We start from the raw sequence: 125,801 nt of genomic DNA, 5'->3' as shown, positions 1-125,801 counted from the left end.
TGACCCAGCAGTTCCACCTCTACTAATCCAGCCAAGAGAAATGAGTACTTACCTTGCACCAACACGGCAAAAGAATGTTCACAACTGCATTTGTGTTACTAGCCCCCAAATGGAAATAACCCCAAAGACCATAAACGATAGAATAAATTACCTAATTCACACAGTGTTCATGCAATGGAATACTGTGCAACAATGAGAAGAATAACCCACAACTACCGACACGAAATGGCTTAACGGCAGAAATGTAAATTTGAACAAAAAGTAAGGCACAAAAAGTACTTAATGGGTAAGACTTTTTCAGCACAAAAACAGGGAAAAAAAACCCTCTAAAATTTAGGATAATGGTTACTGTTGCAGGAAAGGGATAGTGACTGGGTGAGGGATTTCCAAGGTGTTAGTAAGGCTCTCTCTGTTGATCTTGGCACTAGTTACACATATGTGTTCATTTGTAAAAATTCACCAAACTGTACTCCTATGCACAGTTTTCTGTATGTGAATTATATTTCACAAGCAGTAGTTTTTAAAATTAAAAATTTTTAATTTCAAATGTTTTACCTATAATTGCAATATTGTTTTGTAAACATAGCGGTTATTTATAGGAAATTTAATGCCAAGTAGCCAATGGATTTATCTCTAGGATTTGGTTAGTAGTCCCTTAAACTTGAGTAATGTACTCACCCTCACCCCCTTTAAAAGAAAAGGAAAAGCTTCATTAAGAAATGGGCAAAGGACTTAAATAGACATGTCTTCAAAGAAGGTGTACAAATGACTAATAAGTATATGAAAAGAGACTCAATATCACTTATCATTAGTAAAATGCAAATCAAAACCGCAATGAGATACTACTTCACACCCATTAGAATGACTGTTATAGGGGCGCCCAGCTGGTTCAGTCCATTGAGGGTCTGACTCTTGATTTCAACTCAGGTCATGATCCCGGGGTCCTGGAATCAAGCCCAAAGTTGGGCTCTGTGCTGAGCACAGAGCCTGCTTAAGATTCTCTCCCTCTCTCCCTCTACCCCTCTCCCCCGCTCTCTCTTTAAAAAAAAAAATTAATTAAAAAAATTAAAGATAAATGGCTATTATAAAACAAAACAAAACAGAAAATAGCAAGTGTTGGCAAGGTTCGTGAGAAATTGCAACCTCTGTGCACTGCCAGCAGGAATGTAAAATGGTACAGCCATTATGGAAAACAATATGGCAGTCCCTCACAAAAATAAAAATAGAATTCCACTTCTGGGTATATACTCAAAAGAATTGAAAGCAAGGAATCAAACCAATATTTGTACAACCATGTCCATATCAACATTATTTACAGTAGCCAAAAAATGGTAGCAGCCCAAATGTGTATCAACAGATGAATTGATAAACAAAGTGTCATATAAATATGACAACTCAGCCTTAAAAAGGAAGGAAATTCTGATACATGGTATACCATGGATGAACCTTGAAGACATCGTGCTGAATAAAAGAAGCCAGTCACAACAGGACAAATACTGTATGATTCCACTTATAGAAGGTATCTAAAGTAGTCAAATTCATAGATACACAAAGTAGAATCATGGTTGACAGAGGGAGAGTGGAGGGGAGAATGGGGAGTTAGTATTTAATGGGTACAGTTTCCATTTTGCAAGGTGAAAAATGTTCTGGAGATGGATGGTGGTAATTAATGATTGGACAACATGAATGTGCTTAATGCCCCTGGACGCTACCCTTGAAAATGGTCAAAATGGTGGGGCACCTGCATGGCTCAGTCAGTCAAGCATCAGACTTTGACTCAGGTCATGATCTCATGGTTCGTGAGTTCAAGCTCTGCATCGGGTTCTGTGCTGACAGCTCAGAGCCTGGAGCCTGCTTCAGATTCTGTGTCTCCCCCTCTCTCTGCCCCTCCCCCACTCCCACTCTGTTTCTTTCTCTCAAAAATAAACATTAAAAAATTTTTTTAAATGGTCAAAATGGTAAATTTTGTGTTAAGTATATTTTACCACAATTTTTTAATTTTTTAAATGTTTATTTATTCTTGAGAGAGAGAGAGAGAGAGACAGGGAGGAGGGAGGGGCACAGAGAGGAGACACAAAATCCAAAGCAAGCTTCAGGCTCTGAGCTGTCAGCACAGAGCCTGATACAGGGCTCAAACTCACGAACTGTGAGATCATGACCTGAGCCGAAGTCAGATGCTTAACTGACTGAGCCACCCAGGCACCCCACCACAATTTTTTAAATGGGAAAAAAAAAAGAGAAAATTCTAGTGAGTATCAAAAAATAAATCTGAGGATTCAAATTTGAGAAAAACTTCTTGAAGGCCCTTTTCCATTTCCATGGGATTTTTGCACATTCTAATGCAATTATGTCTACCTTTTATTTGATTCAAGACTGTACCCAAGAAGTGGTAGCCTGGCCTTTTATTTATTTTTTAAAAATTTATTTATTTTTGAGAGAGAGAGAAAGAGTGTGCGCATGTGCATGCCAGTGGGGGAGGGGCAGAAAGAGGGAGACACAGAATCCAAAGCAGGCTCTAGGCCCTGAGCTGTCAGCACAGAGCTTGTTGCAGGTCTTGAACCCTAGACCTGCAAGATCATGACCCGAGCTGAAGTCTGACGCTTAACAGATTAAGCCACCCAGGCGCCCCAGATCTGGCCTTTTAAATCCTGCAGTTGTGCTGTAGCAAAAATGGCAATAGAATTAGTCTGAAGGCCTTTGAAAGAAATTTCACCTGCTGTATCTAGAAATGAGTTGTGCAAAATTATTTAGGGAAAATATTCTTTTTTTGAGAGAGACAGCACTCAAGAGGGGAATGGGGCAAAGGGGGAGAGAGAGAGAGAGAGAGAGAGAGAGAGAGAGAGAGAGAGAATCCCAAGCAGGCTCCAAACTCAGTGGAGAGTCTATCTCAGGGCTGGATCCCATGCCCTTGGGATCATGACCTGAGCCAAAATCAAGAGTCTCAACCCAACTGAGCCACCCAGGTGCTCCTAGGGAAAACATTATGAAAAGTGTTTTTTGTTGTTGTTTTGTTTTGTTTTAATTTTTAAGTGATTGCCATGCCCAATGTGGGGTTTGAACTCACAATACCAAGGTCAAGAGCGGCATGTTCTACTAACTGAGCCATCCAGGTGCCTCTGAAAAGTTATATATATATTTTTTCAACGTTTATTTATTTTTGGGACAGAGAGAGACAAAGCATGAACAGGGGAGGAGCAGAGAGAGAGGGAGACACAGAATCGGAAACAGGCTCCAGGCTCTGAGCCATCAGCACAGAGCCCGACACGGGGCTCGAACTCACGGACCGCGAGATCGTGACCTGGCTGAAATCAGACGCTTAACCGACTGCGCCACCCAGGCGCCCCTGAAAAGTTATATTTTTAAGTAATTTAGTGATTCTTCAAATCTAGTACCTTCACTGACCCAGCACAAAGTCCTTTGCTAGTTGTTTCACCATGTCTGACACTAACGTGCCAAATAGTTTTCAGGGATCATGAATTGTATATGGGTGAAAAGAAACACATTAAAGAAAAATGACTTACTCTTTTTTTTTTTTTTAATTTACATCCAAATTAGTTAGCATATAGTGCAACAATGATTTCAGGAGTAGATTCCTTAGTGCCCCTTACCCCTTTAGCCCATTCCCCCTCCCATAACCCCTCCAGTAACCCTCAGTTTGTTCTCCATATTTATGAGTCTCTTCTGTTTTGTCCCCCTCCCGCCTATATTATTTTTGTTTCCCTTTCCTATGTTCATCTGTTTTGTCTCTTAAAGTCCTCATATGAGTGAAGTCATATGATTTTTGTCTTTCTCTGTCTTGGCTTAGGCCAAGCCTAGGACTTGGCTATGGAACAGGAAAGAGGTAACATCAGGAATGACTCACAGGTTTCTTGAATGACCATCTGAGATTCTGGCACCTAATTCCAATGTGTGGGAGCCACCCCACCCCCACTCCCCCAGGACACCCACCCCCCCAGGACACTAGCTGGGTGTCCTACAATTCAACTCAATTTTGACATTTTCCGTCTGGAGATAGCAACAGGTTCCCCAGGTTAAGGGTTCAGTCCTACAAGACTGTGTTCATTCTCCACCACCAACCCCCTCCCCCCCCCCACACACACTTCAGATACCAGTCACAAGCCCAGGTTATCACCTGTGTTTCTGACCAATTCATTATAGATGGGAGGTTCCAATGATCTCTTCCGTGGGTTTGATTAATTTGCTAAAGCAGCTCAGAGAACTCAAGAGAAACGTTTTACTTTCTAGATTACCAGTGTATTATAAAAGAATATAACTCAGCAATAGCCAGATGGTAGAGATGCATAGGGAGAAGAATGGGGAAAGAACATGCAGCTTCATGCCCTCTGCAGATGTCCAGTCTCCCCACATCTCCGCTGTTCATCTACCCAAAAGCTCTCTGGCCCAGCCCTCATGGGTTTTTATGGAGGCTTCATTACGTGAGCATGATTGATTAAACCATTAGCCATTGGCGATTGAGTCAACTCCAGGCCCCCTCCCCTTGCAGAGGTGATGGTGGGAGGCAACTCTCTAATCACAAGGTTAGTTCTCCTGGCAACCATCCCCCTATCCTTAGGTGGTGTGCGAAATTCACCTTATTAACATAACAAGAGGCCTCTGTTGCTCCCAACCCTAGGAAATTCCAAGGGCTTTAGGAGCCCTATGCCTGGAAGAGGGACAAAGACTAAGCATATACTTCTTATTATAAATCACATGAACTTGCTGATAGTGATCACTATGCTACTAATTATAATCCCTAGCCAGGGTGAGTCAGGGAATAGTCAGTTCTTTCTAGATTTCCTTTTTTGGTTTGTCATCTTTTGTTCTTGTCTCAATGGGCTAGCTAGTCTGTACCATCGCATACACTTCTGGATTTAGGGTGCTCATCAATTGTTAGAACATAAAAAATAATCTTTGTTGAAGTGCCTGGGTGACTCAGTTGGCTAAGCATCTCTTTTCTTTTCTCTCTCTCTTTTTCTTAATGTGTATTCATTTTTGAAAGAGAGAGCTTGAGTGGGGGAGGGACAGAGAGAGAGGGGGCAGAGGATCCAAGGCAGGCTCTGCACTGAGAGCAGCAAGCCCAATGTGGGGCTTGAACTCACAAACTGTGAGATTACGACCTGAGCCAAAGTCAGATGCTTAACCAACTGAGCCACACAGGCTCCCCTAAGACTCTTACTCTTGATTTCAGGTCATGATCTCACAGTTCATGCAATTGAGCCCCCTGTATCAGGCTCTGTGCTGACAGGATGGAGCCTTTTGGGATTCTCTCCCCTTTTCTCTGCCCCTCCCCTGCTCTCATGTGCTCTCTCTCTCTCTCTCTCTCTCTCAAAATAAATAAATAAACATTAAAAAAATATATATTTGTTCTCCTTCACTGCCCAGGCCTTTCTCTTACATAAATTTGATTTTGTTGAAATAGTGTGCTGAGAGATGTCCTCTCTGAAATACTCTTTATTTCTCAATTGGGAGGCTTGGGATTACCTTTTAGATCCTTTTTTTAAAGTTTTATTTTTATTTAAGTAATCTCCCTATACAACATGGGGCTCAAACTCACAACCCTGAGATCAACAGTTGCACGATCCTCCAACTGAGCCGGCCACATGCCCCTAGATCCTTTTATACTCTCTGCTCCTCTTCATTTCATTTCTTAAAATTTATTTGATTTAGGGGCACCTGGGTGGCTCAGTTGGTCAAGTGTCTGACTTCGTGGTCAGGATCTCTTGATTTCAACTCAGGTCAGGATCTCACAGTTCATGGTTTGAGCCTCGCTTCAGGTCAGGCTTTGTGTGTCAGCTAGGAGCCTGGAGCCTGATTCAGATTCTGTATCTCTCTCTCTCTCTCTGCTATTCCCCTGCTCATGCTCTGTCTCTCTCACTCTCAAAAATCAATAAACATTAAAAGATAATTTTTTAAAAAGAAACATTTAAGATTTATTTGGAAAAAACTTTTTAGCTTTACTGAGATATAATGAGCATATAAGATTGTGTAAATTTAGGTGTACAATGTGTTGATTTGATATACTAACATATTGAAGAATGATTGCCACCATAGAGTCAACTAACATTCTATCATGTCACATGATTATCATTTCATTTCTCTTTTGCAGTAAGTACATTTTTTTAATATAATTTCTTTTTTTTAAGTTCATTAATTTTGAGAGAGAGAGAGAGAGAGAGCAGAGAGCGGCATAGAGAGAAGGAGAGAGAAAATCTCAAGCAGGCTCTGCCCTATCAGCAAAGAGCCCGACTCAGGGTTCAAACTCACAAACCATGAGACCATAACCTGAGCTGAAATCAAGAGTCGGACACTTAACCGACTGAGCCACCCATGCACCCTGTGGTAAAAACATTTAAGATACACTCTCTTAACAACTTTCAAATAAGTAATACAATATTATTGACTATAATTACCATGCAACACATTAGAGCTCCAAAACTTATTCATTGATAACTGAAAGTTTGTACCCTTTACCAACATTTCTCATTTCCCTCACATGCCTGTCCCTGGTAACCGCCATTCTACTCTGTTTCTGTGTGTTAGGCTTTTTCAGATTCCGCCATTCTACTCTGTTTCTGTGTGTTAGGCTTTTTCAGATTCCATGTGTAACTGATATCTTAAAGTATTTGTCTTTCTCTAAATGACTTATTTTGCTTAGCATAATGCCCTCATGGTCCACCCCTGTTGTTGAAAATGGCAAAATTTCCTTCTTTCTCATGGCTGAATACTATTGCATTATATGTATGTTTATATTGTCTTTATCCATTCATCCACTGACAAACACCTAGGCTGTTTCAATGTCTTGGCTCTTGTGAATAATACTGCCATGAATATGAAAGTAAATACATCTCTTCAAGATACTGTTTTCATTTCCTTTGGATTTATACCCATAAGTGGGACTGTTAAATCATATGGGACTGTTTTGGGGGAAACCTCCCTATTGTTTTCCATAGTGATTGCACCAATTTATTTTCCCATCAATAGTGCACAAGTCCACATCCTTGCTAACACTCGTTATTTCTTGGTTGTTGTTGTTGTTATTATTGTTGTTGTTTTGATGACAGTCATTCTAACAGGTGTGAGTTTTATAGTTTTAATTTGCATTTTCCTGATGATTAGTGATATTAAACATCTTTTCATGTATCTGTTGGCCATTTTTATGTCTTCTTTGGAAAAATACCAATTTGGTTCCTCTACCTTTTTTTTTAATTGGATTTTTTTTTTTTAAGATATCTCTATACCCAACATAGGGCCTGAATTCACAACCTCAAGATCAAGAGTCACATGCTCTACCAACTGAGCCAGTCAGAAGTCCCTGGACTTTCTTTTTTCTGTTGAGTTGTATGAATTCTTTATATAGTTTATATAGATATTAACTCCACATCAGATATATGGCTTGCAAATATTTTCTCCCATTCTGTAGGTTGCCTTTTCATTTTGTTGATTGTCTCTTTTACTCTGCAGAAGCTTTTTATTTTTTTAATTTTTTAAAATGTTTTATTTATTTTTGAGAGAGAGAGAGACAGAGTACAAGCCAGGGAGGGGCAGAGAGAGAGGGAGACAGAATCTGTGAAACAGGCTCCAGGCTCTGAGCTGTCAGCATAGAGCCTGACGTGGGACTCGAACTTGTGAACCGCAAGATCAAGACCTGAGCCGAAGTCGGAAGCTTAACCGACTGAGCCACCCAGGCGCCCCTGCAGAAGCTTTTTAAACGTTTTTGTGAGTGTTTATTTATTTACTTTGAAAGAGAGAGAGAGAGCTTGGGGGGGGGGGGGCGCAGAGAAAGAGAGTCCTAAGCAGTATCTGCAGTGTTCCTGCAGTGCCTGACATAGGTCTCCATCTCACAACTGTGCGATCATAATCTGAGCTGAAATCAAGAGCCGGTTGCTTAACCTACTGAGCCACCCAGCACCCCAGAAGCTTTTTAGTTTGATGTAGTCAGAGATTACTTTATTGTTTCTTGGTAAATGCTTGTTGTCTCAAAAACTCACCTTGAATTACAAATAATAATACACAAAACCAATAACAAATTAAGAAAAAGTACTATCAACATTTGACAGATAAATGGCTAGTTTCTTTAATGTAGAAAGGACTCATACATCAATATGCAAAAGACCATCAGCTGAATAGAAACATAGGCAAAGACGACACGTCGAATATGAAAAGAAATACAGGAAAGTGCATTAATATCATGCACAATTAAGGAAATGAAATTAAACAATGAGGATATAATTTTTCTTGTATCTAATTGACAAGGATTAACAGCATAACACTATTTAATGTGAGTAAAGCTGTGGGGGAAGAGATATGTAGTTATCCCGTTTTTCACAAATTCTCATTATGACACCTCGCTTGTACAGAAGACCTACATTAGTACATGTTTTCACAACCAAAAGAAGTCCAAAGAGGATTTTGGCTTTTACAAAAAAACAAAAACAAAAACAAAAAACAGAAGATAAAAATCGAAAATAGCACTGAGTGTTTGTTTTGCAGCGGACTGTTATGGTACAAGCAGTGGGCACCTGAGCAGCGAGAGAGGCCCTGCCTAACTCCTTGAGATCCACACCCAGCATCTCAGCATGACTGGCCACAGCTCTGAACTGTGCCTGTGAGCACCTATGCTCTGTGCTCTGTCTCCGTTTATTTTGTGCATCTACTGGCAAGATGTGTTCTAAGATATTGGAAAAACCTAAGAGAAGTTATTGCGGGGGGGTCTGGGAATGATGAAAAGTTTTTCCATGTAAATTAATGGTAATTGCTTCTTTGCTTTACACCAATTTGACTTAGAGTTTATTTATTTATTTATTTATTTATTTATTTATCTATTTTTAAGTAATCTCTACACCCAATGTGGGGCTTGAACTCATGACCCAGAGATCAAGAGTACCATGCTCTTTTGAGTGAGCAAGCCAGGTGCCCCTGCTTTATGCCATTTTGGCTAAAGCTTTCATAGGACGGCTCTACTTTTAGGAGTGGGGGAAGCCTGGTATGTTGTTGGAAGAGAAATGAAATCAATCCTTTCAGAGAGCAATTTGGCAAAATATATCAAAAGGGTAAACTTGTATTTATTTCCCTTTTGAAAAATTTCATTTACACTATATTCCATAAGGGTCCTTAATAATACAAGTACAGTGAACTCAATTATCTCATACTTTAAGGTCAAATGGATATAGAGTTTATGAACTGAGCAAAGTATTAAATGCTTTTCTCTCTATCCCAAGTTATAGTTGGTTCCTTCTAAACATACAGGCTTTGGGTGCCTGGGTGGCTCAGTCAGGTTAGGTGTCTGACTCTTAGTTTTGGCTCAGGTCATGATCTTATGGTTTGATGAATTCGAGCTCCACATCAGGCTCTGTGCTATTGGCTTGAGATTCACCTTTTATCCTACCCCTCCTCTGCTCACACTCTCTCAGTCTCTCTCAAAAATACATAAAATTAAAAAAAATAAACAGGTTAATTTGGGCATTATCAAGCCTTCAGAGATTCAGAAATTCTGCTATAAAAAAAATGATTGTCTTGAATTTCCTCCTAAAATATTTTTCCCTCACGGGACATAATTTAAATGTAGACAGAAAAAAAAAAAAACCCCAGAAAGAATGCAGGACAAAACAAGTGTTGCATTGATGATGAATTGGTGATAATTACAAAGACACCTCTGGGTGCTTTTAGGTTGCTTCAGGGCCTCATGGCAGGTCCAGATTCTACTCCTCAGATTTATATGTTTAAGAATCGTATTCTACCAGTTCACTCAAGGGATGATTAGGGAACGGGAAACCAATCATCTTCCAAGAAGCTTATTATATACATAAAGCAGAATGTTAGTCTCATAAGTAGGATATATACCAAGGATGATAACCAGACCTGAAGGTTTCTTCACAAAACATGATCTCTTGCTTAAAAAAGCAGAAGCCTCCATTTCATGCTTCCGTCTTTCTCATTTTTCTTCTTTTCTGAATTTTTTCTTTCTTGTGGGTATGTACATTTAGGAGACCAATTTGCAAGTCAGAAGGCTGCTGAGTAAGCACAAAACTAAAGCAAATAGAATTGGATGCTTTCTGAAAGAATTTCTAGCAAACTGAAGAGAAACAATGAATTGTTCTTACACATGTTACAGGAATTTCTTTCTAAAAATTTGGGCCATGAGTCAAGAATCAGAACACCCTTTCTTTTTTTCAAGTGAAGGAAAAATACAGGCTCAGATACACAGTTGACTCTTGAACTGCACGGATCCACAGGTCTACTTATACACATTTTTTTATACACAACAGTACAGTACTGTAAATGTATTTTCTCTTCTTTATGATTTTTTTTTGGAAGTGTATTTGAGAGAGAGTGTGAGCATGCGTGCATGTGTGCACAAGTGGGGGGTGGGGCAGAGAGAGGGAGAGAGAGAATGCCAAGCAGGCTCTGTGCTGTCAGCTCAAAGCTTAACATGGGGCTCAATCTCACAAACCATGAGATCATGACATGAGCCAAAATCAAGTGCTAGATGCCTGACTGACTGAGCCACCCAGGGACCCCGAAGTATTTCAGCACTTTGAAGACAGCTTTTGGGACAGTAGTCTGCTGTCTTCCGTGTCGGCATCATTGAAATAAACTCTTTCTTGTTTCATTGCCTCTCATCCCTCTGCCTTTGGATTTTCAGCTGCGAGTGGCCGATCCTGGTCTGTTTGGAGCCCCTGGAGCCAGGTGCTCTTGCACCCCAGCACCCCAGTTACTCCATGTTGTACAAGGGTCGGCTGCAGTGAAACAAAAAACCGGGCCAAATGATTTCCTTTTATCTGCCCCCAAATGATAGCACACATGCTGCTTTTTAAAAATAAAGTAAAGCACTACCAAAAAGAGGGTGAATACATTTCTTCACTGTGGAAGGAAGTTATGTGGTTGTTTCAAAAGTTGGCAGTGTGTTCCATGATAGGGAGTTATATGCAAAACGACTCCAAAAGCAAAAGGAGCCACAAGACTGAAGAAAAAAGTGGACAAATCCAGCTTGAGAGAAATGGTCTGTTAAGGGGAAGTAGGGACAGAAGCTGTGTCTTTGGTGTCAGGAAGGCAGTAAGATGAGTAGATCGCTGCAACCTCAGCTCCCGTTAGACTTCTTTTTATAGACTAGAGGCTGGGGAGTATAAATCGGGGACTACCAGGATGACCAGCTCTGAGGAGAATGTTCCGGAATAGGTGTCTTATTTCTAGAGCAGATCAAGGACATTTTGCCCTGAGGGTGTACTTAAGGGCGTGGTTAACAAAAGGAAAGAAAGTGGTGGTGGTAGTGGGATTGCTGTACCCCAAAAGGCTTCTGGTCACAGAATGCAATGCTTAGAAAGAACTCTCAATGATGTATTTCACAGTGCCTGTGACTTTTAAGGACTGGGATATTTTCTGAAGACCTTAGAATGAGCAAATATCCTCAGCACCTAGTGTCTACCTTAAAGTGACTTTAACATAAAATGTTAATTGTTAGCATCCTTTTCCAAACCTTTTAAATAGTTGCTGAAGCACTCCCATTACTCTATCGTTAGGGCATCTGTTTCTCTGAAAACAAAATGACTGGTGAGGTGGAAATTTGTCCCACACTGCAGTCATTTAATTAAAAGGTAGATTTATTCAGTTTTAACTGTTACAAATATCATGTATGCCATTATAACTCTTTACGTTTTCACCCTAAAATACATAAGCCTACTATATAAGTGACTTTATTTGCTAGTAGAAAGTATTTAAAACCACAGTGGACTCTGAAATGTCCAGTCGCCTAACTCCTAGGTAACTATGCTATTTGGCTGTAATAGCTTTTATTACAGGGTGCTCATTTTCTTCTCTCTCTTGAAATATCTATGTTAGGATGTTGGTAAATGTCCCTTAAAAATAAAAACATTAGGGGTGCCTGGGCGGCTCAGGTGATTGAGTATCTGACTCATTTTGGCTCAGGACGTGAGACTGATCCCTGCCTCTGGTTCTGAGCTGGGTGTGGAGCCTGCTTAAGATTCTCTCTCTCCCTCTTCCTCTGCCCCTCTCCCCACTCATGTCCCCCTCCTCTAAACAAACAAACAACCCTTTGGATTAAAAGGAAAACTGAACCCCTTATGTACTTTTGTTACTATTAAATAATGCTTTTGTAAATTGGAATGGAAAACCACCTGTATGTATTGCTATTGGGTTGGAGTTAAAGTTAAGCCCTTGTTTAATTTAAAATATACTACTTAGGGGCGCCTGGGTGGCTCAGTCGGTTAAGCGGCCGGTTTCGGCTCAGGTCATGATCTCGTGGTCTGTGAGTTCGAGCCCCTCGTCAGGCTCTGTGCTGACAGCTCAGAGCCTGGAGCCTGTTTCAGATTCTGTGTCTCCCTCTCTCTGATCCTCCCCTGTTCATGCTCTGTCTCTCCCTGTCTCAAAAATAAATAAATGTTAAAAAAAAAATAAAAAAATAAAATATACTACTTAATAAAAATTTCATGAAAGATAAATCCAATAATCAAAAAATAAATGAATTTCAAAACTAAAATTTTGTGTAACGTGCATCAACAGTGTGGAACAAAGCAGTAAAAGATATAATGTAATTTTTTTATTAAAAATATTTTTAAATGTTTATTATTTTTGAGAGACAGAAAGAGACAGAGCACAAGCAGGGGAGCGGCAGAGAGAGAGGGAGACACAGAATCCGAAGCAGGCTCCAGGCTCTGAGCTGTCAGCACAGAGCGTGACATGGGGCTTGAACTCACGAGCCCTGAGATCATGACCTGAGCTGAAGTTGGACACTTAACTGACTGAGCCACCCAGGTGCTCCTATAATGTAACTTCTTTAAAATTTGGAACAACTTGGGGCACCTGGGTGGCTCAGGAGGTTAAACTTCTGACTTCACTCCAGATCATGATATTGAGGTCAGTGGGTTCGAGCCCTGTGTTGGGCTCTGTGCTGACAGCTCAGAGCCTGGAGGCTGCTTTGGATTCTGTGTCTCTCTCTTTCTCCCCACCCTCCACTCATGCTCTGTCTCTCTCTCTCTCTCTCTCTCTCTCAAAAATAAACATTAGAGGGGCGCCTGGGTGGCTCAGTTGGTTAAGCGGCCGACTTCGGCTCGGGTCATGATCTCACGGCCAGTGAGTTCGAGCTCCACGTCGGGCTCTGTGCTGAGAGCTCAAGCCTGGAGCCTGTTTCAGATTCTGTGTCTCCCTCTCTCTGACCCTCCCCCGTTCATGCTCTCTCTCTGTCTCAAAAATAAATAAACGTTAAAAAAATTAAAAAAAAATAAACATTTTAAAAAAAATAAAATTCTGAACTTAAAAATTTTCATATTTATCTAATTATTTATTTTAAAAATGTTTATTTATTTTTAGAGAGCGTGAGTGGGATGGGGGGGAGAGAGAAGGAGAGAGAGAATCCCAAGCAGGCTTATGCTCAGAGCACACACCAGCCCAGGGCTCATCTCATGACCATGAGATAATGACCTGAACCAAAATCAGGAGTCAGAAGCTTAACCAAATGAGCCATCCAGGCACCCCTATTTCATGTTTTAGATACTCTGCCAATATTTAGCATAGTGATTTTATTGATAGTGGGATATTTAATGCAATTTAGTAGCACTGTGGCTTAAATAATTTTGTCTTAGAAATGAAGTTTGTTTTAAAGAAATAAAATAAAGTCTATTTTAAAGAAATGTTGTTTTGAGGCTTTTGTGCTCCACCCTCAAGTAATAAATTTACTTTTCCCTGTGCAAAATAACTGTAGCATTAAAAAATATATAAATAATCTCTACGTCCAGCATGGGGCTTGAACTCACAATCCTGAGATCAAGATGCTCCACCGACTAAGCCAGTCAGGAGTCCCCTATTCAAATTTATTTAGCAAGTGCTTTCTATGTTAGCCACCATCCTAAGCACCTTGCATATGGCATCTCATTTAAAGTTCATAACTCACAGGAGCATTATCATCCTGACTTTACAGCTGGGGAGGTCAGGGATATTCTTGCGGCTCTCTGCTGATAAGAGCTGGGGTTAGGAACTCAAGTCTTCCTGCAGCAAAGCTTAAAGCCACTATGTGTGTTCTGTCCCAGGGCTGTATCATCTTCAGACCTGAGGGCTGATGATTCCACTTGAATATGTACTTATAATACTCTCTGGATCCAAATTCTAGGTCAGTTTTCCAATGCCAGGTTTTTCAATCTTTTCTGACAGCTTCTGTCAAATTCCTGCACAAATCGTGCCCAAATTAGTTGCATATTAAAGTTGGACGAGAGGGGTGCCTGGGTGGCTCAGCTGGTTGTGTCTGACTCTTGATTTTGGCTCAAGTCATGACCTCACGGTTCATGAGATCGAGCCCTACACTGGGTTCTGTGCTGGCAGTGCAGAGCCTACTTGCAATTCCCATTCTCTCTCTCTCTGCCCCTCCCTCACTTGTATTCTCTCTTTGAAAAATAAACTTAAAAAAAAAAAAAAGCTGGGCTAGATACTGAAATTGGCCCTCACCAAACAGCTGTGAGTGAATGCCAGTGATCTGAATGCCAACTATATGCAAGGGAAGCATGTTTGCCACAATGTTTTTTTTTTTTGTTTGTTTGTTTTATTGTTTTTACATAAGCTCTACACCCAGCGTGGGGCTTGAACTCAGAAACCCAAGATGAAGAGTTGCATGCTCTAAGGCCTGGTCAGCTGGGTACCCCCAATATTTCAGGTGGGTAATTAAAGATTAGTGTGACCCAGTTCAAGTTGTTTACTCTTTGATCATGATTGAAAGCTTAAGAATGTAGTCATGTCCCTAAACAGAGGTCCATTTCATTTTGCTTGCTTGTTGTGAGTAGACACACACAAGTTCAATTTCACTACTGTCCTTGCCTTTTCTAAAATTCTCAGCTTTTACTTTCATTTTTGTCATTGAGGAATTTCAAAATCCAGCCTTCAAAAATAGCATTATCACATATGTGTCCTCCACATGTATCAGCATTTCTCTCAGTCACTTGAAAGGGACACATGTATGGATATTTCCTACTTAAAAATCATTGGATGTAATTGTTTGCCAGATCCTTACTCTGTTCCTTTCAGGGGTTGTTAAATTCTTTCATGCTTTCCAATTGTAACATGTTTAAGCAGAGTTCTGTAATTAATTGGTCATCTCCTTAGAGTGAATTCCAAGCATTTTGAGTTGGAGTGCTAGAGTGACCTGCATCAATGCAGAGGACTATGTCTGTACTCACTATTGTGTCCCTCTGCATCATACCTCACTTGCTAATGTTCCAGTCACAGGATACCATTCCCATAGAATAGCGTGAATGGTGCCCCCTAGTGGATGCAGTACTGGTACTGGGAGGGCAGCACAGCTGGAAAACCCCATTCACATTCATTACTGTTAGCTCTCTCCTTCCTATCCCTCTGAAAGCTTTCAGGATTTTTATTATTATTTTTTAATGTCAATGATTCCTACATTTAAATACCAGGAGGGACAATTCTACATTTCTCAGACTTTTCACGGGGTGGCAATATCACTCTGTCCTCAGTTGATGCACATTGAAGGCTCTCCTGTCAACTCCTTGGCTGGTCCTGCAAGCTGCACTCTTAGAGCCAGTGTAGGAATAGGGACACTCTACTGGGAAGCAGTCTCATGAAGGATGGAAGCAGGGCTGTCCAAAAACTGTATGCTACATTCAGTAAATGGTAAGAAATGATCTTGCAGTTCATGAGTCTGAACGCCACTTCAGGGTCTGTGCCGACAGCTCAGAGCCTGGAGCCTACTTTGGATTCTGTGTCTCCCTCTCTCTCTGCCCCTCCCCCCTCAGGCTCTGTCTGTCTCTCTCTCAAAAAATGAATAAACATTAAAAAAAAAAAAGGAATGGGGCTTTAGGGAATGTATGAATAAAAGACAAATAATATACTCTGAATTCCATTGTAGTCCCAGACTATTATCTATATAAAAGATGACAGGGGCACCTGGGTGGCTCAGTTGGTTGAGCTCCCGACTCCAGCTCAGGTCATGATCTCGCAGCTTGTGAATTTGAGCCCGGTGTTGGGGTCTGTGCTGACAGCTTGGAGCCTGGAGGCTGCTTCGGATTCTGTGTCTCCCCCTCTCTCTGCCCCTCCCCTGCTCATACTCTCCCTTGTCTCTCTTTCTCAAAAGTAAATAAACATAAAAAATTAAAAAAAAAAAGATGACAGATGAAGGTTAATGTGACTCGTGGTAGTTTCATCATTTAAAAATGAATTGCACTTCTACTCATTCTTATAATAAATAAAAATGCTAAGAATCAACACACGGAGGTCCTTGCCCCTGGAATGTGGCTCAGGCTGGAGATACAGAGGGCTACAGGTGCTGCAGGCCAGGGACTGAGGCAGCCTGGAGATGGTAGACCACAGCTCTTCAAGTCCGTGATAAGGACTGGCCTCCAATGAATCTCCACTACAAAAAAATGGGGAAGAAACAACATGAAGAGCACAAAGGTTGAGGAGGCGGGGCCCAAACACGTGGTAGAAAATGTCCTAGGCTAACATGGAGTGAACGAGTGAACGGGAAGTGGGAGTATCTCCCAGGGTGGAAGGGATTCAAAGATGCTGACAGTCCTTGAGAACTGGAAGAAAACTTGATTCTTGTTTCTTAATTTTCAAAAAGCTGGTAAAGATGGCACAAAAAGAACATCTTTATCTGACAGTGAACCTGATGATAGCAAATGAGAGTCAACTGACAAAATCAAGCGGCTTTGACCACAGTTATCAATGAGAATTAATGTTCCCCATGAAATGGAAAGATTTAAATGAGGCCGACTTAGCAATGGCAATCAAAACCATAATGTTCTCAGATTGTAATTGCTTTTTATGAAGAGAGGCTAATTTGACATTTTTGCCCAGAAAATGAAGCTCAATATTGTTTGCATTGCAAGCTATAAATATATAAAGCTAATCTGGATCCTGACTCTCTTTCTCCCCCAGCGTGAAAGAATACCTACATTCTCATGAAAATTGAGTTTGATGTATTCATTTTGAAGTAGTATTTGAGGGGAAGTCGAGGTTTTTGTGTATCCACAGCACTAGTTACTTCTAACAAATGAAAGTGTTCTACGGTTGTTTCATTTATCACACATAAAAGAATCATCAATATACAGGTCAACCTTGTTAGTAAACAAAATGCAAACTAAATTCAGGTATTTAGTCTAATGTCTAATGTTAGAAAAAACAATGCTCGATTCTCGGAAGCTTTTAGTGAAATAGCCACATTTTAATTACTGAAGACAGTATAAATTGATGTAACTCTTATACCAAAAAAATTGGAAATATGTCAGGTCATGAAAATGTATATACCCTTTGACCTGGTAAATCCCACTGCTGGGAACTTATACAAAGAAAATCAAAAACAAAGAAAAAAGGAAAAAGCTCTCTGTATATAAATATGTTGCAGGAATAAGAAACAACCTGGAAACAACCTAAATGCCTAGTTAGGGGAATGGCTAAGTAAATTATACAACTATACGGAATAGAGGTTTTAAAGTTGACAATTAGCAGACTTTATAGCAGCATTTTTTTTAAAAAAAGGCAAGTTACAATACCACATTTCAATAATGAGTACAAATTGAGAGAAATGATGCATTTGGAAAAAGATGAAGTGGACATATAGTTGTTCACAGTGGTAAAATCAGGTGAATTCTCTCACACTTTATGCCATGTTTTCACACACAGGAAGAAATATATTCATATTATCAGATGCATAAATCTTAAGTCAAAATTGATTCAGATGTCCAAAAAAGGTGCTTTATGAAAAAGATGGAGGGAAAGCTTCTTATTTTGGGATCCCTTTTAAGCACACTTCTTAGTTAACAGTAGATGTGTAGTAAGTGTGTGTGCTGATTAAGTAAAGAATTTCTAGTCAACCAAATGCCCCATGTGCCCAAGTATCTCCACGCCAGATAAAGCCCAGGAAGGAAAATAATGCTTTTGCCCCAGGCTGAGCACTAACTCTCTCCTATATACTAAGTATTCAACCACAGAATAGTAAAAAAAATATATATTAGGTGCTAGATCCTAATACAAGACAAGAATTCAATCTAAAAATTTCTAGAAATATAATTAAAATACTTCTAGTTTAATTATGTTAATCACAAAACTGATGACACTGGGATATTTTCCTCATCTGAAATAATCAGTATCAAATGTTATGCCTAACATAAAGAACTAGTATTTAACCATTTTTACGTCATTATTTGTAAGTGCTCTTCTGTTTCAAAACTAATTAAATTTGCCTTCAGCATTTTGTTGCAGAGTTTTGGAACCAGCTCCTTTAGAATGCTCTAACAGCTTGATGGCCTTGTCAGAGTTTTCAATATTTCTAAGCAGAGTCTCTAATCTTCTCTTAATTTTCTTCTGATCTTCAAGAGCACAGCCAATCACTATGGACTGAAACTTCTGGTCAACAGGCCCAGATGGCACCTCAGATGAACAAGCACTGTACAGTGACATCAAGTGACTCTTGGCGTTTCCCAAATCATCCAGAAACTTACTGACCACCTCATCAATAATCCTGGTGGCATGCTTTAAGGATTCTTGCTGCTGGGGATTTCTAATAGTTTCTACTGAAACTTCAACGGTGAGCGTTCTTCCCATCAAACGGTTTGCCGTCAGATTTAATTCTTCTCTTTCTCCTGAACGTAGAAAGTTTAAAGTATCAATCAATATGAGATATAAATTTATTGATGTTGAGAACACAAAGGCATTCTTTTGTGGCTAAAACTATTTTCTGTAGTGCCTCTGCTATGAAATTTTTAGAGTAAAAGTTAAAACTATAGCACATAAGATTAACTATGTGTATTACAAAGAGAGGTTGCAGAATACCTTTCCCTGAAAGTCTTTATACATGGGATACCAGATGACTTCTCAAGTGGTCATGTTTGAAAAAGTTTGGGCGGGCATACATTTGTAACTGGGATGGAGATCAAGTCTTAACACAGAGTGAATAGTGAACATAACCAGGACTTTGTGCTGGGTAGACAAGAGATCAGATACGGTGGATCTCTCCATACGGATGTGCACGTAGGGGAAGAAAAAGAATTTTCCCTGTACCTTTCTGAGCTCTTGGCTGAGAAACGTTGTAATAAAAGCCAGATTCACAAGAAAAAAAACCCAGAAATTTATTAATATGTATACTTCAAATATACATAAGAGATTGCCAGGGAAACGGAGATGGTCTAACTCCCTGAGATGGTCTGAGCCACCACCTTAAAAACCATCTTCAGCTAAGGACTAAGATGTTGAGGGAGGTCTTTCCCTCCTTAGGGAGGTTACCAGGAAAAGCAGGATAAACCAGGCTAAGGCTGTTTTGCAGATGTAGTAGGTGCTTTCTGCATAGATAAGAGTGTCTTGTGACTTCTAGTCATCCTTCTTTCTGGTACACAGAGTTCCTTACAAATGGAACTTTCCTTTGTAAATTTAAACTTCCCTTACAAAAGAATGACTTCTACTCTGTTTTCAGAGCTTCTCCTGTGTCTGCAGTTTCTCAGAAATAATCAGCTTGAAAGAATTCTCATGCCAAGAGGTATACTTTTGGATGACATAGTCTGCACGTGTATCAGAATACAATGACCCAATTTTGGCTGACAAAAACTTAGCCACAGTAGTGGAGAAAAAGCTGGCCTCAGAATGAGACACTGGCTTCATCTTCTCCAGCCAAATTTAAGCAGGCTAGTAGTATAAGTCTTGGCCAGCACAGAGAGGCAATGGTGGGGAGAGGGGCGCTGGGTCAACATTTCATTATTTATATGAAAAACTCAGCAATCTTATGTGTGTTCTGTTCTGTGACTTACTTCCTAATTCATGGATCTTTGGCCAGGATGGGGAAAAGACTGGCTAGGTCTTAACCCCACTGTGCATGTCTAACATTTCAGGGCCTGGAGTTCGATGGCACATTCATAGTACCAGCTGCTGGCCTATTAGCTTGTCCTGGGAAGCACCAGGGCAACCAAATTAGGAAGACCCACTGCTAGTGAAAGGAAATTACAAGTACCCTGTTTCTCCATGGGCAGTCATGCTTTTCGTATGGAAACAATAGCACATTTTTACATTAATGGGGTTTTATCGGGTCCATAATTTATTTCCCCTGCATTTTCTCTCCTTCCTCTCTTTAAGTTATACCTCAACCCCTCCCTTTGTGTCTTCTCTGCTTTTATACTTCTATGGTCCAATAACTTCTGAGGAGCTGAAGTTAGAAGTGTGAGCCTGAGGTCAAAGCCACAGCCTTACTGCTCGGGGCTACCTCTTCTGCAGCTTAGAGGCCTTTTCTACCATTTCCAATCATGTCCCTGAGGTAGGGGGTGGGCCAGAAGGGTGACCTCTGGGTACGTGGCTCTTGTTGTAATAGACTGACAGCTGCAGCTGCTGTCTGCTGCTCACGGGAGATGCCAAAGCCAGGCGTGCTCATTCCTCAAGTCAAGCGAACATGGACCCATGTGTATCCCAAATCCCTTCACGGAGTGGAAAAGATGAGCTCCCTTCCATGGAAATGCTCTCACCATCGCTGATCTGCCTCATGTCCTGGCTATTCTGGATGCTGTGGATCATCTCCAGGAGGATTTCTTTCTCTTGCTCCACAGCAGTTGCCGCTTCTCTCAAAGCCTCCACCCTGTAGAAATTGGGAAAACAAAAGTTACCATATGGAAGTTTAGTTTTCCTCATCTCTATCATGTGCTCCAACTCAAGTTTCAAGATCACTAGGAGCACCTTTCAAAAATTCTTTATTCCTTTTTAAAAAGTTCTTTAACTTTTCTATTGTTTTAAATCCGCCTACCCCACTCCCATTTTCCTCCCTGCTTGTATGGCGACCATTCTGTTTAGTGTTTATCTATTTTGTACTTGTTCTTAACAAAACGTGTATTTGTGTTTTCACCTATTTTCAATTTATGTCTCACTCTGTTTCCCCTCAGCATTATTTTATTAAGAACCATCCAGCTTCCTATGTGAACATCTAGTCAGTAGCTTCTGATTGCTGCATATCATATACTTCATGCATATCCAGCTGGTTTTACATCCACTCTCCCAGTGGAGACACCCACCTTCCCCCTCACTTTCCATCACCACAAAAAATGCTTACACGAATACATGTTCCCTCATGGACTGAATGAGAATCTCCTTAGGATGTATCCTAGGGCAGGATTGCTGAGACAAGGGTACGATTGTTCTTCTGGAATGGCTATGCTAGACCACTGTTTGGAAGCAAGAATTCTTGTCCCCTCAAAGGTCCTTCTAGCTGGACCAAGAAATAAATTGACATGAGACAGATTAAGAGGAGAAAATCAAATATAACAGTGTACATTGGACGAAATTCCAAAGATGGTCAGGCAAAATGAGGTGTATACGTCATTCTGAATGAAGAAAGAGGGAGTAGGGGTCTGGGACTTCGGACAAAAGGAATATACTTCACAGGGTGAAAAGAAGATCAGATGCTTGGTAATTAGATGTTTGCCTTACCAAAAAGATGGGCCATTCAGATAAAATTTATCTCTGTTTATAACCCTTATTTTGGGAAAGACCCTTAATTTAGATTCTTCTGTGTGGTTAAGGAAGGGGTAAAAGTTTCTCTTGAGCCTGCAGGTTCTCAAGTGCCTTCAGCTCAAAATAACCCACATGCCAAAGTGGCACATTCTGGGGGGCCCTGTCCTGAACTCCTTGACAATATTCCCAGCAGCAAAGCAGAGGAATCCCTGTGTACCCAAAGCCCTACCAATACTCAGCATTTTCCAACTTTCTACTTGTTGCCAGTCTAGTAAGTGTGCAGTGATATGTTCGTACCTAACTTGCATGTCTGTCATTACTAATAATTTTGGACATCTCTTTGTATTCTTGTTAGCTTCTTCATAGCCTGTGCCTATTTTCACTTCATTTCATTTTCTTTTTCCCCCTCCCTCCCTCCCTTGTTTATCTTTTTTAAACAGGGGTTACTGTCCTCTTGTTGATTTGCATGTTCAAGCAATTAATCCCACGTTAGTTAAAGACATTATAATTATCTTCTCCCATTCTATCATACATGAATTTTGTCTGGGATATACTTCACCGAACAGACATTCTTACTTTGAAGTGATCAAATTGATCTTTTCTTGCTTTTCTTTTGCCTTATGGTTTATGCTTTTGAAGTTTTGCTTCAGGATCTTTCCATCCTAAGTCCTGAGATATTTTCCTATATTTTATTAACTTTATTGCTTTATCTTTCTCATATTTATGTTTTAGTCCATCTAGAATCCACCTTGTATGTGTTTAGGTAAGGATTTTGCTTTATTTTCTCCAAATAGTGAACCGGCTTCTCCAACATTCTATCCACCAAAAATCTACCTTTCCTCCAATGATTTATAGATTGTCTACTCTTAGAAATCTCTATTTCATTCACTAGTATATTTGTTCTTTTTTAATGTTTTTATTTATTTTTGAAGGAGAGAGACAGAGCATGAGCGGGGGAGGGGCAGAGAGAGAGGGAGACACAGAATCTGAAGCAGGCTCCAGGCTCTAAGCTGTCAGCACAGAGCCCGATGCAGGGCTCGAACTCACAAACTGTGAGATCATGACCTGAGCCGAAGTCGGATGCTTAACTGACTGAGCCACCCAGGTGCCCCTACTAGTATATTTGTTCTTACACCAACACCCATTTTTTAAAAAACAGCAACAGCCTGGTAATATGCCTTAATATTTGGCAGAACTAGTCCCCTAATCTTAAATATAACTTAGCTATTTAGACTTTTAATTCTCCATATTAACTCTAGAGTAAGTTTATCAGGTTTCTCAAAGAACTGAGATAAATTTGGCATCTTTAGCATACTGCCATTCTATCCAGAAGCATGATGTGTCTTTCCATCTATTCAGATCATCTTCTATCTTCTCTATTTTTATTTTTTTATTATATTTTTAAGATTTTATTTTTGGGGGGCATCTGGGTGGCTCAGTCAGTTAAGTGTCCTGTCTGACTCTTGATTTTTGGCTCAGGTTATGATCTCACAATTAGTGAGTCCGAGCCTGGCATCAGGTTCTGTGCTGCTGGTGCAGAGCTTGCTTGGGATTCTTGCTCTGCTCAACATGTTCTCTCTCTCTGTCTCTCAAAAAAATAAACTAAAAAAAAAAGGATTTTATTATTTTAAGTAATCCCCGCACCCAATGAGAGGCTTGAACTCACGACCCTGAGATCAAGAGTCACATACTCAATTGACTGAGCCAGCCAGGCACCCCTCTTTTATATTCTTAGAGTTTTGAAGTATTCTTTTAAAAATTTTTAAATATATTTTTAAAGCTTATTTATTTTGAGAGAGAGAGACAGAGAACATGAGCAGGGGAGGGTCAGAGAGACAGGGAGAGAGAGGATCCCAAGCAGGTTCCACACTGTCAGTGCAAATCCTGATTTGGGGCTTTAACTCACAAATCATGACACCATGACCCGAGCCGAAACCAAGAGTCGGACACTTAACCAACTGAGCCACCCAGGTACCCTGAGTTTTGAAGTATTCTTAATGGTAGTCTTTGTGGACTCTTCTGAGTGCTTTGATCCTTTGAGGATACTGTTGTTATTGTGAATATTTTAAATTATAATTTCTTGCTGGTTATTGCTGGTTGGAGAAATGCTGCTTTTAGAAGGTTCATCTTGTACTTGGTAACTGATTTATTTATTAATTTTAATAATTTATCGTTTGATTCAGTGATTCGTCTAGATTGGTGGGCATATCATCTGCACAAAATGACAGTTTTAATCTCTTCCTTTTCAATCCTATCAGCTCCTATTTTAATTTATTTTTAGTATTGACTAAAGTCCTCTGTTACTTTATTAAGCAGTGGTGATTAGACAGGGCACCTGTGTCTTTTCCTGAATTTAAAGGAAATGCCTGTTTAGGTTTTTGGTATAAAGACCAGATCGAGCTATAGAAGCACTACTTTTCCTAATTCCCTTGAGTATAAATAAATACACATGTGCTCTTATTACACATACACATGAACACACCCAGTCACCAAAGAACAAGACTGTGGAATTATGAGAACAGAAAAAAAGAAAATCTTGTATGTTTAGGGTGGTTTGTTTTCAGGGCAATTTCTTGCTATACGTTATCCTATAACTAAGTAAGTTGCCATTTCTGCAAAATGAACAGTGACAGACTTAGATCCTCGGTATTCAGATGGCCTGAGAATCATGAGATCATGAAGATCTAATCTTGATTGCTGCCTTAAGTGGGCACAGAAGGAACAACTTCACTAATGTTTGAACACATGTCCACTCCATATAAGGCTTCCCCTACTCACCCTAACCACACATTTGCCTTTTCCCCAACAGCCATCCACCTGTTAGACCCCAAAATAGCACTGATAGACTATAAAGTCACACGGTCTCTTCGTTCATCAAGATACTAAATATATATTGAACTTTGTGTTCATAAGAGCCAGAAAAACAAAGAGCTGGTAAGAATCTTATGTGACAAATGTGGCTGGAAAGCACAATAAAACCAATATTCTATAAAACAGCAATAATGCCAACAGCAGGCCCACTTCCAGCACCATTCATTGCGTACTTCAATATTTTACATTAGCAAACTCTCAGGCAGATAACCTAGGGCCCAGTACATAGAAGAGAGATTGAGTAGGCACTAATATGAAATATTTATGCGAAAAACACAAACCATGACTATACTGTTTAAATGACACAGATGAATCATGTGATTAGTAAATGAGAAGATGCTGAAAGAAGAGATTAATTTTTCAACACTCTTTGAGTTTGTACTCAAATGCACAATGATAGAGAATTAAATGTTACTCTAAAAAGGAAAGCTTCATTTACATCAAGTTATGACAGTAAGTTCATGGAATTGTTAACAAGAAATTGGTTTAAGAGGAGATGCTCTAGAAAAAAACCCCATAAATATAAGGAAGATATTTTGTCATTAAATGAGACCAAATGCAGAAGAAATTATTGTTAATGTTTATTTATTTTTGAAGACAGCGAGCGAGAGAGCGAGCGTGAGCTGGTGAGGGGCAGACAGAGAGGAAGACAGATAGGCTCCGTGCTGTTAGCATACAGCCTGACATGGGGCTCAAACCCATGGGCCATGAGATCATGACCTGACTCAAAGTCAGACCTTTAACTGACTGAGCCACTCAGACGCCCCAAATACAGAAGACACTAGATGGAACTTTTAAGGGTTGTGGGGTTTTTTGTTGTTGTTGTTGTTTTGTTTTTGTTTTTCTCCCCAAGGCTAGAAATTGCCAGGGCATTTTCCCTGTGATAAACAGACTTCACTTTTAATGGAACCTCTCATACACATTTTTATGTATACTTTTTTCATTTCATAGCAAAGGTAAAATGCATTCTTTAGAATGTAAACATTTCAAGGTTTTTTTGTTTGTTTGTTTGTTTGTTTTGGCACCATCGACCTTTCATGTGCAGTTCCCTATAGCTGAACCTAGACCTCTACTTAAATTTATGTAAGTAATATTTGCACTGTTTGTCAGCTGAGATCCTTAAATTCATCTCACATATAAATCTTTCTGTCTACAACCCTTCCATTTAGTTCTAGAAAATTGTTAGTCATAGTATCTTCGAATATTCCCTGTCCTCCATGCTATTATTTTCCTCCGGGACTCTGGTTAGACAAGTGTTGGACCACCTCACTTTACCCTTCAAGTTTTTAAACATCATTTGACAATACTTCTCTTGGCGGAGAAGGGTGGTTCTGTTTTTATTAACAGATCCTAGAAGAGCTACATGTCCAAAATTGGGAAAGAAATCCTCATACCATGGCTGGCCTGGGTTGTACTCCTGGAAAACTCTGCATAAAATCGCAACTAAGCAGGCTTAACACAAAGAAATTTTAGCCAGAAATTCTTAGGAGGGCGAAACTTGAAGTGCCCACATCCTCCACTAGTATTCGGGTCTCCTGAACCTCACACATCTCTGCAGCCTAGGTAGCACTTGTGAGGCCTGACAGCGACTTCACCAGACTGAGGCTACTGTGGGTATGTCCACTAACACAGCATTCAGTGAAGCCACAATGGCTTTTCAGTCACACTGTTCAAACCGGCACCGCCGATTACTGGCTGTGTAACCTAAGTTCTCTTTGCCTCAATTTCTTCATTTATGAAATAGGGATAATGAGATGGTGGTTGTGACTGAATGAAGTAAAGCAGGTAAAGAGTTTAACACAGTTGACTGACAGCACTGACTACAACAATTATGTTTATGAGTTACTACATGTCATGTGTCTAGAATTGGTGCTGGTAAACATTAGCTTCATGCTATTTATTACACACTTACCATTATGGACTCAGGCTTATAAATACCAAGAACTTGTGCTTTCATACAAAGGAAGAGAAATGGCAAATGCTCCTATCATGAATTTAGTTGAAATAAATAATTTCTAAAATAGGTTCTTAAAATCATAGTCCATCTCTTATTAAATACTCATATCCAAGAAACAAGTGTTGGTAAGGATGTGGAGAAAAAGGAACCCTTGTGCACCGTTGGCAGGAATGCAAACTGGTGCACACACTGGAAAACAGTATGGAGGTTCCTCAAAAAATCAAAAATGGAATTACCCTATGATCCAGTAATCACACTACTGGGTATTTACCAAAAGAGTACAAAAATGCTGACTTGAAAGGTCATATGCACTGTTACGTTCATTGCAGCATTATTTATAATAGCCTAATTGTGGAAGTAGCCCTAGTGTGCATCAATAGATAAATGAATAAAGCAGATGTGTATATACATACGCACACATATGCACATACATAATGGAATATTATTCAGCCATAAAAAAGAATGAAATCTTGCCATTTGCAACAACACGGGTGGAGCTAGAGTGTATAAGGCTAAGCGAAGTCAGTCAGAGGAAGACAAATAACATATGATTCTATTCATATGTGAAATTTAAGAAACAAAACAAATGAACAAAGGGAAAAAAAAAAAGAGAGACAAACAATAAAACAAGATCCTTAATTATAGAGAACAAATTGGCAGTTACCAGAGGGAGGGAGTGAGTGGGATGGGTAAAATAGGTGAAGGGGATTAAGAGAAAACTTATCTTTTTTTTTCTTTTTTTTTAATGTTCATTTTTGAGAGAGAGACAGAGCGTGAGTGGGGGAGGGGCAGAGAGAGAGGGAGACACAGAATCTGAAGCAGGCTCCAGGCTCTGAGCCTGACGTGGAGCTCGAAACCCACAAACCCTGAGTCAAAGTCAGATGCTTAACCAACTGAGCCACCCAGGTGCTGCTTAAAGATTTTATTTTTAAGTAATCTCTACACCCAATGTGGGGCTCAATCAAGAGTCACATGCTCTACTGAGCCAGCCAGGTGCCCCAAGAGTACACTTACCTTGATGAGCTCTGAGTAATGTATAGACTTGCTGAATCAGGGCACCTGGGTGGCTCAGTTGGTTAAGCGGCTGACTCTTCAGCTCAGGTCTTGATCTCACGGTTCGTGAGTTTGAGCCCCTCCTCGGACTCTGTGCTGACAGTGTGGGGCCTGCTTGGGATTCGGTCTCCCTCTCTCTTTGCCCCTCCCCCATTTGCTCTCTCTCTCAAATAAACTTAAAAAAATATATATACTTAAAAAAAAATAAGAATGGCTGCATCACTATATTGCACACCTAAAACTAATATAACACTGTATGTTAACTATATTGGAATTAAAATAAAAAATAAAAATTAAAAAAATACCCTTGTATATAAAGAATGCTACAAGGATTACTTATATTCTAGGCAGTGTAAGATTTTGAGTGAGTTTTCCTAATCATCACCAAAATATGAAAATACACTCACCACTGCAACCCTGCAGTGTGAAGACGGAACTGGTGCTTAGGAGCCTCTCATTAGTACTGCAGCCTTAGGCAAGCCACTCAATCCCTCTGGACTTGGGTTCCCTCATTTCTAAAAGAGATAACATTCTTGTGCCCTCCTCTGCCTCAAAGGGTTTTGTAAGGTTCAAATGACAATGTATATGAGAAGCACTCTTTTAAATTATAGGTTGTTGTTCAATATTAACTCTGAGGCCACTTGTTTTGTGACTCGTGGGACACTGGCACACCCTAAGAAACTTCAAGCAACAGGAAACTTTCAGCCAAATGATCCATATCACTCCCAGCCCCAACCCTTCATTCTCTGGCTGTCGGGTAAGTCACTGGGCAGGGGAAGGACCTACAACGTGACCAGTTTTGGGAAATTTGTGAACAATCTTGCAGTCCTATCATTTTCCCCTCTGCCACTCTCCACAACCCATATCTCAAACATCTTCATTACCATCGAGAGCCTTCTAGGAGCCACTCAATACTTGGCATCAGTAGGTGTTCAGTATTTACTGTATTCAACACCAATTTAAATGTAATTTTGGGGGCACCTGTCTGGCTCAATTGGTGGAGTGTGTGAATCCTGATCTTGGGGTTGTAAATTCAAGCCCCATGATGGGTGTAGAGATTACTTAAAAATAAAATCTTTAAAAAAAAAGGGATTTTTCACTTCTTTCAGTAAAGTCATATATTCATCCATATACTATTCCTCCATTTTGAAATACTGTAAGCAGCAAGAGTTAGGGGTCCCTGGGCAAAGAAAGACAGACATAGCTTTCTTGATGTAAGAGAAGTCATTTTAGGCCCCAAACCATCTTGTGAAAGAATGTGAGAACAGCCACCATCAGGCCAGGAGATAGTCTAATCAGAGTCAGAAAGCAAAGACTGACCTGATGCACACTCCTGAGTTATCTCTACAGGATTTAAACCCCTTTGAGTACTCAGATCCCAGACCAACTGATGCCAGGGAACAGATGCTGCTGACCCTTTGCAGCCCCTGTGACTTTGACTTGGAATCAGTCACCCCATTGCCATGCTGTATTCCCCACTGTGCAAGCCTCTTCCTGAATATGTATGCACCCTTAGCTTAAAACTCCCCCAAAAACTGTCCCAGTGTTGTTCTGGGACACACTGCTTGGGAAAGATCCCCCATGTTCTCCTTCACTTGCTGCAAGTAAAACCCTTCCTTTTCCTATTCTTTGGCTTGGTTGTATCTTTTGGCTTGACACCCACCAAGAGGCAAACCCAGCTTCAGGTAACAGTAAGACACATCTAACTTTAAGAGAATTCAGGCATGAATTATTAAGCTCTATTGCCAGTCTTCCTGGGTTCTGGCTGGGGGACCCTGGACAAGTCATGTATCTTCCTAAGCCTCAATTTCCCATGTGGAGAATGGAGGTAATAGTAACTTCCACAAATGAATGGGCCCTGGTATACAGAGTCAGTGCTCATTTAACGAATCATTGTTAGCATGTATTATTCATAAATTACAGTGACTTAAAAAAAAATAACAATAATAAGCAAGGTGTCTTGAGCCACTGATGAATGTAAAAGTCAGATGCCATTTAGAATTGGTCAAAAAACTGGGAGAGAAAGGAATCACCTTTTCAGGAGGAAGCAAAAAAGGAGATGAGATGGAGTCACGGAAGAAAGGCCAGTGTCATGGTAAAGTATTAGAAACAAATGGAATTCCTTTAATTTGTAGAATGCTGCCAAACATTTTAAAGCATTTAAAAACTCACATACGCCACCAGTTCATACTCTAGCTCATAAAGCATTCAGCAAATTGTTTTCAGTTTCATATGGAAGACATTTTACCACAAATGACACAATTAGTATGGCTGGGGAACAGTAAATGCAAGCTTCTAAGTACAAACTACAGTGATTTATTCTACCTAAAACACTGCCTTATGAGTCATCCTTAATATAAAATTAAACTATTAGAGCAAAATTACCTTGAATATGTTTTCTTTTACAAATAGATCTAGGCATGAGGCTAGTTTTTAATAGTGCGGTGCTCTGTGACACTGCTCATGTGGTTTCAAAGGAACTTTAAAGCATCAGCATTTGCATTTTTATTTTCACTACCTTCTAAAATACTTCCTTAGATCAGTATTACTTTTTATTTTAAGGAAGAACCAAAGCTTACAAAAGGCTAAAATTACTAGGTAAGACCTTAAAATGAGTAATTAGCACATTTTAATCAGTCTTTCTTCCTCAGCTCAAGGGTTAATTAAACAAGTTATAATGTAATCACTTGTATACAGTACTCAATTCACATTAATCAAACATTAAGAATGTACTAATACTCAGAACAGAGGCTTTCCTTTAAAGATAAGTACTTGCCTGCTTTTCCACCTACCACACACGAGGTGTTAAGTCAAGTTTGAGGAGAATGACTCAGCTTGAAGAAGGGAAGGGCAAAATCCTCCTCATTCCTTTCAGGAAAAATCGTTTCTGACCGGGAGGGAGAGAGCCCTGAAATAGTTAAGAACTTGCCCTCAAAGTTCTAAATACCTGGGGAGATGCGGGAGTTACTTGTTTTTTTGTTTTGTTTTGTTTTGTTTTGTTTTGTTTTCAGTGTCTTCATTTCCTCATCTTTTTTTCATTTATTTTTATGTTTACAATTTTATTTAAATCCAAGTTAGTTAACATACAGTGTAATAATGGTTTCAGGAGGATGTGGGGAGTTACTTGTAGCGCTGCCACATAAAAAGAAGTATTATTCTTCAGAGGGGCATTAAGTAGCTTGAAGCTACTGATCAGTCTTGTTCCACTTTCTCCGGGGGCTGAATGCGTCAAGCTCAACCATGGGGAAGCCTTAGTTTTCTTTTGTTCCATTTGTCTCATTCTGAGCCGAACTCTAGAATGTGGTTTTGGCTCTGATTTCCCTATGTGTTGCCATCCATGAAATCATCCTGGAAGGAGAATTTCTCATCTTTTGACTCTTTTCTCAGGATAATAATAATAATTGCCTCAACTGCTGAGATATACTGTGGTTATGAATGCACTTTGTTGGCAAATAGACACCCCTTCTTATTTTGGTATATAAATCCAGGGAGATAAAGACATACATGCACTGCTTCCTAAAATTTTTGGCTTACATACTTCTTTGCTCCTCCAGAACCTGGTGAGAACTATAGAAAAAAAATTCGGTGTAGTTTCAGGGGCTGCAGAGCCTTAATAAGATTTTCATTTAACTACATCTGCACACAATTGTCACAGTAACTTTGGTGACATAAACGTTTACAAGAAGTACATAAAAGTTTTAATACACTAAGGGAAACAAGTATTTCCAAAATTTATTATAAATTACTTAGAGATTGCACATAAGCGTAACTCTGTATTACTTAATAAAATCTTATTCAGTTGAGAAGGAAAAAAAACGGGTGACTATCTTATGCTTTTGGGCCAATGATTAGCACTTTCAAGAAGGGGTCAGTCAGTACAGTCAATGTCTTCTACGGAAGGAGGTACACAAATACTGTGAAACTAACGGAAAGGCTGCATGCAGGGTTAGGAGGAAAACGAAAGCTGCAGGGTCTTATTACACCAAGTACCCAGCCATTGTTCTCCCCGCAGCCCCTCATTTGTCCTACTCCTCCCTACTCCTTGCTATCAGACGGGTCCCTGGATTTTTAGGTTTTTTGCTCTGCTGGGTTTTGGAGCAAAGAAACTGATCACTCACCAGTAAACTGCTGCCGCTCTTAAAAATGAATAATAGGAAAAGAGCAAGTTAAAAAACACTTGGGAAGACCACACACTGGCACTCAGAAGGTTCTAGAAGTTCTGTAGACACGGGGTGTCACAGTCTGTAATCTCAAATAACGCCACTCTAACTTTTACCTTCTCTGGTTTTTCTCCGTTCCCAAACGCTCAGGTCTGTTAACGAGAACGTGGCCACCAATAATGCGCTCACAGGTTCTTAAATCGCATGCGTTCTCTCTCCGACGGAGAGGAAAATCCACCAAGGGCAAGAGAAAACTGCACCATCCCCATGAAGAACAAATCTCAAGCAAGCAACTTCTGTGGCCGCAGCCTGCCCCGGGACCGTGCCGGACCGGCCCGCAGCGCACGGCCTCCGCCCGCAGACCGCCCCGCCGCTCACCTGAGCTCCAGCTGGTCCAGGCTCTCCAGCAGGCGGCTGGAGCGGTCGGCCATGGAGGAGGAGCGGCAGAAGCGCCCCTCGTTGGCTTTCGCGTTGATCTTCGCCTGAGCCATCTGAACCTCCGAGGCGGGGCGGCCAAGAGGTCACCGGCCTCTCCGGCGGCGGCGAGTGGAGAGTCCCGCGGCCGCAGGCGTCGCCGTCACCGCGCGGGGCGCCCGCCTCCCTCTGACGCCCGCGGGGGGCGGCCCGGGAGGATGCGCCGACACCGCCGCCGCCGCGTGGCCAAACAAGGGCAGGCGCGCCGCCCGCCGGGCTCAGGGCTACGGTCCCCGGCGGGGAGCGACTGCGGCTGCGGGAGGGAGCTCGCTGGCCACGGGGCCTCGAGGGTGGGCAGCCAGGGCCCGGGGCCGGAGGAGCGGCCTCCGAGGCACCTGGAGGGGCTGACGAAGGAAGGGGAGGACCTAACTCGATCGCCCCTTCTTGCTCTCCAGACCTGGAAACAACCGAAACCCCAGAGGAGGCTCACAGAACAGCCCTCTACCCCTACCTCTGGGCGCCCCCGACTTTGTGCAGCCTGGATGTAGCCAATTCCCCACAAGCCAAGGTACCTAATGGTAGGCTGTGGATATTACCCAGTGATGGCTTCGCTTAGTTTCTCCCAGCTCTCCTAATTCACGCCCAAACCAAAACCATTAAAATCCTTTGATATGGGGAGAAAAGGTTCCTTTGTGGCACCGATGGCATCTAAGTTCGGCTCCTTGGCAGTCTGTACTTGCCCGACCCTGTCTCAACATTTCCTTTCCTGAGGTGGAATAAATGAAAGCCTGGATAAAACCACTGAAGCTTACAGAGGGGGGGAGAAAAAGGAAAGAAAGAAAAAGCTACCCCATCTTTCTTTGTCTTTCACATCCAATTGATTTAAATCTGTTAAAAAGATACGGCAAGTCACTAGGGCAGACACTATAAAGGTCAGTGAAAGAACAGGACAGGGAATACAAAGATTTATGTACTTAAAAACTTGTGCTTTGCTCCCATCTCATTATAGCTGTCCGCCTCATATTGCAAGGATGAGAATATATATACAGGGCACATTAAATGATAGATAATAACAGTTTAAAGCTGAATTACCACCTTTAATCTGAGATCAAAGACATTTAAATACCTGAACAGAGAGGAGTGCTGTAAGTCTGGATTCCAGTTCCCTCTGAACTCCATCTAAATACTAATAAACTATTGGTGTAGGGGATTATTTGACCTCATTAAATATATTTTGCCATTATCATGACACAAACTTGGAATCCAAAGAGATGTTGTGAATGGTTTCAAAGTATATCATGGAAGTTTAGAATCATCTTGGACTCTCTCTCTCTCTCCTATCCTGTAGATCCAATCCATCAGTAAATCCCCTCCCCTTTATTTTTAGAATGTACTGATTCTTCTCTCCAATTGCACTGCTACCACGGTGGTCCCAGCCACCATCAGTTCTCACCTGGATTACTCCCAACACCTGGTCTTACTTCTCCTCTTGCCTCTGGTGTATATTCTCAATACAGTAATTACAGTAACCCTTCTAAAGAAGGCAGATCACACCATTAATTCTCAGAAACAGGATCTTTCCCTTCTTTATTTTTCCTTCTTTAGTTACCACCATTGGATACACTTGTTTATGATAATGTATAACACTCTATCCAACCCTCTCTTCACCAGTTATGCAAATCATAAAGGAGTGTGGGCTTTGCTTTGCTCACTGGTATATCCCAGTGCTTAGAACAGTCAGTGGCACATGGTAAGTACTCAACAAATACTGTGTGAGGGAATGCATGAAATAAAAATAAATTAATGATGTAATGAAGATAAGCATCTTTGTCAATGTCAGAAACATATTTACTTTTGTTTTTTTAATCACTTTTGATAATAATACATATAATTTTCTGTAATACCATCTAATTACCTCTCCTCTTTGTGTCTAAATTAAGTTCAAATTATGAAGTAATTAAAAAATGATTTTTTAATTGCTTAACAAGTAGAAATATAATCAGTGACAATTATTAAATAAAATATTGAACGACCCAATTATCTTTTTTTAATGGTCATGATTAAATATCCCTTTACTGTCATATAAAAAATTTCATTTATTCTTTACCATACACACCACAAAAACTTCTTAACAGAACATCTGTGTGTGGCACCTCTGGCAGAGAGGTGTTGATTTCTCTTTCCCACATCTGCTTCAGCACTCTTCTTTCTGGATCATCCTTTGTGCTCCTCACTATTGAGCAAGCTCCTGGAAAGCTCTTTAAGGTCCAGCTCATGACTACCTCCTAAAGCCTTGCTTGATGACTTTAACATACAAATGAAAAGTACAATATGGTCATTTTGGAAAAATGGTAAATTCTCAACCTACATGTCTACTTAAAAAAAATAAAAGCAGGTAGGACAGAACTGACATCTTAAGAAATAAAAACACAAATTGTTTCCAATGTGGATTGGAAAGACTATAGTAAACAAAAACAAGCAGTAATTGTATTTTACACTAAAATATCTAGTTGCAAAGAAGAAAATTTTAGCGATGATTTTTTTTTGTCTTAAAGAAAAAATTTATATTTATAGAAAATGTTAAGTTTTGTATGGAATTACTACTCAAAATTTTTAGGAAAGACATTTCTGGTCATGAAGCATATACACAAAGATACTGTGATAAGCCCTTCTTAGTCTTCTAATTATGTTTTTTATTATTCACAATGGAGCCTGAACATTTAAAAATTAAATGGGTAATATGAAATGTTGGAGACTGACAATTTAATGATTAATTAAAATGAAGACACTTACAATGAAATAAAAATTTTAAAGGGTTAATTAAGGAAGATTACTCCTGAGTAGACCTTTAACATTATTTTTTGAAGATTATGTTTACACAAATATATATAGAAAAAGACTAATATTATTAAAAATACATTTAATTCTATGCAAACATTTTGACATCATTCCCTTTAAATAGTAGATAATACAAGTCACATGATAGTCTAAGCAGGTAAAAGGAATGGAAAGGTTTCTTTTTAATAATTTCAAAGAAATTAGGGTTTGTCTTTTTTTTTAAATTCTACAATGTGCTGCCCCAGTTAAAGTAGGAATATACATCTGAGTGAAACCCACAAAGAACACTGCTGGTAAAAATTTTAATCTGTTTCCATGATCAGTTTTCATTACTCTCTTCTAATAATCATAAACAAAGATCTCAATGGTATTCTATACTAGTGCCACATAAGAAATGGAATTTACAGGAAAACTGATCTATGACAGCTTTATTTATATTCATTTTCACTCTAAAAAAATAAACTAGAATCATTGTACAGTACAAATAAAATTGAAGCACTAATGCTATTTGGGAAACATATAAACAATAGTCGAGGGCTTCTCTATTTTTTAATTCTTTTAACCTAAATATATAAATTCAAAGTTGACTGGAAAACTGTGATAACTATATTAGAATACATGATTTATATTTGCATTAACATGTATTCTACTCCTCTGTACATTTTTGCAAAATAGCACAAAAATACAAAGCAAGTATCAGATGCAAAAGCAAAAAAAGCGTGTTTCCAAATACATTTGTACTAACAGATTTCTGGTCTCCTTTAGAAAACAAACTCAAGAATTCATTATTCTGAGTCTCTTCAAGGCCACTTGATGTTGTGTGGTAATATCTTTATAATTACATTTCCTCAAGACTTCTTCTAATAGCTTCTTCTAATTCCACATCTGCATTAAAAGACAGAATTTTAATATTTAGGGCAGAAAATAAATACATGCTTTATATAGATCTCATCAACAACACTTGGGATGATTTGACAGTTTCTTCATAAAATTTGAGTATTTCAAAACAATAAGAATCTGGATATAGTCTCAGGCTGAATTGTAATAAATATGAGCTTAATAAGGAACTTGCAAGTTATTTCCATTTAGGGACATGGAAAGTCAACAACCTTCTAGAATCACTTGAGGCAATGCATATAAAAGTTGATATAGGCAAAACCACGAAATGCCAAAATCTCAAAGAGATTAAATATTTAGTTTGCAGTGCCTGGGTGGCTCAGTAGGTTAAGTGTCCAACTTCGGCTCAGGTCATGATCTCACACTTTGTGGGTCCGAGCCTCACAATGGGCTCTGTGCTGACAGCTCGGAGCCTGGAGCCTGGAGCCTGCTTTTGGATTCTCTCTCTCTCTCTGCCTCTTGCCTGCTTGTGCTCTCTCTCTCTCAAACGTAAACAAACATTAAGGAAAAAAAAAAAAAAAAGCTACAGGCTAGTGTATAATGTGTGTTAAGTTAAAGCTAGATTCTAGGTCAGGGAGTTGCCCTAAGATGAATTCAAAGGGATGAGGAAATACAAAGAAAACCCAAGTTGTTTCCTAGCAAAGAAAAACAAGGTGACAACACTTATAAAAAATATGAAAACTTATTATAAAGTTATAGTAATTAAGAGTGTGGCCCAGTTTCTAGAAGATAATTCAAGGGGACAGCGTCAAGACCTTAGTGTAGGGAAATATTTATTAAACAGAATTTAAAAAAATATTATGGAAAACTACGGTAATTTGGAATGTATTAAAATTACTTTTATTCATTAAAAGACACCATTAAATGAGGAGCATGGGTGGCTAAATCAATTAAATGTCGACTCTTGATTTTGGCTCAGGTCATGATCTCATGGTTTGTGGGTTTGAGCCCCACGTCTGGCTCTGTGCTGACGGTATGGAGCCTGCTTGGGGTTCTCTCTCTCTCCCTCCCTCCCTCTCTCTCTCAAAATACATAAACATTAAAAAAAAAAGACACAATTAAATGAGTAAAAAGGCAAGACATACAGTGGGAGAAAATATTTACAATACATGGAACTTGTACCCAGAAAGTATTAAAAAATTTTCAACCCTGAACAATCAATAAAATCCACAAGAAAACTGTTAAGAAATTTGAAAAAGCACAAAAGATTATGTCAAAATGGTCAATAACCTTATTCATCAGAAAAATGTAAATTAAAACTACCAAGAAATAACAGTATATATTCATCACTAGCTAAAATTAAAGAGATCAAATAATTTAAATGATTAGTGAAAATGTACATCAATGGGAACTCACATATGCAACACAGGACAAAAGAAAGTGGCACAACCACTTTGGAAAAACAATTTGGCATTACCTTCTGAAGTTGAACACAAGCAATCCCACTCCTAGGTATATATTCCCAGAAATGCACACATATGTGTATTAAAAGACATGTATGGGGGCGCCTGGGTGGCTCAGTCGGTTAAGCGTCCGACTTTGGCTCAGGTCACGATCTTGCGGTCCATGAGTTCGAGCCCCCGCGTCGGGCTCTGTGCTGACTGCTCAGAGCCTGGAGCCTGTTTCAGATTCTGTGTCTCCCTCTCTCTCTGACCCTCCCCTGTTCATGCTCTGTGTCTCTCTGTCTCAAAAATAAATTAACGTTAAAAAAAAAATTAAAAAAAATAAAAGACATGTATGAGAACATTCACAGTAGTATTACTTGCAACAGACAAAAAGTACAAAGCAAATGTCTATAAATAGGTGAATTGAGATATATATGTAAAATAGAATATTATTCAGATATTAGGAATGTACAAACAAAAGCTACATGCTAACACCTGGATTAATCTATAAAACAACTCGACTAGAAGACACCCAGACAAAGGAACACCTGGGTGGCTCAGTCGGTTTAGCTTCCAACTTCAGCTCAGGTCATGATTTCATGGTTCATGAGTTTGAGCCCCACATTGTGCTTGTTGCTGTCAGCACAGAATGAGCTTTGGCTCCTCTGTCCCCCTCTCTCTCCCTCTTCCCCGCTTGTGCACTCTCTCAAAAATAAACATTAAAAAAAAAAAAAAAAAAGGCACCCAGACACAAAAGAATATATAGACTCTGCTTGTGCTGTCCAATATGATGGCCACTGACTCTATGTGGCTATTTATATTTAAATCAATTAAAATTAAATGAGATTTAAGATTCGGTTCCTCAGTTAAGCTACATTTCAAGTGCTTAATAGCCACACATGAATATTAGCAACCATATGGGTGCTGATATCAAGTATTTTCGTCACAGAAAATTATATTGGACAATGATGATCTGTATGATCCCCTTTAAATAAAGTTCAAAATCGAGCACTACTAAACTAGTATTTCAAGACATGATAGTGGCCACTAACCTTTTTTGGGAAGGAGTGCAGGAGAAGTAACTGGAAGAGAGAAATGAGGGGGACACTTCTAAGGTACTGGTTGTTGTTGAATTACGTTCCACCCAAACATGTGTCCAAATCCCTAGTACCCAGGAATGTGACCTAATTTGAAAATAGGGTCTTTGCAGATATAATCAACTTAAGATTAGGTCACTAGGGTGAGCCCTAATCCAACATGACTGGTGTCCTTATAAGAAAAAAATACCATGTGAAGACAGACACGCAGGTAGAAGATGGCCACATGATGACAGAGGCAGAGACTGGAGTGATGCATTCATAAACCAAGGAGTGCCTATGATTGCCTATAACAACTAAAAGCTAGGAGAGGGACAATGGCCCTACAGACAACTTGACTTTAGTTTTCTAACCCCTAAAGCTGTGAGACAATAAATCTGTTGTTTTAAGTCATCTAGTTTGTAGTATGTAGTTATGGCAGCCCCAGGAAATTAACATGCTGGTGCTATTCCATTTTTTTAACCTGAGGGATGTAAGATCTTTTGTACAATTTTTGTGTTCGTTATACTATACACATTTACACCCAGAGAACCAAACACTGGAGAATACCAGCATCTAAGTTGGGAGGAGAGGATCAGAATTGAAGGGTTTTAGAGTCCTTTTCTTATTGCAGAGGCAGACAGCATGTAGGTATACTTTAGTTTTTAAATTACACGTAAAAATGTGGCAAAATGCCAATATAAGCACAAAAAAATAGAAATAAGGTATATAACTTACAAACCAATTGAAAGAAAACAGAAAACTAAAAATATACAAAAACAATTAAATGGTTCCACTTCTAATAATAGTGGAGTAGCTTATTGTGGATTAGCCCTCTTGTAGATAACAATTATGAACTATTTTAAGGCACTGGAGAACAAAAAAATCAGGTAGAAACAGGACAGAAGCTGATCACTGAAAGAAGCAAACTGCACAGGGTTCAATTTTCAGCTTTATGGTTTTACTGCCTCACGGTATTCCTCAGTCCTTGTAGAACAAGAATAAAACTTAACCCAGGAAGTGAAACTGTGTGGCTTAAGGCATCATAGACAGAGTTTGAATCATAGAAGCTAGAAAGTGGAGCTGGGGAAAAGAAAGGAAGTTTTGAAAAAAGAAGGGTATTCCAGAAGAAACAAGAAACCAACAGAAGGAGGATCCTCGAAATCTACCAATTTTTAGTTGACTTCTAAACTTTGCATACAAAGGAGACGATCTAAGATTCTGAGTGAAAAACAACAGTTTGGAAGTAAAAGAAGTAAGCAACTTTAGCTACTGCCTGCTGTGGAAGAGGCAGAGGTTGGAGATTAGGTCTATCAGGTAACCGCCTTCAAAAGAAAAAAAAAAAAAAACAAAACCAAAATCCAAAGAATCGGCAATGTACATCCAGAATATCCATATATATCAAAAATCACTTGATTTGCAAGGGGAAAAAGAAATGTAACCCAACAGTCAAGAAAAATAGCCAATTGAAACTAATCCCCAAGATAACTGAGCTGTTGGAATTAGGAGAAAAGAATTTTAGAAAATTTGTATTTTCAAGGACTTAAGGATGAATGCATAGAAAATCTCAACAGAGAAATGAGATCTATGTAAAATCAAAACAACTAGGAACACCTGGGTGGCTCAGCTGGTTGAGCGTCTGACTCCTGATTTTGGTTCAGGTCATGATCCCAGGATCATAGGATGGAGCTCCACATCAGGCTCTGCGTTGAGCATGGAGCCTGCTTGGGTTTCTCTCTCCCAATCTCTCTCTCTCTCTCTGCCCTCCCGTCCCCACCTCTCAAAAAAAATTAACACTTAAAAAAAAAAGTTCATTCCTTGAAAAAGATTAAAAAAATCGATAAATTTCAAGTTAGACTGATCAGGAAAGACAGGAAACAAAAATTACCAATATCAGTAACAAATGAGGAAATATCACCACAGATCCTACAGAAATAAAAAGTACATTTGGTATATTTGACAATTTAGTTAGAATGGACAAATTTCTTGAAAAACACAATTCTCTAAAAACTGACACAAAATTAAACAAAATCTGAACACCTATATATATTAAAGAAAATAAATCTATTATCAAAAAACTTCCCAGGAAGAAAACTCCAGGCCTAGATAGTTTTACCAGTGAATTCTCTAAAACATTTAAAGAAGAAATAAAATCAGTCTTGGGGTGAATTCAACAAAATGGTGGAGTAAGCAGCTGCAAACACCCATCCTTCCACAGAAACACTGAAACACACACAGAAACCATCAGAAACAACTTTGTCCAAAGTCTGAAAAACATTCAAAGGTTCACAGCAACTAAGCAAACATTAAATCAAGAAAAAGACAACATAAAAACAGTAGGAAAGGGGCACCTGGCTGGCTCAGTTGGTTAAGTGACTCTTGATTTTGGCCCAGATCATGATCTCACGGCCCTGGGATCGAGCCCCAAGTCAGACTCTGAGTTGACAGCATGGAACCTGCTTGGGATTCTGTCTCCCCCACTTTCTCTCTGCCTCTCCTGCCCATGCACATATGCTCTCTCTCAAAATAAGTAATAAATAAACTTAAAAAAGAACCAGGAGGAAAGCCTAGTGGTATTTTTACTTGCCCTTTCTTCCCCACCTCCTTGACTTGGCAGCAGTCTTGAAAACAACAGAGAATGTTCCTGGTATGGGACTCTGGTCCCTAGTTCCAGATGGAGTACAGTAGAAATTACAAATTACTGTGTTTGTTTGTTTTAGTCTGTCTGGGGACTCTGGGGGCTACAAAAAGGATGGATACAAGGCATATGTCTCTGTTTTGCCTTGCTCAGAACCCATTTAGGAACAAAAAGCAGTGGGCATTGCTCAAAACATTTTAAGGTGAATAATAATTAAAAAAAAAAACACAACAAAACATAGCCTGGAGCAAAAGATTATAGTTGAGACATACAAAAGACTGCCTAATAAACACCTAGAAGGAAAACCCCCAGAAACTTTCTTCGGGAAATTAGGGCATTCAAAAGCACCTGCACATGCCCTAGGACAGGATGCACGCTAAGAAAATACCTGAAAAGACCCTAAGCTTTCACCACTGGCTGATTTGTAGGCCCAGTGCAAGCCTGGCTAAATGCTGAAGAGCTTCAGCACAGAGCCAAACTGCAAACACTAAGAAAGGTTGTTTTGTTTTGTTTTGAGCTTCTGGTAATCAAGGCAGTTTCTGGTAAAACACTAGCTGAACACAAGCTAAAAGAACAGAGATTCAGGAGTGCCTGGTTGGCTCAGTTGGAAGAGCATGTGAGTTCGAGCCCCATGTTGGGTGTGGATACTATTAAAAAAAAAAAAAATTAAAAAAATAGAGACTTAGATACTTTGAGGACCAGACATGTATTTTTTGCAAAAATACAGCTGATCTTGGAACAACACAAGTTTGAACTGTGTGGGTCCACTTTTATATGGATTTTGATAAATACAAATACAGTACAGTACTATAAATGTATTTTCTCTTCCTTATGGTTTTCTTCATTTTTTTCTGTAGATTATTTAAGAAAATAGTATATAACACATATAACATACAAAATATGTGTTAATCGACAGTTTATGTTATTGGTGAGGCTTCCAGTCAACAGCGGGCTATTAGCAGTTAAGTTTTTGGGAATATAAATTTCTGATTGTGTGTTGGGTGGTCTCAGTGCCCCAACCCATTGGGTTTAAGGGTCAACTGTAGTTTGGAAAAACAACCAACCAAACAGACAATTACAACCTTTAATAATAACAGCAAACTGTGGGGAAGAGATATAATCTGATTTCCAGAGGTACTGTAGTATTTGCATATCCAGTTTTCAACAACAACAAAAACAAAGAATACAAAGAAACAGAAATGTATGACCCATTTGAAGGGAAAAAAAAATGAATTAAACTGTCCCTGAGAAAGCCTAGATATTGGACTTCCTGGACAAGGACTTTATATCAATTGTCTTAAATAAGTTCTAAGAGCTAAAGTATATTGTGGACAAAGAACTAAAGGAAGCCAGGAAAGCAATGTATGAACAAAATGAAGTTATCAATGAAGAGATGGAAAGTATGAGAAGCCAGCAAATAGAACTTCTGGAGATGAAAAGTACAACTGAAATGAAAAATTCATTATAAAAGTTTAACAAATTTAAGCAAACAGAAAAAAAAGAATCAGCAAACTTGAGGATAGGGCAATTTATCCAGTTTGAAGATCAGAAAGAAAAATGGAGAAAAGCAAGCAGAGGCTAAGAGACCAGTGGAGTACCATCAAATGCAGGAAGGCAGGCATTATGGGAGCCCCAGAAGGAGAAGGGGGCAGAAAGAATATTTGAAGAAATAATGGCAAACAAATAGCCCAAATTTGATGAAAGATATGAACCTATGCATCCAAGAAGCTCAACAAACTCCAGGAAGAAACTGAAAGAGATCCACATTGAGACACATTATAATCAAACTGTCAAAAGCCAAAAACAACAAAAGCAGCAAGAGAGAAGCAATTCATCATGTATAAGAAATTCTCAATAATAAAATTAATAGCTTAATTTTCATCAAACCACGGAGGCCAGAAGGCAGTGAGATAACATATTTAAAGTGCTGGAGGGGCGCCTGGGTGGCGCAGTCGGTTAAGCGTCCGACTTCAGCCAGGTCACGATCTTGCGGTCCGTGAGTTTGAGCCCCGCGTCAGGCTCTGGGCTGATGGCTCAGAGCCTGGAGCCTGTTTCCGATTCTGTGTCTCCCTCTCTCTCTGCCCCTCCCCCGTTCATGCTCTGTCTCTCTCTGTCCCAAAAATAAATAAACGTTGAAAAAAAAATTAAAAAAAAAAAAAAAAGAAAAAAGAAAGTGCTGGAAAAAAGACCTATAAACCAAGAATTCTATATCCAGCAAAACTAGTCTTCAAGAATGGAGGAGAAATGAAGACTTTCCCATATAAACAGAAGGTAAGGGAGTTTGTTACTAGCAGACCTGCCTTACAAGAAATGCTAAAGGGAATCCATTTGGTTGAAATGAAAGAACATTAAACAATAACGGAAAGCTATATGAAGAAATAAAGACAATTTGTGGGAAGTAGGTCTTTGCCTTAATTTCATTCGTTTTGAAAAAGAGGTAATTATTGCAGAATAGGCAAGAACTCAGTAATAGGAGTTAGGATACTTATATATGAATCATGCCCCATCATTTTGAGACTGAGAATCTGGAGGCAAATTACTTAATGTTTAGAAGACTACATTTTTATGTAAAATGAAGAGAATATTCTGACTCTCACAGAGCTGTTGAGATTAGTGTTTTCTTAAACATTAGCTGAATTAAAAAATAAACATATTATTCTCTCTTATTCTGTATTTGTTCATTCAACTAGCCACAATGTTTTACTACTTATAATATTAATTATATGATGACTGCTATTAATTGAGAGCTGAGTTTTTAACCAAGGCAGTCTGAATCCAAAGTCTGCACTCTATACCACCATACTATGTGGTCCCTACTTCCCCTGTCTGGTATACAAAATAGATTACAGAAGATATTTATGATTGGCATGGGTAGTCAGAATCTGATACTGGTCTATAGAGAACAGCAGCAAAGAATGAGACAAATCATCATGGGGGTACATAGTGTGGGTAAGGAAACTACCATTCCTCAAGGCAAAAAGTCACAAGATTTATCCTGCCTTTTGCCACTATTTGTCAGGCAGTTACAATGTTGTGCCGGAAAGAAAAAGAATGAAAAGAGGCTTGAGAAGTTATTTAACCTTTTTTTTAAGTTTTGCTAATAAGTCTGCACTAAAATACCACTTTGCTGCCATGGTGCAGGGTCAATAAATCACCCACTCTTCTCTCACCCAAATGGCCTTTATCTTTTTTTTTTTAATTAAAAAAATTTTTTTGAGACATGGGGAGGGGAAGAGAGAGAGGGGGACAGAGGACCCAAAACGGGCTCTGTGCTGACAATAGCGAGCCCAATGAGGGGCTGGAACTCACGAACCTCGAGATCATGACCTGAGCCGAAGTCAGATGCTCAATCGAGTCACCCAGGCACCCCCAAATGGCCTTAATCTTAATTTCCCTTACTTAGCTTTAGAGAGATGGGTCCTGCTAGCTCTAACATATTCTGAGTTTGTTATAAGTATATTCTTCAACAGGCAATCATTTTAGTGCCAAACACCAGGAGCTAGGTGCTATTGAAAAAAAGACAAAACAACAAAACACATGATCCTACTTCTCAAGGGGATAATACACAAGCAGATAAATATGTTTGGTATGGTACAGAGGAAGGCTAGAGGAGGCAGCAGTTAGCTCTCTCTAAAAAGGGTAACTCTAAAAGTAATGACCAAACAACAATGCCTACAAAATGTCAAGTCTCTACGGTGCAACTTAAGAGATGATATTTGAGCTAGTTCTTGTTGGGTGAAAGGGGAAAAAGAAGAGTATCAGAGGAAACTGCAGAGGAGACCAAATTCCTTAACTTAACATGGAACACTGTGGGCTGTCAAACTTATTTATATAAAGCATCAGAAAAAAAAAAAAAACACGCACATAACACTTTGATTTTTCTTAGAATTAGAGCATTACATTCTTACCTCATATGACAAGTAGTTTAAAGTATCTTTTCCTGAATTCTTTAATAGCAATCTTTTTGCCAAACTGAAGAATCACAAAAATGTAAAAACTCTCCAAATCATAACAGAGATAACAAAATGTTAGAAACTCTGGTACACATTGCATTATACATATCTCAGATTTCCTGGGTCAGCTAGGAACCATAAAAACTGTGAAAGCTCCTCAAGGGTGGTTATTTAAAAGTTATAATTTTGTGTGGCATTTTCCATGGGATTAAGTCATGAGTGGAAAATAAAGGCTGCCAAGTCTGAACTACTTAGATGCTCAGTGGTGTTTATCTTTTAGTGGTCTTGATAAACAACTTAGGTGGCAGGTTTTTTGTTTTTGTTTTTAACTCACAAAAGTTCTTTCATTTGTTTAACTCATTATTATGTGGCTGCTAAGCAGTGAGCTAGACCTTGAAAAACCATGTTGGGAAAACAAGATGGTCAAAAAAACTTGCTTCCATTTAGGTTGCAGATTTACTGCCAACTTTATTTAACCACTGAATTTTGGTTATAAGACTAGAGTTTTGATGAATCAAGTCCACTGCCAGACTCAAATTCCTAAACTCCTAATAGCACAGAGTATGCTCTTTTAAAAAAAAAAAATTTGGGGGCGCCTGGGTGGCGCAGTCGGTTAAGCTCCGACTTCAGCCAGGTCACGATCTCGCGGTCCGTGAGTTTGAGCCCCGCGTCGGGCTCTGGGCTGATGGCTCGGAGCCTGGAGCCTGTTTCCGATTCTGTGTCTCCCTCTCTCTCTGCCCCTCCCCCGTTCATGCTCTGTCTCTCTCTGTCCCAAAAATAAATAAACGTTGAAAAAAAAAATTAAAAAAAAAATTTTTTAATGCTTATTTGAGAGAGAGAGAGAGCGCGAGCGAGCACATGAGTGGGGGAGGGGCAGAGAGAGAGGGAGACACAGAATCTGAAACAGGCTCCAGGCTCTGAGCTGTCAGCACAGAGCCCCACGTGGGGCTTGAACTCACAGACCGAGAGATCATGACCTGAACCAAAGTTGGAGGCTCAACCGACTGAGCCACCCAGGAGCCCCCAGGGTATGCTCTTAAACAATTGCATTATGTGAGAGATCAAGCAAATACACAGAAAATAAATCAGCTGGGCTATTCTATGCTTGTTTAGCCACATTTTCCTCCCTACATTCTAGTCTCCACATTCCCATTCTCAAATCTCCAACAACAAATACTTTATTGGAATATATTAAGACTTCTGTTATCCTTTAAGGTTAAAGATGTCATTGAAATAGTTAAACTTCTTCAGTGAAGCTTAAACCATTTTCTAAAATCACTGTTTTGTTTTTCCCTATGGTTATTAAAAAGCACAGTCTGTTATGGAAAAACCAAAATAAAAGCATATGACACAACTAAATAGTGGTACAGCCAGGAAACTATTCGATGTGAAAAAAAAGTTCTCTTTAACCTATGGAAGAAAACAGCTTTTCCTTTAAGAAGAGGGAAAGACTTAATTTATAGAAACAGCCCATTAATAATCAGATAGAAGTGCTTGTTTTCATAGTTCCACATTTAACTTGTAATATTCTTGTTTTTTGACAGAGAGAGAGAAGGAGAGAGAGAACATGTATGCACAAGGGGGAAAAGTGCAGAAAGAGAGGGAAAGAGAGAATTCCAAGCAGGCTCCGCACTAGTGGAGGATTTGTGGGGCTTGATCCCATGAATCGTGAGACCATGACCCTAGATGAAATCAAGAGTTGGATGCTTAACTGACTGAGCCACCCAGGTGCCCCTAACTTATAATATTCTTAATTCAATACTACTTGAAATAAAGAAAAATTAGGAAACCAAAATCTTCTCCTAGCCTAGGGTTAGAAAACTTTTTCTGCAAAGGGTCAGAAAATAATTATTTTAGGCTTTTGTCCTTGATTCAACTTCCATAAGAAAATGCAAACTCTCAAAAAAAAAATGCAAACTCTCCTTTAAACAAGGAAACAATATTTCTGAAACTCAGGGGTAGGAGGTTAATAGGAGGGAGTAGGAGTGGATGAAGTGGTAAGAAGGGGAGCAATTAAAAAATACAGATACAGTGAAGTAGGAAAAGGATTAACTCCATTAGGTTACCTTCTGTGGATGTGAATTCTTCTTCTATTGAAGTATTTTTTATACCCAGGTTATCATCACTATCACATTCTGTAAGGCAGAATAAATACAAATATATTTCTGAAACAGTTATTGTGCCATCATTTATGTAGTCTCAAACAATATTATTTTCAATCACTTCTACCATAGCAAAGCTTACTAATTACAATTCATTAGTATTATACCACTTTTCCTATAGGTTTCCTTTTAAAAAATGCTTACCAAATACTACTTAAATAAATCAAGGGGGAAAAAAGGCTAATGAAATTAATTCAATTTCAGCTCTATATTCAAATTATTTGAAAAATTTATTTTAGCACAACTGTTAATGAATATAAAATTCTATTATTAAAAAAACTTAGAAATTAAGAAAAGCTAGTATGTTTGTTTAAATCTAGCAAATAAACTCCCAAGTTACATGAAATCATCTTAAAATTTCTAAAATGATGAGATAAAGTTCTTCTATATTTTGACTATCATGCATCATTGCCATAGAGACCACAGGCTTAAATTAGCAATACTTCTTCATGGCACAAACTCACTTACCTGATGTCTTATATACTTTCATAATGAAAACCTAAGTCTATATAAAAATGATATGACTGATCAGGTATTGCAAAAGTCACTTAAAATTTGAACCAGTGAGCAAAGACTTGATTTATCACTTTACATTTAAATCAATATATACATCATAGTGACTGAATCAGAAATTAAATACCTGAATATAAGTCATATGGACATATTTGCTTTTGTGGAAAATAGGTAAAAACTTAAATATACATTTAAAAATTTAAGATTTTTAGTATTTATAAATAAAAATCACTATATTTCACTTATATTTCTTTGTTGCAGAAATTTGTTGTAAGCCATCTTTTGCCATTCCAGCAAAAATACTAATGCTGTTTTTATAATCTGTTATGTACACTTACAAACTCAAATATTTCAAGCTATGTTTTAGGGAAATAAAACTTTACATTTACTATCTGAAGAACAACAAATTAAGCCTAAAAACATTAGGAACAATGAGAAAGTACCCAAGGTTTCTGTTATTTCAATTCAAAAGCAATGCCAGTCAAAAGCAGAATGTTTTAACTGGACTAAACAATTCATCATTGCATACAAGGCTTAGGCAAAAGTGTAGGTTTGAATCACAAGGATTAGCATGACACTAGGTTGCAAAAATTAAAAAAGGTTTTCTTTGCCTCAGTCAGCCCCACCTGTAGAACAGAGAAAATCATGAATATTCTTTCCTGTTTTCATTGACTTACAAAGAATTAATTGTATCACATAGATTTTTAGGATGGTGTCCTAACCAACAACCTGTGGATAGTCTCAGTAACAGGCTGAAGAAACAACTGGCAGACTTTTAGAATTAAGTTCAACAATTATTTTATATAATGACTACTGGATACAGCATGATGCTACTTCTGTCAGCCACATTTTCATGACATGGGTGAACTTTTATGTTTCATACTTAAGATGGCTTTAAAAATTTGTGTAACTGGGGGGGCACCTGGGTGGCCCAATCAACCATCCAACTCTTGATTTCGCTCAGGTCACAATCTCATGGTTCCTGAGTTTGAGCCCTGCATCAGACTTTGTGCTGACAGTGTGGAGCCTGCTTGGGATTCTGTCTGCTTCTCTCCCTGTCCCTTCCCGACTTGGTCTCTGTATCTTTCTCAAAATAAATAAAAACTTAAAAATTTTTGTGTAATTGGTATGATTCCATAGATACCAATGATACTTAATGCTTCCTTCCATCCATTCATTCCAAAATGATGACATACACCAAACAGATATGACAAAGTCCTAGGCCCTATGGTACTCAGATTCAACAAAAATTATCTTGAAGCATAGTAAAATCTGCTTTCACACTGAATTAATTCATAATATCAAGTTCAACCTTGAAAAAATATTCTAGGGAAGTTAATACTTTACATAAAACTCAAAGATGTTTAATTACTAAAGAACTATAAACAACTGAACATACAAAACTATGTTTTTAAAAAGAAAATTTTACATAAATTAATATTCTTCAACTAAACTACAAGATACAGCTAAGTTCTGTTATATAATTAGATCTCTAAGAGCCCACAGAATTCTTTTTTTTTTTTTTAGATTATTTAAAGTTTAGTTATTTAGAGAGAGAAAGAGCAAGTGGCGGGGGGGGGGGGCAGAGAGAGAGGGAGAAAGAGAATCCCAAGTGGGGAGATCATGACCCAAGCCGAAATCGAGTTGGAGGCTTCACCCACTGAACCACCCAGGCACCTCCAGAACTTTTTATATAAGCAATTGCCATCAATGGAGAAAGAAAAAAGAAAGAAAGAAAAGAAGAAAGAAAGAAAGAAAGAAAAAGAAAGAAGGAAAGAAAGAAAAAGAGAGAGAGAGAGAGAGAGAAAGAAAGGAAGGAAGGAAGGAAGGAAGGAAGAAAAAGAAAAAGAAAGAAAGAAAGAAAAAGAAAGAAAAGGTAACGTAGAAATTCAGCCATTATAAAGTATGGCTAAGATAGGGGTTTGTTTGTTTTTATGAAAGATATTAGGGAACTCACAGTGCTGATCACTTTCCTTGGCTGTGTTTGATATATAATCAGCAATACCAAAACTCACAATCAAATCTTTTAATTTTCTGTCCACCCCCATACATCTTCCTAAATGTTATTTTTGTTAAACTCTCATATTTGGTATCTTTATATAAACTCTGCAATTGTGTTTTCAACACTACAGCAAAACGTCTTTATCTTTTTCAAGGAGATGGTTAGAGTCAATAATTCGCACTGGATTCTCTACATCATAAAATCAGATATTTGTATCAGTAAAAGGCTCAGCCTTTATCAGTATCAGGAGATACTGATAAAGAGAAAAATACTTGCTGTGTGGACACAGGTAGCTTATTTTAACCTTTCTGGACCTCCACGAAATGGGATGATCTTAACACATCCTACCTCACAGTGTTGAAAAGGTAATTAAATAACATGTGGAAGTTGTTCTTTAAACATGTTTAAACATATTCAACCACTACAAATATAAAAAGCAGCCAGGAGAGTGGCTGGCATATTGTAGGCCCTCAATAAAGATTAGTTCCTTTTCTCTCCTTAAAAACATTTAAGTGACAAGTTATATTTGCATCTTCGGAAAATGAGTCGAGTTAGAATGAACATATATTTGTGAATAAAATGTAAAAAAAAAAAAAAAAAAAAAAGGTCTAGAGGAAGAGAAAGTATACCTGGCTCCTCTGATTAGGATTACTAGAAAGGATCCATGTTTCTTGGCAAGTTTTTTTTTTTCATTTTATTTTTTAAGTATGCTTCACACCCAGCATGGAATCAATGCAGGGCTTGAGCTCACGACCCTGAGATCAAGACCTGAGTAGAGATCAAGAGTTGGACACTTAGGGGCACCTGGGGTGCTCACTCTTGATTTCAGTCAGTGGACTGACTCTTGATTTCAGCTCAGGTCATGATCTCATGGTTCCTGAGATTAAGCCCAGCATTGGGCTCTGTGCCAAGAGCATGGAGCCTGCTTGGGATTCTCTCTTCCCCTCTCTCTGCCTCTCCACTGATGATTTCTCTCTCAAAATAAATAAACATTAAAAACTAAAAGTGCCAGATGCTTAAATAATTGAGCCACCCAGGCATCCCCTGTAAAGTTTTAAATGAGTGAGAACAACTGGGGCGCCTGGGTGGCTCAGTTGGTTGAGTGTCCAACTTTGGCTCAGGTCATGATCTTGTGGTTGTGGGTTCAAGTCCCATGTCTGAGCTGTCAGCTCAGAGCCTGGAGCCTGCTTCAGATTCTGTGTCTCCCCCATCCTCTCTGCTCCTCCCTTGCTTGTGCTCTCTCAAAAATAAATAAACATTTTTAAAAAGTGAGTACAATATAAAATAGAACTAATGAAGGATAAGAGGGCCAAAGGTGTCAAATTATAGGTGTTCTAAAATAGCTCTACAGAGATTTATATATTTATCATAGCTGTAATCAAAATGTAGGTGATTGAATCCTGAGGCTTAGAAGGAGAGAGAATTTAATTTACAGGGCAAAAGCCATGCCACGTTCAAATCTCAAATTTAGTCTAAAGGGTTATGTTGCCAGAAAGAGTAAATGACTTACTCTAAGTGAGAGATTTTTTTAATATATGAAATTTATTGTCAAATTGGTTTCCATACAACACCCAGTGCTCATCCCAAAAGATGCCCTCTTCAATGCCCATCACCTACCCTTCCCTCCCTCCCACCCCCCCATCAACCCTCAGTTTGTTCTCAGTTTTTGAGAGTCTCTTATGCTTTGGCTCTGAGAGATTTTAAAAAGTACCAGTAGTAAAGCTACTTAGCTGTTCCCTCCCTACCAAGCAAAAAAAGTAATATCTTATGGTGAACTGACTTGACATTTATATAGGGAACCAGCCACTCAGACTGTATTTATTTCTACTGTGAAAAATACTTCCTGAAAAAAACCTTCCATTAACTGAAAAACTGGCAAAAACTAAAGATACAACATTGTCACAGATTCTCATGACACTATTCAATAGATTCTTCCTTGTTTATATAGGAAGCTCCAGTTCAGTAATACCACTTTCTGGTCCTAACAATAGAAAATTTCTGAAAAATTATAAAGAAATAACAGGTTCAAACTTCTATCATTTGTTTATGCTATGATGGAGATTTACAAAACCTGAAAAATCAGCAAACTGTCTATAAAATAATGACTAATATGAGAGAACTTCTCACTGTATGTTACTTGCAGTATGAATTTTTGTCATATTCCAAAGAGTTTTGTGGGTTAATCAGTAACTAGGAGCCTTGAGACCACAAAGCCCCTGAAATTGTATTTGATATTGCATATACAAGTTTTTTTGTTTTTAATTTTAGAGTGAAAGGGGTGGGGCATCTGGGTGGCTCAGTCAGTTAAGCATCCGACTTTGGCTTGGATCATGATCTCATGGTTTGTGAGTTCGAGCCCCACATCAGGCCTTCTGCTGACAGTGTGGAGCCTGCCTGGGATTCTCTCTCTCCCTCTTTCTCTGCCTCTCCCCAACTTGCATGTGTGTGTGCTCTCTCTCAAACAAACTTTAAAGAGAGAGAGAGAGAGAGAGAGAGAGAGAGAGAGAGAGAGAAAGAGAGAGAGCATACAAGCAGAGGAGGGACAGAGGGAGAGGGAGAGAGAATCTTAAGCAGCTTCCACTGTCAGTGACGAATCTCTTGTAGGGCTCAATCTCAGGACCCTGAGATCATGACCTGGGCCAAAATTAAGAGTCAGATGCTCAACGAACTGAGCTACCCAGGTGCTCCTATACCTGTTCATTTTTGAGGGAAGAAACATAGCTTTTTGTCAGATTTTCAGAAAGGTCCAATGATTTCCACCCCAAACGGTCTTATTTTCAAATCTAAAGATAGGAACACTGTGCTAATAAGCTAGGAGGGAGGAGTTACCCTGGCATTCTTGTGGTAACCAAAAGTACCTTAAAGACCTAAGAAGAATGACAGTATTTGAGGACACTGAGAAATTTTCTAAATCCCAATACATATCAAATATCATTTTTAAACAAACGCTATTATTCTACTATTTTTCAAAGCCATTTATTAGGAAAGGTGATGGAATAAAGTTACCCAAGGACTGTTCTTTTTCTTATTATAAAGTTCACTACTAGTCAATTTGATGTCTTTAAGCCTTCCCTAAAGAAAAAAATTTGTCTTCAACTGAATCTGAACATACTGTGATTCAGTATACCTTATTTTTTTGAATTTTAGAGCTAGCTACGTAAGTATCTTTAAATCTAGGTCTAAATGAAAACTCGTGATTGAAGGATTCTACACATCTTTGGCCACTTAATTTTAGTAATTTTCATTACTTTTAAAATGTAGTGGCTGTAGCACATGAAAAGATGCTTGGGCACCTGCGTGGCTCAGTCGGAAGTGTCTGACTCTTGACTTCCACTTGGGTCATGATCTCATGGCTCATGAGTTCGACCCCCATGTCAGGCTTTGTGCTGATAGTGCAGAGCCTGCTTGGGACTCTGTCTCCCTCTCTCTCTGCCCCTCCTCTGTGTGTTTGCTCCCTCTCTCTCAAAATAAATAAACTTTAAAAATTTAAAAAAATTAAAAGATGCTCAACATCACTAATTGTTAGGGAAATGGAAATCAAAACCACAATGAGATCCCACTTCATACCAATTAGGATGACTACTATAAAAAACAAACAAAACCTAGAAAACAACAAGTGTTAGCAGGGATACAGAACACTTGGAACCCTTGTACACTGTTGGTGGGAATGTAAAATGATATAGTCACTATGGCAAACAGTATGAAGTTTCTCAAAAAATTAAAAATAGAATTGGCATATGATCCAGCTATTACACTTCTGGGTATATATTCAAAAGAAATAAAAAGCAAGGTCTTAAAGAGATATTTGTGCATCTATGTTCATAGCAGTTATTCACAAGAGCTAAAACATGGATACAATGTAAGCATCCACTGATGGACAAACAGATAAGCAAAAAACAGTCTGTGGGTTCAGCTTTTGGCTTTGTCCAGCAAGGCTGAGGATGGCAGAAAGGATTGTTCAAGATTCCATGCAAGAGGGAGGCTTAGGGAAGTCTCTCCGAGCTGCTCTCAAGCTCCCATGTTTATTGAGCAGACATTTAGGATAACATTGTGCAATACTCAGTGGGCTACATGCCACTAAGAATGTACAGAAAACATGCAGAAAAACAAGTTAAGACAGGGTAAAATATTCCATGTGATAACATGGTCTAAGGAATTTGTGAGCATAGGCAGGACCTAACCCCTAGGTATATATTAACAAAGCTTGGCTGCTGTTTTCAGCAAGGCCAGAAAGCAGTTTTCTGCTTTGCAATGTGTTCCCTTATAATCTCTTAACCCAGGACATACCTACTTGATTTCCCACTAAAGTCTATACATACAATGGAATATCATTCAGCCTTAAAAAGGAAGGAAATTCTAACATTTGCTATAACCTGGATAAAGCCTGAGGACATTATGCTAAGTGAAACAGGGCAGCCACAAAAAGACAAATGCTGTATGATTTCACCTATATGAAGTACTTAGTCAAAATACTGAAGAATGGTATTTGCCAGCGGTTGGGGAAAGGGGAGTGCGAAGTTACTGTTTAATGGGTATAAAGTTTCAGTTTGCAAGATGAAAAAAGCTCTGAAAATGGATGATGGTGATGGCTGCACAAAATGTAAATGTAGTTAACACCAGTGAACTATATACATACACTTCAGAATGGTTAAGATGGTGAATCTTCCATATATTTTGCCACAATAAAAAATATTAGAAAAAACAGAAATAAAAAGTAGTGGCTAGGAATCATATTTTTTTCTTATGGTAGTAATAATAAAAATAGCTGCTATTAAATACCCACAGTACTTTATATGCTGTGCTAGATATTTTATACATATCATTAATTCTTATGACTTTATAGATATGAAAAGTGAGGCTCAGAAAAAGTTCAGTAACTTGCCTGAAATCACACAGCACGGAGGCAGCAAAGTTAGCATTCAAACCAAAGCCCATGCCTTTCTTTTATGCACTGTAGTACAATCTCTGCATTTCATAAAAATTCAGAATAAAGTACACAGGTGCCCTCAAAGAGCAGTAAATTCATAAGAGCACTGATTATGAACTGATTAAAAAAAACCCAAAAACACACACACACCTAGAGCATAAGGGGCACTGAGAGGGGAACAATCAGAATATAATAACCTATATCTTACCTCCAACCCTAATACACCCATGCAGACCTACTTATATGCAGCTCTCATTCCAAATCAAGTTGGTAAGAAAGGCAAACCGATAATAAGTTTCATGTTGGAAATTACCAAAGAAATGTTTCCCAAATCAGCAGCATAAGAAAAGGGAAAAAAGGTGGTCTAGGGTGGCAGAAGGTAAAAATTTAGGTATTTCACAGGATATTAAGTGGATGTTGTTAAGGACTGGGGACAGGATGGCAAAAAAATAAAAGAAAAAGATTAAAAAAAAAAAAAAGAGCAGCCAGAGATAGAAAAAGCAAACAGATGGAAACAAAAATTATAGAACAGGAAGATAAAATTCAGTACTAAAGAATGACATAAATATGCAAAACAGAGTTGATTTTCCTTTAAAGAGCAGAGTTGGGCTAGTAGATTAAAGATTTCTAACTTGGCAGAAGTAAACTGATCCACTGTAATGAGTGATTAGAGCAAAATTTTTCAGAATGGGTTTTCAATCAAAATGTGGCTCCAAAAATGTTGAAAGAAAAAAATACCTAGGCGGACAGCAGAGTTGGAAAATTTAAAGCATATAATAAAGGGGCGCCTGGGTGGCTCAGTCGGTTAAGTGGCCGACTTCGACCCAGGTCATGAACTCACAGTTTGTGGGTTCAAGCCCCGCATCGGGCTCTGTGCTGGCAGCTTACAGTCTGGAGCCCGCTTCAGATTCTGTGTCTCTCTCTCTGCCCCTTCCTTGCTCATGCTCTGTCTCTGTCTCTCAAAAATAAATTAAGAGTTAAAAAAAAAAATAAAGCTTATGATAAAAATGCCAAAGATACGTTTTCATTGAGGTCATTCATCAATATCTTCAAATCTTATTCATGACTGGAAGTCATTAGGATATTTAAAAATTATTCTTTTGTTCTTTTCTTCTATTCACATTTACTTCAGAAATTATGAAAAAACTCATCTGATTCCCTAGAATTACATCCTTTCTTAAATGCTTGGTAGTGAAAGTGAACATTAGCACGTCCTTTCATTGAACAATATCAGAATGTCAGAGAAGACAGTTTAAGTCCTGGGAATAGGACAGGAAGGTACCTCTTTCAAGGAACTAAACCTCTCTCAGGGCTTCATTTCATCCCTGCCAATCTCTTAAAATGATCTTTTTTTTTTTTTTAATTGCCATAGTATTATTTATTCTTTCTGGTTTAATCTATAAGCAATTAGCTTTCAGAAAAATTGAAGATAAATTTGGAATTTCAGAAATAGTGAAAATCTGGATTCTGAGCTTTGCAAAATTATACTAACATATTTCAAATCATGAATATGTATTTTATATACATGAACACAGATTTTATCTATTAGATCAGAAAAGGCTTCAGAAAATTATGAAATTATCCTTTCTCTAAAACACTAAAAAATGAAAGGGAGAAAAGGAAAAAATAAAAAAAGTATGAGAGCATGATGCTTTAGTGAGCAGCCAGTAGTTCACTAGTGGACAGCAGTTTATTGGTTTCTCTCAGCAGTGAAGTCTCCTCCTCTTGGGTGGTTTGCACTGTGACTGCAGCTGCGTACCTTTGGTAGTATCAGATATGCTATTTAACAAGGCACACATCATATCTCCCTCTAAATGGTGAGGGTTTAGTATATGTGCTGGCCTCTGAGTCTTCTTAAATTGGTTCTCTAGCTCCAGAAAACCTTGATCTCCTGAGAGGATGGTGAAAGGAATCTGCTTGGGTAGTTGTTCATCTAGACGGCCAGCCTAAGTTGGAACAAAACGCATATGTTGATAAAAATCAGTATTTGAGTTTTAAACCATTACATCTATTTCAGTATGAACACATACCTAGAAAGGTTTATTTATTTATTTTACGATTTTATTATTTTTTTAAAGTAGTCTCTACACTCAACATGGGGCTCAAAGTCAACCTCGAGATCAAGAGTTGCACACTCCACTAACTGAGCCAGCCAGGCACCCCTAAAAAGGTTTATTTAACTTGTTCTCTAGCTCCCACCAAAGTATGATACAAAGATCTCCTTCATAAATAAAATATAACACATTTAATCAAATGTAAACTGCCACGAATTATAAGATAAGCTATTTTATGTGCCACTAAGAAAGAAAAAAAATACCAAAAGGAGTCAAATAAGAGGCTGGAATGCTACAACGGTTACACACTTAATCTAAGGATAAATAAGAAATAAATCTGCCATAGAGAGAAGGTAAGCAAGGTAATCTGCATAATTCAATCTTAGCACTGAATAGATGGAAAAGAAAATGTTTTGTGGTTTAAAATGTAAGCAGGAGTTAACAAGGTTACAGAGTAAATTCATGTTATCAGTGCGACATGTAAACTGACTTACATTTAAGCAGAGAATTTAATTTAAAATGGGTCTCAGGTTGGTAGTTTCTCTAGGTGACTGGCAGACAGAGAAGCAAATGCAAATTTCACCTAGGCCAACAGTGATTGTTAAGGTGTCTCCCAATTTCAGAGATGTTAAAATGTGAAAGTATCTCAGCATACATCAAATACACTGTCATCTATTGATCATTATTCTATAAATAGTTGAGGGTCTACAATGGGTAGCTGGGAGTCTGCTAGGAATTGGGGAAAGCAGTAAATAAGTATGATATGGGTCCTTGCTCTCATTAGTCATCAGCAGAATCTTATGTAGAAGGTTTTATACAAAAATATAGCACTGAAGAATGCTCTATACTGTCATTACGATTCAAGTGGAAGAAAAAATTCCAAATGGGTCCTAGATTCACATTAGATTTTGAATAAAACAATCACTCACATGCATACATATGGCAAAATCAGCAGCATCTTTTCTTTTACTACAACGAGGATGAAGGAAGAAACATCCAATCCTATTCAGGTAATTATAGATCTTACAGTTGAGTGGAGGCTTCCAATTGGTGTTTCCTCCTATTATTTTTAGAAAAGGCATAAATGATAGTCAAACAGAGAAAAAAAGAGAACTGAACAGTAGCTACAACTGAAAGCTCTATCAAGAAAAAACACACTAGAAAAAGATTTTTTTAGAGGGCAAGTACTAGATTAGAATGCAGAACTCAGTTCTAGTATAGGCATCACCACCTTGTTGCTTTACAATCTTGGCAAAGTAGGCCACCTTCCCTGCATCTGCCCATTAATCTGAAAACTCATAGATTATGTTAAGGAAAATCAAAAGTAATTATGTGTAAGGAGTCTCTGACTGGTATAATTCCATATAAATGTAAGCATTAATTTTGTTTTGTTTTGTTTTTAACAAATATGTCAAGACTATTCAGTGGATAGAAATGATAGGCAATCAGCAAAGCTAAATTTACTAAAAGGTTGTACTAGAGTATTTATCCAGGTCAGTACGTTTCTTTTTTAATTTTTTTGAGGTCAGTATGTCTCTATCCTAAATCCAGTCCTCCTCTTTGTTTTTTTAAAATTATTTTTAAAATGTTTATTTACTTATTTTGAGAGAGAGAGAGAGTGTGAGGTGGGGGGGAAGGACAGAGAGAATCCCAAGCAGGCAACATGCTGTCAGTGCAGTGCCCAACACAGGGTTCAATCCCACGAACCGTGAGATCATGACCTGAGCTGTCAACTGAGCCACCCAGGCACCCCAAATCATCCACTTATATGCTGTTGCCTATCAAACATAAAGTTTATTGGATGCTCACTATACTAAACTTCCGTAAATCATAGTCATCTCTCTCCCTGTTTGGTCAATGGTTTGTAAAGAAATATTTAGATGAAGTTGCGTATTTATGAACTTCAGTTCAGTAAGGATGAACTGAAGAGGCAATTATGGCAATTTGAAAATCATCCTAGTTCTGTAGCCAAGCAGTCCAAGTTCAAAAGCTAACTCTATTATTTATTAGCTTTACACTTTGGAAAAAATAAACTTCTCATGCATCCTGCCTTATGTTTTAAGAAGGAGATAAATATAATAATCAGTAAGCATGGGTTAATACCAAGCATTAGTACCTGGCACATTGTAGGTACTGTAAATGTTTTTTCAATATGTATCAAAAGATCCACAAACTTTAGGTCACCAAAGAGAGCTAACATTCACCACAAAGAAATGTAAAGAGAAAAATATTCTGGCAAAGTAGCTACAAGGCAAAGTGACAATATTGCAATTACGTTTGTATGTTCTATTCAAGAAGGTTCAAGAGCAATCCTTTTAATGTGGAACATATTCTAATGGAGAAAAGAGGAGAAGGTATCAGATGTTTTCCTTATCAATCATACCTTGAAAGCCCCAGATGAATGTTCCTTGGTTAAGATGCCCTGGTAGATGACCAAAAAAGTTTGACCAGTTATCAAAGTCTACAAAGACTATATGAGTCATGGTTCGCAGATAATCCAAATCTGGAAGTTCAACAACTTCTTCATCTGAGAAGAGAAACATTAACATGAATTTGGTAAGAATTAGCTAAAAATGCTTTAATTTCTCAAGTTTAAAAGATACTAGAGAATATGCAAAAATATTAATCTTGAATATTATTAATTTCTACTTAAACCTTTTCATGAGATCCAAACCTATACATGATACAGTATATTTACACCAGAAAAAAAATACTCTGAATACTTCCAAAATTTTATTATTCTTTCTATAAATACATGCCATTGATGCTAAGCCTGTCTTTCTCTTTTTAATTAAAAAAACAAAACAAAACAAAACAAAACAAAAAACAACTGAGGTGGCTCAGTTGGTTGAGCATCCAACTTTGGCTCAGGTCATGATCTCATGGCTTGTGGATTCAAGCCCTGCATTGGGCTCTGTGCTGACAGCTCAGAGCCTGGAGCCTGCTTTGGATTCTGTGTCTTCATCTCTCTCTGCCTCTCCCCCACTTGCATGCACACTGCTCTCTCTCAAAAATAAACATTAAAGGGGCGCCTGGGTGGCGCAGTCGGTTAAGCGGCCGACTTCAGCCAGGTCACGATCTCGCGGTCTGTGAGTTCGAGCCCCGCGTCGGGCTCTGGGCTGATGGCTCAGAGCCTGGAGCCTGTTTCCGATTCTGTGTCTCCCTCTCTTTCTGCCCCTCCCCCATTCATGCTCTGTCTCTCTCTGTCCCAAAAATAAATAAACGTTGAAAAAAAAAAATTAAAAAAAAAAAATAAACATTAAAAATTTTTTAAAAAAATAAATTAAAAAAACCTGTCAATTAGTCAGAAATACAGTCCTCATTTTTTTTGCCCATACACATGAATATTGCCTAAAACATGTCTTCTTTGTATGTAGCAGCTAGGCTCTGCCACGAATATGCTGGTCTGAGTCCACAAATCCATGTAACTTACACCTTCCCTGTCACTTCTCTGGCTCTCCTCTCCTGCTAAGCTGTTTCCTGGCAGTAATTGAAATCTGCCACTACTATAGCTACTGCTGCTGCTGGAACTGCCATAGCCATCTTAGTTTTGTAGACTGGCAAAGTATTGGCCTGTACTACCATAGGGGCCAGAGCTTCTGTCTCTTTTCTCTTTTCATGGGTCCCAAATTTGAAGACTGTTATAACTGCCAAAATCATTATAGCTTCCGCCACTTCCAAAATTACTTCCATCATTACCAAATCTGTTATAGCTAAGACTTTCTTTAAAAGTTGTTTATAATAATAAAATATAATAAAATAATAATAATAAAATAAATGATAATTAAAAAACAATGTACTGGGAGAACTAAAAGACCAAGTTTTAAGGCTGAAAAACCAAAAGCTTGCACCATCCATCAAATAAAATTTCAAGGTGGGGCACCTGGGTGGCTCAGTCAGTTAAGCATCCAACTTCGGCTCAGGTCATGATCTCACAGTTTGTGAAAGTTTAAGCCCTGAACTGGGCTCTATGCTGACATCCTGGAGCCTGCTTTGGATCCTCTGTCCCCCTCTTTCTGCCCCTCCCCTGCTCATGCTCCCTCACCTCTCAAAAATAACTAAAAACATTTAAAATATATATATTATAATAAAATTTCAAGGTTACCTGGTAAGAACTTCTCCCCACCAGAATTATGTTCTTTTCCCAGTCTAGACTGATTTATTAGTAACCTGCTAGCTATGTGATTAAAAACCCTACAGAGCACAAATGAAATAAATGACAACCCCCTACCATAAAGTGGTGCATAATAGGTACTGGTGGCACATCAGCACCTCCTACCATAAACACATCTTTCTTGGTTCTCTTAAGTTCTTTCTTCTTCCACCATTCTCCAACTCTTGTTCCCCATCTCTTTCACTTCTTTCATAATTTTCTATCTTGATAAGGCCTTAAAGTTTCCAGTGTACCAATGCAAACCTTAACATTTTAAATTATTTTTAAAATGACTAGGTTCTACTCCATCTAATACAGCCTCCCTCAAATACACTGCACTGCCATCCTCTCCCATTTCCAAGCCACCTATCTTCTTTTATCTTGTCTTAAAATTCTTAGTAATTGTAAGGGCCCCTGGCTAGCTCAGTCAGTGGAGCATGTGACTCTTGATCATGGAGCTGTGAGTTCAAGCCCCACACTGGGTGTAGAAATTACTAAGGAAAAAAATTTTTTTTTAATTCTTAGTAATTGTAGATTTAGATACTACAATCATCTATCAAACACAGACCGACATAAATTCCCAAAAGTAATCGGGAGAACAAGAGAAAAGCACAAGAGAACATAAAAACAGTGTAATCACTGCTTCACTGTTAAAAGTAGAACTGAATGAGTTGATAGTATGTCATGTAATCATTTCTTACATAAAACAGGCCATGACTAAAGATGATGCTAAGATCTACAAATGCTATATACAGCAAGCCTGTATAAACTCAGTAGTTCATAAAAAGTTTATAAAAAAATTTTAGCCAAAATTTTCACATATCCTCATTGTCCCCTCTCTACACTGTGTAACTTACCAAGAGCTCATATTTATTTAAAAGAATATGGACTTAAAATTATATTCTAACCACGACAAATTATACTTCTAAACAAAATAAAACCATTGTCCTCTTCTAGACTTACTCTTTTTTTTTTAAGTTTATTTATTTATTTTGAGGGGGGAGGGGCAGAGAGAGAGGGCGAGAAAGAATCCAAAGCTGGCTCTGTGTTGACAGCACCTAAGCCACCCAGCACACCTACACTTAGGGAGTCTTATCTAGATTAAGTACAAAGGGATCTATACCTCAATTTTCTCCCTGGTTTCCTGCTACCATTTGTAACTCTACTTCTAATTCTATTTTAAGTCTAAGTAAAAGCTCTGCTTTCCAGAAAATCATAACAAAAATATATAAATTCTGAAGTGAACATTAAGATTTCTCATAATTACGGAATAAAGCCAAAATATGAGGATGTGGAGAAAAAGGAACCCTCATACACTGTTGGTGGCAATGCAAACTGGTACAGCCACGATGGAAAATATGGAGATTCTTTGAAAAATTAAAAATAGAGGGGCGCCTGGGTGGCGCAGTCGGTTAAGCGGCCGACTTCAGCCAGGTCACGATCTCACAGTCCGTGGGTTCGAGCCCCGCGTCGGGCTCTGGGCTGATGGCTCAGAGCCTGGAGCCTGTTTCCGATCTTGTCTCCCTCTCTCTCTGCCCCTCCCTGTTCATGCTCTGTCTCTCTCTGTCCCAAAAATAAATAAACGTTGAAAAAAAAAAAATTTTTAAAAAAAAAATAAAAAAAAAAAAAAAAAAAAAAAAAAGAAAAATTAAAAATAGAATTACCATATGATCCAGTAATTCCACTACTAATTACCTGAAGAATATGAAAACACTAATTCAAAAAGATATATGGACCCCTATGTTTACTGCAGTATTTACAATAGCCAACTTATAAATACAACCCAAGTGTCCACGGATAGATGAATGGATAAAGAAGATGTGGTGTATATATACAATGGAATATTAGCCATAAAAAGAGAATGAAATCCTGCCATTTGCAACATGTATGGATCTAGACAGTATAATACTAAGGGAAATAAGTCAGTCAGAGAAAGACAAATACCATACGATTTCACTCATGTGTAATTTAAGAAACCAACCAAACAAAAAAAAGACAAAAATCAGACTCTGAATATAGAAAACTAGTGGTTATCAGAGGGGAGGTGGATGGGGAGGATGAGTTAAATAGGTGAGGGGATTAACAGTACACTTATCATGATAAGCACCGAGTTCTGTACAGAACTGTTCAATCACTATACTGTACACCTGAAATGAATATAACACTATGTTAACTATACTGGAATAAAAAAACAAGTTTAATTAAATAAAAAAAAAGAATTTTCCAACAACAAAAGAATAAAGTCAAAATATAAACACAAAGAGTTCACTGGATTTATCTTCTTAATGAACCTTCTAAATGATAAGAAGAATCTAAATGTTAAGGATAACATTTATATATATAATATATATAAATATATATATAAATTTTATTTATATATATAAATATATATATATAAATTTTAAATCTGACTTTCAGAAAGACTATCAATTTTCTTCATCTCTCAAAATTCCCATGCTTCTTATAAAAGACAATGTTATCTTAAATAGTGTTTAAATCTAATATATACTCTTTGTCCCCTTAAGTTTAGAGTAGTTAAATGAATATTGAAATACTAGTATGTATTCGTATTTAGGAATACATATCCCCCAAAAGTATATGCTATAATGATTACTGTATCATCCCACCATGTTTCTTACTTCAAAACTGAATCATTATTAGCTTTCACAAAAATGATGGCCACAGGTGCACCCGGGTGGCCCATTCGGTGAAATGTCAACCTCCTTTTTTTTTAATGTTTGTTTATTTTTGACAGAGGGAGTGAGACTGGATAGGGCAGAGAGAGAGGAAGACACAGAATCTGAAGCTGGCTCCAGGCTCCGAGCTGTCTGCACACAGAGCCTGATGCGGGGCTTGAACTCATGAACTGTGAGATCATGACCTGAGCTGAAGTTGGACACTCAACCGACTGAGCCACCCAGGTGCCCCAAGTGTCAACTCTTGATTTGGGCTCAGGTCATGATCTCATGGATTAGTGAGATGCAGCCCTGTATTGGGCTCTGCACTGACAGTGCAGGGCCTGCTTGGGATTTTCTCTCTGCCTCCTCCCCGCTTGTGTGGACACTCTCAAAATAAATAAATTTAAAAACAAGGATGGCTACAATACATGTATGTTTCTCTATCAGTATGTGAAATCTGCACAGACATTAGAGTTGTAATGCCATACCTATATTCTGACAGCTTAGGTCATTCTCGGCTCCCTTCTCCATCTCTGAATTTTTTGGATGGCTTACTGCCTGTTTTAGTTTTCTCTCTGGACGTGAGGCACTGGCAGCAAACTTGTACAGGCTTGTTTTCTCAGATCCGAAATGAGCCACACTGGGTTTCCGTAAAAAGCAGTGTTTTCTATGGAAGTGCTGCTGAGCACTCTCAGGATCGTGAAACACTTTGGTGCAAGTGCCACACTTGATGACATACCGTTGCTCCTTTTCCTCCTCACTCTTTTCTTCTCTGTGCACTTCATGGATGTGAGTATTGATGTCAGTTACATTCTGTGCTGTTGCTGAACACAAGGTGCAGCGAAACCACAGTTTACCTTTATCCAGCATGATTTGGAGACATCTACCATAATCTTCCTTTCTGTTAACTTTACAGATGTAACTCTCACGGCAACCACAGGTTAACAGGTTACTGGTCTCTATTACTGGAAAATCATTCTCAGTTTTAATTGAAGTTTCAGTTTTTTCTGACACAAACACGTAATCTGTGCTGTGGTGCTCCTTATAATGACTTAAAAATGCTTCTTCCACATTAAAGGTAAGATCACAAAGCCCACAGAAGTACTTAACTTTTATCTCATTGTTATGCTCATCTTGGCAATGTCGGTACAGTGTTTCAACCTTGTGAAAAGTCTTTTTGCAATGGGCACAGCTGTATCTATGAAACTGGTGACTTGCTAAAGACATGCAATGCTGTTTTACACAGTCCTGGGAATCAAACATATCTTCACAAATTCGGCACTGCCATTTACCCCTTGGAGGACTATTTGCTGGAGAATGATCAATAATAGTAATAGTTGAAGAAGGATTCTTAGCAGTCAAATTACTCACCAATGTTGCAGAGGATGTTGGCAAAGTTTCACCTTCTACCTCATCCGTCTCATAAAAATATCTGTGTCCATTATGAAATTCAGTCACATGTGCCATGATAGTCTCTTTTCTTGTTAACTCCTTTTTGCATGTCCGACACCAGAAAAGAAAGTTATTTAAATGTGCCCCTCCATGAATCCGGCTCATATGTAAACGGATGACCCCTGAATCTTCACATACCTTTCCACAGACCACACACTTATAACACATTGTGTTTGCTGAGAAAACATGTTTTTCTACTGCATCTTCACTTAGGAATTGTTGATGGCATTCACAAAACCAGGTTTTAACAAATGACTTTTCTTTCTGAACACAAACTGTACCTTCATGGCTTTTACCTTCTAAATTCATCTTCTTTTTTGGAACAGTGGTGCAATCTTGTGAGTTAGATTCTTGAACAGACATGGTTCTTTTAAGTGATGAAAATTTTGATCGATCTAGCAAGAGATTCAAGTCAGAAGAAGGTTTGTTCCCTTCACTGCTATGGCAATAAAGTAAGACTGATTCTTCCATTGAGGTAATGACTCGGACTTTGTGCCCTGAATTCTGCTTGTGATTTCGGGTACTGGTTTCATCCGCAAAGACTTGGTTGCAATTTGGACAGTAACCTCTTAATACGAATTTTTCTGCAACTTGGGCAATGCTCTTCTCAGCCAAAGCTACAGGACCAGCATTTCGACAACGAACTCTAAATTAGATGAAAAAAACCTCTTTTGTAAGTACTTTCTAAATACAGTATCTCTGCTTTTTATAGGAATTATAAACAATGTATACAAAAAGCACTAAAAGATATTTTTCAATAAAAATGCAGGTTACAGAATAATTTTACCTCAGAGTACCTGAGTATTACCTATATTTTGTCTGTTTCTAATCCATGTACAGAACAGTAAAACTAGAATCAAAGGATCAAAAAAAATTCATACAAATATTTGGAAATTGAATCCCTAATCCTTAGAAGTTAAACAACAAATTTCTACTAAATCTATGGGTCAAAGGAGATATTAAAAGGGAAAAGGGAAAATATTTTTAAATAAGTGAAAAAGAAAACAACCTATCAAAATCTAAGGGTAATTCAATGCTTAGAGGAAAACTTATAACTTTAAATGTTTATACAGAAAAAGAAGGTCCAAAGTCAATCTAAGCTTCTACTATAGGAAGCTAGAAAAACATAAGCAAATTAAACCCAAAGTTTAATTTTTTTAAATGTTTATTTTTTTGAGAGACAAAGCGTGAATGGGGGAGGGGCAGAGACAGAGAGAGAGAGAGAGCGAGAGAGAGAGAGAGAGAGACAGAGACAGAGACAGAATCCAAGGCAGGCTCCAGGCTCTGAGCTGTCAGCACAGAGCCCAACGTGGGGCTCAAACTCACAAGCCATGAGATCATGACCTGAGCCGAATGCAGACGCTTAACCAACTGAGCCACACAGGTGCCCCATAAACCCAAAGTTTAAAGAGCAGAAATCAACAAAGTAAAAAATGGGCAAAAAGCAGAGAATCATCAGTAAAGTCAAATGCTGGTGGTTTCAAAGATCAGCAAAAATTTGTTTTGAGACAAATTATAGAAATAAACATAAACGCTAAAAAAACCAAAAAGCTTTAAAAAAGCTGACATTCATAAAAGTTGAAGTAAACAAAATATATTCCTGAAGAATAAGCAAAGGATATTCAGGAAAGAGGATGGACAGCCACAAAAGACATAATTAATATGATAGCAAAGTCTAGACTGGGACAGAATATAGTCACATATTTCTGACAAAATATTTACATCTAGAATATATCAAGAATTCCAATTCACTATGAAAAAAGCAAACAATCCAATCTTTAAACTAGCAAAATACTTGAACAGACATTTCACAAAAAAAGATAAATGAATCACCCATAAGCACATGAAAAAGTGCCCAACATCATTGTTTATCAGGGAAATGCAGATTAAAACCACAAAGAGGCACTCAAAGAACAGCTAAAATGAAAGACTGGCGATACCAAACCTTGGCAAGGATGCAGAGAAACTGGAACTCTCATACCTTGTTGGTACAAACACTTTGGGAAAGTATGTAGTAGTTTCTTATAAAATTAAATATACACTTACTCTTTGATCCAGCTATTCCACTCCTAGATATTAATCCAAGAGGAATGAAAACATATGTCCATAAAAGACTTGTACAAAATATATACAGTGGCTTTATTTATGATAGCTAAAAACTTTAAATCCAAATGTCCATCATCACGAGAATGAATAAACAAATTGTGCTAAGTTCACATAATAAAATACTACTCACCAATAAAGAGGAACAATGTACTAAGCAACATAGGTGTATCTCGCAGATATTATGACAAATACAAGAGAGTACATACTACATGATTTCAATTACATGAAGTTCTCAAGGAGATGAAGCCAATGCAAGGTGGAAAAAATATCTAGGGCAAGCAGGGTAAGAGGGTGGGAAATGACTGGAAAGGGACACAATGGAACTTTCCACAGACAGGTAACATATTATGATAAAAGCATAGGTTAACAGATGTAGGTATCTATCTGTGATTTTATGTCAAAATCATAAAAGTTAAGATGTGTACGCTGTGATTAATTTAATTTGTATTTCAAAAACAAAGAACTTTTAAAAATAATTAAGGGGCTGGGGCGCCTCGGTGGCTCAGTCAGTTAAGCGTCCAATTTCAGTTCAGATCATGATCTCTTAAGTTGTCAGTTTGAGCCTTGCATCAGGCTCTGTGCTGGCAGTGCAGAGACTGCTTGGGATTCTCTCTCTCTCTCTGCTTCTCCCCTGCTGGTGCACACACACACACTCTCTCTCTCAGGTTAAATAAACTTTAAAAAAAATAAGGGGAATAAGGAGCATAAAGATGTATAGAATAAAATGGGTAAATGGAGGTTCGCTAGACTATTCTGCTGACTTCATACAGTTGAAATTTTACATAATAAAACATTAAGAATAAAAATAACAGGTAGAACCAGGATTTGAACTCACGAAATATAAGTCAGAACCAGGACTGCTAACCTTAGTAGTTACACTGGGTATATACAGAGTAATTATATTCTACTGCCTTGTTTATTGAGAACATATTTTACTCGAAGGTTTGTGAAAATAATTGTTCTATTTAAATGAATGCAATTTAGTAGATACGAACTTTTAATATATTTTAATGATATAACAGGAAAACAGAGACCTAAGAGACAGAGCACCTAAATAAAAAATATGTACAGACTTTGATTGGATCATGATTCCAAGAAACCAAATGTAAAACAAAAAACTTTATGAGATAATCAGGGAAATTTTATAACTGATTAGGTATTTGATGCTATTAAAAATACCAGTTTTTTAAGTTGTGATAATGGTATTATAGGATTTTTTTAAAAAAAGGAGTCCTTATCATTTCTAGTTATATATAGAAGTATTTACAGATAGAATGACATGATTTACCGCAAAATAATAACTTGCAGGGGGGTGAGAATATAAATGAACACGACTGCCATGTGTTGCTAAATCCTGAAGCTGGGTAAAAGGTATACTGGGGTTGTACATTGCTTGATAATTTCCATTGCAAAGACAAAAAAAAATCACACTTGATTATTTGATAAATTTGGTCTTTCACTGAAATTTAATTTTCATATGTATATTATACTTTCCGTTCTGGTTGACTTAAAAGCAAGTCACACTTAAAGGCAAGTTAACCCACTCCTCCCCCCATACACACACTCTTCACAAACATACAGCGAAAAACACAAATAGAACTGTTGGTTTTACATTCACAGCAATATCAATATATCCACTTTTTCCACACCTTCAACTTCTCTCATTATGTTAAATTTGATTAATTTCCAGACTAATATGTAATCTCATTTTAAAAGCAGAGGAACATGAAATAGAAAAACATCCTATTGAATCCTCCTGCTGGTAAAGAGCTTCTTGGGCAGGATTCCCTTACAGCCCAACTAGACCTGTACAAACCTGAAGTGGGCAGTGAGCTCCATGTGAGAACGTAGTGTCTGGTGGCAGGCCACACACTTAACTTGAAATGGGACATCTTTGCAGAGAGAGATCAGAAGTTTCTTTGCAAAAGATGGAAATGATATTGGCTGTGCTATTCCCTTGTCATCTGAAAGACAAAATACACTATAACTTGCAAAGATTTAAGCAGATAGCAACCCAACCTTCCTCCCCTTTGCCTTTCTCAACATTGGCTGGAATATGTAAAAGATTGTTGTGCTAAAAAACTAAGAGAAGTCATTTTCCAGCCGTAAGTACAAAGGATGCTGAACTCATGCTCAAAATCTGAACCTTTAATGCAGAGAAACACCCAACTTCCCAGATATTATGGATATATAAAAATTATTATTACATCAAAAATTATTTTTTATCTTTATTACATAAAGAAATGTTTTCTTTCCAAGTTTCTCTTCATTCCTCAAAGTAACTAAACCTTACTGCTGGTACAGATCAATGTTGAGAATCTTTTTTGAAAAATAAAAATTAAGACAATCTTTCACTTTCATGTTTCCAATCCAATGTGAGGATAAGTTACCTCAAGAATTATCTGAGAAGTATGGTAAATTAGCAAAGATTAAAGTACTTTAATAATTTTCAGAACAGAGTATTAACATACCACTCAGTTTAAAATTCTGATGGAAATGATTCTTTCCAGACATATGCTTCAAACACGCATCCTTGCTGCTAAAAAGAAGGAAGCAATTTGGACACGCAAAACACTGAATAATCTGAGGAAGAAGGTTGTTTTTATGTCCATCATCTGCAGCTTCCTAAAATACAAGCAAAGCTGTATTACAGACAACTAAAATCAATATTCAATTTTTAAAAATCAACTTTCAAAATTTCTGATTTGGAATATTCTGTACCAGTTTTTAACAAGAGAACTTTTCTTTCCTCAGTGTGAACTATGGAATTTTTATCATTAAATTGCCTATGTGGATTAAAAATTTTTTTTCTTAACTCTTCACCATCTTTTTGTGATAATATACAAGTAAATTTGCTTTCTATATATTTTTCTTTTATATACACATCTATATTGTGTTAATAAATGTTTTCATATCACGTACACTTTTTCTTCCATTTTGCTTTATTCACTCTACTCTGCAATATAACCTATGTTTATATATATGTATTCTTCCACAAATATCTCCATGCTTAATAATCTACAAAAATATATAGAAATAAACACACAGGGAACTGCCACTGTTTTACCAAATATTGTCATCTTACAGACTCTTCTGCTTCTTAGTTCTCTTATTCCACAATACCTAATGAAAATGCCTAAAAAAATCAACTGGAATACCTCTAATTCATTCTTCTCAATGGTTGCAAAGTTCTCAACTGGTTGTAAACCAGTGTAGGTTTACTAAGACTTAGGTAACTATTCATTACCAGACTTTTTTTTTTTTGCCACTATAAACAACACAATGGTGTTACAAACTGATAAGAACATATACTACACTTGATCTTAGCCAAAAGGCCAAGAAGCAATAACACAACGGTGTTATAAACAACCTTGAATACATATCCTTATTTACAGACGTATTTTTCTCATTATTAGGAGTGGCCCTACTGAGTTAAAAGGTTTATTACTTGAATATTAAAGGATACTGTATGATTGTTTTTCAAATAGGCTCTACCAATTCACACACTCCCTAGCAATGAATGAGCCTGGTACAATAGCTACTATAGATTTTTTTTTTTTAATTCATACAATTCTATGGATATTCCATATTCTGTGGATTGCTTACTCATACCCTTTTGTCTGATGTTTCAGTTGGTTTTGTTTTCTCCCCTGCCGGTTAACTTGTATCATTTCTTCATTATAAAAATTAACTTTCTGTCTGATGCTCCATTTTGCAAGCATTTTTCAAATATCTATGAATTTTGATGTGGTCACTTTAAAATTTTAATATAGTCAAATAGGTATGTCTTTCTAGGTGTCCACTTGGTTAAGAGGTTCCTCTATCTCAAAATTGAAAATGTTCTAAATATAAAAACAATTTTTTTTAAAGTAAACTCTACCTCCAATGCGGGGCTCCAACTCACGACCCCGAGATTAAGAATCACATGCTTGGGGTACCTGGGTGGCTCAGTCAGTTAAGCATCTGACTTCAGCTCAGGTCATGATCTCATACTTCGTGGGTTTGAGCCCCGTGTCAGGCTCTGTGCTGACAACTCAGAGCCTGGAGCCTGCTTCTGATTTGGTGTTTCCCTCTCTCTCTGCCCCTTCCCTGCTCACGCTCTATCTCAAAAAAAAAAAAAAAAAAGAAAAAAGAAAAAAAAGAAAAATTTTAAAAGAGTCACATCCTCTACCAACTGAGTCAGCTAGGCGCCCCAAAGCTGAAAATACTTTAAAGTATCTATATTTATGTCTGTGTATATGTGCTTGTGTATAAATATAATTTGACATCTTGTTAATAGTCCTTAGAGTAATAGCCTTAGAAGTTGTACTGTGTCTTTTTAAATTTACAATCATTAACATTAGGGATATAGAAAGTTTATATAGTGCTAATAAGATGCAACAGAAAGAGGAATAAGAAATTTACATTTATATTGAGCACATGTGAAGAAGCACATTAGGGTTCAAAACGTGCTTTTCCATTTAGTCCTTACAATAGTCCCATGAAGTACTATTTTCATTATTTATAAATGAGAAAACTAAATTTAGTTAAGTCAACACTTCCCTCCAATCAAGTTGTACCCTGGGAAGAGACAAAATAACCATTCAAACAGTCTTATACCTTTGATTAAAAATTCTATGCTCTTTCCACTATACCTTACCCCATTTTAATTTAGTGAGTGCCCTGCAGAAGATCACATCTAAGAAGATACTTAGAAAGCTCTAGTTAAGAGCACTAAAGGCATTTCTTAAACACCAATTTATAAAAATGTCCCTAACTTGAAGAATGCTAACAAAATAATTCTTAGTTCAACTGTGAGTTATAAATGGATTTAATATAAAGCTTGTTTAAAATATTTGCTCAATAGAACAAGAATGTGATCCTACATAAAATTTTATTGAAATATAACAATTGCAAAAGCATAGCATATTAGCTCGTGCAAACTAGGGGAATAAGTGGGAAATAGTTATTCAATTCTTTTCTACCACTATATTCTCAGCTATATTAAAATAAAATACACCATACACATTTGTATATCTAAACCAAGTTAAACCACAATAAAATATTACTTTTTACCCACTAGGATCTAGGCTAGCTTAAAAGGCACATAAGTGTTGATAAGAATGTGGAAAAATTGGCATCTGCATATATTGCTAGTAAGAAAGTAAAATGGTACAGTGTGTTGGATAACAATTTGGCAGTTCTCCAAACAACTGAACATAAGTATGATATGACCCAACAATTTAACCTGTTAGACAAGTAAAGACATATTCACACGAAGATTTATATATTTATTTATAGCAACATTATTCACAACAGCCAAAAAGTAGAAATAACTCAAGTGTCCACCAAGTGATGAAATGATAAAGAAAAAGTGGCATATATCCATATGCTGGAATGTTACTTGGCAATAAAAAGGAATGAAGTGCTGATATGCTACAACATGGATGAACCCTGACAACATTATGGTAAATAAAAGAATCTTGTCACAAAAGGCCACATATTTTAAGATTCCATTTATATGAAATGCCCAGAAAAGGCAAAACCATAGTTTACAGGTTGCCTAGGGCTAGGGAGGATGGGCTAACAATAGGGAAAAATAACCTTAAATGATAGGCTGGCCCCTAGGAAGAGAATGAGAAAGAGTGGTTGTGCCTATTGACCCACAAGTGACACTGAGGTATACTGAAGCTTACAATATGTCCTCTACCACCTGCATTAAACGGAAGAAAAGCAGGAAGCTATCTAGTGATATACCACTCATTGAATGGCTTTAATGTTAAAAACCACTAGACATTGGCTACTACTCAAAGTGTGACCCAAGGACAAGAAGCACTGGCATCACCTACAAGCTTGTTAGGAATCTTGAATCCAAGGTCCCACATCAATTTATTATCAGAACTTGCATTTTACAAGATTCCCAAGTGATTAGTGTATTAAGTTTAAGAAACATTAGCACAGACAGAAGAAATTGGGGACGAAAGGGAAAGAGGAGGGAAGCAAGGCAAAAAATGCAAATTGTGGTAATTTCATTCTCTTTCACCGAAGAATGCCATCTTTACAAAACAGAATTCACAGGTATACAATCTTCTAGTGACCTCTTCCGGCTGATTTAAGATAGGCAATTATAATTAGTGCATACCAGTTTCCTTTAGAGTTCTGGTGACGGACTCTCCAAAGAATAAGCAATAAGGAGCATTTAATGAGAGCTGTTTGTTAAGGCCTAAGTGCTTTAGAAAGAATTATATTTTCTCTCAACAATCTTGCGTGTAAGTATAACAATTTTATTTTAGAGACAAATAAAGCTCAGAGATGTTCCTTAACTTGCTGAGTACATACAGCTAATAAAAGCGACAGTAGAATCCAGGTCTGTCTGGACATCAAAGCCTTTGCTCCATTTTACCATAATGCTTCTCAGAAGGCTAAATATCATAAATTTACTTCCTGGAGACCAGGCAAAACAACATGGAATAAGTAATTCTCAGAAAAAAAGGGAACAAATTAATGAAATTTGGGAAAATACAAATGAGAGTATTAATTAAGGTTAAAATACCTATTCAGATTTACTAAAGAAAAAAGATAAATAATTTGCTCACTAAAATAGACAAAACACTTACAGCCTGGAATAGGGAAACAGGCTCTGAAAGAACTCTAGTTTTGAAAAAGGAAGAATACTAGTCACCAAGTGAAAACACCAAAAAAATTTATGGAACGCAGTCCTCTTGTATCATTTTTCTCTTCTCTCCTTAAACCTTTGTCATAATAGGAAGCCCTGTCATTTCTTTTCGTTTCACTTTAAGGTCTTTATTCTAAATGCCATTACCTAAGCAAAGCCTTTTTTCATCTCAAAGTTAAATTATTGCAAAAGTCACCTAAAGCAGTCTCCTTTCTACACCTATGGATCCACCTTGAACACTGCTACCATCCTAATACCACTCGATCTCTTTGGTATCCCTAAGAAAGAGAAGGAATTGGGTTCTAGAATTAAAAGTCCTTCTAACTCTAAAAGGTATAAAGCATTATTTTCATCATGTCACTGTCCTATTACAATAACCTCTTGCCAGTATTAAGGTTATCACTTGTGTTGGGAGTCCCCCAAATCATCCCCAGGTTTGATGGTTTGCTAGGATTCACAGCACTCAGCATATAGTTGTATTCACAGCTATGATTCATTATAGGTTTTAAGCTATCAGGATATTTAATGTGGTATTGCTTTTAATAACAAAAAAATGAAACAACTGATACATCTAAGAGGAAATTAAATGAACTATAATATATTCATACGGAAGAATACTATTCATTGACTTAAAGTGTATGCATCGATTCAACAAATGTTTAAGCACTCATGTTTACAACACACTGCTTTTCTCTTTTTTTAAGTTTATTTTTGAGAGAGAGAGAGCGAGCATGCATGCATGCAAGGGGGCAGGGAGTGGGACAGAGAAAGAGGAAGAGAGAATTGCAAGCAGGCTCTACACTGTCAGCACAGAGCTGGGGCACGAACTCACTAATTGTGAACTCATGACCTGAGGCAAATCAAGAATCAGACACTTAACCAACTGAGACACCTAGATGCTCCTAACACACTGATTTTCTTAATTACAGAAAAACTCACACACCTGATCTTACATAAAAATATTTATAAGTGTTTTTGATGCAACTGTAAATCAGATTTTTTCTTAATTTCACTTTCTGCTGCTTCATATTAGGGTATAGAATTGCAACAGATTTCTGTACGTTGATTTTGTATCCTGCTACTTTACTGAATTCATTTATTAGTTCTAGTAGTTTCTTGGAATCTTTAAGGTTTTCTATATATAGTATCATGTCACCTGCAAATACTGAAAGTTTTATTTCTTCCCTACCAGTGTGGATCTTTGTTATTTCTTTTTGTTATCCAACTGCTGTGGTTAGGACTTCCAGTACTACGCTGAATAAAAGTGGTGAGAGTGGACATTCTTGTCTTGTTCCTGACCTTAGGGGAAAAGCTCTCAGTTTTTCACCACTGAGTATGATGTTAGCTGTAGGTTTTTCACAAAAGGCCTTTTTTATGTTGAGGTTATGTTCCCTCTAGACCTACTTTGTTGAGGGATTTTATCATGAATGGATATTGTACTCTGTCAAATGCTTTTCCTGTATCTATTGAAATGTTTTTTATCCTTTTTCTTATTGATATATCACATTGATTGTTTTGTGTGTACTGAACCTGCTGCACCAAAACCAATAAAATACCTAGGTATAAACTTAGCCAAAGATGTGAAAGACTTATACTTTGAAAACCATACAACACTGATGAAAGAAATTCAAGATGATGCAAAGAAATGGAAAGATGTTCTATGCTCGTGAATAGGAAGTACATATAGTGTTGAGATGTCTATACTACCCAAAGCAATCTACAAATTTAATGTAATCCCTATTAAAATACCAACAGCATTTTTCACAGAACTAGAACAAATAATCATAAAATTTGTATTGAACCACAAATGACCCTGAATAGTCAAAGCAATCTTGAAAAATAAAAACAAAACGGGAGGTAACACAATTCCAGACTTCAAGTTATATTACAAAGGTATAGTAATTGTAACAGTGGGGCACAGGCATAAAAATAGACATATTGATCAATGGAACAAAACAGAAAACCCAGAAATAAACCCACAATTATATGGTCAATTAATCTTTGACAAAGGAGAAATGAATAGCCAATGGGAAAAAGATATTCTCTCAACAAATGGTGCTGGGAAAATTGGAGAGGAACATGGAGAAGAATGAAACTGGGGACACCTGGGTGGCTCAGTTGGTTAAGGGTCCAACTCTTGATTTCAGCTCAGGTCACGATCTCCCAGATCATGAGTTTGAGCCCTATGTCAGGCTCTGTCCTGACAATGTGGAGCCTGCTTGGGATTCTCTTTCTTCCTATCCCTCTATCTCTCTCAAAATAGATAAATAAACATTAAAAAAAAAATAGAATTAAAAAAAAGAAACGAAACTGGACCACTTTCTTTCACCATACACAAAAACAAACTAAAAATGGATTGAAGACCTAGATGTGAGACCTGAAACCATAAAAATCCTTGAGGAGAGTACAGGCAGTAATCTCTGACACTGGCCATAGCAAGAATTTTTTAGATATTTCTACCAAGACCAGGGAAATAAAAGCAGAAATAAACTATTGGGGCTTCATCAAAATAAAAAGTTTCTGCACAGCAAAGGAAACAATCAACACAATTAAAAGGAAACCTACTAAATGGGAGAAGACATTTGCAAATGACATATCCGATAAAGGGTTAGTATCCAGAATATATAAAGAACTTATACAACTCAGTCAAAAAACAAATCGTCCAATTAAAAAATGGGCAGAAGACATGAACAGACATTTCTCCAAAGACATTCAGATGACCAACAGACACATGAAAAGATGCTCAACATCACTCATTATCAGGGAAATGCAAAGCAAAACTATAATGAGATATCACCTCTTATCTGTCAGAATGGCTATAATCAAAAACAAACGAAACAAGTACTGGCGAGGATGTGGAGAAAAAGGAACCCTTGTGTACTGTTGGTGGAAATGCAAACTGGTGCAGCCACTCTGGAAAACAGTATGGAGGTTCCTTAAAAAGTTAAAAAATAGAACTACTCTGTGATCCAGTAATCGCACCACTGGGTATTTACCCAAAGAACACAAAAACACTAATTCAAAGTGATAATGCACCCATATATTTATAGCAGTATTATTTACAATAGTCCAAGTATCCATCGATTGATGAATGGATAAGGAAGATGTGGTGTATATATACACAATGGAATATTACTCAGCTATAAAAAAGAATGAAATCTTGCCATCTGCAGAGAAAGACAAACACCCTATAAATTCACTCATAGGTATGATTAAGAAACAAAACATGAACTAAGGGGAAAAAAGAGAGAGAGACACAAACCAAGAAACAGACTCTTAACTATAGAGAATAAACAGATGGTTACTAGAGGGGATGAGTGAAATAGGTGATAGGGATTGAAGAGTATACTTGTCATGATGAACACTGAGCGTTCATAAAGTAAAAACTTAAGGGGCACCTGGGTGGCTCAGTTGGTTAAGTGTCCAACTTTGGCTCAGGTCATTATCTCATGGTTCTTAATTTCAAGTCCCACTTTGGGCTCCCTATTGTCAGCACACAGCTGGCTTTGGATCCTTTGTCCCACTCTCTTTTTTTGCCCCTCCTCCGCCTGTGCTCTCTCTAAACATTAAAAAATTTTTTTTAAAAATGAAAAAAAATTTTCTCCACAGTGAACATATTGCACAAGTAACATTTTGTAACGTTAATAAGTCATTATAGATATATAATTTCAAATATAGTAAACACACACTACAGAATCATCTATTATACAAATTTGTGTATGCCATATCAACCTGTCTCCCTTGAGATTTAACACCTAATGTGAGTTACATAAAACAACCTTTTGTATACTAGATTTCTTAACACTAGCATTAATAAAGGAATTGTTATTTAATTTACTAGATGGCTCCAACATTTCAACAGGCAGTGAAAGGCAGCAGACTTAAGATTAAAGTTCTAGTTCTCATCATAAGCATCTTGAAGAACGTTAATCCCACAGAGCAACTCCATCAAAGGAAGGGCTTCGATGATAATCTTTAGGAGTGCTGGCTTTCAGTCATGAAGTTTACCTGTCCACAAAAATTTAATGTTCCAATCATTTTACTCTTGACCCTTATGTGCACCACTAGTGACTGCAGGCTTAAGAGCAGCAAGAAAACACTTGCATCAAATTCCATGGTTCTCTAGAAAAAATACCTACTCTTAGGACATCCTCTTACCTTAGCAAAAAGATGATCCCTATATTGCTGTTGAGTAACAAAATTTTTGTAACATACTACACAAGCAAAGGAATTGACGAATGGTCCATGTAGTGTAATTGTCGGATCACATGGAGAGTGATCAAACCTACTCGGCAAAAGAGAGGTAGCATTAGAAAAGTCCACATTTTAGGAGCCAAACTATGTTGCTTCATTTGTTAAGCATTTGCTTATTTGTTTACACACATACACACAACACACTCAGAAATTTATACTCTTCTATTGAAATATTAAAAACGTTCTTCATGTTCAAGAAATATCAAATGACTCCTAAATGCCACACAATCCCTTCAAACAGTGACCAACAGTTAGCTCAAGATTTCATAAAAGTATCTAAAATCCAATAAAATGGATTTAAGCATGTCTTGCTTAACTGGTACAATTCCAGTCTGAAAGTTATAGAGCCATCATCTTTTCCTTTTTGCCTTATTTGCCACAATATTTACTAATAGTTGTAAATGAATCAACAGAATTATAATCTCATGTCAAGATTTCTGGCACACACCTATTTCCTAAAAATGGCTTTTAATCCTTTTAATGTTCACTTTAATCATTTAATAAGTGTCATTTTAAACTGCCTCAAAGACTTTTAAAAACTCTTTAGATATAGTATGCTACCTAGTTATTTATAGAATGCTGAAGACTGTACAAAAGGCTCTATAGGTAGGTTAATGCATAAGTAGGGTGAGACATCTAGAAATGAAAAAGGTTGTGAGACCCCAAATTCTCAATTTCCATCTTTAAACTATTAGAAGGAGAGATTATGAAGGTAGGAATGTTTAATACCTTTAATACTGCTATTCCCTGATATTTACTTTCTCAAGCTCTACTATTAAAAAAATTCAGTAAGTTAATAAGATAGGTTTATAAATAGAATATTTATTATTAATTTTGCTACATTTGGTTTGCTTTTAACATTTCTTTTGTAATACCATATTAGCTTTCTTTAGGCTAAACGAAATATCTGTAAGTGTTTTGTGTCTCTTGAAATTTGCATTTATGGGCTGGATTTCTCTACAACGGATTCAACTGCATATCAATGTAAAAATCTGTTCAAAATTTTATGAGACATATTAGGATAAATACATACTTAAATGCTACAAGTCTTTAAAGAAAAGAATATAACTAGAGAAATCTGACTTTAGGCCTTCTAGGAAACCTAAGAAATATAAATTTAAAATAACTATCATAAGAGTATAAAACAATTTGTCTGGAATATAAAGCTATGGTTACAATGGCATGAGTGCATCATGCTTTCATTATATGAAATCACTTTGTAACACATTTGCTCTTCAGTATCCACTATTCTGAGTATCACACTCACCTTTTCAAATGTCCTAAGAGAAGGTGTCCATTATCAAATTCCTTGTTACAGTGCATTATGGGACATAAAATTGGTTTCCCAGACACCTGCATCTGGCCTCCTCTTCGGAATGAACTTTTTTTTCCAGAATTAATTGTGCCTGTTTTGAGTCCTGCATTATTGGAATACAAATTCTTAAGTTCCTACTTCAGATATTTGTCCTTTGGACAGGTAACCAAAATTATGGCAAAACAATAAATACTATGAAATAGCATCAACTGGGTGATCCTAATTATAATTAAAAATTTCTTGGCTTTCTAATAAAACATATGATAACCTAAAAATAAATAGTTATTGGGACAAATAAAGCTGTTAACATCTTTTTTTTGTTTTTTAAAGATTTTATTTTTTTAAGTAATTTCTATACCCAATGTAGGGCTCGGACTTCCAACCGGAGATCAAGAGTCACATGCTCTATTGACTCAGCTAGCCAGGTGCCCTTTCTTTTTGTTTTTGAAATAGGTATAGGGATTAAGTGTGTTTGTATGTTTATTATTGCTACAGCCAGTGTGGGTCTTGAACTCAAGACCCTGAGATCAAGAGTCACATGCTCTGTTGACTGAGCCAGTCAGGAGTCCTGAATGCTGTTAACATCTTTAAGTAACATTCTCTGGGGGAAAAAACTCTATTTTCTTAAGTTCAACAGCCAAGAAATGTCAAACATTAAATACTGATTAGAAAAGCAGTTGCTCCACAGACCCCTACCCTTCTTTCTCATTTATATAAACTGGCAAAGATCTAATTTTTTTTTCTCTTTTAACGATCTTAAACACATTAGAAGATTTAGCTATATTATAAAAGATTGGGGTTCTCTGAAAATTATGTTAAAAAATACAGCTGGGAGAGCGGGGAAGAGTGGAGAGTTCAGGGAGGCAAGGAAAATAAGAGTGGTACTTTCTGAAGAAACCAGCCATTGACCAATGAGTTCCAACCTGGATATCAAATAATGGAGATCTCAGTAATAAATTTACAGAACACAAAGCAGAGATTTACTTATTGTTACTACCTCTTTCCTATTTATTCTATTTTGTCCCTCTTCTTCTCCTTTCATGTAAAAAAAAATTTTTTTAAATCTTATTTGAGAGACAGAGAGAGCGAGAAAGTAAGTGCCAGTGGGGGAGGAACAGAGACACAGAGGGAGACACAGAATCCAAAGCAGGCTCTAGACTTCGAGCTATAAGAACTGAGCCTGACACAGGACTTGAACTTAGGATTTGAACTTAAAAACCATTCTTGAGATCATGACCTGACCCGAAGTTGGACACTTAACTGAGCCACCCAGCCACCCCTCTTTTTCTCCTTTCAAAGTTTGCCTATCACTAGTTTCTCTCTTTCTTTTTAAAGTAAACTCCATGCCCAAAGAGGAGCTGGAACTCACAACCCCAAGATCAAGAGTCACATGGCTCTACTGAATGAGCAAGCCAAGCACCCCTTTTCATCACTACTTTCTCTTAATTAATCTTCCTCTATCCTGATCCATTCTTCATCCCCTCTCTTTATAATCACACAACTCTTGTAGACTAATACCCCTGGCCAAATTTTGTTCCCAGGGAAATTCTGAATGCATGATATATGATGGAAATTTTGTAGTCACACTGTATAAACCATGAAATGTAAAACTGCCAGGAGGATTCTGACTGTATATCACATGATTATACACAGACGGTTTGATTATTGACTCCCTTTTATAATTATTTGTGGATTGTTTCAATACCTTGAATATTTCATACAATAGAAAACTAAGTTATTTATCTTTATGGCAGATTTAAAGATTTAAATAGAACTTAAAGATTTAAATAGAATGAATTATTCTTTTAAAATCATCTAGTTTTAAGATCTAGTTTTAAGATCTCCAAATGGTTATTATACAAACTTAAGGTTTCAACTGCTTTTCTGTTTTAGTCCTCATGGGGGGAAGGCCTCCATTAAAAGCTGCCAAAATGTTTATCAATGTGTTCTGCCAACACTGAACAGCATAGCATTAATCATATTTTAATCTTCGGCTCAGGTCATGATCTCACAGTCCGTGAGTTCGAGCCCCACATCAGGCTCTGTGCTGACAGCTCAGAGCCTGAAGCCTGTTTCAGATTCTGTGTCTCCATCTCTCTCTGAACCTCCCCCGTTCATGCTCTCTCTCTCTGTCTCAAAAATAAATAAAGGTTAAAAAAGTTAAAAAAAAAAAAAAAAAGAGTGTTGTTTTTAAGTTATGAAGTATTCAAATGTATACAAACTGGCCTAACTGTAAAGATCTATAAAAGATGAATTTCTAGTAGAGTAATTATCAATAAAGTACTTAAACTACTTCTAATCAAAGAACTGAATTACAAAGCTGGATACTTTGGAATAGATTGAACAAGTCCCTTAGCGCTACTTTAAAGTAGAATCTCACTTTCTGTAATTTAAGAAAACAATGACTCATCTCTGTTTCCCCAGCTATACCCTATCCAAATATCTCAGCACTTTCTAAAGATAATTTATGGAATAGCATCATACCAAATATAGTCAGTGCTGAAGCAGCTGTTCTAGAAATAGATCCCAAACTTTCATTTTATAGTATTTTTGTAGGGAGCAAGCAAAAAAAATAAAACCATCTTATAAAAAGAGTATAACTGAAGACCTTAAATCCACGCTTAAGCTCATCAGCCACCAATGAATCAGGTGTGACCTGAAGATATATACAATAACAAGTCTTACCAAGACATGAAGACACAGCTAAATGACTCATTTGTTCCCCCGACCTGCTCCGACAGATCTATAAACAGATGCTCATGAATTCATTTTACAAGGAATTAAAATATTGTGCCAACCTGGAAGCTAGGGGTATGCCTAAAGGGGCATATTACCAGGCCAACTAGCACTCTAGACAGGACTTGAAGATGTTAGATTCACATGAGATAAACTATTTTTAGAAGACATCTTATAGATGAAATAGTCCATTTCTCTATCAAAACTACCTAGGAATCTTTCCAAAACTATAGATGTCCTAGAATTATCTCTGGAGATGAAGCCAAGGTATGTATTTAAAAGCTCCCAGGTGACTCTGATGTAGCTAAGGGGAAACCAGTGAACTAAAGGCATTAACTTGCACTAAGAACAGAATGCTTATCAAGAGGAAGTTTTTATTACTCTAAGCCTTACAAAGAACAACCCAAGAGGCAAAATCATTTACCACAATTTCTAAGTATCTTTTGCTAAAGTAGGTCTGGAATGCCAAACAATTCTTTTGTTTAGTTGAATGACAGTCACATTTGGAACTCAAGTCCTAGGCTTCTTTCTGTATTCATATGCAAATGATTATAGCCTGCTTTGGCTAATATTCAACCAGCATTTATTATCTCTATGCTGAGCATTCTTTTTAGGCACTCACACAAAAAAGAATTATAAACCTTGGTCTTTGTCCCCAGAGTGTGGAGTCTGACAAAGACAGACATGCAAACGTTTCAATTCAAAATAACAGGGTAAAAACCGCACTAGAGAACTTTGGAATTATCACATCAGTGGTAATCTGATTCAAAGAAAACCCCTCTGAAAACAACTTCAGAATAACAAGATATCTAGGTTCAAGTTGAGTACTGCATGCAGTTATTTCTTTTGTTTGTTTATTTATGTTGAGACACACACACACACACACACACACACACACACACACACACACACACACACACACAGTGAGAGGTGGGGAGGAGCAGAGAGAGAGAATTCCAGGCAGGCTCCACAGTGTCAGCACAGTGCCCAATGTGTGGCTCGAACTCAAGAAACCGTGAGATGACCTGACCCGAGATAAAGAGTCAGATGCTCAACCAACTAAGCCACCCAGGCACCCCTGCATGAGCAGATATTTCTAATGGCTTTTTCAATGAAATCTTCTGTGGATTATATCCACAGCTAAGATTTCTGTGGATATCCCAAGCCTTTAAAAGGCTCACTGTTTTGTCTACAAGATAGGCTAGAAAAGCTGCCATGGTGTGACTGTCCCACTGGCTCTTAAAGATTCCATCAAATTATCTGTTGGGGGGAAAATGTTCCATAGTGACTCTTTCAGTAACCTAAGGTCTGCAAAGAGTTAGTGAAGAAGCTACCCAATGCTTTAGATGAGACTCTCATGTGGACACTTCCTTCCAAATATCTATACAGGCTGCATTGATGAATAAATAAATAAACATGAATTCTTTAGATCTCAGCTTAAAATCCATTTCATTAGAGAAGCCTTTCCTGACCCCAAATAATCCATTAAAAATCCTCCCCAAAACACATGCACTATTCCATGTAACAACTATAAAATAACACGAATAAATACATGAGCAGTATCTAATGAGATCAAGGAGAGCCTATTATAATCAAAATACACGTTTGCCAATGTAGAAAGACAAGTGGTAAAGTAGGCCATTATTAATTACTGAAACTAAATTTCAATACTTTATACACCTACTAGCAACTGAATAATACAGACATAATGCATTAAGGCTTTAGGGAAGCTCAGTAACCTCAGTGTTCCACTCTGATCTCTAAAGAATACCTGGCATTTTTAGCCACTGGTCCACACACAGTCTTGCTGCTTCTGTATCAGAATGTCCTCGAATAAATTCCAATTCCTGTAACCCATGAGCATGCTGAAAATCGATTTTTTCCTAAAGATATTAAGAAGAAAATTAATTAACCTATGATTACTAACCTGGTTTCCTTAAGAAAAAGATTTTAACATACTAGTGATCAGAAAATGCTGATTATCCTTTGTCCCTGTAACTCCACATCTGGACATCTATCCCAAAGAGAAAAGTCAAAACAAAGTTCATGCTCTAAGATACTGATTCCAATGTTATCTGTATTTGCACAAAGTTTGCTACAACCTACATCTCCAACAATGGGTACTGTTTAATTATGTATATATATTTTGTGAAAGTCAATTAGAAACATTAATCAAACTTTTTCAGTGAAGTAGGAATGTATTTTTATATCAAGTAGATCACCAAATAGTATTAAACAAATGAGGCCAAATATAAATAAATATTAATTTCAAGCTATATGTAACTACATCTGCTGCAGAGGGGGAACAAATACTGAAAGTAAATATACAAAATGTCAATGACTATCTCTGGGAATGGAAATATGAATGATTATTTTCATTTTTAAACCAGTATACATTCTTTTTGAATTTTCCACATATGTTCTGAAGTATACAGAAGCCTATTCAATATCTGTTCAGTGAATAGTATTAATAAGAGCAGATATTCATTAGTATTGAGTATGTGCCAGTATAAAGCATTTATTACCATCTAGATCCACAATTGGCAAACTTTTTTCATAAAGGGCCGGACCAGTAAATATTTTTAGGTTTTGCAGACCATACAGTCCCTACTGCAACTACTCAACTCTGCATGAAAGCAGCCATAGATAACATGTAAACAAATGGGGATTGCTATGTCCCAACAAAATCTTATTTACAAAAAAAGGTGGCAGGCCAGGACCAACCATGAAATTAGACTTGTGCTTTAGACTGTTAGTTTCTAACTCTTCCTGTATATTACCTGTAAATCTTTTGCATACTGTCTGATCATGCTATATCTAACAATTAACACTTATTGATGACTTATCACGCCATTATTCTAAAAGCATTTTAGATTTTTCACAATAACTTTGTGAGACAGGTACTATTACTGTTTGCATTTTATGATGGGAAAACTGAGGTACACAGAAAGGTCAAATAAATTGCCCAAGGATAAATAACAATGACAGGATTTAAACTCTCACAATTTGATTCTAGAATCCATGCACTTAACTAGTATACCATACTGCATCTCAACAAAGTTGTTCTTAAAAAGAAATCACAAAGTCACAAATGCTAGATTTGTAAGAGACAAGCCAGAATAATCAATGGCCTAGTTAGCAATACAACAAGATCTTCTATCAAAAAGTAGAGGAACAGGGAGATTCAAGATTTAAATCTGAAAAAAATCTTCTATACAACATTGTTCAAAGTACAGCCATACGATACTAATTCTCAAAGATGTTAACAAGCATCATATAGAGATTTAAAAAATTCCCTATAATCAAATTAAGTAAGTATAGAAGCAATGGTTTTAATACAAAATTTAAAAGTCTCCTTTAGTGCAGGACTTCCAAAGCCTTCAAACGTCAATGTCTGTGTGATTTTCCACACAGAGAATATGCAGTATCTCAAGAAATTATCAAATTTTTTTTCCAAAGTATATCCTGCAGTATTAGTGTTCTGAGTAATATGTTATGGAAAACAAGGCTAGTTTATCCAAAGAAGCAATATGGTAAGCCTCTGGTAGACTCCAAAGACGTTTTCTAATGTACAAAATTAAACTACTTATCATAGTTCCTTACAAAAATTGATCACAATAAAAACTCTTAGATTAAGATCAAGTACAACTACATGCCAGCCAACAGCCTATTTATTTTAAATTGTCAAAATTTAAAAATAAACAAATTTTAAAAAGTTCTGACATTTTTTATAACAGAATTTGAACTCTCTGGTGATAGTCAATGCTCAAAAAACACTTGTTGGCTGAAGTCATCCCCAAATTACCCACTACTTTTCCTTTGTCATGAAGCTTCTTCCACAAACTTTAGGGTTATACCCCTTTTTGTAAGTCATCTTAACTCTTACAGTATAGCCACAAGCAAAGCTGGTAGCTGGTCAACTAGTCAACACAACATTATCTCTGAAAGTAATTTATCTAGTGAAGATTTTGAAATTTACTTTGAGAGAGCACGAGAGCACAGGTGTTTGCACACAAGTAGGAGAGAGTAGAGAGAACAGGAGAGAAAATCCTAAGCAGGCCCTGCGCTATTAGCACAGAGCTCCATGTGGGGTGTGAACCCATGAACCATGAGATCATGAACTGAGCTGAAACCAAAAGTGGGATGCTTAATCGACTGAGCCACTGAGGTGCCCCAAGATTTTTTAAAATTTCTTTTTAAGTAGGCTCCACACCCAAAGCGGGGCTTGAACTCATGACCCTGAGATCAAGAGTTGCACACTCTACTGACTGACACAGCCAGGTACCCCATATGCAGTGAAGGTTTTAATGAATTTTCTTTTTTTCTATAAAACCACTCCATCACAAAAGATGAGCAATTCACCTTAATAGTAAAATATCAATAATTCACAAAGGCCTAAGAATAGTTGGAAGATATTTTCTACTATATCTAGTTTTAGTCAGAGTTATAATCCACTAAAATTCCTCAACAGTTATTTTTATTTTCGTTTCATTATCTTCCTTTCTGGGTAGTTTATTTTTGTTTTCTGTCATCTAGTTAAAACAAAAAAGAAGTTATCTATACAGGAAACCAAATTTTAAAAAATCATGAATGGATAGCAAGCAGTGAACTAAAGCATCTGTGTTACTTTCTCCCTTAGAAAATGAAATCTTAGGGGCACCTGGGTGGCTCAGGTCATGATCTCAAGGTTCGCGGGTTTGAGCCCCATGTCCAGCTGTGTGCTGACAGCTCAGAGCCTAGAGTCTGCTTTGAAATCTCTGCGTCCCTCTCTCTCTCTCTGTCCTCCCCCACTCTCGCTCTGTCTCTCTCTCAAAAATAAATAAACATAAAAAAAAAGAAAGAAAGAAAAAAAAGGAAAATGAAATCTCGGGGCACCTGGGGCTCAGCTGGTTATGCGTCTGACTCTTGATTTTGGCTCAGGTCATGATCTCATGGTTGGTGGGTTTGAGCTCCATGTTGGCTCCGTGCTAGAGCCTGCTTGGGATTCTCTCTGCCTCCCCCTCCCCAAAATAAATAAACTTGAAAAAAAAAAAAAAAGAAATTTTAAGAAAAAAGAAATTTCGATACATTTATTCTTCACAACTGATTAAACAAGAATCTCACAATTTCAAGAAGTTCATTCAATGCTGAGGTAAAGTCTTTAACAGAATAAATCAGCATTTATATGGGTAGAAGCTGAAACCACCCTTGAGAAAAGCACCAATTATCATAGTGCCTATAAGATTCTGAACTCATCACAGACGCTTTATTATCCATATGGGAACACTGCCTGGGAAAAGAAGCTAGCATCATTCAGGAAATCTGTGGAAAAGGACAGCTTGCAAATCACCCCTCTCTCAAGATTTTCCCCATGACCCATAAACAATACATTTAACATAGTTTTGGGGAAAAAAAATCTTCCTTAAAATTGATTATTATTTCTGCCAGGAAAGAAATGATCCTATTTTTTTTTATATCTCTATGCATTAAACATTTTAAACATACAACTAGAATACTATGCACTAGTTTAACTGGTATTACATTATGAAGTAAAAGTCCCCAAACAAATCTATTTCTAAATGTAAAGAATATTAATTTATTCTATACCAAATTAGGAGATACGAAAACAGAGGCTAGAAATATACAAATTCCTTTAAGATAACCAATGGACAAGCAATCAAAACACAGATGTTAAAATTATAAAGTCATAGTGCTTATCCCAACCTGGGAGATTATCTCCAACTCTATCCCTACCAAATTAAAGTACAAAGTCTATAAAAGCTAAGTGACCTGCTGAAACCCAAACAAGCCGCTGGCAGTGCCATGATTTCAATTTTTCTTTTCTTTCTTTTTTTTTTTTTAAAGTAAGCTTTACATCCAATATGGGACCTGAACTCATGACTCTGAAATCAAGAGTTGCATGTTGTAGGAGTGCTTTGGTGGTTCAGTTGGTTAAGGGCCTGACTCCTGATTTCAGCTCAGGTCACAATCTTACAGTTGTGAGATGTAGCCCCACATTAGGCTCTGTGCTGAGCATGGAGCCTGTTTAAGATTCTTTCTCTTGCTTTCCCTCTGCCCTTCTCCCTTACATATGTGTGCTCTGTCACTCTCTCTCTCTCAAAAAAAAAAAAAAAAAAAAAAAAAGAGTTGCATGTTATACTGACTGAGCCAACCAGGCACCCCTCAATTTCCATTGCCAAAGTCCTAGTATGAAGCTTTATTTACCTAACTCATCAACTTTCTACTCCTAACAGACATTTGTCAGCCCTGAGGGATTCTTTTTTAATTTTTATTAAAAAAAAAAAAAAATTTTTTTTTTTTAAAGTAAATTCTACCCTCAACATGGAGCTCAAACTCATGATGCTCACATCAAGAGTCACATGTTCCATCGACTGAGCCAGCCAAGTGCCTCAGTATTGAGGGGTTGTTTAAGTAATTCATCCAGGGCCTTCTAAAGCAAGTGACGAAAAAGATTTACATCATTAGATATTCTAAATTAGGCTTCATTTTCCACATAGCAGCTTTTTGACAAACCTGATTCAAAATTCCTTCCTTTTAGTAATAGATTTAATCTGAAGGGACAGGCTCAAGGTTTTTTTTGTTTTTTGTTTTTTTAATTTATTTTTTTTAAAAAAAAAATTTTTTTTTTCAACGTTTATTTATTTTTGGGACAGAGAGAGACAGAGCATGAACGGGGGAGGGGCAGAGAGAGAGGGAGACACAGAATCGGAAACAGGCTCCAGGCTCTGAGCCACCAGCCCAGAGCCCGACGCGGGGCTCGAACTCACGGACTGCGAGATCGTGACCTGGCTGAAGTCGGACGCTTAACCAACTGCGCCACCCAGGCGCCCCATGGGACAGGCTCAAGTTTGAGAAAGCGGTCTGATTCTATTTAGTAGAAAAACCTTTCTTTTAATAGCTTTCTAATAACCTTTCTTTTAATAGCTTATATCTATGAAAGCACCAATAAACTCTTTTCACCCTTGTGATATAGTAATCAGAAACCCTTAATTGCTTATCTGCTGTAAGAAATCCCATGATTTTTAATTCCCAAAAATAAAGCGCAGTCAATTTTTTCTCCTGTATACATATATGATCAGAATCTAACAAACTAAAGACAGAGATATAAAAAGTTATTATGAATTACTACTAATGAGCTATCTAGAGTCCATACTGAACTGGATTCAATTACACATTTTTTGATGACAAGTTTCTCTTTACAATTGTATTCTAAACAATTCTATAATTTGGTAAAACACCAACTAAAAAACACCAACCACATACCCTGAATGCTCTATTCTTCTCCTCTTTCTGCTGTTTCTCCACTTCGACGTGGCGGGCTAGACGAGCCAGAGTTAAAGCAACTTTATCCTTCTGATGGTCAATATAGTCTTTATGCTTAACATTATCCTATAATTGAAAAAAACATTTTCATTTTTTTTTTAACTAACAAAACAAGCCTTGGGATAACGAATCCATTTATCAAAGCGTTATTGTACTAAAGAACCATTTACCTTTTTTTGTAGTTTATTTCTTTAAGTAATCCCTACACGCAACATGGTACTCAAATTCATGACTCTGAGATCAAGAGTCACATGCTCTTCTGAGTGAACCAGCCAGGCACTCAAGAAAAATTTACTTTTATCATCAGCAAATTTCTAAGAACATGTCTTGTGTATTATGTATTTCATGTAGTATTTTATAGGTCAATTATCCACCAACATCTTTCATTTTCTGAAAGTTAGATAAACTAGCTTCTAAGGACAATTTATCATCTTTATTTACTTTACAATCATCTGGATATTGAAGAGTTTGGTGTTGCTTTGTTCTTCTGATCTATAAGGTAATGCCATTAAGCCATTAGTCCACCTCTAAATGGTCTAACAGTACAAACATCCTTGATTCTGGCTTTTCAGCAATGCCAGAACAATATTTATTTAAGAGAAATTATTGATTAAAAAAATAGATCTAACTTCCAGTTTGCAGTCCAACATGTAAGGAGCTTATAAGCTATCACTTCATTCTGTCGAGTAAAAAGCTGAAAAAACCAAAAGTGAACAACTCTTCTTAGATCCACCAGAGAAGTGAGGTCACAGTATAAATTGGTACTCCAAAAAAGACAGGGGGCAAATACAGAGAATCCCAAGTAAATGGAGCAAAAACCCATGAGTGGAAACCTCAGCAGGAAGCAATAAAGGCAAAAAACCTCAACTGTAACTGATGGATTGCGAGAGGCTCAGTGGGATAATTCTAAGAGTTAACAACCGCAGAATGACCCAGTCATGGAGAGCCCTCACACTTTTGTGAGTTTACCTCCAAGGAGTTCTACCAGGTTCTCACAGTAAACACTGGAGAAAAATCCCTTCATGCTTCCAGCAGGGGGAGAGGAAAAGTAAACATTTTGAAATATGCCAGAACATTCTGTTCTTAACAAGGTCTGCCCTCACCAACAACTATTTTACCAGAAGGTAACCTTGTAGGAGTTTTATCAGAACCTAACCAACCTGGGAAAATGGAAAGACCCAATCTAGCTCCACTTAGCCTTCCACATGAGGGAAAGGGAAATACCCAATTTCAGGCCACACTAGCCATCCTTCCCGATTGAAAGAAGGGAATGAGAAGCACTGCTGAAGGTCACAGTCCAGGGGCACAGGCTCAACAAGACAGAGACTTAATAACAGGACTATACAGTGCTACCACGCCCCATTCTTTACTATCACATTATAAAGGCCCATTTACCACAGTTCCTTTTACCTAACACATCTTATCTACCTTTCCACCGAAAATTATAAGGAACACTAAAAGGCAAAAAACACAGTTTGAAGAGCCAGAGCAAGCACAGAAAGGCAGACACGGCAAGGATGTTAGAATGATCAGATCAGGAATTCAAAACAACTATGATTAACGACATGAAAGAACAGATGCGTAATGTAAGTAAGAGAGAGAGAAATCCTAAGAAAGAATCAAAAAGAAATGGTAGAGATCTAATACACTATAAGAGAAATGAAGAATGCCTTTGACAGTGCCCTTAGTAGACTGTACACTGCCGAGGAAAGAATCTCTGTGCTTGAGAATACGGCCACAGAAACTCCCAAAACTAAAAAACAAAACAAAGACCAAAAAAACCCACAAAATGGAATATCCAAGAATTGTTACAAAAGATGTTACACATACATAAAAAAAATACGAGAAGAAAGAACAGAAAACTTTATGCAATGACTAAAAATTTCCCCCAATCAATGCCAGACAAACCAGAAATCAAGAAATAAAATCCTCTTTGTTCACAGATGACATGATCTTTCTTAAAGAACAACATGCAGGGGCACCTGAGTGGCTCAGTAGGTTAAGCATCTGACTTTTGATTTTGGCTCAGGTCATGATTTCCCAGTTTCAGAAGTTTGAGCCCTGTATTGGGCTCGGTGCTGCTGGTGTGGTGCCTGCTTGGGATACTCTCTTTTTCCTAATCTCTCTGCCCCTCCCTGCTAGTGCTCTCCCTCAAAATAAATAATTAAAAAAAATAAAAAACGAACACGCAAATATATAGTAGTTAGGGGTGAAGTAACCTGTGTAATTAGATATTTGTAGCAGCTTTATTCATAAATGCCAAAACTTGGAAGCAACCAATATGTGTTTTAGTAGGTGAATGGATAAACTGTGGAACATCCAGATGATAGAATATCAGTGCTGAAAGGAAATGAGTCGACAAAAAAAAAAAAAAAAAAAGTCATCAGTTTATGAAAGGACATGGAGATTTAAATACATATTACTAAATGAAAGAAGCCGATCTGAAAAGGCTATACATAGTGTATGATTCCAACTATATGACATTCTGGAAAAGGCAAAACTATGGTGATAGTAAAAAAGATCGGTGGTTGCCCAGGGTTGAGGAGAGGGGAGGATGAGCTGGCAGAGTACAGATTTGCAGGGCAGTAAAATTATTCTGTATGATACTATAAAGGGGACACCTGTTATCACAAATTTTTATAGACTCACAGAATGTACGTTAATAGTGAGCCCTAGTAAACTATGAACTTAGTGATAATGATGTGTCACTCTAGGTTCACTCACTATAACAAATGTATCATTATGCTGGGGGATGTTGATAATGAGGGAAGCTGTACATGTGCAGGGGCAGGAGGTATACAGGAAATCTCTGTATCTTCCTCCCAGTTTTGCTGTAAACCTAAAACTTCCCCCCAAAATAAAGTCTATTAAGTTTTTTTTCTACTAGAAAGACTGGGTTACTCTGTATCACTCTGTAGGCAAATCAGTCATTTATGTGCAACCCAAATTTTATCTACAGTGGGATAGAGTTGCATCATCAACCATGTCAAACATCAAGTGTGACTTTCCAAGTACACAAAAGTTACACTGAAGTGAGTATACATGAAAAGGTCAAAATGGTATTTTCAATATGAAGCTGCATCTTTGCAACAAGAAATGCTCACAGAATCACTTTGGGTACAAGTAGTTCCAGCTGACTTCTGACCACTTGGCCAGCCTACATATACCCTTGTACCAGGTAATAGATGACATTCTCCTAACTTCACCAAAATATTCTTTTACAAGGCATAGAACAATGCAGCTTATTAGAAAAAGAGTCACAAAAATCTTTATCAGAGCTCTGATCCTTTAGTAAAGACATCTTTACCTGTCTTAAAAACAAAAATTTACTCTTTGGGAAGACAAAATAATACCCCTTTATTTAAAATGTAAATACTACCTTGAGAAGGAAATCTAGAGTAGATTCTAAAAGAATTTTTTAATTTAAGGAAGTTAATGATAATCAAACATGGGCCTAGAGTATGTTAGTTTTCCTAACAGATACACTTTTTAGGTTTTAAACTCTAGTAAAAGTTGTGTTTGGAAGGTTAAGTAAACCAAGGTCACATGAACACAAGGTAGACAAGGTATAAATTAGGGTTTACCTATAAAAATATGTTGTTGGATCACAATTCTGGGGACAGAAAGAAGGCCATGTTCTGGATTAAGGTAATTCTAATGCAGGAAGAACTACCCTTGAATTGATGGTTCACTATCATTTTACTTTTTCCTAGGCCACTACAAAATAACCATTCTGAAATACTTCTGAAGTTACACTCACTCAGGAAGATTTTACATAATATTTATTCTTCTTGAAGTTTCCTTTAAAGCACAATTAAGGATTCTCTGCTTTACATTATAAATTATAAATATACTCTCGGGGCACCTCGGTGGCTGAGTTGGTTTAAGCATCTGACTCTTGGTTTCAGCTCAGGTCATGATCTCATGATTTGTGAGTTCAAACCCTGATCTGGCTCCACATTAACAGTGTGGAGCCTGCTTGAGATCTCTCCTCTCACTCTGGCCCTCCCCTGCTTGTGTGCTACCTCAAAATAAATAAATAAATAAATAAATAAACTTAAAATTTTTGAACATATGCTGGGCAGAAAACTAGCTGAAAATTAAAGTCTGAAACAGATTATATATCCAACGGGAAAAATTTTTAGTAATCCATTAGTCACAAAATATAGGTAAGAATTTTACTCCATTAAAACTATACTCATAAGCTAGGAAGATAAATTATTTAGTACCTTTAATCAGCACTTATACATTTGTTTAGATCTCTTCAACCTCATTCTAAAGTTAGTCTCTAGTCCTAGAACATTACCTTTTGGAGAACAAAGACTGTTGGTATTATTGTTTGCTAAAATTATTTTTCCTATATTTAGTTATCAGTAGCCTACGTTAACACTTAATGAACTAGCTGACTATATCAATCAAAAGATTACTTCTGTGATTCCCAGCTAACTCTGATCTGTTTATTTAATCTTTCATGACTTTGAAGGACTCAAAAGACCTAACAGCTCTGATACTGAAAACAAAAGACATTTGAATTTATTTTCCTTCTTTTCCTCAAAGGGGAAAGTTTCTATTTTCTTCTTAAAAATAAAAAACAAAAAACAAACCCCAAGCCCCAAAAACCCCACCTCTGGCTACCTATATTGAAAGCACATAAGTAGATATGAAAGACAATCTGCTAGGAGTAGCTAAAAAGGAATGAATGGCAGCCAGAGAAAGAGTGAACTTCAACTTTGAAACTTCTGCCATTTAAAATGACAAAAATTAATTATATGAGGCAGGGGATGATACTCATATATTTTTCCATCACAACTTAGGTTTGGGGATCACGGTTGCTGGTTTAAGCCAGGCATGAGTAATGGGTTATTTATGAACACACACTCACTCCAGGAAGCCAAATCCTTTGAATTTCCATTTTTAGGGGTTCAAGATGAGGGGCAGCCTCTAGATCTTACTGAATTACATACTTCTATGGTTCTGGGAAAACACACATGCACTGGAAAAACAAGATGACTGATATTAAAACACATACTAGGGATTTTGCCTATTAGGTCGCAGAAGACCTTATTTTGCACAAAAATAGAACAGGTAATTCAAAGAATCAATATGTTCGGAAATATATTTTAACTTATCAGAAAGAAGCAAGAGGAAAAAAACTTACTGCAGGCCACCTTGTTACTGATTCAAAAGCAGAATCAAAACTATAGTGTTATTTGTCAGGAACACGGGCAGAAAGTGAACTCATTTCAGGATAGACGAAAGTGTATTAAATGTTTCTGTAGAATTAAGATGAAAAGGGGTCACTATATTCTTAGGTGTGGGAGTCTCCACCATTCCATTAGTGACAAAATACTGAATTGTTATTTAACGTGAAGTCACAAAATTCTAGGAGTGTTCTTCTTAGGCCAGATTTGCCAATCTTCCCCAAAGCCTGTAGTATTAATAAGCATTTAGGTCCTTAGAGTTTCTCTATGGTCACACTTTCAGATATGTAAATTCTCAAGCTAGAAATGGAATTGGCTCTCAAAGGTAAGAATGGTAAGAATAAAGACACAGAGAGGATGATGCCACATGAAGAGACTAAGTCACGCAGGGAGAATGTCATGGGAGACAGAGGCAGAAACAGGAGTGATGAAACTGCAAGCCAGGGACTGCCGGCCACCGCTAGAAGTGAGGAGAGAGGTGAGGACCCTTCCCTAGAGTGGTCAGAGAGTGCATGGTCTGGCCAAACTTAGACTTCTAGTCTCCAGAACTGTAAGAGAATAAATTTCTGTTGTTTTAAGCCAAACAGAGAAAACAAAAAGAATAAAACGTTAGCAGCTATAGGATCTTCAGAGCCATCTTTCTTGAAGCACTTGCTGTGCTCACCCTGGATTAACTTCCATATTAGAAACTATTAAAGAATACTACTGAGTCCAGGGTTACAGCAAATAATCTGCAAGAAAATGCTACCCACTCAGTTATTTTTTGGGAGAAGAATATGATGGTCTCAAGAGATACACTGGGGAGGGGGAGAGTCTGTTTGCCTCTATTTTAGATCATTCTCTGCATCAGTTTTTCTTCCATACCCTCTCCTCTCCCATTGGGGAAGTTGTGTGGGGTTTTCATAGAATTAAGAAGAAAGTTGTCAAGTCAGAAAATGTTAAAAGGCATATCCTAGTTCGGGGACCATGGAAAAAAATTTATGAAGAATATTGTTTGTTTTTTAATTGGGAACCAGAGGTATGGTTAAAATCCCAGTCTGACACACACAAAAAATCTGTGGGTGATCAGGAGTCGGAAGGTTACAAAATAAGGGACACACTGGGTACAGGAAGAAAAGCTGTTCCAGAACCTCAGAAGCCAGGCTAATATGGCCTCTCTCTGTGATCCTGTTTCTGCTCACCCTGGACACTATGAACTCCTTATATCCCCTGGTATATTCTTTAGATTTTTATCTAAGACTTGGGTTTTATACAAAGCAAATTTGAGTTGTGTCCTAGAAATGGCAGTCAGATTAAGAATACGGGTTAAATCTGAGTACACATATCCATGAAAGTTAAGCACAGACAGGCATACCTCATTTTATTGTGCTTCGTAGATACCACGTTTACAAATTGAAGGTTTGTCGCAGCCCTGCATCCAGTAAGTCTATCGATGTGATTTTCCCAACAGTATTTGCTCACTTTATGCCTGTCACATTCTGGTAATTCTTGCAAAATTTCAAAATTTTTCACTATTGTATTTGTTATGCCGATCTGTGATCTTTGATGTTACTACTATAATTGTTTTGGGGTGCCATGAACTACATATAAAGACTGCGTAAACGTTGTCTGACTGCTCCACTGACTGGCCATTCCCTTGTCGCTTTCTCTTTCCTTGGGCCTACTCCCTGAGACCTAAATATTGAAATTACGCCAATTAATAACCTGATGATAGCCACTAAGTGTCCAGATGAAAGGAGGAGTTGCACAATTTATCACTTTAATAGCTAGAAATGATTAAGCTCTGTGAGGAAAGCATACTGAAAACCATGATAGGCTGAAAGCTTGGCCTCTTGGACCAAAAAGGCAAGTTGTGAATGCAAAGGACAAGTTCTTAAAGGAAATTAAAAGTACTACTCTAGTGAACAAACGAATGATAGGAAAACAAAACAGCCTTATTGCTGATATGAAGACAGTTTTAGTGGTATGGACAGATCAAAGCAACCATAACAAAGTAACCATAACATTCCCTTAAGCCAAAGCCCAATCCAGAGCAAAGCCCTAACTCTCTTCAATTCTGTGAAGGGTTAAGTGAGGAAAAAGAAAAGCTAGTTTGAAGCTAGTTGTTTTCACAGGCTTAAGAAAAGCTGTCTCAGTGAACAGTGAAGTGCAAAGGGAAGCAGCAGGTGGCTACACTAAGCCACAGATTTTCAATGTGGATGAAATAGCCTTCTAATGGAAGGAGATAGTATCTAGCACTTTCATAGTTAGAGAGAAGTCAATGCATGGCTTCAAAACTTCCAAGGACAGGCTGACTCTCGTTAGGGGCTAATGCAGCTGGTGACTTTAAGTTGGAATCAACGCTCATTGACCATTCTAAAATCCTAAGGTCCTTAAGAATTATGCTAAGTTTACTCTGCCTGTGCTTTATAAATGGAATAAGGCCAGGATGATAACACATCTGTTTACATCATGGTTTACTGAATTTAAGCATACTGTTGAGACATACTGCTGAAAAAGAACTCCTTTAAAATATCACTGCTCACTGACAATGCACCTGGTCATCCAAGAGCTCTGTTGGAGATACACAGTGAGATTCATATTGTTTTTATGCCTGCTAACACAACACACATTCTATAGCCCATGGATTGAGGAACAACTTCAACTTGCAAGTCTTATTATTTAAGAAATTTATTCTGTAAGGCTATAGTTCCATACATAGTGATTCCTCTGAGAGATTTGGGCAAAGAAAATTGAAAACCTTCCGGAAAGATTTACCATTCTAGTGGCCATTAAGAACATTTGTGATTCATGGGAAGAGGTCAAAATATCAATATTAAGAGGAGTTTGGAAGAAATGGATTCCAACCCTCTTGGAGGACATTAAGGGGTTCAAGACTTCGGGGAAAAAGGAAGGAAGTGCAGATGTGGTGGAAATAGCAAGAGAACTGGAATTAGCAAGAAGTAGAGCCTGAGGATGTGACTCAATTTCTGTAATTTCATGATAAAACTTGAATAGATGAGGAGCTCCTTATCAATGAGCAAAGAGATTTCCTGAAATAGAATCTACTCTTGTGAGGATGCTGTGAAGACTGCTGAAATGACAACAAAGGATTCAGAATATTACCCCGCTTGAGAGATTGTTTCTGAAACTTAATCAAAGCAACAAACCTCACTGTAATTTTATATTAATTGCCACAGCCACCACAAACTTCAGCAACCACCAACCTGGTCAGTCAGAAGCCATCATCATCGAGGCAAGACGAGAAAAAAAGGTTAAAATTCACTGAAAGCTCAGATGATGGTTAGCATTTGTTAGCAATATTTTTAAATTAAGGTATGTATATTTTTTTAGACATACTACTACTGCACACTTAACATCTGTGCTATTGTGGTGGTCTGGAACCAAACCTGCAAAATCTCCAAGGACTGCCTGCACAGGTGAAAGTAAGACTTCTTTTGTTTTTGAGGACAAAATGTTTATGTTTTAATGTAGTAGAGTTGAGTTATAGCAAAAATTCCAAGCTAGAAGTAAGGTATAACTTGGGCAGGAAAGGAAGAATCTCTTATGACATCTAATCCGTAATAATGGGATTCAATGTGTCAACATAACTGGGGGCAGAGGGAAAAGCAAAGCCTGGGATAGGAGTCCCTTATTTTGTCAACTAAGGACATTTTTTTTTTTTTTTTAAAGTAGGCTCATGCCCAGCGTGGAGCCCAATGCAGGGCTCAAATTCAGGAACCTGAGATCAAGACCTAAGCTGAGATCAAGAGCTGGACCCTTAACTGACTGAACCACCCAGGCACCCCAAGTAAGGGCATTTTAAAGGAACTAATATCAATGGTCACCATTTCTTACGAGTAAAGACACAACCTCAGGCTGATCCTTTAAAATTTCCCTTAATAGTCTCATATTAAACAAATCTAGCCTTCTGAAAAACTAGCTGCACTATCCTGATTTTTCTTTTTGCTATAGGCCAATAACCACCTCAAAATCAGTTCAGTTGAGCTTCAAATTAGTTTTGATCATGAACTCACAATCCTGATCATAAAAGATCATGAGGAGTCACATCCAGGGTGACTACTATTTAGACAAAATTTTCACCAAAGTAATTAATACTTTCACTTACTAGTCAAGTTTAATGAGCTAAGATTTCCTGGATACTATTAAAATTTCTAACATTCATGTGAAACATCTATGTGAACTATAAAATCATACAATATCATTAAATAGGCAAATTAATGACAAAATGGCACAATACCGCCAATCGATGAAGTTATCATCTATATATATTTCAATGTCTTTTTTCCCTAACTTGTATTTAAGTGAAAATAATTTTGTCTTTTGTTAAATAAAGTATGTTAAGTAAAATCTAGAAAGCTATAAATCAAATCTTAATAGCAGTTGTTTCTTTCTGTCTGGAAAGGTTTTTTTTCCCTTTTTATCTCTATTTCCTAATATTTCTACAGTGAGCACATGTAATAAAATTATTTACAGAACTTCAATTTTTTTTTCAGTAGACTTCACACCCAGTGCAGAGCCCAACATGGGGCTTAAACTCACGACCCTGAGATCAAGACCTGAACCTGATCAAGAGGAGGATACTTAACTGACTGAGCCACACAGGTGCCCCATGAAATTTCAATTTTTAACAAACAAGATAGCATAAAGACAAAAAGAACTGAGGATCTCACTCTTTTGTTTGAGAATGATAGATTTGGTTTAAATTAATCCCTTACAAAAATAGAAGTTTAACATTTATACTTTATAAAGGTAGATGGAAATTCTGTATCTAGAAGCAACATAATCTGTTAGTAAATTGTATTTAACTTTTCTTTTCCTCCAGATTTTTCCTCTAAGAAATCCAATGACAAGATAACATTATTTTCCAAACCTAACAGAAAAAGATACTAATCATAACTAAGGTAAGTCATATTCAATTCAACAGACTTAAGGGCTATCAGGAAAGTGTATTTTACAGTTTTGATGTCAAACACCATTACTGTTTTAAAGCAAAAAGCAAAATACATGTATGCTTTAAAAAATTATGAAGTACCCATACCCATTTGTACTTTTAAGTGTACTTAAATTAGTCAAATTAAAAATACTAGTTTATTTAGCCTAGACCTGACCATCCTGTTTTTCTTTTTGGAATATAAAAATAGAAAGCAACATTCTTAACTTTTCCAATGATCAAGGTAATTTCTAAATATACATATTTATTCACAAGAAAGCTAACAATGTCCCAAAAGTAATTTTAACTATAACTTGTATTTCACAGGTGGGTTTTCTTTCAAAATTCATCTACAAATGCCCATTTCTTGAACCATTCACTCAATCCTTCAGTGTATTATAGTTTAAGAAGCCAAGTGCCATATACTTGCCAACTCCCCTTTCGTAGTTAAGAACTGGACTTGGCACTGAATGCTGAGAAAACAGGCTATAATCCATTTAATAAAACTTTTCTAAGGTCTCATGAATAAATGTTTTTAAAATATTAAATACAGGCAGATTTTCCATTTTACTCTTCACTCATCTGCTCACCCAAAAGTTGAGCTTCTTACTGCCATTAAGTCACTTTCCTAGAAATATTTGCCAAGATTAAGTTAAAGGAAATACAGAATTAAAAGAATAAATCTGCTTTTGTAAAGCATTTTCTAGAAACAATACTGAACAAGGCAGGGCTTCACGGAAGAAATTATCATTTTATAATAGTTTGTGGCATTATATCATTTTGAGGCTTTTTTATAATGAGCAACTGACATATTTTAAAATCACCAATCTCTAAAAAGCATTTTAGTTGTTGAGTAACTATCAAATTTGGCATTATACAAAATTACTTTTTTAATGGAAATAATGAACATAGCCAATGGAGTGCTCTGTGAAATGGACTAATTCTCACTCCTTACAGGATGATGTAAGCTAGGAGAAAGCACTGTAAAAATAGTTATCCAGAGAGGTGATCACAACAACCCAGTTCCCTATCTGACACACCAAAGGTGCTTTTTTGGCTACAGAAAAGCCAGTAATAAGGAAAGATGAGCTTTGTAGGAGGTGGGGGGGGGGGGGGGGGGGAAGAAGATTAGGGAGAGGGGATATAGAGAACAATCCAAGGGAGAGGTTTATTTGTTGTTACAGCATCCTTCCTGAATACCAGCTGGCACAAACTAGTCAAGAGGGGTGTTAACTGGAGAATGATTATTCTGGCCATTATCCTTATCCTCTATAAGGGATTCCAAGTTTAAAAAAAGCTCAAAGGAGCAATCAAATGCGAAAGTGTAATTAAGTTTGTAAGTCATATTATCTATCCATCTGACGAATGCAATTAATTTTAAAAGAATTCCTGAAACAACTGCATTATTTAATACAAACTCAAATTCCAAAGCCTGCTTATTACTGCTCATTCTAAAGCCGGGGTCCACAGTTCGATCTGAAGTTTGTACTCCCAGAAGTTCTGTTTACCAGAAGCCTCTTCTGCCCAACCTATGGCTCAAACCATACCCCAAAATAACATTTTGAAAAGCAACAATTTTTCTCAAGAATTTTATATTCAAATACAGAGAGAGCAGAAGGGATAAACACAGCAAAGCAGTACAATATTTATTTACCATCTCCAGCAGCAAAGCTTTGGAACCAGGAAACAACCCTTTTATACAAAGCAATCATCTTCCCACCCCCAACTGGTTATTGTTTACAAATACAAAGTACACAGAACATCTGCTTTATATGAGCAAACTTAAAAACATACATACAGATATACCCCATTCTGTAAAGTACTTTATTCATTTAAGAAGGCCAGTAACCACCAAACGTGTTAGGTAAGATTCTTCTTCCTGTATTGTCTTTTCGGTAAATTGCCAGTATCTATACTTATAAAAATCCCTCCTGGGAAGAATGACATTGATTCTCCTTCAGCACAGGACCACAAACAAACAAAAAAACAACTTTGGAACTTGGGAATTTTAAAATATCTCTGAAGCTGCAAAGGGGGAGTTATAGCTTTAACCCTGAGTGCCACTGCTATATCTCTGGCACAGAAAGAAAAAGGATGAATTATGAAAAGAGAAAAGGTGACAAAGTGGCAACAAAAGCAAGAAAAGGAACTCCAAACCAGAGAAAAAACAAACAGGAAGTTGACAAAATGTGTTCTGGGTGCTGCTGGAGATACCACTGGCACAAGGTTCACAGGTCTTTCTTCAATACAACACCTCCAAACTCCAATGAAGCAACATTTTTAGAAATATCTTCATTTTCCCCAAATCCACCCTCAAATTATCTACAAACCAACATACAGGGAGATTAGCCACATTTAGCTACACTAAGGACACAATGCCAATAGGAGGTCATGAAGTATACAACTGTATACCCATAATGTAACATTCCACTTCAGTGTCATCATCCTGTTCATCTTCAAAGTTGTTCTCTACCGGTGCCTCAGTTCTTTCTCCACTACTTGAGCTGTCTATCCCTGGAGCTTGGTGGTGCACTGACCAAAAACCCTCCTTTGGCACAGTTCAGAGAAGAAAAAGAATTGTTCTAGATGTCCACAGGAGACTATGGTACAAAGCAAACTCCAGACAGACTACTTCTATAACCTTACAAGTAACGGCTATACAAACTTGGTACACTTTGAATAAGTAGGAACCAATACATTTTCATGGGTAATTTATCCTTTTTCTTCAGCTGCATCTCAAACTGTGCCCCATAAAGGCTGTTCCTTACAATTCTGAAACCAGATGTGATGTTCCACATGCCTTTGTATGCACTGATTCATTTCAATGCCTGGCTCCTGATTCTCCGTTAGTCCAACTGGCTCTTCTCTAAGCATGTTCCAAACCCCAGCTCAAGTATTTACTAAGTAAGAAAAGCTTCCTTGATCCCTCTAGATGGCCCTCTCTTTTGTTCCAACCTCATCACAGACAATCCTCTAAACAGGACAATTACATTGTATTGGTATTTCCTTCTCTTAAGAGAATACACCATCTCTTATGAACTCCCAGTACCCCCAGACCTTCCTCAGTGCCTGCCTGCACATAGATATTGATAATGATGATAAAAGTTTGTTGCCAACAGACACAAAGTGACAAAACAGCATCCATCAAAAACTGTATACACGTACCTACATATCCTAGCTCTTCATTCTACATTCTTTTATTTCTTATTATCATAAGCATTTCTTAGCTTGCACTTGAGAAAAGCAACTATTTTAAATATGCCTTTCAATGACTTAGTCCATTGATGGGTTTGCAATATAGCTTAATGGTTGAGCCTTAAAAAACTGTAAACAAGGGGAACATGATCTGATGACAAGAACTATTACATGCTATTAAATATACATCTTAAATGTACCTGTACTTATACCCAATACCATCCCACAGTTATATCTATGAATGTGTGTAGAAACAGCACAACTATGAAAGAAATCTACATTTGACTTTTGAGTTTTCAAAGTACTTCTGCGCATTACCTCATTTGAGAGTAGGAAAACTGAGGCTCAGAAAATAAATGACTTGCTAATACTCGGATCAAGGTCTTTGAATTTAAATACCATGTGTGTTGCACCATTCCACCTTTTTCCCTAGCCAATATCCTAAAGATGCCAGCAAAAAAAAAAAAAAAAAAAAAAAAAAAAAAAAAAAATTGTGTATCTGAAACAAAATGGATATAACAAACAAAAAAGGTAGGAAAAAAAACCATGACTAAAATGATCAGTGCTGAAAATGAATGGAATACATGAAACAAGCCAATGACCATGCATCAAGAACAATCTTAGTCTCACACAGTGAAATCTCAATGGGAAAACTAAGAAGTTAGGGTTTCTCGTCTGACACATGAAATGACCAGGAATTAGTTAATATAAGACATCAAATACTAAGGGATGAGAGTACAACCATAAACACAAAGTTTAGGGAAGAAAAAGATTAGTGTATGTCAAGTTAGCTCATCAGAAAAGTTAAGACTTTAGTAGAGCCTTGAAAAATACAGAGGCAACCTAGTATAATGCTGAATTCAGACTTTGGAGGAAGAGTCTATATTCAAAGCTTGGTTTCACCAATTAAACAAGGTGTTTAATGATGTTTCATTTCCTCATCTGCAAAATCAGAATGAATTTCTTCCTCAAGAACGCCTTGTAACTTCTAGCACATAGCCTAGTAAATGTAAGCTCTATAAATGAAAATTTTCTCCTCTGCTTGCTTCCCAGGTAGGAAGACAATAGTTAGACTCAAGGCTATCAAGGTGCTTTCAAGATCTCAAAATATATTTTTGCTAAATGTAAATAGGAGTTGTTATAAGCCATTAGACAAAGACCAACATACATGCAACTCTTGCTAAGAATCTAAATGAGGTTAATAAAAAACTGACTAGAACCAAGGCAGAAAGGAATGGGCTGCACACCTAACAGCTGGATATTTAATGTAATTAAATATGTTCAAAAAAATGTAACTGAAAATTTAAGACTATTTAGTGACTTGGAAAATGTTTTCCCCCAATCGTCCACATCATTGTTGCCCCACGAATTAAAAGTGGTATAGATAAAAGGGACCACAAACATGATAGTTCTCATAGCATATTAGTGTTAAATGCACACTAAGTAGTATAAAACAGCCATCACAGATAAAAGTGGGAGTTAACAAGAGGTCTAACTGTAGCCCTTCAAACTCAATGACGTGATAGAGCTACTCTTATGGGCAATGAAAGAAAACAGAAAACATAGATAGCTCATGGGAAAAAAACAGTATCAAAGTAGGTCTTGTAAGAAGACTACTAACAGAACTCATAATAACACCTAAAGCATTTAAGATCAAGGGAGAAATTTAAAATACCACTAGATATAAAGCATTTACTTTCACTTCTACCAAAGAATATAGTTAGTTAGGATTATTAGAAAACTCAATACAACTTGAGAGATCTCCAAAGTCCTAAAAGAAAGTACAGACAACCTGAGAATTCTTGTTGAATTCTTGACAAGGCATCAGAAAATCCAAGAGACCATTTGAAATAGACAGTTATCTCAATAAAACATGTAAAGCCCTTAAGACCTGGAGAAAACTAGTTAACTTTAAGATACACTATATGTCAGCACTGTTCTATAACTCCATGGTAATGGGCTTAAAATTTTTTATGAGGATGCAATTAGCCATAAACCATATGTAATAATACATTTGTGTGAAAATTATAAAATGAGAAAATACTACTATTAAATGAGAAAGCATTTAAAACTGATGAAAGTTCAATAGCCAGAAAATAATAGTTCCAGAGACTGGACTGGCTACTTTTAAAAAAAAGGACATTAAAAAAGAAGACTAGAAAATCTCTTACAATAATGCTGAAGGCATTGTATTTAAGTATACAAAGCCACATCAAAATACTGGCTAGTAATTACTGGTAGAATAAAAAATATAATCTACATCAAAGAGATTAGGGGAAGATCAGACATCCTTCCAGAAAGATGTGTTACATAAGGGAGAAGAAAAGATCAAATAAAGAATGAAATAACCGATATGATAACATCAAAAGGACATGGTTGGACTGTGATCACTTCCAGATATATCCCACTGGAAGCAAACATAATTTCCAGTAATAACATAACTCAATGATACCGAACACGACTATAAAAAGTTTTCATTACTATAAAGTCAAGCAAACAAAAAAGACAAAAATATTACAAAAATATTGTCCCACTAATCAATAAGAAAAAAAAAGATTTAATAAAACAATATTTCATCATTCATACAGGACGGGAAATTTCATAAAAGAATTTCTTAATGGCTTACAAAACTCTTTATTTCTGGAAAAATAACTAAAAGATTTGCATTCAAAAGCGATCATCAGTTAAATAACTTCCACCTGTATATTTTAAGTGAAAAATGGAAGGATGGGTTTGTGTATCCACAAATGAAAACTATACAGAATGGACCTGGCGAACTGAATGGCATGCATAAGATGTACACAGATATCACAATCCATTATTAGACTAGCCACTAACATTAAGAATGGCAAATTTCAAAAGACGAGGAAACATAAGCAGTGCAAGTCTGGGGCAAGATATGCCTCACGTTAAAGAAAAAAAAAGTTTTCAGTTATTGCAACCTTTATAAACTATTCCTACAAAGACCTAATCCATGATTTCTAACCTTCATCAGAATCCCACTAAATTACATCCTCAAGAATAGTGAATGTGGCAGTTAAGTCTACTTATCCATGTCATTTAACTCTGTATCCAATTTTATAGCTAGAAGGGATTCTGGATTGTGTCTATTCCAACCTCCTTGTTTTTAGTACCTGAGGTTATCCTGGATGTACTGGACCCTTAAGGACATTATCAATCAGGTCACTTAGGTATCATTCAGTAAATTATTAGTATAGTACTAATGTAACATACTAAATAGTATCCAAGTATCCTGAAAGACTTTATGCTCCCCTCAAAATGTCATTTTGAGGGCTACGTAAATAAATGGAATTATTAAGAAGCTGCCACACAGTAAGAAAAAAAAAAAGTTTAAATACAATTACATTGATAAGGTAGTTGTCACACCGTCTGAAAACAAAGGATAAAGTATCAGGAAATCTGCTTTTCCTAAAGTCCTTGTTTCTTCTTACCAAGCAAACACTTCCACTTATCAAATATAAGTTGTGTTACCATGGCTTAGAACAAGGTTAGATAGACAAATGACTCAATCAGAAAACCTAGAACCTGCAGAAAGAAAACAAAGCTGCCTTAATGCCCAGGAAACTGAGCCAATCATTAATAACTAAAAAGAACTACCATAACATTATTTAAATAAGGGGGAAGGGCATACTCTATAACCTTCTGAAATGGATCAACAGTGCTATAAAGAAAACAAATGAACATTCAGAAGGAGAGTACATTTAGATAGTGCAATTGTACAGATGATGAATAAACTACAAGACTCCAAAAAAAACCCAAATAACTGTACAGAACTCACATAAATACCACCAGCAACATATGCAAGACACCAAAATGTTAAGTTTTAAGCAGGGTGAAATTTAAAAAGGCACTTCATATAACAATGGAAACTGTTTCTCTGTACACAGTAACTGCAAAAAATCATATTGTCTTCACATATATTTTATGTCTAGTTGAGAAAAAACATTTTGAAGAAAAAGGATCATTAGACACATCCCTTTTGAGAATACCAAATCATTAAATTTGCAATTATCCCAAAGCTTCCCGAAAACCTAGAGATATTTAAACAGGTTCACCTAATGGAGAATTTTTGTGGCAGGCTCTGCCCATGGCAGGCACAGTAAGAAAACTTACTATCTAACTGTGAGTTCCATATGCTATTGGGGTTGTCTCCCTACAACAAGTCCCCATTTTTAGTTTTGTAACACCATTATCATTCAAGTATGCCGGAGAAAGATTTTTAAGTAACAAGTTAAGAATACTGTTTCTTCTGCAGTCAAGAGACTGATCTATAGCTAAAAGCTGTTCCCATTTACTGCATTCTGACAATCCCCACTCAACTGCCAAATCCAAATCCCTTTCAGAAGTTACCCAGTCAACAATTCGGGGATTTCTTTTCACTTTTAGGAAAATTCTCTGGAGATGCTTGAGTCTATCAACTGGAGAGTGGTAATGCAATTTTAACTTTACTACTGAGCAACATAAATAACACAAGAAGAGAACAGCAATGCTGTTTTATAAAATATTTGAGGAGCTATACAACGTAAATAGAGCTAACACGAGTGAACTGTACACTTAAAAATGGTTAAGATGGTAGATTTTATGTTGTCTTGTCTCTAACCACAATTAAAAACAAAAATTTTAAAAGGAGGCCTGTGTTAAGTGGAAGTGCCAAAGCAGTTTCAGAGAATCCCATCTTCACGTATCATTTTTTGATTCAGATTCTGGAAAGTAAGAGTACCTCAAAAATCATCAAATTTGTAACCCACTATCTGATTCAGGGGAGGAAAGGGGAGAAATGGACAAGTGGGAGATTAAAGTAGCCTTAGCTAACTCGGAACTATGTGTAGCCATATAGAACAGTTCCAAGGTCTCTCTCCACTGAATTCACCTGTGACTAGTCCTTTCAAAAAAGAAGCTATACAGTGCCATGTCAAGGGCACATGAGACCACTTAACTGATGTGATACATATCAAACTATAAAAATCTTTATGATTTCTTAGGCCCTTGTGTCTTTCAAGGTAAATGCTAAGTCTAGATATGACCAAATGTGCAAGATCATCTCCTCTATCAAGTCTGTTAAGCTTAATCTACAAATGGGACCAACATAGTACTCTGAAATTATCTGACAAAATAAAATAACTTCTAAGTAGGGATTTATGAGTCTTCAACCTCTGTTGTGTCTTCAACAATCAGACAGAGGAAGAAAAGTAGTAAAAAGGGTACTGAATATAGTTACAATGGAGGGGGAATGAGCTTCAACTATTAAAAAGTGGGGCACTAGAAAAAATGTAAATCACCACTGTGCAAGAACTACGGCAGAAATAGAAACAACATGAACCCTAAAACAGTTATATTCCACTAACAGTAGATCCAAAATATTTTGACCAAGCAGATGAAAAAATGCAGATGTTTTACAAACTAAGAAGATACAAAATGTTAAGTCTGTTGATAAAAAAAATTTTTTGGGGGGCTGTCAAGCAAATAATACTAGGTGATGGACTCTGACCCCTCAAACTTGACACTTCTTCCATTTTTGAAGTCATGCTGCGAAAACGAGGATCTAAGGACTGGTATACTACACAGCCACTGCCTTGAGATTAAAAAGATACTGTGGAATATACAATTGAGGTATCTGCTGCCAGTTCCAGAATTGTGAAGAACTATTAATGGAACCAACTTGGAGCAAAAAGATAAGTCGTCTCTCATGATTAAGAGTCTGACTAGAATAAGGGACCAATAAACCAAGAACATGTTACTGAAGTCTTGGTTTCAGACTTTTAAGAAATCATTACTGGATGTTATTGTTTAAACAGATATCCAGAAACAGAACTGCATGAGATGTTCTCTTTACTACATCCATAGTTATACTCTAACACTTAAGGATTCTCAACATCATCTATTTGATGGCATCCCTCTTTATTACAGTAAGAGGACCAGATTGTCAGGCATGTTTGGAATTCTCCTATAAGAGTTCAGATTTGCATGCCTGGATTGTAGAACATCCTTTATTTCCAGGACACTAATGCACATTTCCTTTTTGTGTTTAGAGTGATGAATTATCAAGCTCAAAAAGTTTAACTGTTTAGAAGGTAGGTTTGTTTAAGAAGGTCATCTTGGTGAAAGGCCTAGAATATCCTGAGAGAACACCATGATGGGTCTCACAGCTTGTTTATATTTGAGAGCTTGACAGGTCAAAGACTTAGGCCATGACGATAACAAAGAATTCTCTCACATGTAGCTTTGAGTGGTAATGACACTGTAGCCATCAGTCTCGATACGGACAGTTACTGTGAAAATTTTTAGAGATGTTACAAGAAGGAAAGTCTTTTTCCAGCTGGTGTCCACAGTAGACCTGTAACATCTAGCCATCCTACTGGAAGCAAACTGGATTTGGCAAAATTTGATTTGTATTCCAGTTCTTGACAGAGTTGCACGGTTGATGCTGAAGTCTCAGAGAGCTTGAGAGTAGTATGGACTCTTGAAGAGTCAGATTGTCCTGACATAAACAGAGCACAACAGATTTGTCATTTTGTGAAGATCTGACAAGGTGAAGCCCGAACAAGGAAGCACTGATGACATAAAAATGAAGGATTTGCCTCTGGCATTAGTAAACAGAGACCTAGTAGCAGGTTATTTCCAGGCCCCAGATCTGCTAGTCCTCAGTTTACCAGTAAGATTTTCCTGAGGAACAAATCATTTATATTTTTTTAAGCACAAGAGGATTCAGATTCCTGAGTACCCTCCTCTGAACTTACTTTGGACCAGAAATAATGGGTAAACGTTTGTCCAACCCTACTCAGATGGAAGTCTCTACTGTCACTTGGCCAATAAAACATAAGTCTCTATTTCAAAAGTCTAGAATTACATGTTAGCTGTGATAATTCCAGACATGCATTTATTTTCTGAGGTGACCTCCTACCTGTAGATCCTATTTGAGTGGGGAGGAACAAGTAAAATAGTTAGGATCTTGGATGACTACACTGCTGAATGCAAACAGGTTATTAATTCTTGTACCCATGGCGTTCTGGAGATTCTCCCTTTTTTCTATATCTATAGGGGTGGTTTCGAGGTTTGTACCAATCTCCTTTGGAATATCCTCTATTGTGATAATGTGCTTTCTGATCATGACTATAAAAGTATCGATGTTGGTTATAGTATTTGTTGTGGTCTCTACAATCATTTTCTTTTATACTGTTTTCTTCTGCAACAACAGCATTTACATCTTGTCCAAAGAGAGAAGTACCATCAAAGGGTAAGTGTGAGATCTTCTCCTGGGTTTTCTTAGTGAGAGATGTAAGTCGGAGCCAGGCTTGTCTTCTGTAGTCTATTGCCATCGCCATAACTCTGACTACAGAATCCATTATGTCCCTAGTAGTACAAAGCTGCCAAAGGCCAGCATCCATACCATCCGATATTATACATCTTGCTTTTCCACGATCAAACTCTGGGTCATGAACCAGATCCTCCATGTCTTCCCAGAGTTTACGCTGATATTGAGTCATATAGGCCATGTAACTAGCAGCTCGGGCTGCAATGGAAGCAGCATGGTAGAATCTACAACCCATGACCTCCATTTCTTTTGAGGTAGAATCTAGAGGAGATGTTGTGCTTCCTCTTTTGCTGTGCTCTAGTGCTTCTACAATAGGGCCCTCGGCTGGTGGATTTGGTTGGAAAGGAGAGGTATCCTTGGCCACAGGATATACTCTGTGCCCCATGAAGGAAGAAGGATGGCAATCAGCAGGGTCTTTAAAAACCTCAGTGGTGGCAATTCTCAGAAGAGGATGCAATGGAGGAACCAAACGTTTCTTAGAGGTCACATAATCAGGTTTCCCTTCACATGATTCTGCTTCAGATTGTAATGTTACTCTCTTTATAACACCTCTTTGTTCCATTCTTTTCAAAAGACCTGTGAAACTAGACTGACTGGGATCAGTTGGCTGCCCTTTGTCATCAGCTGAGGGGGACTTGCAGTCAGCTTCTTCATCAACCGTAGATAAATTTTCACCCTTGGAGGTGGAGATGTCCCACGGAACTGAGGAGTTCTCAGTTGGCCTAGAATGATGGAATCTAAAACAGCTCCTAGACTGCAGATCACGTATCACTCGTGACATCTCAGCCACCTGTGTCTGAAGATAAAGGATGGCATCTTGTCCATGCTGTGAAGCTGAAGAAGACTCTACAGGTAAATCCTCCTTGACCTCTGAAGAGGCCAAAGATTCTTGGGGGACCAGAACTGGAGATGAAGGCAGAGTCTGATAATTTTCTGATGGTTTAAGTGTCTCTGTCTCAGAAATCTTAATATCTGAATTATTTTGATCATTTTTCTGGTTCTCCAATGGGTTCTCAACAGAAGAAGGTTGAGAAACTATCCTTTGTGGACTGCTGGTGCAACTCCCAGAGGAGGAGCTGCTGTCTCCAATGGGAAGAGGAACACTGCAGCTAGAGCACATTTCTGGGCGATGATTCTCAGAGGATGGCACCTTAGACTCAGGCATTCTCTGGGTTATCCACATGAACAAGAAAACCAAGGAAGAAAAAAAAATGCTTTTAATATGTTAACTTTCAAGTGCAGAGATGCATGACCAGTAAGTAGAACTCAATTTTTAAAATTATTATAACAACAATGAAAGATGCAATCCACTACAGGTCTGCAAGGGGATCATAGAAGTCAAAGCCACAAGCTTCACTACCCCCAAAACCCAATACCAACTACTGGCAATAATCTGGCACTCTATTAAAAAAGAGAGTAAAAACAAGCCCAGTTCAACTGGTGCCATCTTAGCCTACTGCTCAGTCTTCTGCCAGGACAAGAAGAGGTGGTGAGACTACTGGTGATTAACAATCTTTTTTTTTAAAAATCCCATCCAATGTATGTAAGTCAACAAGTAGAAGTTTATAATAGTATAGAGAACTTGGGAAAAGTTCCACTGAAAATCACACACACAAAAATATTTCTCAAAGTCCCCACTGAAGAGTCACTTTTAAGTCCTTTAAAGATTCTTGTTCCCTCTCCATGAATAACATAAATGAATAATGATAAAACTTGCCAGTTGCATAGTCCTACTTTATGATTTGTAGTTTCCAAGGAGCTTACATAGTATGTATTTGTCACTTCATTTTGTCCTCACAACAACCCTGTGAGGTAGGTATTATTATCTGATAAAGAAATTAAGATTAAAGGCTACTTAATTTATCCAGACTCACAAAATTACTAAGGAGTAAAGCTCAGGCTAAAACCGAGGCATACTGATTCCAAGTCCAAGTCTCAATCCCTTGTAATATAAAGCAAGAAGTATTCCGGCCAGGAGTCTCCAACCCATCAATCCATCAAGACAATAGCCCATTAATAGAAACTTGGGCTAAGACAAAAGAAAGACAAGGTTGCTACAAAGGGCTCAGATAGTTTGGTTCTCAGAGTAAGGGAAGTATTAGTTTAAGGGTCAAACCCACAACCAATAAATCACAGGTAAGAGGAAAAAAAAAAAAAAAACCCTAAATATGTGATGAATAGAGAAGGTTAAAAGGAATGACAACTGAAGTACTATACCACCTATAACCCTTCCCCACATTCCATTTTCTAAAGGATCTTCACACATCCTCTCTTCCAAGATAAAACAAACTTTCTGTGGCCACATGGTTCTGGAAGAAAAGGATCCAGTTATACATGGCACCTAAGGAGAGATATGAAAGGAGAAGGGCACAAGGAGCCAAAACACTTGCAGTTTTTATTCCATTTCTCTTTTATCAGATACCATCTTCAAGTCTTAGAACTTTGCTGTATCATGTTATCTTTTCACATTCTCACTGAAAGTAAAAAACAAAACTGGAAGTAGGAGATGTTCTGGGCAAAGGACTCAATGGATACCTTCTATGGCTCATTCTACAGAAATGGGCCATTCACTAAAGTACTACAGCTCCTAAACACAGCCATCATTGACTTGGTAATTGTCTTAGACAAGGCCTCTTAAATGACTAAAGTGAAAGAAATGCAAATCAAATATAATGTACTTACATCACTATGGGAGGTGCTAGGCTCTTCATCATCACTGCTGATCAGATCAATGTATTCCAGAACAGGTCTTAATGGTCCTTCCTATGAAAGAATCAAGCAAATTAACAAGTCATGTAGTTATTCAAACTAAACCAGTCACTTAAAACAATCACTTTTTTTGTTGGGACTGGCAAGAATTCCTCTAAAGAGGCGGCCTATGGGCGCCAGAAAATAATTAGAACACACACAGAAAAATATTCAGAGTACATGAGTAAGAAATGATATTGGGGCACCTGGGTGGCTCAGTTGGTAAAGTGTCCGACTTCGGCTCAGGTCATTATCTCACACTTCATGAGTTCAGGCCCCACATCAGGATGCTAAGAGCAGCTTGGGCCCTGCTTCAGCTGGCTCTGTGCACCCCCACCCTTGCCCCTCCCCTGCTCGTTATCTCTCTCTCACAAAAATAAAAAATAAACATTAAAAAAACCTAATGACAAGATCTAAAAGGAAGAGTTTAAACCTTGGTAGAATATTAAGACAATGTTATTCTTCGGGGAAGGATTATTAATAATAAAGGAATTAGTGCTATAAGGACACAGATATGATTCAATGTTTTTTAGATGGGATGAGTATTAATTACCTGTTAGATAACCACACTCAAAAACATGTGGTTCTCTAACAGCTTGGCTTTATTTCCCACTCCTATAGTCAGACATCAAACCTGATTCTTCTCCATCCTGCTTCCAACCATACTAACTGCATCATATATCAGGCCTTGAATACTAGGCCTAAAAGCCTAGATTTTATTCCATAGGCAAGAGGGAATCAATAAATACTAAGATAAGGAAAACATGAGTACTGTGCTTTAAAATTAATCATGTAGATGAGTATGGAGAGTGGGAAATGCAGGGTAATTAATCAGTCAAATAATGCAAAAAAAAAAACAGCAGCAAAGAGAATAGTGTTGTAGTATATATACAAGACAACACATGGGTATTAAAAAAGAAAAAAAAGATTGGCTATAAAAAACAAAATTCCAACAATAAAAAGGAATCAAAGAAGTCCCTAAGGTTTCAAGCTTGAACAACCAGCTGGATATATCTGGAATTCAGAAACAGGAAGCTGACACTCTTTTGAACATAATGGGTTGATGTACCAGTGGCAAACAAAGTTAACTGGCAGAAGCCAGAAATGCAGGGCTGAAATCTGGATGTACAAACATAGCTAGAAATACAGATTTGGGAGGGGTTCCTCTAGAAGACTAAATTGAACTATGATATTGCTAACAAAGAAAACAATGAGGAAAAAGAAGAAATTTAATGAGGCTCTTGAGGAAATGCTGGAATTTTAGGACTCAAGAAGAGCTAAGCAGGTAATCAAAGACTGAAGAAGAATCAGGAATGGATAAATTCAAAAACACTAGAGAATCCTCAAAAAGTTGTCAATGCAAAATGTAGTCAAAAACATGGACAACCAAAAAAACTGCCACTGAAATTGGCAACAAGATTTTTAAATGCCTGAAAACAACTTTCAAGAAAGTAGCAAGCATATAAAAGCCAGGCTCTAAAATATTAAGTAGAACATGAGGCAATAGAGGCGCCTGGCTGGTCAGTCAATGCAGCATGCGACTCTTATCTTGGGGTTGTAAGTTTGAGCCCCACGTTGGTTGTAGAGATTACCTAAAAATAAAATATAAAAAAAAAAAAAAGAGGCAGTAAGGCCATGAGTAAAGAATATTATTTTTTAAATTCTAATATGTTGAGAATAAGAGAAAGGAACACAGGAAGAGAATACAGCTGAGGGAAAGATTTCTTAGGATGCAGAAAGCTGACTGTTGGCAAGCCAAAGCGATCTATTCAGTGGATAAACTAACAGAGAAAGACTAGAGTCAGGACACAGAAGCTAAGATCTTTAAACATCCTCTTCCTTAGAAGAGACATTCCGTCTCAAAGATAACTTGTTTCTCCTTTAGGCTACAACTTCTCCTCAAGCAGAAAATTGCTATCCTTGCAGACAGGTTTTATCTAGGCACTACGATAAAACCAGAGACCAGAACTTCAGGACAGGGATCATGTAATAAGTAATTTAAGATTTTTGCTTGAGCTGTAAAAATGGAAGTTTAAAAAAATGTTTTTTATTTTTTTTAAATGTTTACTTTTGAGAAAGAGTGAGTGAGCGAGCATGAGCAGTGAAGGGGCAGACAGAGAGGGAGACACAGAAGCCAAAGCAGGCTCCAGGGTCTAAGCTGTCAGCACAAGCCTGACGCGGGGCTCGAACTCCCGAACCATGAGATCATGACCTGAGATAAAGTCAGACGCTTAACCAACTAAGCCACCCAGGTACCCCTAAAGATGGGAAGCTTAGAAAAGAGGATATTCTCCAATTATGGTTAACAGAGAAGATTCACCTACCTTTAGACTACAATCTACCACTGTTATTGTCAATGTTATACATTCAATTCAAGGAAGTAGGAGAAATAAAAATATGCTAGCTTCTCCTGTTCTAACACCTTAACTTTGGGCTCTTCAAGAAATGTGCATTAGAAATTGTTATTACATGTCCATAGCAACAGCCCACCAAGAAAGTCTCCAGGTTACCAGAAATACACAGAGGGAGGGGCAGAGAGAGCTTCCATAAAGAGAGAAAAAAAGAGACGAAAGAAGGTAACAGAGTACAAAGCAAAAAGTAGAAAAGGAACCCTCCCCCCCCCCCCCCCCCCACCAAAACCCAGGATAAAGAAAATGGTCACAGATGGGATTTAAAAACAGCTGCAGAAATAGCAGAAAATAGCAGGAGCAGGAAATGATGAAAGAAGACTATTACAAATTTACTGCTAGGGTGAACCATTAGACTGATATGCAACCAACTATTCCTGAACTAGAGAAAAATGACAACTTCATATGATTCACACTAATTAAAAGAGTAAAAACAATCTGGGTAGGAAATCCAAAAATGAGAAAAACCAAGAGTCATTTAGAATATTTATTGATTCACTCAGCAAATAATTATGGGTTTATACGTGAAAGAATGGTAGATGACGATGACATGTATTTGAGACCACCAAAAAAAGCAGAGGCTGAGTTAAAAAATAAGAGAAGTATCCCCAAGGAAAATATTACTTATATGCACACACTCTAAACTTTAGTTATGGATATGGAAAAAATGCCACCATAACGAACTTAAAGAATCAAAACATTTTAGTATTCCATTAATTTTACTACTCATCAAAAACATTTGTCTTTGAGCCCTATACAGGAACTGTACTAAACTTTTCATGTAAATGATTCCATTTAATCCCCAATTACTTTATAAGGTGAAACAGTGAATTATTATTATTATTCCATTTAACAAATGAGAAAACTAAGTGAGGTACACCTGATTCTCTAAATATATAACCGGCTGTGTGGTCACTATAATTCTGAGGTTAAGTTCAAAGTATACACACTACATTTTTTTTTTTATTTTAGTTTTAAGTAATCACTACATCCAACGTGAGGCTTGAACTCACAACCCTGAGATCAAGAGTCACATGCTCTACTGACTGAGCCAGCCAGTGACCCTACATGCTTTTTTAAATCAATCCCTTATTACCTAAGTTTTTAAGAGACTTTGTCTTCCTTCAAAAAGAGAAAAAAAGACTTCTTGCTATTGCCCTCAAATCTGAATAACTCATAACACTAACCAAAAAATAAGTTATTAATTCCCCATAAGAATGTGTATTATGTCAAGAAACATTTCTTAAAATGTTTACAGTGACTGCCTATGTTCTTAACAAGTATAAATGCATGTTGTCCTCCAATTAAAGGCATTTTATTTGAATTTGCTCAATTCATCAACTAGTAAACCATCATTCTCATCATCCCTTTTGTACCAATAACAAAATCAAAGAATTCTACTCCCGAAGGCCGCACAATTAGGGCCAGGAGCACAGGCACAAACAAAACAGTTTAGTAACACAGCTGAATTAATATTAATATTCTAAGTAAAAAAAAAAAAAATTAATGACACAAAAAGCTTTCATTCCTGTTACTAGAAAAATGATTATCATACAAAACCAAACACCAATTACCTACAACAGTTGACCCTTGAAGAACATGAGGGTTTGGGCTATGACCTTCCCTTCCATTACGGAATTGAAAATCTACATACAGCATTTGACTTCCCAAAACATAACTACTAGAAGCCTACTGTTGACTGGAAGCCTTACCAATAACATAAAAAGTTTGTTAACATGTATTTTGTATGATGTTATTATATACTGTATTCTTACAATAAAGCCAAAAATATTACAAAAATCATAAAGAAAATACATTTATAGTACTGTAAAAAAAACTACATACAAGTGGATCCACGCAGTTCAAACCCACTGTTCAAGGGTCAACTGTAAATGGAAAATAATGTCAATACACTAAGATATGGACTGTAAGAAATGTAGTTTACCCAAGTCTAAAAGAATATGGATTTGAATACCGGTGCAAAACTCTAATCTAAAATTTTAATAATGCATGTGTTTTTTCAATAGATTTCCAGTTACAGGATCAGGGATATAGTTTACTTATGCAATCCTGCCCAGTTCAAAAATTCCAAGTGGTTCCCAATTGCCACTTTTAGTCCACAATTCAAAATCTACACTATCTGGCCCACCCTTTTCTCTTTCACTTTAAAAATTTTTATCCTCCAAAACTACACAGCATCTTCCCTGCTTTCCCATTTTGATGCCTTTCCTTATTTCTTTTCAAAATGCTCTTTTAAATACAAATACTAAATGTTACCTAGGCCAAAAAGGCTTCCTTTATTTTTTTATATAGCACCGGGTACTTTTTATAAAATAACTACTTTCTACAACCATTTACACAGTTCTCATAACCTATATTATCTTCCACATTGAAATATGGGCACTTACAGGTAGGACCTATTTTCAGTTAATCTTTCGTAGTTCTAGAGTACTTACTTCATGACTTTGCATATCATGAGCTCCAACATTATTTTTATTTACTGAGCTAATTATAGGTGCAAGACACCCAGTCAAGATACCTTCACATTTGTGCCCATGACTCTTACCTACTGCAGTTTAAGTATTATCACTTGACTTATGTGCTTCAGAAGCTACTGATGAAATTATACCTTGATTTCCTTCACTATTTCCAAATGTTCAATGATTCCACATTATACCAATAATCTTGACTTAAACCTAAATCTCATGTGCTATTACCAAGATTATAATAGGTTGCCTTTGTGTCTCAAGTAGCACTGTGAAAAATCATGTCATCAGCTCTTGGCTAAAACCATTTTCTGGGAGTAAATTAACTAAAATATACAAAGTTTCAAAGAAAGACAGAAAGATGGTGGCTGAATAAGGGACCAGAAAAATATTCTCAGTTTTCAAAAGCTTGTGTTAACACCATTTCACTTTTACAAAAGACCTACATTGGTATCAGTTTTCACTAACTGAAGTAAATCTGAAGATTTTCTCTTATACAAAAAACAAACAAAAAAAAAAAGGAAGAAAAACAGAAATACTGTACAGCATTTGTTTTGCAGAAAACCATTACAGAGGCGGTGTGCACCCCAAGCAGCAAGAGTACCACTGCCAAGCTGCTTCCCTGTGAACTAAACTCAGCATTTCACAGCTTTGGATTATGTCTGTAAACATCTGTACTTTATCTCAATTTATTTTGGACATCCATTAGCAAGATGTGTTTTAAGGTATCAGAAAAGCCAAAAAGAGGTTATTTTTGGGGTCTGGAAATGCTGAAAATTTTTCCATATAAGTAAATGGTAACTGCTTCTTTGCTTTAGACCCTCTTAGCTTATAAAGTTTTCATAGGTTTCAAATGTTTCTACTTTACAATAACTGGGAGTGGTGGAAATACACCTGTATTATTAAGCTAAACAGAAAATGAGAGCAATATCCTTAAATAAAAAGTTTTTGCTATGGTAACATTCTGTTTGAGATCACCAAGGTATTGGCTTTGCAAAAATCAAACTGTACACTTATAAACCGTGCAGTTCTCTGTACGTATGTTTCAACGTAATTTAAATGAAAGGGATTTATTATCCTTATTATTTCTTTCCTTCAGCACACTGTTTGGTTTCAGGCTCTATATTTTGCAAACCACTGAAAGACTGCTGTGCCACCATGTGATCAAAGACGGGAAAATTAGATTAATGAGCGTGAATTAAGAAATCCAAGCCAGAGTAAATCAAGAAGCAACATTATAATGCCATTTTTGTATCTGAAGAAATCTTAAGCAGAGAACAATTCGTTATCTTTACTGGATGAGCATCACCTAAAGGAGTCAAGGATAAGATTAGTTTACAGAGAGAAGTAGAAGGCTCTATCTCGATTTATTTTAAAATAGAATTGTTATCATTAATTATCATTTAAGTGTTATCACTAAAAATGTAGAAGCAATGTTTTTCATAGATCTCTTCTAAAACTGTAATTGTGCTTAATACATATAATTCACTTCTCCATTTGGAACTATCAGAACTTTGAACCTGTATTTGCCAACAGGGATAAATACAAGGTGTTGTATCAAGGTGCACACACAATACATTATATTTTTTAATTTTTTAAAATGTTTATTTAGTTTTGAGAGAGAGAGAGAGAGAGAGAGAGACAGACAGAGCATGAACAGAGGAGGGAAAGAGAGAGAGGGAGACAAAGAATCTGAAACAGGCTCCAGGCTCCTTGCTGTCAGCACAGAGCCCGACCTGGGGCTTGAACTCACAAGCCATGAGATCATGACTTGAGTCGAAGTTGGATGCTCAATCAACTGAACCACCCAGGTGCCCCTGCACTATAGATTTTTTATTCTTGGCACAAAGATGTAAGATATTCTCTACATTTAAAATTAAAAGAATATTTTTAAAAAGTTTTTTTTTAATGTTTTATTTGTGAGTGAGTGAGCACTTGCAGGGGTGGGGCAGAGAGAGAGAGGGAGACACAGAATTTGAAGAAGGCTCCAGGCTCTGAGCTGTCAGCACAGAGCTTGACATGGGGCTTGAACCCATGAACCATGAGATCATGACCTCAGCTGAAGTCGGATACTTAACCAATAAACCACCCAGGGGCCCCTAAAATTAAAACAATATTTCAAAAATAAAGAGTATTTTAAACTTCAGCTTAATACATTATTATGCTTAAGTTACATACATGCTATACTATAATTTTTTATTCCACAAGTACCAAAAAGTTTTTCAAATCTTATTTTTATAAATTCCATCTGTGATTCTCAACCCAACACCCATAGTTTATAAAGAAGTATAGCATTCTTTCATATACACAAATATCAAGATGAATATTCTCCAAATACCAATATTCAGGAACAACCTGAAATATTTGTCCTAAGAAGCCACAGAATCCTGTTACCAACATACTTCAGTCCACTGTTAGGGCATCTGGGTGGCTCAGCTGGTTGAGCATCCAACTTTTGATTTCAGTTCAGGTCATGATTTCAAAATTCATGAGATCGAGTCCTGCTATCAGCACAGAGCCTGCTTAGCATTCTCTCTCTGCCCCTTTCCCTGCTCCCATGCTCTCTCTCAAATTGACTGAACACTTAAAAAAAAAAAAAAAAAAAAAAAAAAAAAAAAAAGAAAAAGTACATCTGAAACTAATTTAACACTATGTTAACCACACTAGAATTAAAATAAAAGGACAAAGGGCACCTGGGTGGCTCAGGTGGTTACACATCTGACTCTTGATTTTGCTCAGGTCATGATTCCACAGTTTGTGAGATCAAGCCCCACACCAGGCTCTGTGCTGATAGGGTGGAGCCTGCTTGGGATTCTCTTTCTCTCTCTCTGCCCCTCACCCTGTTGCATGCTAACCTGCACTCTCTCTCTCACTCTGAAAATAAATAAAAGCAAAAAGTACCACATGCACTAGCAATGGTGAAGACAGCCAAAAAAATGATCTCGTGAAAGACTCCTCAATAAACCAATTAAAGACAATACAAAAATGGTTTCACCACAATGGCCCTAATGTTGGGGTATGTAGAGGATATCATTTAATAACCAGCCTTACAAACTGTCCCAAACCAACAAACATAAAAACACTACAATCTATTAAGAAAAACTATACACGTTTCACAGCAAACCTCAAATAACTACAGTATTCAGAAAATGGTTTAGAGTACAAGTATTCCCTAACTATGATACCACTTTAAGCTGAGCCTTTGCAACTCTTGACAGTTTTGGGTGAAAATCATCTCCAAATACGTCATAACCCCCACTCTGCCTAAACCAAGGCTTTACAAACTGTGGTTCAGAGATTCATACGTCCTTTCATCTTTCCAAAAGGAAGACTCCTAGGTCCCACCTACAAATTCTGAGTCAGTGGGTATGGAAGGGTGAGGCCCCGCAATCCGCACATTTACGCTTGGTAATGCTTAAAGACCACTGACCCGAAGGGACGAAATTCTGAAAAATATGTGTGTTCCTGGTGATGCAGGGATCTCCATATGAACATCAACTCCTGCACTATGCTGTAACAAACACCATGATCCAATAGGTCAGGGAAGTCTTCAAGCTAGTCGCCTTCGTGTTATGCAGCTACATAACGCTCAGATTTTGAGTTCTTGCAAGCCTTCTTGTTCTCTACCTCCTTCCTCATCATCACCTGTCCTCTCTCCCTCGCCTGCATCGTCATCTGTTACAGGACAACCTTGTCCCTCTTGGAAACACGCCTAGACTAAGCATTAAAACAGCGCTAAGTAAACGCACGAGAAGCGTGATGGAGTGAGCACCACGGACTTTCGGCAGTCTTTGTGACGGCTACCGCAGCTGCTCAGAGGCCTCTTTGGGTAAATTTCCTAATCCTACGCCACGCTCCCCGGTGTCTAGTACCTATCGGACGTTCGTACACAGTTGCTCAATGAGGGGTGGACAGGTGCAGTACAATCACATAATGGCTTACCACGCGCAGTCTTGGAACTCTAGGAAAAACCCGAATGTCGTTGCTACTTACACTAACAAACTGAATGTCATCTTCATTTTCATCCGTTGTTGACTCAGATGCCTCGGGCCCAGCTGGAGGGACAGATTCTATTATCTATAAAAATAAGCCAAAACACGCTTATCTATACAGCCACGTACTTGGTGGAAGAGACTTTCCCAAAAGGAACGAAAAAGAAAGAGCTTTTTAAAACCACGAGCTCTTGAGGAAACCTAACAGCACAACTGCATGCAAATCCGACTAAGAACAGAACTCCATGGAGTCGCGTTCTGCCTCTGCAGACGCGGAGCCATGGGGAGCGGACGCCGAAAACGACTCCCCAGCCCCTGCGAATTCCCCTATCTGCTCGAGGAGGAGGGATGCGCGCTCACCGCCGAAGGGCGATCCTGTCTCAAAATGTCGCTCTCGCGGGCAGAGCGGCGACAACAGGGAGCACCGGGGCCGGCGTAGGGGACCGGGGGCGGCCGGGCGGCCATTGTTACCGCTGGGTCGTCGTTAGGACCCGCACCAGGCCCGAACGCTGGGCTCGGCCCGAGACGCCGAGGCTTTCGCCCCGCGGGTGCACGGCAGGCCGCACACTCAACAAAACACAAAGCCCTTTCGCGGCGCGGCTGAGAACGCCGCGGCCCGACGCTCCACCACTCACCTCCGACCCCGGGTCTCCCATTTCTCCGACGGCCTAACTGACAGCACCACCGCTGCTGCGGTCCCCGCCGCCACCGCCGCCGTCGCAGCTGTCCCCGCCGCCACCGCCGCCACGACTTCCCTTCCCGCCCAGCACCGCTTCGCGCCGCCGTGACCCGCCCCTGCGTGAGCGCCGACGCCGCCGACGCCACCGACGCCGCGGGCGGAAAGAGGTGCGAAACCGCTTCAAAAGGAGGAGCGGCCGGCTGTGGCCCGCTATCCCCGGAGTCTCTTTCGCACAGTCCCGGCCTGCCTTCTCCGCGCCGCGCAGGAACCTGGGAGTTGTAGTTCTAGTGCCGCCCGAGACCGTCCCGGCGTCAGTAGCAAACCGCGGAAAAGGACTCCAAAGCATGGCGCACACATTTTGCCACGCTGACGTCAGCTGCAGCTTTGCGGAGCCGGGGCGGGCTAGGTTCTGTTTCATAGTGAAGGGCAGGAACAGGGATGTGGAGGTGTGTTTGCAATTGGGTATTGTATGGGTGTGGAAACGAAGCTCACCGGTGTCAGTTTTGGCGTAATGGCGGATGATGGCGATTAAATTCTCATATTCCTTTTTTATTTTTGTATTTTTTGCGGTGGGCCCGAAATGTAAAGGTGTAGTTGAATTTTGAGATAAAGAAATCCGAGGTGTCTTTATGTTACTCACCTGTTCCCTAGCTTCATTCTCTCAGCCATAGCATGTATTAATACACCCGAGTAGGCAAATTGAGGACCAGAGTTCCAGTCTCCAGGTTGGCCTGAAGAAAACTGGCGAAGCAAGAATCCAGGGAGCCGAGGCCTAGCTATCATTAAGCTCTAGGCCAGTGAAAACATGCGCTGTTTAAAGATATTCTCAGAGTATTACCTTACTAAAATAGCTTACTTTTTTTTCAGCGTTCATACTCAAAAAGCAGTCTTTAAAATAGTTGACTCATGTTTACTTGTGTGGTTTTTCTCACTTTAATGTCATACAAAACTGTCCGGCTTTTTTTTTTTTTTTTTTCTACACCAACAATTTTGAAAAGAACTTTTAAAGTCGGAAAATTCTTTTAAATTTTCAGATGCCTGTTTTTGCCTATGTCCAAACCTAGCTGATTATTTATGCCTATAGTAATTATTCTTGGTATTTGTTATTTTCTGCTTTTCCAGCAAGTGCTTTATGACTTCATTTGCTTTTCTGCCTAAGTTTGAAAATTCTTGAAAAATTTGAGAATAAAAGACTGATTACAGGTAGGAGTTAATGGGTAAAACTATCGGAAAACGAGCTTTCTCTGGCTGGAGCTCCCAAATTCTCATGTTCTTCAATTCAGTTGTCAATGCAAGGCTTTCTCCTGAGGACATACCTTAGTCTGTAGGAAAATATGTATGCAAAATATTATTTATGACAGGTTTGTAATAGAAAAATTGTAAAACATTTAAATGTCTAGTGACTGGAAAATGAAATGGTTAAACTTTGGGATGTATTCTGCCAATATAATTCTATAGTGTTTTCATCTCCATTGAAAATGTGTAGCTAAAATTTCTAAAATCCTGTTTTTCAAAAATGCAAGATAAGTAATATGATAAGAACCATGTCAACTGCCAAGAAAACCATGCCTGAATTAGGAAAACTACTTAATCATCAACAGTAATTTTCTCTGGGTAGCTAGACTGTGTGTTTTTAAGAAAATCCTTTGCAACACACTAACAGAAGATTAGAGATATGCCTGTAGTTACCACAAAACCAGGTTTATTTAGCTTAGTGTAGCAAAGGAGAAGAAACCACAAAGTTTAGGAGTCTCTCAATCTGAGGAAATTAAGAGATTGGTTTGCGTGATGTTAAGGCCAGCGTGTGAAGTAGGGACTGATTAGATTTGGAAGAAGCAGAGTTATTTCCTGAATGGTTCAGTGTTCAAAATGGAGACTTTTTAACTATGGGGAAATGTTTTCTGTGTGGCTATTTTTTTTATGTTTTACTTGGGCCGTGGATCCATTATTTTGCTTTATGAGTTTAGATTAGGGAGGGAGCCTACCACTGGTTTTGGTAACTCCTCTAATTTAGTTCTCTTAGACTGTATCCTAAACAACATAATAGATTTTTTAGATCTAGATGAGTGACATTATTTTGATACCATTCTTTCTTTTGGTGGAGAATATTCGTATTTTATTAGTTTTTATTGAGGCAAAAAGCACATAACATGAGCTCTACCCCGTTAATGAAGTGTATAACACAGAATTAAGTATAAGCAGTGTCTAGAACTTGCTCATCCTGCGTAACTGAAACTGTAAACCCCAGTGAACAGCAAATCCCCGCTCTCGTTCTCTCCAGCCCTTGGCCAACACCATTCTACTTTGTTTCTATGAGCTTGACTAGTTTAGGTACCTCGTGTAAGTGGAATTGTGCCATATTTGTCCTTCTGTGACTGGCTTATTTCACTTAGCATCATGTCCTCAAAGTTCATTCATGTTAGGTAGACCACATAACAGAATTTCCTTTTTTACGGCTTCATGATATTCCATGGTGTATGTAAATCTCCTTTTCTTTACCCTTTGATCTGTGGATGGGCATTTAGGTAATGTCCACACTCCACACTGTCTATTGAGAATAATGCTGCAGGTAACATGGGAATGCAAATCTCTCTTTGAGATTCTGATTTCAAATCATTGGGTAAATGACTGGAAGTAGGATTGCTAGATCATATTTTTTTGTTTTTTATATAATGGTCATTCTGTTAAGAGGTGATATCTCATTATGGTTTTGATCTACATGTCCTTGATGAGTGATGTTGAGCATCTTTTCATATACCTGTTGGCCATTTGTAGGTCTTCTTTGGAGAAATATTTTAAGTCCTTTGCGCATTTTATCATTTTTTTAAGTTGATGAAATATTTTTAAATTTACATCCAAATTAGTTAGCATATAGTGCAACAATGATTTCAGGAGTAGATTCCTTAGTGCTTCTTACCCCTTTAGCCCATCCCCCCTCCCACAACCCCTCCAGTAACCCTCAGTTTGTTCTCCATATTTATGAGTGTCTTCTGTTTTGTCCCCCTCCCTGTTTTTATATTATTTTTGTTTCCCTTCCCTTATGTTCATCTGTTTTGTCTCTTAAAGTCCTCATATGAGTGAAGTCATACGATTTTTGTCTTTCTCTAATTTCACTTAGCCTAATACCTTATCTCCAGTTCCATCCACGTAGTTGCAAATGGCAAGATTTCATTCTTTTTGATTGCCGAGTAATATTCCACTGTATATATACCACATCTTCTTTATCCATTCATCTATAAATGGACATTTGGGCTCTTTCCATACTTTGGCTATTGTTGATAGTGCTGCTAGAAACATGGGGGTGCATGTGTCCCTTTGAAACAGCACACCTTTATCCCTTGGATAAATGCCTAGTAGTGCAGTTGCTGGGTCGTAGGGTAGTTCTATTTCTAGTTTCTTGAGGAACCGCCATACTGTTTTCCTGAGTGGCTGCACCAGCTTGCATTCCCATGATACTATTCTTTAAACTCACAATTTAACAAATAAGTTTAAGCTTCAACTTTAGTTTTGATCAGTTTTTGTTTTTTTTTTTTTTTTTTAAGAGCACAAGCAGGGGAGGGGCAGGGAGAGATGGGGACAGGGGATCTGAAGCTGGCTCTGTGCTGACAGCAGAGAGCCTGATGTGGGGCTCAAACTCACGAACTGTGGGATCATGACCTGAGCTGAAACCACAAGTTGGATGTTTAACTGACTGAGCCACCCAGGTACCCCTGTTTTCATCAGTTTTCTATTGACTTGCTTTTTTTGTTGAATGATTATTTATAGAACCATCTGTCTGAATATTGGCTGCACAGCAGCATTTAAGATTCT

At 37.6% G+C, this 125,801-nt stretch overlaps 2 protein-coding genes and 1 pseudogene across 5 annotated transcripts; all 3 read right to left on the bottom strand.

Moving 5' to 3' along the window:
- Window positions 1–17,164: 17,164 nt before the first annotated feature.
- Window positions 17,165–32,056, bottom strand: BAG2 (BAG cochaperone 2). Its single transcript, XM_047860134.1, has 3 exons — window positions 31,864–32,056; window positions 20,466–20,575; window positions 17,165–18,602 (listed from the first exon to the last, which is right to left on the bottom strand). The coding sequence occupies exons 1-3, from the start codon at window positions 31,974–31,976 to the stop codon at window positions 18,190–18,192; spliced, it is 636 nt and encodes a 211-aa protein (XP_047716090.1). The 5' UTR covers window positions 31,977–32,056; the 3' UTR covers window positions 17,165–18,189.
- A 1,403-nt stretch (window positions 32,057–33,459) lies between these two features.
- ZNF451 (zinc finger protein 451) lies at window positions 33,460–122,090 on the bottom strand. Of its 4 annotated transcripts, XM_047858186.1 has the most exons (15): window positions 121,948–122,090; window positions 121,314–121,397; window positions 112,361–112,441; window positions 88,957–89,082; window positions 83,465–83,576; window positions 78,910–79,060; window positions 77,547–77,673; window positions 69,205–69,358; window positions 68,550–68,697; window positions 63,664–65,273; window positions 58,728–58,871; window positions 57,274–57,404; window positions 56,050–56,236; window positions 46,753–46,821; window positions 33,460–35,622 (listed from the first exon to the last, which is right to left on the bottom strand). In XM_047858186.1, the coding sequence occupies exons 1-15, from the start codon at window positions 121,966–121,968 to the stop codon at window positions 35,576–35,578; spliced, it is 3,192 nt and encodes a 1,063-aa protein (XP_047714142.1). In that variant the 5' UTR covers window positions 121,969–122,090; the 3' UTR covers window positions 33,460–35,575. The 4 variants fall into 4 exon arrangements, with proteins under 4 accessions (XP_047714142.1, XP_047714144.1, XP_047714143.1 ...); XM_047858188.1 differs by lacking the exon at window positions 121,314–121,397; XM_047858187.1 differs by lacking the exons at window positions 121,314–121,397; window positions 121,948–122,090 and adding an exon at window positions 120,751–120,840.
- On the bottom strand, window positions 69,946–70,080 carry LOC125166952 (uncharacterized; annotated as a pseudogene).
- Window positions 122,091–125,801: the final 3,711 nt, after the last annotated feature.

Source organism: Prionailurus viverrinus, chromosome B2 (genome assembly GCF_022837055.1).
Source record: "Prionailurus viverrinus isolate Anna chromosome B2, UM_Priviv_1.0, whole genome shotgun sequence".
NCBI lineage: Eukaryota > Metazoa > Chordata > Mammalia > Carnivora > Felidae > Prionailurus > Prionailurus viverrinus.
Note: the sequence above shows the minus strand (reverse complement) of the source record. Positions and strands in the feature narration are given on the sequence as shown.

Bases quoted from the DNA above. Each gene is read 5' to 3' on its own strand.
- BAG2 (XM_047860134.1), bottom strand. From the start codon at position 31,976: ATGGCTCAGGCGAAGATCAACGCGAAAGCCAACGAGGGGCGCTTCTGC. The intron at 20,576-31,863 runs GTGAGCGGCGGG...CAATTTCTACAG, and splicing joins CTGGACCAGCTGGAGCTCAG to GGTGGAGGCTTTGAGAGAAG. The intron at 18,603-20,465 runs GTGAGAGCATTT...TTCTACGTTCAG, and splicing joins CATGAGGCAGATCAGCGATG to GAGAAAGAGAAGAATTAAAT.
- ZNF451 (XM_047858186.1), bottom strand. From the start codon at position 121,968: ATGGGAGACCCGGGGTCGGAG. The intron at 69,359-77,546 runs GTAAGAGGATGT...CTTGTATTTTAG, and splicing joins GGGATCATCTTTTTGCTAAG to GAAGCTGCAGATGATGGACA. The intron at 56,237-57,273 runs GTGAGTGATTGT...GTTCCAACTTAG, and splicing joins ATTTTGCCATATGTATGCAT to GCTGGCCGTCTAGATGAACA.